General features: G+C 38.7%; 1 protein-coding gene and 1 long non-coding RNA gene across 6 annotated transcripts; one reads left to right on the forward strand and one right to left on the reverse strand.

The window, feature by feature from the left end:
- Positions 1-11,836: 11,836 nt before the first annotated feature.
- On the reverse strand, positions 11,837-115,393 carry LOC145528827 (uncharacterized). The gene is made up of 12 exons (XR_014070726.1): positions 115,256-115,393; positions 38,780-38,921; positions 36,693-36,857; positions 34,381-34,477; positions 33,457-33,557; positions 32,988-33,204; positions 30,445-30,593; positions 29,315-29,455; positions 25,232-25,325; positions 15,628-16,290; positions 15,414-15,547; positions 11,837-13,862 (listed from the first exon to the last, which is right to left on the reverse strand). It is a non-coding gene; the product is annotated as an uncharacterized LOC145528827 (long non-coding RNA).
- MBIP (MAP3K12 binding inhibitory protein 1) lies at positions 15,631-34,322 on the forward strand. 5 transcript variants are annotated; one of them, XM_081547892.1, is made up of 9 exons: positions 15,631-15,790; positions 19,451-19,570; positions 21,316-21,540; positions 21,629-21,725; positions 24,139-24,204; positions 24,432-24,584; positions 26,894-26,991; positions 31,534-31,572; positions 33,782-34,322. In XM_081547892.1, exons 1-9 carry the CDS (start codon positions 15,662-15,664, stop codon positions 33,887-33,889), a joined length of 1,035 nt encoding a protein of 344 aa, XP_081404018.1. In that variant the 5' UTR covers positions 15,631-15,661; the 3' UTR covers positions 33,890-34,322. The 5 variants fall into 5 exon arrangements, with proteins under 5 accessions (XP_081404018.1, XP_081404019.1, XP_081404023.1 ...); XM_081547893.1 differs by having other exon boundaries at positions 33,785-34,322; XM_081547895.1 differs by lacking the exon at positions 15,631-15,790 and adding an exon at positions 15,805-16,029.
- Positions 115,394-144,179: the final 28,786 nt, after the last annotated feature.

The raw sequence follows: 144,179 nt of genomic DNA on the forward strand, positions 1-144,179 counted from the left end.
TGCATTATTCTCTGATCTTGGGTTTCTGCCCCCCCCCAGGGGCATCTATCCATGTGCAACAGGCAGTATTTGTTATTACACAAATGCTTTCTTGTTCACAAAGCAGGTAATCGAGAGCTGTGTGATCATCTAAAAATATTTTAGCCAACAAGTCAAGTAATTTTTGTTGGGTCATTTTTGCTTTGGCTGGGGAATCAGAGAGCTCTCCTAATGTTAGGGAAAGATTTCTGATAATACGTTCACTAGCACTTACTAGTACCCAAGGGAGAAACACTGTCCCTCCAAAGACAATCTGGAATCACGAATGCCTCCTAGAAGTTTCCATTTAAGATAGCCACAGAGGCTTAATAGAGTGGGACAGTAAGAGACTTCTGACTTGTTATGTATGTTAACAGAGACAATTAAATGTCCTAATAAGCACTGGCCTCTAGTTCACCAGTTATATAAACATTCATATGCCCATGGGAAATGCTGTTCACTGAAGCCAAAAATGAAACCAGCTGGAAACCAGAGAACTCTAGCTAAGATCTAGTTATTGATAGATCCATAAGCTGGAATTTCTCAATTAACCTTTTAAGCCAAAGATCAGAGGAAATGGGATGACATTCTGTAAGATGCCATTCCATCCTAAAAGATCCTTTCTGGAAGCCTTGTAAAGAAGAGTTAGCCTGTTTGTATCTCCCTTGGATGCAGGGGGGACACATCATTTTTAGATAAAGGAAAGATGTGGGGGAAAAACAGTTGGGTAATTAACAAGGGTGGAGGTGTTTAGTTGAGCTAGTATGGTTATGACTGGGGAAAGATTAAAACAAGCTTTGGTCATAACAGCCTAACCCAGTAGCTAACATCCATAGGCTCACAGGTATAATTGGCAATGGCATTTGGGACTAAAGAGAAATTGGCTACATGTAAGACCAAGTGGTCTATGCCATAGTGAACAGAGTTTCTGGTGACTGATCTAACATTCAGGAAGATTCTCCCTTTTGCAGTAGATTGGGAAAATGTGGATAAGAGCATTGTCTTTCCAAGAAAGAAAGGGAGAAAATAAGCTAAGAAGCAATAGGAAAAAAATGTATGCAGATCTGGTACGGTCACCTTGGAAGAGCCACGTCCTTCAGCTGTCGTCTGCTTCAATTCCCAGAAATCTTTATTTTCAGGTTAGCAGTTGGTATACAGGCTCAGTCAAGCTTTGGTGTGACACATGAGTCCACTCCCAGGAGTGTACCAGCATAAGGATTGGTTATCAGTATGCCACAGGGGTCTTTCCACTGGGGTTGAAGAGAATTTTTCTGGAGGTGTCTTTTCCGGTAGATGAAACCTCTAGGCTGCAAAATGTGATATTTGAGGTCTTCATCTCCTGGGAGCATGCTGTGGAAAGATTGTTCTGCTAAAGCCTGGTTATTTTTAGTGCATGTAATTAGACCTTTGCAATATTGAAGTCTATCTCCTTTTATTAGTTGTGGACCAAAAGAGGCAGGAGCTAGATGCATGGGGCAGCCAGCAATTATCTCAAAGGGTGGGAGTTTATGAGTTCCAAAGAGGGTAGATCTGAGATTTAGAAGGACCAGTAGCAGTGCCTTTGGTCAACGTATTTGGAGGGTTTCTACAAATTTTGCCAACTGAGTTTTGATGACATCGTTAGTTCTTTCATCTAGTCCTAAAGACTAATTTAAGAATGATGATAAGCACAGTGGAAAGTGCTATAGAACTGGCCAAACAACACAGACGTGAAATAATATTTGACCAGTAAAATTGGTTCCCTAGTCACTATGAAGCTCAAGAAGGGTTCCCCAGCTAGGGATAATCTTTTATGATAGTATTTTAGCCACTGAAGTGGTAGTAGTTTATCTATATGGAAAGATTAACACCAAGTGGAAAAACAAACCATGACTAAATCATATATTTATATCCCTGAGACAAAGAAGCTGAATAAAATCCATTTGCCAAACTTCAAATGGTCCATTTGGCAATTTACTCAGCAGCAGTGTGGACATGTTTCCCTGGATGATATTTTGCGCAGGCAGAGCAAGCAAAGTAGGCACTCCTTCCAGCCTTATTAATATTTCCCCACCAGTATTGATTCATAAATGTCATCACTTTATCCACAGACTAATGGTTTAATGTATGTGCAATGGTCAGTAATGAGAATCTTAGAGTCTCTGGAAGAACTGGGTTAGTATTTGCCTCAAATCAGAGTTCTCTTTTTATTAGATTTCCAATAAATTCCAATATTTTTTTTTCTTTTCTGGGGCTGACTTTTGGGCATGAAAGTGAAAGTGTTAGTCGCTCAGTTGTGTTCGACTCTTTGTCATTCCATGGACTGTCGCCTGCCAGGCTCCTCTGTCCATGGAATTCTCCAGGCAAGAATACTGAAGTGGGTAGCCAGTCCCTCTTCCAGAGGATCTTCCTGATCCAGGGATCAAACCCAGTCTCCTGAATTACAGGCAGATTCTTTACTGTCTGAGTCACTAGGGAAGCCCCTAGTCAAATTTTCTAGATTATCTAGAAACATCCATTTAGACCATAATAGAGCTTGGTTGTTGGTTCCTTTGAGAGCAGAATGCTTGGTGGAAGTATCAGTGAAGTGGTTTCCTTTAGCTTCCAGGGAGTTAAGTTTGGAATGCCTAGGGACCTTAATAGTAGCCAAAATGCCTAGTAAGATAGTGGCATCTAATAAGTTTTGGACGTAAGAGCATTTTTTTTCATTTTATTCCCATTAGAAATGAGGTTGAAACCTGTTTCCATAGCATTCAGAAGCCATGGGCTACTCCAAAGGCATACAGACTACTGGAATTAAACGAGTCTTTGCCCAGGGCTAGAATACAAGCTCAAGCGAGATATATGATTCAGCCTATTGCTCCGAGATAGCCAAAGGCAAAGATGCTGCCTCTGTGGCTTCAAAAGTAATTGCATCAACATACCCAGTTTGAAGTTCACCATTTTTATCCTTTAAATACAGAGCATTGGTAAACCATGAGAACTCAGCATTGGTTAGCCAAGTTTGCTGTAAATCATTGTGAGGTGTCAAAAAGTGACCTGTCAGAGTCTACCAGTCACAAGGAGTATCTTTTTTAGAGGAGGGAAGAAGGATGGCAGGGTTTAAGTATTACAGTGAGTTAACAAAAGGAGCGGTTAGCAAGAGGTGAGACAGCTGGCTGAAAGGTGTTGAGTGTGCTGAGAATTCAGGAGGGCTTCTACTGCATGGGATGCGAAGATGGTTAGAGAGGATCCCATGGCTATTTCTTCAGTGGCCTTAACGAAAAGGACAGTGGCAGGAATGACTGAAATGAAGGGGGTATCCTTGAACCAATGCTATACTCTAGTACTTAATAGTGTACTTAAGAGCAATACTTAACTGCTGACTATAGTACGCTATGGGCCAATGGTAACTCCCATGATTTTGGGTAAGTACTCCAAGGGTGCTTCCATCCTTCTCATATATGAAGAGGAAAGGGGGAAGTTGATAATTAAGGTGTTCAAGGGCAGGGAAATTTTTATCAGGCTTTTCTTTCTGGTATTAAAAGCTAGGTAATTTTGATCTTTTCAGACAATATGGTCAAGTTTGTGTTCTTTAGTAATGTATATAAAGGCTGGGCCAGGAGAGAAAACTTCAGAAATTGTTTCTGCCAATAGTCAGCCAATCTGAAAAAACTTTGTAGTTGGGGTTTGATTTTGGGTTTTGGGAGATTCAGGATGCCATGATGCATATCTGGATCTCAGTTCAGCGCTTGTTTTGAGTGGTTGTTTAGTCACTAAGTCATGTCCAACTCTTTTTGACCCCATGGACTGCAGCATGCTAGGCTCCCCTGTCCTTCACTATTTCCCCAAGTTTGCTCAAACTCATGCCCACTGAGTCAGTGATACCATCCAAGCATCTCATCCTCTGTCATCCTCTTCTCCTCCTGCCTTCAATCTTTCCCAGCATCAGAGTCTTTTCCAGTGAATCAGCTCTTTGTATCAGGCAGCCAAAGTACTGGAGCTTCAGCTTCAATGCCGGTCCTTCCTGTGAATCTTCAGGGTTGATTTCCTGATCAAACCAGGGTTGACTGGTTTGATCTCCTTGCTGTCCAAGGGACTTTCAAGAGTCTTCACTAACACCACAGTTTGAAGCATCAATTCTTCAGCGCTTAGCCTTTTTTAGTAGTCCAACTCTCATAGCCATACATGACTACTGGAAAAACCATAGCTTTGACTAGACAGACCTTTGTCAGCAAAGTAATTTCTCTGCTTTTTAATATGCTGCCTAGGTTTGTCATAGTTTTTCTTTCAAGGAGCAAGCATCTTTTAATTTCATGGCTGCAATCACCATCTGCAGTGATTTTGGAGCCCAAAAAAGTCAAGTCTCACTGTTTCCATTGTTTCCCCATCTATTTGCCATGGAGTGATCAGACCAGATGCCATGATCTTCGTCTTTTGAATGTTGAGTTTTAAGGCAACTTTTTCACTCTCCTCTTTCACTTTCATCGAGGCTCTTTAGTTTCTCTTCACTTTCTGCCATAAGGGTAGTGTCATCTGCATATCTGAGGTTATTGATATTTCTCCCAGCAGTCTTGATTCCAGCTTGTGCTTCTTCCAGCCCAGCATTTTGCATGGTATACTCTGCATAGATATAAGCAGGGTGACAATATATAGCCTTGACATACTCCTTTCCCGATTTGGAACCAGTCCATTGTTCCATGTCTGGTTCTAACTGTTGCTTCTTGACTGGCATACAGGTTTCTCAGGAGATAGGTAAGACGACCTGGTACTTCCATCTCTTTAAGAATTTTGCACCGTTTGTTGTGTTCCACACAGGCAAAGGCTATTTAATGTAGTCAATGAAACAGAAGTAGATGTTTTTCTGGAATTTTCTTGCTTTTTCTATGATCCAATAGTTGTTGGCAATTTGATCTCTGGTTCCTCTGCCTTTTCTAAACCCAGCTTATACACCTGGAAGTTCTCAGTTCATATACCATGGAAGCCTAGCTTGAAGGATTTTGAGCATCACCTTGCTAGCACGTGAAATGAGTGCAATTGTACGGTAGTTTGAGCATTCTTTGGCATTGCCTTTCTTTGGGATTGGAATGAAAACTGACCTTTTCCAGTCCTGTGGCCAATGCTGAGTTTTCCAAATTAGCTGGCATATTAAGTGCAGCACTTTCACAGCATCATCTTTTAGGATTTGAAATAGCTCAGCTGGAATTCCATCACCTCCATTAGCTTTGTTTGTAGTAATGCTTCCTAAGGCCCACTTGACTTGGCATTCCAGGATGTCTGGCTCTAGGTGAGTGATCATACCATCGTGTTTATCTGGGTCATTAAGACCTTTTTTTGTACAGTTCTTCTGTGTATTCTTGCCACCCCTTCTTAATCTCTTCTGCTTCTGTTAGGTCCTTGCCATTTCTGCCTTTATTGTGCCTATGTTTGCATGAAATATTCACTTCGTATCTCTAATTTTCTTGAAGATATCTTTAGTCTTTCCCATTCTATTGTTTTTCCTCTATTTTTCTGCATTGTTCACTTAGGAAGCCTTTCTTATGCTTTTCTTTGGAAATTTGCATTCAGTTTGGTGTATCTTTCCCTTTCTCCTTTGCCTTTTGCTTCTCTTCTTTTCTGAGACTGGGGCCCCAAATGCCAAACTTGGGTCTGAATAAACTGCAGTTACTCCTTTGAAACTTTATGTTCCTTTGAGGCTAAAAGTTTTAACAGGTGACTGCTATCTTCCGGAGAGGAGACCTGGAAACAGGGTGAAAGTGAAAGTCGCCAACTCTTTGCAACCCCATGGACTGTAGCCTGCCTGCCAGGCTCCTCTTTCCATGGAATTCTCCAGGCCAGAATACTGGAATGGGTAGCCATTCTATTCTCCAGGGGATCTTCTCAACCCAAGGATCGAACCCAGGTCTCTGACATTGTAGGCAGATTCTTTACCATCTGAGCCACCAGGGAAGCTGGGTATAGAAGCAAATTGTCTACATATTGTAATAAAGTAGAGCTTCCAGGAAATTTTATATCATCTCAGTCAGTTTTTAAGGTTTGAGAAGAAGGACTTTCAGTAAAACTCTGGGACATTACCATCCATGCCTGTTGTTGTCATTCCCAAATAGAGGCAAAGAGGTATTGACTTATCTTTATGCATGGAGATGCTAAAGAAAGCACTGCATTAATTAGTCACAGTGAAAAATTTGCTTTAAGTGAGGATAGAGGCTAGTAAAGTATGGGGATTGGGAACAAGGTGATGAAGGGTAGCAATATTGTTTATGGCTCAGAAGTCTTGAAAAAAATCTCTGTTCTCAGCCACTGAGTTCCTTGACAGGTAAAATACGGGTGCTGTAGGAACTGCTACTGCTAAGTCACTTCAGTCGTGTCCGACTCTGTGCGACCCCACAGACGGCAGCCCACCAGGCTCCCCCGTCCCTGGGATTCTCCAGGCAAGAACACGAGTGGGTTGCCATTTCCTTCTCCAATGCATGAAAGTGAAAAGTGAAAGTGATGTCGCTCAGTCGTGTCCGACCCTTAGCGAACCCATGGACTGCAGCCTACCAGGCTCCTCTGTCCATAGGATTTTCCAGGCAAGAGTACTGGAGTGGGTTGCCATTTCCTTCTCGTGTGGGGGAAAATGAGGCCCTGTCCTTCTAATATTCTGATTTTGGCTTAGTGGTATGTAGGGCCTCCATATTTATAGAATATTTATTACTATTAATTCTGGGGAGAGGCTTTGAGGGATCAACTTAATAGAAGTTGCACCTTGGATTATACTAATGTTATTAAGGATGTTGCCCTTAAGGAGGGTGGTAGTGGATCAATAGAGACAAATAACTCGTGTCCTTAGAATTAGCTCTAGAGTCATCAGAAACAGAACAAATAAAAGATGTTGAAGGATCATTTGTTTTGGCTAGTTGTCCATTTTGCTTGCTGCTATCAAATTCTAGAATTATTTCCCCTTTTTGGAGAAAGAAATTGTAAGAAATCTTAGTGTTTGAGCACCAAGAGCATAGCTCCAGAGTCAGTAAAATAACAGAGAGATTCATTCCCAATCTGGAAAGTGGTTTCTTCAAGTTGACTAAATGGAAGTCTTGAGAAAGCCTCTGTAATTTCTGAGTCCCATCATTGGGGGTTAGGAGGGCATTTGAAAGGCTGGTTAGAAGGCTGAAGGCACCTTGGCACTTCAGCTTTTAATAGGCTTTCTTCTAACATCCTTGCTGTTTGTAATAATGACAAAGAAGGTTTAAAGTTTGTTTAGGGACCTCTATTTGCTAGAGTTGAAAATTGAGGATTTTAGTGGGCTTTTAGTTGAATCATCCAGGGTGTGGGTGAGCTGTTTGGCTAAATTAATTAAATATGGAGAGGATGTAATTTCCCATTCCATCCTGATCCTTTTAACTTGAAGAGAAAGATCCTGGTTCAGCCCATGAACCAACATAATGTTAAAGGCCACCTGAATGGATTCATCATTCAAAAGAATACTAGAACTTTTTTTTTTTAAGGACAATTTGGAGCTCTCAATAACAACCATGAACAGCTCATTGGGCTTCTGGGTACAAGCTTGAATTTTGTTTCTCTCAGCTGGCTTTGGGAAATGGAGTTATCTGACAATCCCCTGATTCTGATCATGTAATAAAGCAATGATGGTTTTTTCTCCAGAGTTTAATTTTAAAGACTTCTTGAGATCATCACAATTAGCAATTTCTATTCAGTGTTGGATCTGGCCTTCACTGAACAAGCATAGGAACTAGCTGATATAAGTCAGAGAAATGAAACTGATATGTTTAAATGATTATATTACACTCCTCATCAAATCTGTGGGGATACTTAGATACTTTAGGAAAATTTTTGACTATGGCTCATAGTTTGCTTTCCTGGTGGCTCAGATGGTAAAGCGTCTGCCTACAATACGGGAGACCCGGGTTTGATCCCTGGGTTGGGAAGATCCTCTGGAGAAGGAAATGGCAACCCATTCCAGTATTCTTGCCTGGAAAATCCCATGGATGGAGGAGCATAGTAGGCTACAGTCCATGGGGTCACAGAGAGTCGGACACGACTGAGTGACTTCACTTTCACTTTCACTTTCATCGTTTTAATTCAGGGAACATATTAGGGAACATAAACATTTGGATCCTTAGAAGGTCTGATTTTAAAGGGACATATTTTTATAGATTCAGGGAAGGAAAAAGTCAGGTGAGGTTCGAGGAAAAATAAAAGTTCAATGAGAGATTTAGAATAGAGAACCAAAGGGTATAGAGGAGGCGGGGATGGCACCAGAGACAAAGAAGGTGGGCGAGGAGGAAAAGAGGCCTCAGAAGCTTTCTTGTTTGCTTTCAAATGTAGGCTTGTGTTGGTTTCTTTAGAAATGGTATTTTGGCAAGAGGAGATTTTAGTATTGAATGCATTCATAAACCTCTGGTTTCCAATTAAGTAGGGATCCCATTCAGTCTGCTTAATTTTAGAGCTGCAGTCTTCTAATTTCGTGCTGAGAAAAACGAGTTTGGGGATGTTGAAATTTCCCCATAACAGCTGTTGGAGTTCTAAATTATTTTTGGTTAGTCCATTTAGCTAAAAATGTACATGAGGAGAGACTAAACTAGCTGGAGTCCCAGAAGGAAGATCCTCTTGAGAGAATTTAGAAAATTGGGATTCCATACTTTAAAGCCTGTGGTTCAGAAAACAAATGTATACTTACCAAAGAATGATGCTTTGATGAAAACAAAAACAGACACTGAATTAAAGTTGGTGAGCTTAATCAAAAGGAGGGAGCTTAAATCTTAGAGGAGACTTGGTGTTGTTCAGTCACTAAGTCATGTCCAACTCTTTGCAACCCAAGGCTTCTGTGTCCTTCACTTCTCCCGGAGTTTGCTCAAACTCCTGTCCATTGAGTCAGTGATGCCATCCAACTGTCTCATCCTCTGTCACCCCCTTCTCCTCCTGCCCTCAATTTTTCACAGCATCAGGGTCTTTTCCAAAGACTTGGCTCTTCACATTAGGTGGCCACAGTATTAGAGCTTCAGCATCAGTCCTTCCAATGAATATTCAGGGTTGATTTCCTTCAGGATTGACTGGTTTGATCTCCTTGCAGTCCAAGGGACTCTCAAGATCACCTCTCAGTAAGAAGCGACTTACTGAACCAAAAAGGAAAAAAAAAAAAAGACATAAGGAAATGGAGTGCAAAGGGCCCAAGTGGGTAATGCCAAGGCACAGTATAATCAAAATTGCTGAAAACCAACAATAAAAAGGAAAAATTTTAAAGCAGTCAGTTAACAGAGACACAGAGAAACAAGGCTAGTAATTACAGCACATTTCTCAATAAACTATGCAAGCCAAAAGATAATGGAGACACATCTTTAAAGTACTGAAAGAAAAAGATAGTAGATTTCTTTACCCAGCAAACATTAAAAACTGAAACCAAAATAAATTTTCAGAAAAATAAAAATTAAAGAAGTCATTACCTACAGATCTTCACTACAGAAAGAGTTAAAGGAAGCTCTTCAACCAAAGGGGAAATAATACTAGATGAAAATTTGGATCTACCCATAGAAATGAAGGGCACCAGAAATGTTGAATAAATGAGTTAATGGAAGATACATTTTTTCATATTTTTGGCTTAAAAGATAATGGTTGGTTCAAGGCTAAATAATAATCATTGTTTGTGGGAAGATATAATGTGTGTGGGCTTCCCTGGTAGCTCTGCTGGTAAAGAATCCTCCCGTAACGCAGGAGACCCAGGTTCGATTCCTGGGTTAGGAAGTTCCCCTGGACAAGGGATAAGTTACCCAACTCAGTATTCTAGGGCTTCCCTGGTGGCTCAAATGGTAAAGAATCTGCCCGCAATGCCAGAGACCTGGGTTCAATTCCTGTATTGGGAAGATCCTCTGGAGGAGGGCATGGTCACCCACTCTAGTATTCTTGCCTGGAGAATTCCCATGGACAGAGAAGCCTGGCGTGACTACAGTCCATGGGGTCACAAAGAGTCAGACATGACTGAGCAACTAAGCACAAGCACATAACATGTGTAGATTTTCCTGTAGATGTTTTGTTTATGTTTCCATATTAACTTTAAAATGAACTTTCCAGCTCTAGAAAAAAATATTTATTGGTATTTTATTCAAAGTATATTAACTTTGTACATTAATATGGGGAGAACTACCATCTTTATGATATTTAATTCTTAGCCAAGAATGTAGGAGGTCTTTCAATTTTTTCAAGTCTACTCTGTGTTTCTCAGAAATGTCTTATAGTTTTGTTTAGGTAGATTTTTGTACATCACTTTGGAAAGCTAAATCTTCAATATTATGAACTACTGACTTATGAAAATGAATTAGAAATGTAGACCAACTACCTCTGAAATTAAAATACAAATCAAAGGGGAAAAGTGGGGTTAACTTTATAAAGCTTGATTTACATGTTTTTTGAAGAAAAAAGTGTTTTTAATATAAGGTGAGCATTTATAAAGATAAATGAGGTGATTAACAACTATAATAAAATAGAAGAAATGTAAAAGGTACTTTATAACTTTGAATGAGCCATTTCTTTTAGTTGTTTTTTTTTCTACTAATAATTAGCAACTTCGACACCATTTTTCTACTTTTTCTACCAATTACTGAGAGAATGGTGTTGAAGTCTCCAAATATAATTGTGGTTTGCATCTTTATCCTTTCAGCCCCGTCGGTTTTTGCCTCAAATATTTTCAAGATCTGTTTTTGGTGTACAAACAAACAATATTGTTAAGTCTTTTTGATGAACCGACCCTTCCAACATTACATACTGCTCTTGTGGGCTTCCCAGGTGGCTCAGTGGTAAAGAATCTGCCTATCAAGCAGAGACATGGGTTCGATCCCTGGGTGGGGAAGATCCCCTGGAGGAGGAAATGGCACCCACTCAGGTATTCTTGCCTGGAGAATCCCATGGACAGATTAACCTGGTGGGCTACAGTCCATGGGGTCACAAAGAGTTGGACACAACTTAGCGACTGAACAACAGCAGCAGCAGCTAGCTGCTCTTGTGATATCCACACTGTCTGATATTAAAATAGTCATTCTGGCTTCATTTCTTTTTTGTGGGTGTAGAGGATTACTGGAATTAAGGCACTAGAGGCAGTACAGTGGAAATATATAAAGTGGCTGGTAGAGTGAAATATTTGCTTTTTGGATTTAGGATAGGTTGCAGTTATTAGGAAAAGAACAAGGGCATACCATGCAGGTGAATAGCTGATGGAGAATGGATGGATTTATTTTTATTGGAACTTGCACAGTGTATATTTTTTCTGTCTTTAACTTTTAAGCTGTCTCTGTCTTTATATTTAAAGTGGGTTTCAGCATATAGTCAGCATATAGTTAGATATTAATTTTTAATCAGTCTTTAAATCTGTGTTTAGATCATTCACATTTAATTATTGATATTGTTGGATTACAATCTATTACCTTGTTATTTTCTCATTAAATATTTTTATGATTCCTTCCTATCTCCATTATTAGCTTATTATTTATACTTATTTTTTTAAAATACTTTATTAGTTAACCTGGGGTTTATAATTTACATCTTTAATTTATCATAGTCTACCTTCAAATATTATGCTGCTTCATTGTGCAAGGTAAAAATCTTACAACTGAATATTTACAATCCCTCCCTCCCAATTTTTGTGCTATTTTTGGTCACACATTTCCTTTATATATGCTATAAACCCACAGTAATGTGCTACTATTTTTACTTTATACAGTTAATTATCTTCAGAACAAATAAAAGAAAAATGTCTCCTATCACTTTATTATAACCATTTCTTAACATATTCATTTTGTTGTGTAGATACCAATATTTTTCTTCTGTCACAGTCCTTTTGCCTTTAACTTTTCTTTAACTTTTCTTTAACTTTCCTTTAACATTTCTTATAGTGCAGGTCTGCCATAGTGAATTATCTTCATTTTGTTTACCTTAAAAAAAATTCTTTATTTCACCCTCAACTTTGAAATGGAGATATGGAACCTAATTTCCTTCTTCTTGGGTATGGGCCACACATAGTAACTTGCTACTAACAAGTAAAATCAGGTGGAAATGACAGTGTGTGACTTGAGAGTTGTTGTTGTTGTTTAGTTGCTTCACTGTGTCTGACTCTTTTGTGACCCCGTGGACTGTAGCCTGCCAGTCTCCTCTGTCCATGGGATTTCCCAGGCAAGAATACTGGAATGGGTTGCCATTTCCTTCTCTAGGTGATCCTCCAAATCCAGGGATCAAACCCACATCTCCTGCTTGGCAGGCAAATTCTTTACCATAGAACCACCAGGGAAGCCTGTGACTTGACTCCATCCTAAAGTCATTGTGACTTCTCTCTCACTGTCTTTCTCCAAAGTGGGTGACAGAACCACCATGCAAAGTCACTCCTGAATTTCTCATACAGAAATTTGGTGATAAGAAATATTTATTGTTTTAAGTCACTAAATTTGGGGATATTTGTTAAACAGCAGTGTATAATATTGGCATTCTCAGGGTTTCCTGGATCTGATGCTTTCACTATTCGATAGTGGTTTGATGCTTTCACTAGTTTTGGAAATTTCTTGGTCATCATCTTTTGAAATGTTTCTTTTGCCCCAATCTCTCTCTATTCTTCTTTAGGGGTTCCAATTACATGTATATTAGACTGCATGATATTGTTTTATGGTGGTTGGATGCTCTATTTTCAGTTTTAAAAACTTGCAAAATTGGCCTCATCATGCCATCCTTAAGTCACCAATCCAAGCTGAGCAGCACCCCGTTCTCTGAGGGACTCCACAAGGATGTACCTCTAAGCTCCTAAATTTTAATAATTCCAGACTCTTCTCTTTGTTCCCATAGCTCTAGAGGGGTTAGTTATTTCCTGAATTTCATAACAATGTGATACATTATTGTTTTCTTGTTATCTTTTCAGTTAATTAACTTATCATATGTAATAATTTCTATTAAAATTTTCTCTGTTGAAGTAGCAGTATGTTTTCTTAACTTTGAAGGAGTCACAAATCAGTATGGGAAGTCCCAGTAAACCAATCCTCAAAGCTGGGATTTTGAAGTTGGTTTAGCTGTGTCCTTGGACTTGATTGTAGTGCTGAGCTCCTTGCTAATAGAAAGTTGAATGTTGTGATCTGTTGCATGCTATGGCAACACAGTCAACTTTACTCCAGCTTCTTTGATCATGGAAACTTTTGTTGAAAAGACACATCTTGTAGGACTGGTATTCAGTGGCGCAAACTTTGGGAAATGCTGGCTTCACCATACTTCTCTATCCAGTGTATCCTCCCTAAACATATCATGGCATGTTAAAGTTGCTGCTACTGTTTTACCTAAATTGAGAATTTGTACTCATTATTTGAGCCTCAAAATCCATGTTTTATGTCAAGTGTTTAGAGCTTTTCCTGATAATGAATCCAAATGCCTCTAATTGGTTGTATTGCTTTATACATACCTCCAATATGATTGTTGTCACATTATATCATAGTTGTTTGTTTACATATATGCCTCACCCATGAGAACTGGAACTTTTTGAGAGAGAGTCCTTGTCTGGTTCATCTTTGTACCTTCAACCCTGGTCAGAGTCCCTGGCATACAGCTGGTACAATTAATTTTATGGGTGTCTTTCATGAGAAGGTTATGGAGGCTACCTGTGCTTATTCAGAAAGGAAAACTTGAGCACTTTGAATTTGCTGTTCCAGGGGAGAATAAACAGACATGCTTCATTATTTGAAATGAATGGTTTACAGCATTCTTACTATGTTATACAATTTCCCCTCAAGAGTAGGAGCTTTCGTTTTTCCATTTTACAAATCTATTCAACTTAGGCAAATAAACTCAACTCAACAAGCAAATATATACTGAGCTTCAGGAATAGCTTCAGGATAGTAGGCTTCAGGAAGGAGTAAGAAAAGTCCCTGGAAAGAAGAAATAATGCACAAGAGAGTTAATTTTCAAGTATTAGCTAAGTAATCAATACTATAAGTGGAAGTCTGCGTATTGAAATAGAGAATTTATATATAGATCCAATGGCCATCAATCAATTCTATATTAGAGGTTCAAGGGAAAAAGTAAAACTCAAAATTTCAAAATCAGTGATGGCAAAGAAAAGGATGAGCAGTATCTTATTAAAGATGCTATTCTTATACAAATCAAGTTCCCAAATGCATTTCATACCAGTGTCCTGAATATTGGGGGAATAAAAGAAAGACCTCATATCTAGATGAAAACAAATGATCTGAAACTGGTTGCTAATATGTTACCAAACAAAAACTTCTAGTTACCTCATTAGAATTATTCTCTAACAAGAGAACCAAAGGCAGAGAAAATATGCAAAAATTGCAAAGAATCGTGAATTAGGTTAAATATGAGAATAAGTGGCTTGAAATGAGAAGATTGCTTAATTTGGGATTAGATATTGTGAGATCTTTTTATCTGACATCTCTAGACATAGGCTGGATTATAAACTGTACATCTTGCTGTGAACAGGGACCAGACAAGATTACTGAAGATCCTATCAAGCCTGATGATCTTTGAAAGTGAAAGCCTAATTAAGAGCTGCTAGGGAGACATCAAAGGCTTTTTTTAAATCCCTATTGCTCTTAATCCCAGTTCCTTGGTGCCTTATTCCTCTCATTCGGACTACTCTAAAACTGAAGAATACACTTTGTGCACTTTTCCACCTCTGCTTCTTCTAAAGGCAGATTATTAGAACATTAAATCCTTCCTCTCTTATCTCTAAACTGACGATGTTTATTGTTCAGGTGTTAACAATATGAATAGATCTATGAATAGATTTTAACACTAAAAACTTGCTAAACTTTTTTCTTTAATTGCACAGGACAGAATTTTTAATGTTAGACTCTGTAATGCTACAAATTAAGCATCTTTTACCAAACTTATCTGATAAGTAATATTGTATCAATTTTCAATTCGGATTTGTATCTTCTGATTTCAGATTGTGTTGCATGCGATTGCTTACTTGGGTTAAATTCCTGTTGGGATGATCTTGACAGTGTTTCCCTTTATTGAAACAGTTTTAGGATAAGTGTCTCTACTACTATATTACCCAGAGAAAAACAACTGATTCATCAGTTTTAAAACTTGACAGAATTATTTTGCAGATTTAATAACATTCCCTTGATAGTAAATGAGGCATAAAGATTTTTTGTTTTATATATTCTTCCTCTAATGAAAAATTAGTGATGTTAATTTGAATACGGATGAAAATATTCTATCCAGTTATGACAATTCTGTGTGATAAAGTTCTCAATATTTACAAACAAGTGTTGGCAGCGCTGCATCCCTGATCAGCGGTCTTTCTCCAGACCACTCCACAGGGCCGTGTTAAAATTTTAACTTTTAATATAGGACTAAACCACTAACATTTAACTATAGGTTTTCTCTAGCAATACTCATAACTAACATCTGAGTCAAGCTAGACTTCACGAAGCTAACTCTCTGGATACCGATTCAAATCTCCAGTGGAAATACTGTGGCCAGCGTCACGTAGGTCGGCAACCATCCGCTCGTGGTCCTCTGCGGAACCTGATTGGCGCAGTGCTTGTCAGTCACACAGTGGGTCCTCCCTCAAAGCGTTGGTCTAAAAGAGACGCAGTGCTTTGACATCATCGCGGAGCGACAAAAGCGATCGAGGGAGGGAGGGGTGGGTTGTGAGCGTACTTTGGTGCTGGAGGGGGCAGCCTCAGAAAGTGTCATGGCTGCTGCTGCTGAGCTCAGTCGCCGGACCATCGGTGACAGGAGCCTGGAGCGGAGCTGCAGTCCCAGCCTCTCCCGAGAGATAGTCTCCGAAGTCTTTCGCTCCTTCCATAACCTGGCTGGACAAGTGAGTGATGTTCTGTGGGAGCAGGGGTCTGGGAACCGGCCTGCCCCTCCCCCCATTTTCCCTTGCGCGGAGGCAGGGGGCACGGCGGCCTGCAGGGTGTGGGGCCCGGCTGGAGTAGCAGAGGCCGGGGGAGGAGCCTGGGCCGGGTGGCCTGTGGGCTGAGTGAGGATGGCCGCGCGGGTTAGATCATGACCGGTGACAGGCTAGCTTTGCAGCTCTTCTCACCAAGAGTGAATGAGGTTAGTGTAAGTGAAAACGCGGCTCGGTAAGAAACAGGCTTGGAGAGAATGGATACGGAAGAGCTTCTCTGATGGTTTGGGAGGCGCCTGGAGCCTCAGGATCGTTTTTCTTCTAGTTCATTCATTGTAGAAATTGATAGGTTGGTAGGGCCTGAGATTTCTGGAAAAGCGCTCTCTCCGCCTCTTTAGGGTGATTTGCTCTTATGAGTCACTTGCTTTTGTTTACTTTTTTCCTTCTGGCCGTAGTGTCCATCTCTTCCCCTTTAAAACGAGAAGGAAGAGAAAAAGAATTAATCTAAACTGTTTCTAGCGTAAACTTGGCTGAGTTACCCTTGGTCGATACAACTTGCATCACAACTTGTTTAACTCGTAATTCAACTATTTATTAATTTAACTGGCTGATAAATAGCTTTTGTAGAAATGTCATAATAAAATGAAGCTTAAATAAAGGTACTCCTTACACTAAAGGCACTGTTTACTGATGTAAATGCAAAGCAAATTTTAAATGAGAAACAGCTTGAAAATACGTTTATCTGCTTTCAAAAAGAAATCTTTAAAAAAAAATCTTGGACTTAAGACAGTTGTGTTGAAGATTACGGTAACTTCTTTTATGAAAATAGAGCGTTTAATTTGTGAAAATTATTTTTAAAAGCCTTGGGTAGATGGTGAATGAGTCTTTTAAAAGGTTATTTCAGTATTTTAAAAAAATTTAATGTTTGTCCTGACTTACAAAGAGCATTGCTCTCTCTTAGTTAAACATTCATTTTGGATTAATGGAATGATTATTAATAGAGTCAGCTAAAAGTTATAACTTTTAAACTCATGAGTTTGTCAAGGACTTAGAACTTTTATTTGTGTATTTATTTTTAAGACTTAGGGACATTTCAGTCTGAAGACTCAAGACCTGTAAATGGTTTAAAAGTTTGAGAACTTTCTATGGCATGGACATTGGGACTTTTTTTTTTAAATCCTAATACCAAGATGAAAAAAGTTTATACTCACCTATAGTTTACAAAAGTCCCCCCCCACCACTGATGAGATCTTTTTAAAAACATTAAATAATTTAAACTGATCTTTTGAAATAGTTTGCATACTGAATTTTAAAAACTCATTTAAAGTTTTTAAACATTCTGACATTCTTTAGGTATAAATAGTGATGTAGTTAAAATTTACTTATGTCACCTGTCAAAAATATTTAGAGTAAATATTTGGTTAGTTTTCATGACAGAGTAAAGGGACCATAAATAAGACTAAATAAGATTGTCAAAAAATAAGATTGTCTCATCAATTAAATGCTAGCCAATTTGGTGATACTCTTTATATGTTGAGATGTACTGTTAAGATAATGAAAGCCAGAGTACTGTACTTATAAAATTGTTCCTGGTGGAAATAACTATTTCCTTTTGAAAAAAGATTAAGGAATTTTAAAAAAATCTATGTTGTAAAATGCCTAGTTCCTTCTGTATAGTATCATTGTGTTATTAACTCTCCTCAACAGGAAACATAAAATCAGATGTTAAAAAATTTTTTTTCTAGCCCAGGCTTTGAATTTATTGAATACTGATTTTGCCTCTGGTTGCTGCATTTTACCAAGCTGAAGAAATATTTATTGTTAACTTGGATTTTTATATTAGTGTAATAAAGTTTTTACTGAAATGCGTATTTTAAATAGTCCATATTAATGACAGACTAATACCTTTTCGACTGAATGGTTTACAAGTTCTATAGGTAAAAATGTACAGAATTCATATATTACTAATAGGGAATTTGTTGAATAATAGTTGGATGTATTGGGGATAGTTTTAAAGTTAATTTGTGACATTATTATGTGGTTTCTTCAAAGACCAAGTATCTTGCACCTGAAAGCTTACATAATTCTGCTAAATTGAAATGAGAATATCATCCAGACATTCAGTTTAATTTCTGTAAGTTATTATTTTCTCTAGAAAATTTGATGCTTTGCTTTGATTGAGGATTTGCCTGTGTTATCCCCAAACTATATTCGTAAATTGGTTACAATCAACTATAGGTTCCTTCAGAACTGTAAAAGTATAGTGATGGGTTACTTCCATGCATAAGTTGTTGTCTAAGGAAACCTTTATAAGCATTAAAAAATAGAAATTAAGATTAATATGGTTATCTTAATATAAAACCTTAGTTGAAATAACAAACTAATTTTTGCCAGTGCATCCTACACAAAACTTACTTCTTTACACTTGTCTAATACGGACTTTAAATATTTCTGGTCAAAGGGTGGTAAATTTCTGTCATACAGTGTTCATTCGTATAGTGCCTTTTGGGGAACTTTGGATCTCTTTGGTACAGTGATTCATTTTTTTGTTTTATTATAATCACAGTTCATAAGATCTTAACTAATAGAACACTTGTCCTTATTTTGTAGAAAACATGACTAGTTTTAAATAAATGATTTCTGAAAAAATAAAAGTTAACTTGATTCTGCGATGCAGGATATATGCCATAACACACATGTCCTAAAAATGTTTATGGATTCAGTTTTATTCACTTGAAATACTAAAGATGGAGGCTTTCCCTCTAAAATGTTCACTCATCTTGATATTAATTTTATATTCAGGTTTGTGGTAGTTTTCTGTATATAATTTTATTGTAATAGGTCATACATAGCCAATTTATGAGATTTTCATATAATGAACTCTTATACTTTACTAGAAAATACTGTTTAGCAATGAGTCTGACCTTTCCATCTAGTCTCTGGCCGTTTATTTCACTATTGTGGAAAAGTATTTGTTTTTAAATTTCATATTTGCACAGCTAAATAATAGTTTAATTTTTATTTGAAGTAAACATATGCCGCCATGTATCTGCAGACTTTATAATATATATGAATATGAACGTATGAGTTGATTTTTAAATTTTTAAAAATTGGTTAAAATTGAAAACAATGAAAATGTGATTCGGAAGACATCAGAGGAATGATATATTTGTTACATATTTATGTGCATATTTAACAAAAATAAATGCAGAAATTATGAAATCAGAACTTTCATAAATGTACCTCCCCCCTCTATTTAGTGCTCTTAGCTAGAAGCAGTAGGATTTTCAATAGGGCAAGCATTTGTTGGCCCCTATCCAAAGGTTTTTAGACACTGAATTATCAAAAAAAAAAACCTCATCTTTTCATCTTTCCTGGATAGTTTTACCTGTGAGATGGTCCCATTACACAGGCCCAAGAAGAATTAGAATTCTGCTTTTTCCTGAGAACTGGACCTTTCTTGACTTTTTGAAGTGGTAACTAGGTAGAGCACTTTTATGTATCATTAAAAACTTGAGAACTTTGAGCTAAATGGCATGTGATTCTATACAAATCTTATTTTTGTGACAGTCCCATATGTACAGCTTAATCATGTAATTTTTGTGATGTTGCTGGTTTGCCCCTGTGAAGCTTAACCTCAGAGATGATGTGGTGAAAATTACAATCGATTGGAACAAGCTCCAGAGCCTCTCGGCACTCCAGCCCGCTTTTCTCTTTAGTGCACTTGAGCAACACGTTTTATATTTACAGGTAAATTTCTTGTTAAAAATGTTAACTCGATATTGAGACTAGAAATTAATTGTAGCTAAATTGTACACTGGAGTATTTGTAGGTTCTGTCTTAACACCATATTAATAGTGTTATTAATAAAAGATTACTTCAGCCAGATTGGATCCAAATCTGTTAATTTACATAGTGATCAGGACAGTTACAGGAATATGGTCGAATGGGCTGATGTGGGTGTGACAACTGAATGAATGCAATTCTATTCGATTCCAGACTTGCACTGAAAATTCAATACAGTTGCATCTATGGTGGGTTATAATTAAGCAATAAGACACGGCAGGTGTGTGTCATGCTATGATAATGATTCCATGCCTTGGGTGAGTTTGGAGGCTCATGGAGTGCTTTCAGTGGTTCAAGAAGTGGCATTATCCCAGCATGACACATCCTGGAGTGTCTATTGCAATTAAACAGTTTCAGCATAGTTTTTAAAAAGAAAGTAATTTCTGTGACATTAATGTCTCATATTAGTAAGTAGCCAGTCACTATTTTATCGTCTTAAGAGTTTGAAATAATTCATTCTTTATATTAAAAGCCACACTGAATGGTTAATCTATAATAGTATTGCTATATATTTTTTTAATTTCAGTTCAATAACTAAACAGTATTATGACCTTGCTAGTTTCTAGCTGAACATTTTTGCAGTTACAATTGGTACAAGTTTACAGTTTATCTCTAATCAAAGTATAAAATATGAAGTGTCAGAAAGGTTTGGATTGGTCAGTTTAGTGCCATTAAGATATTTTAAGGATTCAGAAGAGTGTTTGGTATAGCAGACAACAGAAGCAAAATTTTAGGTATGAAAAAATAATTGGAACTTTGACGAGTGTTGGTGTGTTTTGATTAGTGGAGTAGACAATTTTCAGCCCTCTGTTTGATGACTTTATGGGAAATGTTAACTGTGTTTCATGTTAAAAGTAATAGTTAACCATAGTTTTGAAGGGCGGAAGCAGTGAGCTATAGGACTCAGTTGAGGCCTAATTTTGTGTGAGTGTATTGGAGGGGATGGTAGTATAATTTACATGATAGGATAGAATTGTATTCCCCTCTAGTATTGTAGGCATCTACCTCTTTCAGCTATGACGCTTGGTGGTTTTTTTTTTCTTGTTCATTTTCTTTTTAAAAATTTAAATTCATGACCCAAGAAGATATCTTGTCATGTCAGGAAAAGCCTGAGTGTTCACTCAGCGTAACACCTATATATGTCATGTCTATGCTGTCTCATTCACTTTGGCCAACTGCAGCTTCCAGTGGAGAATCTCCAGTGATACAGTGCTAATGCAGGGCTTTGCTGAGTGAGAGCACTGGCTCTTGTGTTAAGGAGGAAAAATACTAAGCCTTAGTGTTCTGAGGAGGCATTTGAATGACATGTTAATTAAGTGGCATTGGTGCCAGAGGCTGAGGCTTTGATTTGGCACAAAATAAAAGATGAATGACAGAATGATTCCCTCAAAGAAAATTTTAAATTTCCTCAGGTTTTCCTTCTCTTCTTTCCTTTTTTCTTTAATTTATAGCAAATGATATTGATCACAATAATAGAGAACAGCAAAAACATTTACATGTGGTCAGGTCTATGTATGATGCCAACCTTTTCTATTTAGTTAATTGATACTGAATATTGCTTTTACTTAGCCGAAATTTATATAAATATGGTAAATGTGATTAATTTTGATCAGTTTGAACCTCAGCAGATGGAATTGTGTTCTTCTCAGCCTTTTTTAGCAAAACTTCAGCCTCTGATTAAAGAGGAGAATACAACTGTTGTTGAAGAAATAGGAAAAACAGAAACAGGGAACAAGAATGAAGTAAATGCCAACTTTCCCACTGGAGACCTAGAAGAGGAAGAAAAGCACAAAGACTGTGATTTAGGAGATGTGAAAAAGACACAGATCCGTTTTGATCCAGAAGTAGTTCAGATAAAGGCTGGAAAAGCAGAAGTAAGAAGTTGGGTTTTGGGGGCCCAAGGGGGTATTTTTTAAAATTTTACTATGTTTGAATTAAGATGCATATACTTATTGTTTGCAGATTGACAGACGAATATCTGCATTTATGGAAAGAAAGCAGGCTGAAATCAATGAAAACAACGTCAGGGAATTTTGCAATGTTATTGACTGTAATCAAGGTAACTACCTAGAAGAATTTTTTTTAGGATTTTAATCTTTCATTTTTTTAAAAAATGGATAACATTAAGAGCACAGTTTATTTCACAGGTTTATTTGGAAACTAAGCAGAATTTTCTTCTGTTTAATAATAGAGTGTATTGCAAAAATGGTTTTCATTTTGGTTATACAGAAATCAAATGCTAACGTAAAAAGGCAAATGTTTACCACAGGTGAAAAGATTGTTTTAAAATTCCTTTAGGAAAGGAAGATAACATATGGATGAGCAACCCTGTGGTTGCTCAGTCACACTAGTAAGAAGGAGATATAAAATTTAAATCTAAAGGTACTTAACGAAGTTATCATATTAATACATGAAGTTAAACTTGGTAAAGTTAATACTCCTCAAGAGGGAGCAGTTTTCTCACTACTTAGCTGTTTGAAAGGTTTTGTCATGATAAAACCAACTTGTCATCAAGACTGTGGTATCTTATGCTTCTTTCGTTTCTTTCATACTGTGTATACATTTGCTGTTTTTCATCAGAATCTCCTTTCCTCTTCACATGATGCTATACTGTATCTGCAGGTATGCTGCAGAATACAAAATTGCAAAGCAATGGCATAGATCATATTCAGGCATCATAGTAATAATCAGAACAAGTAGTTCTTAGAAAAAATTATGGAGAAGCGTTCCTAATTGGGATGAGGCATTTTCTTGTTGCCTCTAATATCTCTTGACTAATTATTATGAATACTGAATTGTCAGATGAAACTAGAATTGACTCATACCACATTGGTGCGCTGATTCTCTTCATAATGAAGTAATAACAGGCTCAACGTGGGTACTAAATTCAGCCTTTCCTATTATTAACATTATACATGCGTATCTCTAGATTTGGTATATTTTACTGTTAGCTTTTCAGAACAGGTGCAGCAGTGGCAAAATCTCAGGTACTACAATCAAACTGCAAGCAACCCATGAGAAAGGGTTTGTTGAGGGAGCAAGCACATGTGTCACTAATGTTATTCCTCTGTTCTCTCTGCTAACTCTAGTATTATAAACCACCAGGGGATAGAAATTGACAAGAATTGAAATGCTCAGCAGGATTCCTTGGCCCATTCAATCCCTTGCTGGCTTCCAAACAGTGCTGGGAAGAATTGCTGTGGAGAGTGACTAGCACTCATACATTCAATGTCTTCACACCATGCTAAATTTCTCTCTAATGGGTCAGTTAATCTATGTATTTGGAATATAGCTCTGGAATGGATGATAGCTTTTTTTTTTTTAACCCTTAGCCCCATGAAATGGTAGAAAGAGAATGGAGAGGTGATGGCCCTTTAAACATATTTTGAGGTGTTTCAAAAAGAAAATGACTCTGTCTGGTATCTATATATAAAAGATAAGCAAATTTGGAATTTTATTCCCACTTTGTGTCAGCAGAATTATCTCAAGGAAACTTAGACTGAAAAAACTCAGATGTATTGTAATGTGTTCCCTTTAAGACCTCTCAGTTGATCAAAATACATACAATAGGTTTTTTTTTTTTTAAGTCAGATTCCCTAGGGAAAAGAACTTTCTTTCAAGTATCTTTTACCATCCATTTTTATTATAAAATAATCAAAGGGAATTTTTTAGGAAATTTACTGCAGTACATGGTTTTACTTAACATCATTTTAAAGGTTATAATGTTTGAAATGTTTATATATTAAAATCATTCCAACTTTCCCCCTAATTTATTTGTTGATATCTAACTTGAAAGAAATTATACTTTTCAGCTTAGAAAAAATTTGCAACAAATTTTCATATGGTATCCTTCTTAAAATTGCATTTTCTGAAAGGGATAGTCTAGAAAGATATAGATAGCTTTTGTGTTTGGGGATTTTTTTAAAAATGAGCATTGAAAATTTATGTGTTGTAGGTTTCAAGGTCTTTTTTGTGAGGTATTCTGAAATATAAATGTATTAAATGCATAATCTTTTATATTTGATGTTCCTAATTATATCAGCAAGTAATGTCACAGATGCTGTATTTTTTTATATGCTCTATTTTTATATTTCAGTAAAAATACTGAGCTTTGCTTATTTCTATGTTGAAATTGAATAATATCTCTTTAGATTAGGAAATTTTAACTTTCTATAATACATAAATTATTTTCTCCAAAGACCCAGATGGTCTTTAGGAATGTTGGTATTTGTTAAAAATTAAATTATGCCACTGAATGTTGAGGACTTTTCTGTATATAAATCTGGACATTAGATAAGATTAGATGTAAATTTTAGAGGGTAAAGATCACTAAATTTTATTCTGTATATGACAGTAATTTAATTACTATTAAATGATATTCTCTGATTATGAGTAATATATGCATTATTGAAGGGTTATCGAAATGTACATTTGAATATACTTAAACTTATACTCATCTAAATTCTTCTTAGAAAATAGTTGTGCAAGAACTGATGCGATTTTTACTCCTTACCCTGGGTTTAAAAGTCATGTAAAAGGTAAGTATCCACCACATAATATTTTCATCATTGACAGAAGCTTATTCTTAATTATAAGTAAAATGGAATAGAAATCACTTTTCTATCTAAATTTTATTTATTTAAAAAAAACTTGATTTTCTTCCTACTTGGGTTTGTGATATGAAAAGAACATACAGTAGTATTAGGGAGAGAGAATTTCTGAGTTTTGAAATGTAGATTTAATAGACTCAAGTTTCTGAACTTAGTTTCTAGAGTCGTGAATACGTATGGACCACAGACTAGATCTGAAGGAATTCAAGGGTCAGGTCATAAACCTAACAGCATGCTCCGAGACTGTGGTAATCAGGCTGTAGAAGAACGACTACAGAATATCGAGGCTCACTTGCGATTGCAAACAGGTAAGCAGAGTGCTTGGCAGTGCCCTGTAGTGTACCTTTGCAAGTGGTTAAAGAAATTCCAATTCATTTATTCACCATATTTTCATTGAGGGCTTGTCATGTATAAAACATTGTTCTGATTGGAAGAAAAATGAAGCAAGCATAGTCCCTGCTCCTAAGGAGTTTACAGTTCATGTGGTTGTGTTCCTCTTCCTCCACTTACACTTCCATCAATTTCATAACTGAACCATGACCATCTCTCTTACTCTTATCACACCCTGTGCTAGGTACAAAGTATTAAAAGGTGTGATCCTAGCCCTTTAAGATTTTCCAGTGAAGACAAGCATGTAAATAAAGACATGCCATTGGGGAAGTGACTAACATTTATTAAGTGCCAGTCACTCTGAAAGTATTATATGTATATCAGTTTACTTAATATTTAACTACCTTGTGAGGTGTTGGTGCTGTTACCCTTGTCAGATAGCTGGTGTATTTGTGGATGGAGGTAGAAGATAATAAGAGAATGAGTAAACCATTGAGGATAATAAGAGATTAGCATTAAAATTAATTGTCCCATAACTAATTTAAACTACAACTGTATAATAGGATTGACTGGTTTATTAAATCTAATAGTATCAAGTAGCTAATTTTGAGAAGTAGGTACTTACATGTTGAATGCCTACTATATGGAAAGCACTGTTTTAGACAGGAGGGATACTGAGATGATATAATCACAGTTCCTGGCTTCGAGGACTTCATAATCTATGGAAGAAAGATTAATAGTGTAGTGATGGGGGATGTTAAAAGGATTGTGAAGGAAGGTTATGGTGGGGCTCAAGGAGGCTCTTTGTGAAGAGATTCAGGCAGTGCTTTGTTGACCCAGTGAAGCTTGAACTGGTTCTTGAAAGGTACAGAGGTGCAGCAGAGGACATTCTAGGTAAAGGGAGCAGCAAGAGCAAAGTCAGATGAGTAAGTTATTCATTTTCCTTTATTCAAGAGCAGGAAAAACCAAGCTCCTAAAAATTAAAAGTTTTCAGAAAAAAACGTATTTCTAGAGTTTTTATATTTAACAAGTTGATACTTTGGATGTGAGTATTCTTAATTGCATAATGATTATCTAATTATTTATTCATTCAGTACATATTGAGTACCTGTGCAGTCTGTGAACTGATGCTTCCTAGGTTTGTGCAGTGCACAGGCTGCAGAGCCATACCCAATGAGCAAAAAATTTTGCCTTCTTAGAGCTTATATTCTTAGAGTGGAGAAACAGGCAACATATAAGCAAAATACATAGAATGTCAGTGGGTTTCGAGAAAAATAAGGAAGGGAGTGTTGGGTAGAGGGAGGTGGTAGCACTGGTATTTTTTAAAGAGCGGTCAGAGAAGGCCTTACTGATACGGTAACTTTTGAGCCAAGACTTGAAGTTGGCAAGAGCTAGCCTTGTGAATACAGAGGTAGAGAGAACCACAAGTGCTAAAGTTGTAAGAGTACTTGGCCTAGTTGAATAACAGAAAAAAGGGATCAAATAGCTGAAGTGGTATGTGGGGACAATGTCCAAATTGTATAGGACCTTGTAGACTACTATAAAGGTTTTGGTTTTTAATGTGAGTGAGGTGTGAAGGTGTTGGAAGGTTTTGAGCAGGGAACTAACACTATCTGAATTAAATTTTTAAAGGATCATTGGCAGCTGTGTTGTGAACAGACTCTAGGCATGCAAGGCAGAACCAACGAAACCAATTTGGAGGTTATGATAATCCAGGGAGAGGTGGTGCTTTTGACCAGAATGTTTGCATTGGGGGGGGTGCTGAGGAATGGAAGAACTTGTGATATAATCATAGCCTTGAAATCTGAGTAACCTTAATTTTACCAATCCTCTCCCTAGAAAGTTTGTTAAGAATTATGGTAAAGCTCCTTTTTATAAAAAGTTCTTCTGAGTTAAAGGAGAAAATACAGCATGTAAGGGGAAGTTTAAATTGAAGAAAATATGACATATTGCAACCACTGAATTGTCAGTTGTCACTATGCATTTTTCTCCTCCTAAGTATCAGAGTCGGTCAGAGATATTAAATCTCTTATCAAATGAACTTAAAACAACATGCCTAGCAACATAAATGGGGCTTGAGGAGAAGCGTGGTACAATAATATATCCCATAGTGTATAATATGAAAATGTTTGCTAAAGATTTCATTCTATTTTACTCCTGTTAATTTATTTTCTTAAGTTTAAATAGTCCCCATTCTTTTGCATAAGTGTCTTTGCATGGTATTTTAAGGATAAAACTTTAAGAGTTATCCAATAATATCTCAGTTTCTTATAATGTATTTATTTAGGTGGTCCAGTGCCAAGAGACATTTATCAGAGAATTAAAAAACTTGAGGACAAAATCCTTGAATTGGAAGGCATCTCTCCTGAATATTTTCAATCTGTAGTAAGTATAAGAAAAAATAAATGTTATTTTAGGATTCTTTATCATATAACAATTCACTCTTAGATCTGCTTTGTGCAAAAAAACTGTTTTAATAGTTTAGTCAGTGATGAGTGAACATAGTTCTGAGTAAAGAGTTACCCAGTTCTTTAAAGATTGAAATTTTTAATGTTGTATTATAGACATTCAAAAAAATTAAGAGTTACTTTATGGTACATTACCCAAATTCTCAAATTTAAGCCATTTTTTGTGGCATAATAAATCAGTCTGAATAGCCCTATTGCTCTGAACTTGCTGTCTTGTAAAACGGAGGCTTCCTCTGCGGCTTTACTCTCCGTTATCCCTTCTGCCTCTTTAATCCCTCTGCAGACTTTCTAAAAGAATAGTCTTCATTTTTCTCCTTTTCTAAGAACATTAAAAAACAATCTGTGCTGATAAGTATCTTTGTCATATTAGCATGTTTCAGACAACTGATCCTGGGCTCTTTGTGTGTGTGTGTTTTAAAGCAATGCCATATTCGAAAGAACTAAAGTAAAAGTGAACTAAATTTTTAATGAAATTTAATAAACTATTTCTGAAATATTATGTAAAATAATTCAATTAGCATGGATCATTATAAGTCACTGGTGAAGACAGGATTATTTTAGGAATAACAGCAATCTTTCCAAAGTTTCAAATTGGTATTAGAGTAAGGTACAAAAAAGGAATATTTCCAGATGAAGAAGGTAAGTCAAATAAGCAAAGTGAGCAGTGAATCTTAAAGCTCAATAATTTAGAGAGTTTTAGTGATTTACTTCCCTCCAATATAAAATGGGGCTTATTAAAGTACTGAGGGCTGAAGCAAGGATTAAATGAGATAATGCCAGTCAGGCACCTAGCATGCTGTGTAGCACAAGGTAAAACCTCAGTAAACATGAGCACTTATTTAATTTCAGAAACCATTTAGAGGTAGCTGTATAAACATGGGTAAGTCGTACAACTCCTCTGGCCTTCTCCTCTAATTTGAGATTTGTTGGTTGTTCTACATAATTGTAAAGGCCTTTCCATCTTGAGGATTTTCCTTTGCCTCTTCCTAGGAAACTTCAGAGAGATTGTATGCCTTTTCCTACAGTAACACACCATAAGTTTTTCCCATTCAAGCTGCCTCCATTAAGAAATCCTTAGGTTATTTTTTCTAGTTCAGCTTCATATCTTGTTAATATAATTCTTGTTAACAATAGAACTCATCTTAAAAGAGTTGTACCATTGTAGTATTATATACCTTCAGTGGATCATGGCCCTTCATCTTTCTTTTTTCTCTCTGATTCGGGTTTTAAAAGGTTAACATCTCTATTACTAAATTTAATTAACAAAAGAACAACCCCTTCAAACCATAATCTTATTTTGGGGGATTCTTTATACACAGAATAGAATGTTTGGTTCAAGAGGTAGAAATAGATTATAGAAGACCTTAAAAGATGTCACCAGAAATTTAAGGTTTAAATACTGTGGAAATTTTTGAGCAGGGAAGTGACTGGTGCAAATGGTAGAAGGTTCATCTAATACTGTTCTATAAGATATACGAAAAAGAAGAAGACAGTATTATACTAGCTTAAATGTGAAATGCAATCCTGAAACAAGGACATGAGAGTGAGAATAGAAAAGATTAGTGCCATTGACAGTAGGAAAGAAAAGTTGGCAAATATTGATTTATAGCAAGAATGAGTTCAGTCTCTGGTTGGAAAAATGATACTATCATTGGTAGAAATAAAATCTGGAGGAAGAGATATTTTGGGAGGAAATGTAGACTTAGAGTCAGCAGGATATGCAGTTAGAAGTATCAGGTAAGCTTTTGAAGATGTAAGACTTACACTTGATATAATTGGGAGAGACAATATAGACCTCATAGATAGAATGGGTAAGAACATTGAGACTGTCAGAGGCCTGAGGTCTGAAACTAACTTCAGAGGCAGGAAGTGTTATAAATGTAAACAGGATGGCCTGTATGTGTTGGGTTGTCACACTTGTAATAAAACTAGTGCTTAAAAAATTTTTTTTCCAGATATATTAAACAACATATATTTGATTAGAGGGATCATTTCTGGATTAGTATTGGAAATGACATCCAAGTTAATAGTGAGCTATAAGCACAAAACACTGAAATGTTTAAACAAACTGGTTTTGTCCTTAAGGCCTCCGAATATGTATGGTACAGACTCAAAGGCAAAGATTTCATACCCACCCTTCCATAATAGAGGAATGTCCCAGCTATAGGAGCTGTGTTCCTTTCTCAGACTGGAACCAGCTCTAGAGCTGTCTTCGTGTGTGAGAAGAGATTAATACATACCCTGCAGATGACATAGCACATTATTCACCACTCTTACTTTCTTCTTGCTGAGAGTACTCACAATGGCAATTGCATAATTTTACATGTCTTTTCTGTAGACTCTTGAAGAAAATAGATTGGATATGTAGCACAGTCTTCTAGCTTCGAAAGGTAGGAAGTAAAGGAAAATTGAACCCATTAGATTTTCTAAAGATAGAACTTTTGTTAGAAATCAAATTTATGAAAAGTTTTTAAATGAAATGTATCTAATCCAGATTCACATGTAGGTAAATTCTAAACACAGTTGGATACAGATTATCATGGATGACCATGTAGCACAGCATATGTAGTAAGCATTATATATATGTGCAAATGAATGGATAGGACTTGGCCAATCGTTAACGATTGGATTTTTAAAGGTATGTTGACTTTGTTTGAAAGCACTGATTAGCCTGTAATGGTTAAGTCCTGGTTCTAAAGGGAAGCGTGGGGAGAAGGGAGCACTGAGTTAATTAAGTTTTTGAGAAAGAGAAACCTTGACTGGGTTTCTGTCTGGTGGCATTGTGAAAACGTGCGTTCGAGTTTGGAGTCGAAGTTCAGAAACATATCATTGCCCACGCCAGGGAGAAATGAAGGTCTGAAACAGGGCAGTGGGACTGGAAGGGACGAAACATTTAAGGCACTCCCTCTGTCACCCTTGATCGTCGGTTACCCTTTACAGCTGATAGAGGTGAAGAAAGGGGGTGGTCATGAAAGAGGTCTCCTTACCACTAAGTTTCCTCAGAGCATAGGTTTCTTTTAAGTCATTGAACCACTGATGTCCTTATTCTGATACTTCTCACTTTGGTTTCATGATACATTAATCTGATTGCTCAATGACATGGAAACAGGCCATATTTTACAGATTAAGCTGTTAGGAAAACAAGGGAAAGTGTTCTTTCATCGCTGTATAAAAAGCCACCTCTTGGGAAGGTAGGAGACTGAGTGGCGACCAAATTAAACATTAAGCCCTTACCTGCCCACAGGCGCCACCACAGTATCCTGCTCAGTTTGGCAAAGGAAGAAGCATGTTTATATAGGCACTTCCATATTTAATTATTCCAACACTTACCGAGTTCCCACTTACTAGAAACTACTGATAAGAAGCATACCTCAGTATTCTTTGAAAACAGCTTTAAATCTCCGTGGTTGCAGATGTTCACGAGAAAAATTTTACTGCCTATGTTGACAGTTTCTTTGTCAGATGTACTAATGTACTAATATAATAATTTGCCATTCAAGGCCTTGTGGGTCTGTAAAACTAAGAACAAAGTCAAGCAATAATTTATTAGATCAAGATTTAAAAAAACACACAGCAGTATGTTGGTGAAGATGTTATTAGCTTCAAGTAATAGAAATTTATACTCAAACTGACTTAAACAGTATGGAAATAATCTTTTAACACAGGAAGTTCAACAGTAATGCAGTCTTCAGGGTAAATTGATTTACTGGGCTAAATCATGACTGTAAAAGAACTGAGCTCTTTCCCCTCTCAGCTCTGCTTGGTGCTTTTTCCCCAGGCAGATGCTAAGATAGCTACCGTGCTTTCTCGTGTCCTGTCCAGATGACAGCAGCGTCCGGAAAAACTGCCTCCTAGATGGCTTTCTCTTTGAAGTGAGGAAGTTTTTTCCAGAAGCTCTTCCCTAATTCCCAGCTGACCTCTCCTTAATTGTGGGCCAGAGTTGGGCCCTTGCCTGTTGTGGTCACTGAGGACCAGTGGGACAGAATCAGTAGTCCCTGAGTCTCACAGACAGTGCCCAGTCAAGGGTGTGTATGCCTGTTTTCACCCCGCTGCCAGGTATTCCACATTCTGTTTCCCTCTGACTGTTGCTGCTTCACCTGTTCAATATCCTGGGATAGGAATGTTCTAAGAGAGGAAACTAAGTAGAAGATCCACAGAGCTCCTCTTACCACAGTCACTAAGCCTCAGTAGAAGGTGGAAATTAACCGTGAAAGTATAGTTGTGTATAGCCAGGGACAAGCATGTTGTTCTGACATTACCACTCATACTTTTAATACCATCTTTGGAGGGTAACTTCCAAAGTAGAAAAAAGCAGGTGTCAGTTATAGATAGTGCTCAGTGAGTTTGTGGGCTTTATTTCTGCCAGGGTTCTCCTTATTTTGTTCACTCTTCTATAAAGAAAAATTATTTAGATTTTCTAAGTATTGATTACTTTTTTTTTTTTTTACTTTTAATCTAGAACTTTTCTGGAAAAAGAAGAAAAGTTCAACCACCTCAAGTAAGTTACTATATTTTTATTTGGTTTCTGAAATAGTTTGGTTTTATATCTTTCTTATTAAAAGTTTCTGCTATGGTTGCTTTTAGGTCATATCCTGGGATTTAGGACTGGAAAAAAAGGGGCAACATAAATTAATGTGTTATTTTAAGGGTGTGGAATGACTCAGAAGGGTCAAATAACTATTAAAATCTATCCAGATGTTAACTGTAGAAGAAAGTATCAATTACAAAATGCTGAAAAATAAGTGTTCAATTTAAATCCCATCCGCTTTCCTTCTGCAGACACTGCTAATTAGCATCTAAGTCAAAAAAGGTGTCTGGCAAAGTTGACTTTCGTTCACCCCTGTTCACAGTACTACTGTATTAATTGAATCTTAAAAATTTTATGTTTATCCAATATTACCATTTCAACATTTAATAACAATTATTTTTTACAGGTCATACTCCACTTAGTTGTTATATTCCATGTGCTGTGCAGTATATCAATGTAGCTTATTTCATACATAGAAGCCTGTACCTGTTAGGCTCCTACTCATATCTTGCACCTTCCCTCTCCCCACTGGTAGTTCATTCTCTTTAAGTCTGTTTCTTTTTTGTTATATTCACTAGTTTTATTTTTCTTAGATTCCACATATCAGTGGTATCATACAGCAGTTGTCTTTTTCTATCTGACTTACTCCATTTAGCATATTACCCTCCGGGTCCATCTGTATTGTTGCAAATGGCAAAATTTCATTCCTTTATTGTGGCTTATTTTTGTATTTGTCCCAGATCTAGTGCAAAGGTATGGAGGAGGCCCGAGCATGGTGATTGCAGGAACTGAGGTGGCTGCTCTGCTGTCTGGGATTTGGACTTCCTCTGTGGCTCTTAGTGCCCAAATCTCAACTCTAAGCTGCAGTGTGGAGTGGACATGCTGGGGCACAAACCACTGTGTTCCTGAGTGCTCCGACAGCAGCCACCTCCTTCCTACCCCGATCACACTCTTGGCACCCTTGTCTGTTTCTGCATAGGTGAACCGAGTCTTTTCCCAGTGCTTGGTTGGCCCAGATCTCGCAGGCTGTGATATGGAGTGAACAAGGCTGGTGGTGTTCACACCTTTAGATTGAGAGGCCTAGCAAGGCAGCATTTGCCAGTGCAAGGCTCTCTGCACCCTGATTATTGGGAAGCCAGCACAAACGCTCCTCCCCATAGAGTCTAGGCTTCACCAGCCCTTCTGTCTGTCGCAGTGGATTTCCCAGCAGGCGTGGGGGCTTGTCGCCCCTGTGCAAGACCCCAGGACTGGTATTCCCAGATTATGGCTTAGCCTGCTTGCTCCCTCCCCAATGCCAGCGTTCCTCCCTTGGAAACCTCCTCTTCCTTACATATCCATTCCAGGGGCACAAGTCCTGACCTGATGTTTGGTTTTTTCTGTCTTACCTCGTTTTGTAGAGATCTTTCTTGCAGCTTTGGTTGTATAATTCTGCCATTTCCAGTGAATTTTCTGTGATAGTTGTTCCACATGTATATTTTGATTGTTTGCAGAGGTGAGCTCTACATCCTTTGCAATCTTGATCCCCTTCTGTTTTTAATTGTAAAACTTTGAAATTTGAGTGTCCACTTTTTTTTTTAGATTAACTGCAATCAACTACCTTGGCTATCAAAAGAGAATTCCCAGTTATTTTAAGCAATTAAACTAAAAATTTTCTTTTTTTACTATTGATTATGAGAATAGGCAGTTGAAAATTATGACCCTTTCAAAGTATAAAAGGTCCAAGATAGCGTAGTCATTAGAAAATCAAAAGTAAGAAATAGTTAAGCCTTGTTATTTTATGTCTTTAAATTATAGCATAGTCAACATATGTGGTTCAATTTAAAAATTATTCTCATGAGAAAAAAAGTTATTTACCATGCTTTTGGATATTTTGGTCTTCCCTGGTGGCTCAGACGGTAAAGCGTCTGTGTGCAATGCTGGAGACCTGGGTTCAATCCCTGGGTCAGGAAGATCCCCTGGAGAAGGAAATGGCAACCCACTCCAGTACTCGTGCCTGGAAAATCCCATGGACAGAGGAGCCTGGTAGGCTACAGTCCATGGGGTCGCAAAGAGTCGGACACGACTGAGCTACTTTACTTTACTTTTTACTTTACTTTTGGATATTTTATGTATTTGTAGTACATTTAGCACTTTACCCGCATTAAAAGTCTTACTCAGCAATTTGTGTTATTGTTTACAGCAGAACTATTCACTGGCTGAACTTGATGAGAAAATTAGTGCCCTCAAACAAGCTCTGCTCAGAAAATCAAGAGAAACAGAATCCATGGCGACACGTCACCTTCCATGAAAAACTCCTCTCATTGTTCTCATTGTGATTTTATTTTTTTAGATGTGTGTGTAACTTACATATCCATTTAATTAATTGCAGTGTTTTTATTAGTAGTAGACTTACCTCTGAAATCAAGGTTTATTTTCATGTGAGTCCACTTTGCAGCAAGCAGTCTTTAAATATTCCAATATACTTTAAGATAGTTAATGTGTTGAAAGTAGCATTGTTGGAATTTATTCCCTTCTGTTTTAAAGGAGGTTATTTTGAAAATTGAAAACCTTAATTAGAAATTACATCTTTGTGTGTATGTGTGTTTATCACAGAAAGGAACATTTATTTTGAATAGTGATGTTTAAGAAGACTTGATATTTTTAACATTGATGTTAACCAGTTTTAGTTTAAAACAGTACTTTGTACATAATAGGCATTCAATAAAAAAGTTTGAAATGAATTTTAAGTGCATATATTCTTTTCCAAGTGTCAATTTAATCTAAATAAATAGATCATACCTTTTAGGGGCTTCCCAGGTGGTGCAGTGGTAAAGAATCCACCTGTCAATGCAGGAGGCTCGAGAGGTGGGTTCCATCCCTGGATCGAGAAGATCCCCTGGAGAAGGAAATGGCAACCCACTCCACTATTCTTGCCTAGAAAATTCCATGGACAGAAGAGCCTGGCAGGCTACAGTTCATGGGGTCTCAGAGAGTCAGACATGACTGAGCACAGCACACACACATACCTTTTATCCTCTTATTGACCTTAAGCAAGTTACTTTTAATCTCTCACTGGGCCTTAATTTCCTTATCTGTAAAATGTTAGGATAATATATTTGTAATAATAGTTGAGATATGCATGTACAGCTTTTGAACATGTCTGACATAAAGGTAATGCTTAGTAAATATTATTACTGTTGACTAAAACTAAGTCTTTGGAAAGTAGTTAAGATGTTACAACTTACATAGTCCCTTTTCCTTGAGCACCTCCCCTCTTTGGACTGCCCCAGTTTTATATTAGGCAGTACATATATTTCCATAGTTGCAGATTAAACACTTAAATGCCCACATACTTATGATAAATTAATCAGTTTCACAGGAGGAAAGAATATACAGTGGAGAAAAGCCAATCTCTTCAAATGAAACTGGAACATTTCCTCATACAGTATACAAAAATAAAAATGGTTAAAAGGCCTAAATATAAGACATGAAACCATAAAACTCTGAGAACATAGGCGAAACAGTCTTTAACATAAGTCGTAGCAATATTTTCTTGGATCAATCTCCCAATACAAGAAAAAAGCAGAAAGAGATGGAACCTAATTAAACTTACAAGTTTTTGCATAGCAAAGAAAACCATCAACAAAAAACATGGAATGCGAGAATACATTTGCAAAATGATGTGACTGACAAGGGGTTAATATTCAAAATATCTAAACTGCTCATAGAACTCTTAGCAAAATATCCAGTCAAAAAATGGGCAAGCAACTTGGAACAGACATTTTTCTGAAGAAGGCAGATAGCCAACAGGTGCATGAAAAGATACTCAACATTGTTATTTCTTAACTGATTATTAGCGAAATGCAAATCAGAACCACAATGTGACACCTCACCTGTCGGGATGGCTGTCATTAAAAAGAACACAAATACTGGAGAGGCTGTGGAGAAAAGAGAACCTTCATACACTTGTTTGGAATGTAAATTGGTGTGGTCCTGTGGAGGTTGCCTAAAAATACTAAAAATAGAACTACCATATGATCCTGTAACTCCTCTCCTGGGTATATATCCAGAGAAAACACACCAAAAAAGATACATGCGCCTTAGTGTTTACAGCAGCATTATATACAATAGCCAAGAAATGGAAGCAACCTAAGTGCCCATCAACATTAGCTGAAGACAATGTGTATATATACAGTGGAATATTACTTAGCCCTATTAAAATGGAGTAATTGCTATTTGCAGCAACATGAGTAGACCTAGAGAATATTATGCTTAGTGAAGTTGAACACAGAAAGATAAATACTTATAATATCATTAACGTGAAGTCTAAAAAAAATATAAATGAATATATACAAAACAAACAGACTCACGGACCTAGAAAACAAACCTACAGTTGTCAAAGGTGAGAGGGATGTGAGAAGGGACAAATTAAGGATATGGGATTAACAACAGATAGGAACTACTATGTATAAAATAGAGAAGCAATAAGGATAAGTTCCCTGTACAGCACGGGAAACTAGACCCATTATCTTGTAATAACCTATAATGAAATATAATTTGCAGGTGACCACTATTCTGTACACCCAGAACACAATCTTGTAAATCCACTATACTTCAATTAAAAAAAAATTTTTTAAAGCAGCTATAATCAAGGAGCAGATATTTTGCTCAAGAATTGTTTGGTTGTAAGAATCAGAAATCTGCCTAAAATAGCTTGTAAAGCAAAGTTATTAAAAAAGGATCAGAAATATGGAATTCATTGCAGGAAGTATAGCTCGACACTGTGGCATCCAGAAAGTCACCAGCGGATTCATTCATCTCTTTTGCTGTGTGTCTAGCTGCCTCGGGCTCTGTCTAGTTCTGTTCCTGCCCTCCTTGCTCTCTGCTCTCCCTCTCCATCCCTCCTCCTCATTCCTTTTCTCTTACTCATAATAACCTATGCATCTGTTTTATTCTCTCTGTAAACTGGTTCCCCTGAAAGCCTCTTCATTTCTGATTCCTCACATGGGTGACCTGTTAGCCCTGTCCCCATGACCTTTGAACTTCCATGGTGCACGTTCTTAACCCAGCTCTGTAGAACCTCACAATTCCATGGACCGCCGCTTGCTTACCTGTCTCTCTTTCTTAGCTTTAAGTCCTTTAGAGGCTGAATGTCAGCGTGATCAGGGGTCTCAGTCAGTTGTGGCCAGGTCAATGGGATAGGACCTCTTCATAGGAATATGCCATGTACACACGACTTGCACCACCATTTGTGGAAGCCTTGAAAATGGGGTCACCTGGTTAAAAAAAATTGGGCTTTAAAACCATTCCCAAGAACTGCATGTGGATGAGCTGTTTCCACTAATGACTATAATCTTGCTTAATGTGATCCAGTATTACAGGAACAGTGACAAATGCCTGCCCTTTGGTCTCCATCTGGTGTTTGTAATCACCATCCTACCAGAATGACCACCTCTGAGTTTATTGGCACATTTTACTACTATTACATCAGCAATACAATAGGAGAAACCTCAACAAAAAAAAGGAGGATGACTTAAGAGGTGGGGAAGAAACTTAGAAAATAGGATCATATACTGATCACTGGTCTGCCCCTAACATAAATACCCCAAATCTGTTTCTTGGCTCCTAGCAAAGTAAGGGAGAAGGCAATGGCATCCCACTCCAGTACTCTTGCCTGGGAAATCCCATGGACGGCCATGGACGGAGGAGCCTGGTAGGCTGCAGGCCACGGGGTCGCTAAGAGTCGGACACGACTGAGCGACTTCACTTTCACTTTTCACTTTCATGCATTGGAGAAGGAAATGGCAACCCACTCCAGTGTTCTTGCCTGGAGAATCCCAGGGACGGAGGAGCCTGGTGGGCTGCCGTCTATGGGGTCGCACAGAGTTGGACACGACTGAAGCGACTTAGCAGCAGCAGCAGCAGCAAAGTAAGTAGGAACTCACACCTGCCAGTCCTAGGATCTGGCTATTAGAAGGATTTCCTTTTTCAATTGTCCTTCAGACCTGCTCTTCAGAGGACATTAGAGAGTCCTCCTCTCTCCAGTAAGTACTGTCTGGTGCCAGCATGTTTTTCTACTTGAGTTGGAGCCTCCAGAAGAGGCCAGGATGCACCGTGTTGGTATGAGTTAGTATTACTGCTTAAGACTACAGTTCTGGTGGTAACTGCCCAGTATGTTAGTGGGCTTTCAATCATTGTCTTTCTTGAGTGTGTCACTGACTGAAAGGTGATGCCAGGAGTTTCTGAGGGGAATAGGGGGTGGAGTAAGCTTGCCTTCTGAATCACCAGGCCACCTAATGACCATTCCTTCAGGATTTTTGTTATTCAGCTCTTCTTAGACCCCATTATTCTTAATGGCTCTGTCCTCAAGAGAATAAAGGAGGAAAAGTGACCTCAAAGAGGATTGTAGGACAGGAAGCACTTCTTCCCTAGTCTACCCTTAAAACCCCCTCCACAATTACATTCCAGTCTAGGGACATGTTTTACTAGAGATTGGCAATTGAGGGCCGTGGGGGTGATAGGCAAGCTCATCCTGTGGAAAAAGGCTAAGCTTCCTCAACCAGTCTAGCTATTGCTAGCTATCGTCCTTTCAACTGCCAGGCTCTGGAACCCTGAGTTTTTCCAAATTAATGAATAATATCTGGATCTTATCTTCAACAATCTAAGCAGAAAAGAATATGAAATATAGATACATAATTACCTGCTTTTTCCAGTCTACTTTTAGCCAAACAAGCTGGTACTGGGAACTCCTTGCCACTGACTTTTACGTCCGTAGGGAATTAACACATTCCCACATTTCAACATCCGAGAACTTATATCTGAGGCTTTGGCTTTAGTGACATGTGGCTTGGGCTCAAGAGATTTGGGGCAGTTGTTTAGGTATCTCGCCACCTCTTACCTCTATGCCACCTGATTTCTATGGGACTGGGAAATCTCTGCACCCATGCCTTTACCCCACCCCTCTGCCTCCACTCCACAGACAGTTCTACATTTTTCACTCAGAGCCTAATACAATCCTATTCCTGGCACTGATTTCTGTTTTAGGGATTTCGTTGTTTCCAAGAAACAGAAAACCAACTCTGACTTAAGTAAAAGGGTGTTGTTACAAAGAATGTGAATAATTCAAATTGCAGGAAGTTCACCCGGGATTGGTCACCCTCTCTCCCTCACAGAGGCCTGTTATCTGGATTCTGCATACCTGCTTTGCTCCGTTTGAAGTCTGGCTTCCAAGATATCTTTGCAACCTGGTTTTGCTCGAGACTTTGAGCTCCATGTTGCCGTTAGCTTTGACCCAGCCCTTTGGTTCCGGTGTCCTGAGTTTGTTTCTTATTATTCAAAACCTGGAAAAAAAGGAGTTCACATTCTCAAGTTGGTCAGCTATCTGCCCTGGACCAGTTTTCTTTGGTTTTAGTATTAGGATCTTCAAGAACAGACACACTTGCCAAGCCTTATGGGGAAAAAAAACATGGATGCAGAACTTTGCCCCTGTGATCTCTGCCACATTATAAAGTTTTTAGCTCTTTAAGAGATACTTCTTATCCTGTAACTTTAACTGAAAACATTTTATGATTGTTAATCCTAGAGATACTAGTTGGGGTCGCTAGACAAAACTGCAGCTTTTTGGTTTCTTTTGAGCAACTATTTGTAAGGATTGATATTTCATGACTTTTAGTTTTTCTTAATTTTTCTCCCAGGGATAAAGAGAATTTTTTTTTTTTTTATAAATAGGATACAGCCCATTATATCTTTCAGTCCCCATGAGAGTCCATTGGACCCTTTTATTACTCTAATAATGTATCTTAGAGTAATATTATGGGATCTCAGTGATTTAATTTTATCCAATTTTTCTTACATCTTTTGAAATATTTTACTTTTTCATTATCTCAGGAATTATTTAATTATTACTAATGAATTATTCCCATGTAACTATTCTACAATAAATGATGATCACTATTAATCATCCTTAGTTTCCATATTGCATTTCCCCCAGTATTAACATCATCTTTTAAGAAAATATAAAATTCTAGAAAGACACCATCTTTTGAGTTTTCTTGTTTGTTTTTTTTAAAGGCCTTCAATGAATCCAGTTGCGAGTTTAGATGAGATTGGGCACATTTAGGGTGGTATGGCCTAGACCACAGTTGAGAGTTTAGAATTTTTCATTTTGACTATAATGACAAATATGAATAGGAGAAAATCAACAGAAGAATCTTCACAGTTATTAAGAGAATCAGAGGTGGATGCAAAGAGACAGAGGGTTATCTAGATCCTAATGATGTTGATGAAAGTGATCATCAAGGCAAAATCTCAGACTATGAGCCTTCAGGTGCATATTCTAAGTAAGTTTTTTCAAACTCAAGAATGGCTGAGTGAATCAGATATTTCTAAGAACAACAAGGAAATAAGGTATTCTCATCCAGTTACTCAACAGGAAGGGCTTCATTATGCAATAATTTAAGACAAGGACATGGAGCATCTAATTTTGCTAAGTGGATAGTTTGGGAGTATTTGTCCACTGTTTTTTATGTTTAGCCACCAAAATTTACTTGATATAGTTCCCAGGTGAAAAATGCTAAACACAGACTCAGATTTCATTTTCTTGGGCTCCAAAATGACTGGACGGTGACTGCAACCATGAAATTAAAAAATGGTTGCTCCTTGGTAAAAAAGCTATGACAAACCCAGACAGATTATTAATCCTGCTAAAAAGTAAAGACATCACTTTGCCGATAAAGGTCCGTACAGTTAAAGCTATGGTTTTTCCAGTAGTTATGTATGGATGTGAGAGTTGGCATAAAAAATGCTGAGTGCCGAAGAATTAATGCTTTTGAATTGTGGTGCTAGAGAAGACTGTTGAGAATCCCTTGGACAACAAGGAGATCAAACCAGTCAATCCTAAAGGAAATCAACCCTGAATATTCATTGGAAGGACTAGTGCTGAATCTAAAGCTCCAATACTTTGGCCATCTGATGCAAAGAGCTGACTCATTGGAAAAGATTCTGATGCTGGGAAACATTGAGGGCAGGAGAAGAAGGGGGCGACAGAAAACAGGATGAGATGGTTGGATGGCATCATCAACTCCATGGACATGAGTCTGAGCAAACTCCTGGAGATAGTGAAGGACAGGGAAGCCTGGCATGCTGTGGTCCGTGGGGTTGCAAAGAATTGGACATGACTGAGTGACTGAAGAACAACACAAACGTGACTAAAAATAAATAAATGATGTAGAAATGAAAAATTACTGGACTTGTCATTCTAATTATTCATACCTGTAAATCTAAAAATTAAAATTTTTTCCAATAATTGCCATCTTTCTTCAAAAAATTGTGTCAAAGTTTTTTAATATATTGCATTTTGGTAGTGCACATGCAAGAAGAATCAGAGTAACGATAAGCCAGCATCTAATTGAAATGTATTTGAAATCTGGAGTCAATATTTACAAGATGGGTGTTTTCCAGATTCATGCATGGCAGGTAATGACCAGTTACCTTCAACTGACACTGTCCATTTTAAGGGTCTATAACTTCAAAGCACCCCCCCCCCAAAAAAAGAAATAAAAATTGTGTTCACTATGCTTAAATTTTCAAAGTTCTAATTAGGCCATGCCTTTATACTTCTGTAAAATTATTCATAAAGTGACTTAAATATATATTGTTAAATTTTAAGATTAATCAGTGCACATGGTATTTTTCCTGGTATACTGAAAGTTGAGATATATTTTTCAAATATGAAGAGCTTTGTAAAATTCATATGCTTAATGGTAACTTTATAATAGTACCAAAGTAAAAAAAGTAATCACATATTTAGATAAGAACATAAAATCACTTTATAAGATTGTTTTTTAAATGGTTCCAAGAAATTTAAAGACATGAGGTCACTTTCCCACATACTTTCTCTAGGAAACTTTAGTCAAGAGGAATGAATAAAACCATGAGAAAATCCTTGGACTGCAAAATATTGACATGCTTCTGTTTTTTAAAACAGTAAACATTTAAGTTGCTGGCAAACTGCTTTCTATATGGAAAAAGTTGGGATACTTTAAAAAACAACCCATCCTTGTAGGACAAAACGCTTCAAATGTTCTTATTTTTTATAACTTGCACTTCCTGGTAAGCACAGAACTGGCTGAGAAATTTGATTTATTCTAAGTACTATTTTCGTGTCTTTAAGTGGCCTTTCTGGGATGACCTTAATCTACACTGCTACAAAACACTTGAAAAAATTTTCTAAGTTATAATTAAAAGTTTTAATATTGATATAAGGTTAGACTATCAAACAGAAGGAGTTAAGATAATAATAGATCTTTGTCATTCCAAAATTGTGAAATTAACCCCTTTTTAAAAAAAGTATGAACTATTTCAAACATACAGAAAAGTACAGACAATAATATATGAATCATTTCCCACTACACAGAATTAACAGGAGTTAACATTTGCCATACTTACTTCAAGCTTTTACTTTTAAAGGAAAAGGCCAAGTAGAGATATAGTGAAAATCAAATCAATCTCTCTCTCTCACAGAGGGTGCCACAATCCTAAAGTTGGTATGCATCATTTTCATGATATTTTAAAAATACTGATTTGTTTTTAGCATGTTATGTTTATCGTATCCTACTTAAAACTCGCTACTTTTCACTGAACACAGTTTTGAGTTTAACCATGTTAACTAATGTATATCTACTTTACCTATTTTAACTGTTAATTAATATTTCAAATATATGAATAAACTGGAGTTTATATGTTCATTTCCCAAATGAGGGATATCTAAATGGCTTCCACTCTTTTCACGTCTTGGCGGATACCCTGAATTATGTGTGGCAGCCTCTGGCATGGGTAGGTTTCCAAAACACATAGCTTCCAACCTTGGAAAACAAGCAACCCTAGAGATATGCTGGAATATAATTTTAAAAGAGGGATGTAAGTTAACCAGTTATTTAATATAGATAGAACCAGATATTTCAAGTGGTATACAGGAAAGTTTAACAAAGCATAAAATATATGCTCAATTTTTAACTGAAAATTCTGTTTCTTCTTGTACCACTCTAGCTGATTTAAACATTTAGAGCTTAACAGCATGAGAAATATCCTTTTAAATTCACTGTTGCTAAAGAACTTCAGCCTTCATATGGCAGCCTATTAAACAGCTTCTATTCACCACCTCTTTTTTATCCCTTGTTCTGGGAATTGTGATCTCATTTTATCTGTTTCAATAGAAAGACAAGTATAGATGACCTCTCGTGCCAATTAACAAATCTGGTGGGGGAAAAAATAAAAAATGATTGATGCTTGAAAAGTCATGGCCTCTACTTTTACTTGCCTTTATAAACAAAATCAGAAAAAAAAAAGGAATTGAAAAGACATTCTGTTAACCTTATTCTCTTGCCTGAGATGATCAGCCTAGTATAACATTATGATATAAAAGGAACTGTGGAAAATTCATTTATTTACTCAACTTGTATTAAAAAACAAGCACTATAAAGAGCCTGGGTATACAGTGATGCACAAAACAGGTGGAACTGCTGCCCTCAGAAGCCTTAAGCCGTATATGTCCTTATATACTGCACTGACAACAGCCCCAGTTACTTCTTTTCAAGAAAACTCAGGGGATCTGGAATCCCAAGAAGCATAACTAACATGATCAAGAGAAAGAAAATAACCAGAAAAGCTAATCATTAGGGTTTGTGTATCTATTATGCTGCTTTTGTATACAAATTACAGAAAACTTCTACTCAACTGGCTTAAACAATGAAGACATTTGTTATTGCACAAAAAGAGAAGTCCAAGATTGGTTAATCCACTAATTTCATTAAAGAGACAGATTCTTCCCATCTTTCTGCTCTGTCCCCCCATGAGCCTTCATGGGGGCAAGATGGCTGCCACACTTACAGGCATCACATCCAGGAAAAACAATGTAGGTAGGACAGCAGAAGATGTAGTCTTCTGACACTCCTCAAGTGTCTCTTTTTTCTGAGACTTTCTCTTTTTACATCTCATTGACCAGAACTGCAACACATACACCTTCCTAAACCCATCACTGCCAAGAGGAATTAAATTTGCAGGACTGGCTTAGAGTAATTTAGTTCAATTTAAAATACTGAGCACCCACATGCCAAATGTTCTCTACTCGTAGCTAAAGAAAAAATAAATGAACAAACCAAATAGATGACAAGTATTGTGTAAAGCTCAGGGACATACAGGCAGTGATGTAAATGGGAAATTAAAATCCCTGTGTTAAATAAATTGATCAAGAAATTTGTTTTTAATGTTTCCAAGTGACTGTGCTGGAAAACAAGATCAGTGTTGGGAGGTGCCTATGTCTCCATTAAGTCTTTCTTACAATTGCTTGCTCTCAGAAAAATAATTTCAAACCTGAAACTAATGGAAATAACACTTTAAGATTTTAAACTCTTATTCATTTCATCAGTTAAACATCATTACTGAAGGAACATTTTCTTCCCTCAAGAAATAAAAATATGTCCCTGACGCTGTTTTATATTGTGTCAACAAGCCAAATTTTAAGTTTTATGTCAATGATAGAATAGAAAGGATTATTTTTATATTAAATAATACTGCTGACAAGAGGGAAGTAATCCCTTTAATTTATGTTTTCAAAGTAACTTCTCATACAGTAATCTGAATTGCACCACATTCTTACTCTAGAAAGGGGTAACATGAGGCTTGATTCCTCATTTTTTAGATGTAAAAAAAATCTAATTTTTGTTACAAAAATTGTTGAAAGTTAAAAGATTTGCCCCGAGGGCTTCATGACCAAGTAGTCACAGAATCAAGATTAAAACCAAATTACTTCATTCCTAATCCAAAGGTTTTAGAGTAGTTTAACAAAGTTTCATGTAACTTAAAATTATGATATGCTAGGAACCCTTTAAAAGATTGTTTAAAAAAACTCAGAATTTCTCTTCTGAATAAATTCTAATATAATGTCTTCTTTAAGGCCATATCCTCTCCAATCTAGCCCCAGCTATTAGATCCCTGAAACCTAGGTACTTTGGATATATTAGGTTCAAAATGCTTCTTTTTCAAATGTTGCTATCACCTTCTCCTTATTGGAAGTTGCTATATATTCCATATAAACTCAGAATGCAGCAAGCCTTGGCCTAGGCATGTGTGTGAATTTATATCCTAGTTATATCTAGGCTTTCCTGGTGACTCAGACGGTAAAGCAACTGCCTGCAATGTGGGAGACCTGGGTTCTATCCCTGGGTCAGGAAGATTCCCTGGAGAAGGAAATGGCAACCCACTCAGTACTCTTGCCTGGAAAATTCCATGGATGGAGGAGCCTGGTAGGCTACAGTCCATGGGATCGCAAAGAGTCGGACATGACTGAGCAACCTCACTGGTTCACTGGTTACATCTTGATTCAGAAAGAGCCAAAAGTCAAATGAAAAAAGAATAAGAATACCTTAATGGGATCCTGGAGAAGGCAATGGCACCCCACTCCAGTACTCTTGCCTGGAAAATCCCATGGACGGAGGAGCCTGGTAGGCTACAGTCCATGGGGTCGCTAAGAGTTGGACACGACTGAGCGACTTCACTTCCACTTTTCCCTTTCATGCATTGGAGAAGGAAATGGCAACCCACTCCAATATTCTTGCCTGGAGAATCCCAGGGACGGCGGAGCCTGGTGGGCTGCCGTCAATGGGGTTGCACAGAGTCGGACACGACTGAAGCGACTTAGCAGCAGCAGCAACAGCAACGGGATCCTAGAGGACAAATTTGAGAAAAATCTCACTGGAAGGGTCACTGTATAGGAAAAATGACTCTTCCTACTTTCCTGGATTTTAGGAGGGTAAAAAGTGATAAAATGTTTTAAATATGTCACACTTGAGCCCTCTTTTTCGTAAGTGAAGTTTGGGTGATAGAAAACTAAAGAAAGCAACGGGTTCAGAGAACAAGACATTTCCTAACTAAAACTACAAGGAAGAAATAAAAATTTCCTCAAGAGGATGGTGACAAGCCATTTCTCCTTGGAAATGCTGATTTATTATACACGGCGATTATCCAGAGTGCAAAATTGACATCTCCTGTTCAGACCAGACTCCTCTGCCCATGGCATGCTCGAGTCCCACCAGTCCCACTGCTTAGCCGTCCTGAGTCTCCCACCAGACTCGACGCTTCAGAAACTCGACTCCTGATCTTTTCCTCTGACCCCTTCCAGTCACATCCTTCCCATCTCAGCAGTGGCCACTCCCATCTTTCCAGGCCCTCAGCTCAAAAACCACCTTTAGCTCCTTTTTTCTTTTTTTAATCTCCCACATTCAGTTTGTCAGAAAATTCTGTTGTCTCTTCAAAACATATTCAAGATCCAACCATTTCTCTTCACTTCACCACTGCACCCCAGCCTGAGCCACCATCACACGGAGTCCCTGGGTAACAGCGAAACCCCCCAGGGGTCTGCCTGCCTCTGCCCCAGCACGTCAGCCTGTGTTTTCAACCCAGCAGCCAGAATGATCACTCAGATCACATCACCAGTGTGACCTCATCAGTTCCCATCAGCCACTTCTTTGCCAAGAGCCTTACAGTGGATCCTTGGTTCACTCAAGAGAGAATCTGCAGGACCTGCCTGTCTTCTTTCTTCCTTCTCTGACCATCTCCTCTCCACCCCTTGGTCCAGACATACCTGGTGCCTCACTGCCCCAGTATGCTCACCAAACGCCTACCTCCCGGCCTGGAACATTCTTCTTCAGATGACTGTCCCACATGCTCTGCCCCTCTTTGCTCAAACCTCACTCTCAAGGACGTTAACATGCCAGAAAAAACACCAGGCAACATTTAAATGTTAATTTCAGGTAAGCAATAAATAGCCTCTTAGGTACCCAATACTTCCATGTTTATCTGAAATTCACATTTAACTGGCTAGCCTTTTGTTTTGTTTTCTTCTAAATCTGGCAACCCTACAAACGGCTGCTACCCCGACCCAAGTACATCCTGCCTTCCTTCTACCCCTCAATTCCAGATTTCTTCTCACCTGCCCTATTTTTTTTCCCCCCATTGCTCCTAACATTGTTTCTTCTTACCAACTACATAATTTACTTAAATATCACATTTATTGTCTGCTCCCTCCTCTGGAAAAATGATCTACATGTGAACAGCTCCAGCATAAAAGCAAATTTAATTTGTGATCAAAAATTTTTATTTCTCAGCACATTTTGAAGGGTCGTAAGTTTATGAAAACACTTGAGAAAACATAGGCACTGCTATCTCTCCATTCTTACTATTTTCACATGTTAAATACATATGCACATATGTTAATATAATTGATTTCCACTTAACACTAACATCTGCTGTAAACTGTAGAAAAGAGGTTTGTCTTCCAAAAAAATAAACCAGACACATAAGTGACAAAATTGAAAATTCCCATGGGGAAAACAATTACCTTAAAAAAACAAAACCCAGGGATGTCCCCAGTGATTCAGTGGCTAAGCCTCCACACTCCCAATGCAGGAGACCCAGGTCCCATCCTTGGTCAGGGGACCAGATCCCGCATGCTGCAACTAGGAAGTTCACAGGCCACAACTGGAGATCCCATGTGCCACAACTAAGACCCAACGCAGCCAAATACATAAATATTTTAAAAAATCCAAACACTGTGATTGAATTTCCCAATTATGTCTTTTTTTGATAGCAGCCAAATAGAGATATATATTTTAAATTAATAAATGAATTTTTTTTGCAGCAACATGGCCACCATCTGTTGAATTCTACTGCTTAATAAAAGCTATGGAATGTGTGACCTCCTTGTTCTTCGTGATTCCTTCATATACTTATTTGTTCAGCTTACAACTGTGGTTTAGCTGCTGTGTGTAGAGCCCTGTGTTAGGTGATGGGGAGAGGGGAGTGGGAGGAGGACACTGGAGAGAGAAGGACCCCAGTCCAAAAGACCTGGGAAATCAGCTTAAGGGGCCGGGAGAAGGAGGGAAATGGCCCTGTCGGACTTGCTCCTTAGAAAAATGACTCTGGTTTCTGACCACAGTGTGGAGAGTAGATTACTATAGTTATTAACTACATTACACTTGACTAAGAACTTATTATTATAAACAGGGTCTTAACCTTAAACCTCTAGGCTTCCAAGTAAAAATTTCAGAGAAGGGATGCTTGGAAGAAACCATGGTAGATCTGTTTTAAATATCACAGTCTATTCAAATGTAGTTTATTTGAAGTTATTTAAATAGCAAACATCTGCAGTTGTATTCGATTCTATGAATTTCAACTAACAGAGAAGAGTAGAGTCTAAACTGGAGAAAAAGGAAGAAAGAGCTGATGTGAACTAACAATAGGGAGGATCTACTCAAATCAGACAAAGGATGAAGGCCTCATGCATTATCTCATTTAATCCTTAAAACAGGCTGAGAAAGTCTTGGATTATTACCCTTATTTGCAGACAATGGATCTGAGACTGAGAAAGGTTAAGTCTTGCCCTCTGTACAGGGCAGAGTTGGCTAACCTGCCCTCACTCTCTAAGCCCACGTTCTTTTCTTTACAAAAAGCTGCAAATACATTCACAGTACAGCTAAGTTAGACAGAAAGAAGATGGGTTGAGGAAAGGCTGAGGTAACCTTGAATAGCAAGAGAATAAAAGGGGGAAGATGTTCAGCTAGAGTAAAGGCAAAAATTTGATTGGAAAAAAAATTATGAGGAATTATCCTTTTGATAAGAGCAAAGAAAGGCAAATTTTCTTCTCAAATGAAGAGATATAGAGTGATGGAGAGCATCAGTTTTGAATTTTTTTTGGAATATGACAAGTACAGCCATAAATATAGTTTCTATTGAACTACAGAATTCAAGAGATGTTCTTCTTGCTGAGGTACTACTACTAAAAATAAAATGCTCCAGAGAAGAAATCCAGTTATTAAGTCATTTAACACAACCTCTCTCACATAGCCTGGTATTTGTCACTGGTCAAGGAGGTTTGATGAGCAGACAGATCCTCTGAAAGTCAGCTGTTTGAGTGCATTGGTTGCCCAGCAGGGTAACATTCCTTGCTACAGGGAACAGAGGGTCTTCTGTCTCCAAAAGGAGCTTTCATCTAGGTTTGTGACAAAAATTCTAGAATACAGACTCTCTTTGGCCAGAGAGCCAGTCACTCTGAAAAATCACTTCATGCCCTTTCAAAGACACAGGCTAATCCAGGCCCGGGGCGCAGCTGGTGGTGACCCACATATTGAAATTCCAGGAGCACAGGAAATGGCAACTTCTTGAACCAGCCTCCCTACTACCTGGTGGAGATCTTGCATTAATATGTATGGTTGCATCATGACTCACTCACCCCATGAACTGGCCAGTCAGCTACCAAATCTCTAGGCAATGGATCACAGATTTGTTGAGATTCGACAGAGAGGGTGAGAGGGGAAAAGGCTGGCCTAAGGGTAACCCAGCTCACCAGGAAGCAGGTCAATCTATTCAGGTTAAGAGGATGGGGCTGAGTAATATTCCATTGTGTATATGTACCACAGCTTCCTTATCCATTAGTCTGCTGATGGACATCTAGGTTGGAATATTACTCAGCCATTAAAAAAAATACATTTGAATCAGTTCTACTGAGATGGATGAAACTGGAGCCCATTATACAGAGTGAAGTAAGCCAGAAAGAAAAACAACAATACAGTATACTAATGCATATATATGGAATTTGAAAGATGGTAACGATAACCCTATATGCGAGACAGAATAAGAGACACAGATGCATAGAACAATTTTATGGACTCTGAGGGAGAAGGTGAGGGTGGGACGTTCTGGGAGAATAGCATTGAAACATGTATATTATCATATGTGAAACAGAACACCATTCCATGTTCGATGCATGAGACAAGGGCTCAGGGCCGGGGCAATGGGATGACCCAGAGGGATGGGATGGGGAGGGAGGTGGGTGGGGGGTCCAGGAAGGGGAACACATGTAAACCCATGGCTGATTCATGTCAATGTATGGCAAAAACTATTACAATATTGTAAAGTAATTAGCCCCCAACTAAAATAAATAAATTTATAAAAAAAAAAAAAAAAAAGAGGATGGGGCTGCATACCTCAGGGACCAAGGAGTTTTGTGACCATAGTCACTTCTCAGTGTTTCTCAAAGAATTGTTGAGGTATTATGAAAAGTAGGTATTAGGAGTCAGGCCAGAAACTAACGCTTACTTAACAAGTTTTCCACTGACTATATCTGAACAGGTTAAAAACCGCTTAGCTGAATGAAGTGATCATACATATATTCATACTGCACAATTGTACTTATTTCACATGCTAGCAAGGCAATGCACAAAATCCTTCAAGCTAGGCTTCAACATGTACTTCCAGATGTACAAGCTGGATTTAGAAAAGGCAGAGGAACCAGAGATCAAACTGTCAACATCTGTTGGATCATAGAAAGGGCTAGAGAATTCCAGAAAAACATCTACTTCTGCTTCATTGACTATGCTAAAGCCTTTGACTCTGTGGATCACAACAAACTATGGAAAATTCTTAAACAGATGGGAATACCAGACCACCTGACCTGCCTCCTGAGAAGCCTGTATGCAGGCCAAGTAGCAACAGTTACTTGGACATGGAACAATGAATTGGTTCAAAATTGGGAAAGGAGTACGTCAAGGCTGTATATTGTCATCCTGCTTATTTAACTTATATGCAGAGTACATTATGTGAAATGCCAGGCTGGATGAAGCTCAAGCAGGAATCAAGATTGCCAGGAGAAATATCAATAACTTCAGATATGCAGATGACACCACTCTAATGGCAGAAAGTGAGGAGGAACTAGAGAGTCTTTTGATGAAAGTGAAAGAGGAGAGTGAAAGAGTAAAAGAGCTGGCTTAAAACTCAACATTCAGAAAACTAAGATCATGGCATTCGGTCCCATCACTTAATGGCAAATAGATGGAAACAGTGAGAAACTTTTTATTCTTTTTGGACTCCAAAATCACTGCAGATGGTGACTGCAGCCATGAAATTAAAAGATGCTTGCTCCTTGAAGAAAAGCTATGTCAAATCTAGACAGCGTATTAAAAAGCAGAGATATCACTTTGCTGACAAAGGTCCATATAGTCAAAGCTATGGTTTTTCCAGTAGTAATATACAAATGTGCAAGTTGGACCATAAAGTAGGCTGAGTGCTGAAGAATTGATGTTTCCGAACAATGAGGCTGCAGAAGACTCTTGAGAGTCTCTTGGACTGTAAGATCAAACCAGTCAATCCTAAAGCAAATCAACTCTGAATATCCACTGGAAGGACTGATACTGAAGCTGAAGCTCCAATACTTTGACCACCTGATGCAAAGAGCCGATTCATTGGATTCCCTGATGCTGGGAAAGACTGAGGGCAGGAGGAGAAGGGGATGACAGAGGATGAGATGGTTGGATGGCATCATCGACTCAAAGGGCATGAATTTAAACAAACTCTGGGAGATAGAGAAGGACAGGGAAGCCTGGTGCGCTGTAGTCCATGGGGTTGCAAAGAGTTGGACATGACTGTGACTAAGCACACACTCACGTAAATATAATATATACACATACAGGTACACCCTTCTCATGGGGCAGGCATAGTGTGAGCCATGTATGAGCTTTTCTAAATATGGGTGGATGTTTTTGTGCCTTTCTACTTAGTTAATAAAGCAGCTAAGAAAAAAGATGAAAAAGGAAATGAGAGGGTAGAGAGGCAAGGCCAAACTTACTAATTCTTTTTGCCCCCATCTGGCCTCTTGGGGCTTATAGACAGCATCACATAGGCAGGCCAGCCAACCATAAATCAGTACACCTGTGTCCTTGAGGCAGCTTTTACTGAGGAGTTTATTTTTGTTTAAACACTTGAAGTCCAACTAGCATTTGCTCCCTGGAAATGGAACAGGTAGGGGGCAGGGAGGTCTTTGAACATTCCGATGCAGTAAAGCCACCGCCAGTACCCTGGAGGAGAACAGGGGGGAAGAGAGATATTCCCACTGCCAGAGAGTTCTGCAGATAATAAAAGTGAAGACTGTGACTTGCAGCAGGTTTTAACATATCTGGCACAGGGCTTGACTAGGATCTTTCAATGTCTCTTCCTTTGCAGTTATGCTATTAGCTTTCAGAATATCCTGCATGGGGGAGACACTTTTCTTCAATCCATTCTATTTCTCAATTACTAAAGAGCTTTGAGTTTAAAAGTTCACCCCCAAACCCATCATGGTGCCGTCTCAGGCGTCCCCCATGTCTAATGGGTAGTAAGGAGATCACTCTTTCAGACACTATAGTACACGTTACTTAAACACTCAGCTTCCCTATTTCACATGGGGAATAGGCTATGCAATAAATCTATCTGATCCTTTATTGTCTGCCTAGGGAATGTATGCAGGGTTCTCATCTTTGCTATAGGAACAGATTTCTTCTTTGCTGTGTAGAAAGCGATTCATCTCTAGGAGGCTAATTTCTTATAGTTGAGTGCAGGATCTTAATAAATAAACCAAAAAGTGAAGTGCTGTTTTGAACAGCCCTCACACCAGCAGGAAGAATCAGTGAATGAGGAACCATAGAAGACTGTTCACTCCATATGCATTTACTCCAAAATGCTATTTAGATCAGCACTGGATATTTTTTTTTAGTAAATTATAAGTGATTCTTCTTTCTGTATTAATTAAGAACATACACTACTTCTGAAGTGTTTTAACTCCCCCAGTGCCAAGCTTAAGTCCTCTGGATTAATCCTGATTCATGAAGAGCTTTGAAAACATAACAATGGTAAGCAACAACCCAGAGTGATTAAGGAATCAAGATGTGTGCAGGTGCTCGTTAAAAAAAAATGCACTGAAAGATGGCAAATGGGAATTAGAAAGAGCCCAGACATACCGTCAGAACGAGCTAAAAATTTAAGGCTTTGAACATGTTAGATTTACATCACATCACATGTCAGAAGCTGCTGTGGGAGGGAGGGAGGTATGAAGAACATGAAAGATGCAAGGTTTTTAGCAGAGGGCCTAGCACAGACTTAGTCCTCGAAAAAAAAAAAAAATAGCATGAGATAAGTGGAAAACATTGACAAAAAATAGGGATGGAAAGAAAATAGTTTTTCTGTGATCATTTTAGGTAGTTTTACAGCATCAAGGTATCTTTTGTCCAGGCTGGTAACATCTGATGAGATGTCTTAGGTATACATATTAGTCTATATCAGAACATATTAGTATTTTCCAGAGAAACAGGGTCAATAGCATAGACAGAGAGATAGGCAGACAGGCAGATAGATACTGGGTAGGCCAAAAAGTTCACTTGGGAAATGAACATCATAAGATGTGCAAAACATCTTATGGAAAAACCCAGATGAACTTTTGGACCATTCCAATATTAAGAGAGATTGGCTCACATGATTCAGGAGAATGAAGTCCAATAATCTGCCATCTGCAAGTCAGAGGCCTAGGAAAGCTTCAGTGGTGGTTTATCTTTAGTCCAAATCCAAAGGACTGAAAACCATGAGGATCCAGGTCCAAGAGCAGGAGATGGATGTCCCACAGTTCAACAGAGAACAAATTTGCCCTTCCTACACCTTTCTGTTCTATTCAGGCCCTCAACAGATCAAATGATGCCCACATGTAATGGTGAAAGCAAATTTCTTTACTCAGTACAATGATTCACACAGTAATCTCTTCCAGAAACACCCTCACAGACACACCCAGAAATACAGCCCAGTCAATTTGACACATAAAATTAACTATCATCTATGGTATAACTCTCCACTTACACAGCTCACTTTTTAATCCAAGCAATCAAATCATTCCTACACCAGTATAATATTCCCTTTCTGCAATACAAACCTATTAATTAATGCATAGGCTTTCCTCAGTTCAGAGAACTCATGGCCAATGGCTTTCTCCAAAGCAGTTCTGAAAGAATGTGACTGGATTTTCAGCCTAGATCCTGTAAATTGAAGGTTTCCCTGTTAGGGGAGGGGACAATCACCATGTATTCATGATACTGAAGTGTCTTATAAGAAACAGAACCAGGACCCAAAACCCATCTCTCAGCATTTCCCAGTAATGATCTCCCCAACAGTCTCATGGCTGCAAAAGTAATCTCAATGAGTCCTCCTATTATGGGAGAAGAATAGCCTCAGAAAAACTAAGTGTTCCAGATTTTGCCTTAATTTTATCTCAACATGCAAGGTTTCTTCATTAAGTTTTTGTTTGTTTTTTGGCTGTGCACAGTACGTCAGATCTTAGTTCCCTGACCAGGGATTGAACACAGGCCCACAGCACTGAAAGCATAGAGTCCTAACCACTGGACCACCAGGGAATTCCCTATTAATAGGTTTTTCATGGCAGAGATGACTAGCTTAAGACTCTCTTAACAAACACCCATTAGAAAGCTTAAACAGTGTTTCTCTTGGCCTCTCTCAAGGTAAGGCCCTAGCCACCGGTTCAGCACTGATTTTTTAAAACTAAATAAATACTTACTTTGCTCTTGGGATAGTCAATGTTCACTTTTATCTGGCATAACTGAGCAATTGGATTTTTAGAGAATGAAAACAAATACATGCTAATGTTATGACATAATCTCTCTAGAAAGGAACAAACCATATCAAAACTATCTCCATTGCAGACCTTTAATTAAACTATGCCTGTGCTGGACAAAATACTCATCACAACTGGGAACAGAAAGGTATTGTTTCAAACCTATTATGCACAAATCATCTAATTTTTTCAAGGTTAATGAGTGTAATTTCCCCATCTTTGGTTACTAAAGGGGGTATATATGATGAACAAAACTTAACAGTTCATCCATTTCATTTCTGTTGCTGATTCACTCACATTTGTTTGGCTTTTGTGTCCATGTAATTGATTTGTATAATACTGTCCAAGCAGATGGGCAACTGCTCATGACCACTTGCAAACCATTTAGGTTATTACTGTACTGATGTTTATTCAAGGCCAAATGGAGAGAACATAAAGGTGTGATGTTCAACTTAGCATAACAATATCATGAAAAATCTATTTGGTCTCAGCAGTGAAATAGAGACTCCCTACCAATCAGTTTCATAAGTGCAAGTGAATTGCTTCTGTCCATGTGGTAGACTAGCCACCCAAATTAATCATGGCACAGTGTTCTAGCTTCACAATATACTGCAAACCCTCCAAGAACACTTATAAAAGGACAGTCATCTCCAATGCTACTTGATGTTAAATTTCACAGTGAAGACTTCTTATACTTTGAATCACGGATAAAAAATTATAACCATCTGTTAAAAGTAAGTAAATAGATAAATGTTTGATAACCCAGAGAGCCATCATCCACTCAAATTAGTTCATGGATAGCACTGATTCTAATTTTTTTCAATGAACAGATATTTTCCACTTTAGTAATATACTATATTGAATCTCATACCTTTATTATCTTGCTTTGAATTATAATTAGTACCATTAAAATGGGAAGATCCCTTGGAGGAGGGCCTGGCAACCCACTTCAGTATTCTTGCCTGGAGAATCCCTTGGACAGAGGAGCCTGGTGGTCGATGGTCCACAGTGTTGCAGAGAATAGGACATGACTGAAGCGACTTAACATAGCAGCACCATTGATACCACAATGTCTGTTCAGAACCTTTCAGTTTTCTTTCTTAGAAATTTACAATGTGCATGTGTATATATATATATACATATATATATGTATATATATGTATATATATATGTATATATATATGTATGCATATGTATGTATATGTATGTATGTGTATATGTATGTATGTGTGTATGTATAGTGTGTGTGTGTTTAGATCTGACATTTGGATGAACCTAAACACATTTAAGGGCTTCCCAGATGGCTCAGTGGTAAAGAATCCACCTACCAGTGCAGGAGATGCAAGAGACATGGTCTCAATCCCTGGGTTGGGAAGATCCCCTATAGGAGGAAATGGCAACCCACTTCAGTATTCTTGCCTGGAAAATCCCACAGACAGAGGAGTCTGGCAGGCTACAGTCCGTGAGGTCACAGAGTTGGACACAACTGAGCAACTGAGCACACACACATACACACACACAGAGAAGTAATGGGCCAGAGTTTTCACACGTAAACACTGAGACATTCTTCCCTTTATTTATGCCAGAAAAAGCTAATTGAAGCTGTTTCACCAAAATCCAGATCAGTTATAAATGCTTTGGAAGGACTGGAAAGACGTTTTCGTTTTTATCCTGTGCTAACAATCAACCAAGTCTATAATGCAGACTAGAGAGGTCAAGACACTTCAGATATGTGCAAAAGAAGGCCAAGCTTGGAAATGTGGATACCTGAGTGATGGGAGGAAAAGCAAATGATCTCTAACCTGGAGTAAAGATCACTGTGACTGAGATCTATTAGAGATTCACCAATACCATTTTGTTTCTCTAGAAGTTAAGGAACACTACACTTCTCAACCTCCTTTGCAGTTAGATAGGGACCATTTAACCCAGTTCTGGCCAATGGAATGTGGGTGGAAGTGATATAAGCTATAGACATAATGTAAACCATTTTCTGGACTGGCCATAACCCATTTGGTCTCTTCTTGCCAGATCTTCTTTGAGGTCAGTCCAAATTTACATGGGAAAACTTAGGTCTACCTTAAAAATCAGATAGAATTTTAGGCTGAAATTCTCTAAACCAGAAAGCCTTGGAATCCGTAAAGAATAAAAGCTGTTTAGGCCAGGCTAATAAAAGCTATGGGCATCACAATAAACTCCATTTTTAAAAGACTGTGTGTCTCTATATGGACAACAGTATGGAGGTTCCTCAAAAAACTAAAAATAGAACTTCTACATGATCCAGTAACCCCACTCCTCAACATATACCCAAAGAAAACCATAATTCAAAAAGAGATACATACCCCAATGTGCATTGCAGCACTACTTACAATATCCAGGATAGGAAAACAATCTAAGTGTCCACAAGCAGAGGAATGGATATAGAGGACATGGTACATATATATACAATGGAATATCCAGTTCATTTCAGTTGCTCAGTCGTGTCCGACTCTTTATGATCCCACGGACCAGAGCATGCCAGGCCTCCCTGTCCATCACCATCTCCTGGAGTTTACCCAAACTCATGTCCATTGAGTCAGTGATGCCATCCAACCATCTCATCCTCTGTCGCCCTCTTCTTCTCCCGCCTTCAATTTTTCCCAATATCAGGGTCTTTTCAAATGAGTCAGCTTTCCGCATCAGGTGGCCAAAGTATTAGAGTTTCAGCTTCAACATCAGTCCTTCCAATGAACACTTAGGACTGATCTCCTTTAGGATGGACTGGTTGGATCTCCTTGTAGTCCAAGGGACTCTCAAGAGTCTTCTCCAACACCACAGTTTAAAAGCATCAATTCTTTGGTGCTCAGCTTTCTTTATAGTCCAACTCTCACATCCATACATGACTACTGGAAAAACCATAGCCTTGACTAGACCATTGTTGGCAAAGTAATGTCTCTGCTTTTTAATATGCTGTCTAGGTTGGTCATAACTTTCCTTCCAAGGAGTAAGCGTCTTTTAATATCATGGCTGCAGTCACCATCCGCAGTGATTTTGGGGCCCCCCTAAAATAAATTCAGCCACTGCTTCCCCATCTATTTGCCATGAAGTTATGGGACCGGATGCCATGATCTTAGTTTTCTGAATGTTGAGCTTTAAGCCAACTTTTTCACTCTCAGCCATAAAAAGCGAAAGAAATGGTGTCATTTTTAGAGACATGGATAGACATGGAGACAGTCACACAGAGTGAAAGAAGTTAGAAAGAGAAAAAACAAAAATCGAGTAAAATCACTTATCTGTGGAGTTTAGAAAAATGGTACAGATGGACTTACTTGGAGAGCAGAAAGAGAGACATAAGTGAAGAGAACAAACTTATGGATACCAAGTGGGGGAAGGGGTATGAGGAATTGGGAGATTGGTATTGACATATATGGGCTCCCCTGGTGGCTCAGACGGTAAAGAATCCGCCTGCAATGAGGGAGACCTGGGTTCTATCCCTGGGTTGGGATGATCCCCTGGAGGAGGGCGTGGCAACCCACTTCAGTATTCTTGCCTAGAGAATCCCATGGATAGCGGAGCCTGGTGGGCTGCAGTCCACGTGGTTGCAATGAGTTGGACACGACTGAGCCACAAAGCACATTGACATACATACACTACTATGTATGAAATACATCACTAATAAAAATCTACTGTATGGCACAGGGAACTCTACTCAATGCTCTGTGGTGACGAAAATGGGAAGGAGATCTAGAAAAGAGGGGATATATGTATATGTATAACTGATTCACTTTGTGGTACAGCAAAAAATAACACAACATTGTAAAGCACCTATCCTCCAAAAAAATTGTTTTAAAAACATACCATGGAAAAATAAAACTGTCTGTAAAACTGAAAGCCCCACTTACAATTCACACAGTATTTATTGCCAAGGATTAAGATTTAATAATATAAAGAGATTAAAAAAAAAAAAACCTCTGCCAGATGTAATGAAATCTTTTTCTGATGATTGTGCAGATAACTCAGAAGTCCAGAAGCTTCAGGTTCACCCTTCTGAGCATCAGTGTTCTTTGAACAGCTGATGCAGAAGACAAGGGTGATTTGGCTGAATCTGGCACAGCCCAGAACACTCCCTAGGTTGTGTTTCTAAATAAAACTTAAAACGCTGAAGAGTAAGATGTTATTATTGCTTCTTTCTTTCTATGACACTACCCAGATAAAACCATTTCAGCTATTTAACCTATTTATTTATGGCAAATGAATGGCAATTTATTACAAATATGCTAATTTATTCCTATCATAAGATCTACATATTCTTCTCACAAATACCTATCACTTGCCTCTTTCTCTAAGCGGAGGATTATTTAGCCTTATGGAAATATAAACAATGCCATGCTTTATATATATTAGTATTTAAAACCTCAACTTAAAAGGACTTTCCAGTGAAGAAGGTATTCACAACTGACTCTAAAGGATACTTTAAGTCTTGCACTTAAGTATAAAAGTTATTTTCTTTTATCCTTCTTTCATTCACTTGAGCATTTATAAACTCAAATCCTTCACAGTGTTATTTAATGTAGCCTGCTCTTTGGCTTAGAAAGATATATTGCCATCTTTATCAATTTTCTGAGAAGTTTCTCAAACAACTGTACCTTACAAAATTCTACTATTATAAAGTAACAATAATGCTACAATGAAATTACATATTTTTGGAGTCCTTCTCCCTTTAGTGAACAATTATTAGTTAAAGAAGAGTTTCTTGCTAGAGAAAGCTTTTGAATGGTATGGTCCATGATTCTACATGATAACCTCACAGAGTGAATGGCCCTGTCACTAGGGCATATAATCCTCCAGGCGAAGAAGAAAATGCATTACCACATAATTAAATACTTTGAGGGAAAATATAGGAAAAGAAACTTCATCTTTTGTCAAACACACTTTTGTTAACCCAGACTTTGCCAGATTTGCAATGTGTCAAAACTGGTCCTTTCCTTAGCCATTTAAGAACCAAGAATGCCCACTCATTGTTCATGGCTAGTTTCCGCTTGCATGTGACAAAACAGCTAGTTGGAGAGTCAGCCTCGGTCAGTGTCTATTTAGGGCAAAATGTCAAAAAAGAATGTCCTGCATTTGGGACCCAACAATAATGAACATGACTAAATCTGAAAATCAACAAAAGAAAGCGAACAGCTTTTTAAATTCTGAAGAACGTTAGATTCTGGTGTCCTTTTTGTCCTGATTGTTGTGGCTTAACACTCTGAAAAGACCACCTGTTGGGCTGCCATTTTGTGACTGTATTAAATGCAGCGATTGCATAAAAGAACACTTTCCAAAATAACCCGGCATTATTATTCACTTATTTTATAGTAAATCTGCATTCAAAACCTGCATTAAAATATGAGGCTTTTCCCCTAAGTGAAATTTAAAGCTATAAGTTTGACATAAATGCATACTCAACTGCAAATGCTTGATTTTATGATCAAATGCATTGTCCTTAAAAATGAGTTCAAGTAAACCTTTGATATGGCAATTAGCGAGTATGCTGAATGAAGCGAAACAGTCAAAAGTGGTGGATAGCAGACAGGGAATCCCCGAGGAAATGACACAAAACTGATAGCATATAATTATTAGACTGACACAGAGAGGCATAATGTAGTTGGAGAAAATTACTGTTGCCTATTAAAAGAATATGATCCCCTCAGCAATCCTGAAAGCATATTTTATTGGAACAATACCTCCGAAGTCATGAATAAAAGAAAAGCCATGCCTCAAACTCACTGGCTTTGCAATACATTTCTACTAAAACTCTCTCCTAGAGCACAGTGGAAATAAAAATATTAAGTCCAACTGATGAAAGTTTATGATGTAAGTGACAACTAAGAAAATACAGGAAGAGAATACTAAAGGGAAAATAAACTTTTCCCAAGACAGAAAATCATTTCCCATAAAACTTTCTTATAAGTTTTTAGAAATATGCATTTTACCATTAAACATGACCACTTGTATTGCAAAAAAATCATCTGTGTTACATGAACAAATATTTTGAAAAACATGACTCTACTTTCAGTTTTGTGGCGACCACAGTGTGGTGAGGATCAATTCTCTATTCCATGATTTTTAATGGAACAGGAGCCTGTGGAATTAACGGAGTTTCTGAATTTGAAAAACATTATCATTTACAAAATTTTACTTTAAAAAGTTTCTAAGATTTCCTAGATATTTCACACTTCACTTTAATTCAGAATATAGACTTTTCCTCAAGATCATTTATTTCATTTATTTTAAATTTTCTCTGTTTAATGACCTAGAGTAAGTTGGGTGGAATGCATGAGTGTATTGTCACAAAAACAACACATCTTGACTATTGAGGTGCAACCAAAATGTCCTTCTCTAAGTTTTTCAAAGTGTCTATTCATTCAAGGCTTTACTTTTATAAATGTTTTATAAAGTAAAAACTTATTTCTATGTTGTATTAAAAAAGAACTTTTTCTTCTAAAGGAAAAAAATAAAGGTGCTTTCCTTAAAGCTTATTTCCAAAGTGGAAAAGACCACAAAAAAAAGAAATTTCTAAATTGATTAGATTTGTAAAAATTTCATTGCTGATTCATGCAAAATATATTGCCACATTAATCAATTTTCCAGTAAGTTCCTTAACTTACAGAGATTTTTATGAGGTATAAACTCAGAATATTTAATCTAAGAGTTAAAAGAAAAATTCCTGGGTAGATTTAAAGGAAGACTTCTGTCTAATAAGCACGTTTGAATTTTACATCTTCTCTGACTTTATATTAGATGATGTTAAAGAAAAGCTTACATCTTTCACATTCACAAGCAAACATAATCTCTGTTTTTCAAAAACAACACTTTTCCCCTTGTTTCAGAGCATTATAAAGAAGAATATAACATCAAAAAATTAACATGTGGAAGAATACAGCAAAAAACAAATACTCATGAATAGAGAGGTACTATAATGAGATAACTCTCATTCATAAATTTGGGATTTTCATGGTGAAAAATTGTGAATGCACCCAAATGTCATGGATATGTATGTGTCTGGAAGAGCTCTGATACTGAAAAGCGATACTGAAAAGTGGCAATTTAAAATTTTAGTTGATATCTCATAAATTTAGCTTCCAAAGATCTGTTTTCCAGACATAAATGTCACTCATGAAATACTGATTATCCTTTCATAAGAAAAATGATATGAAAAATTGACAGAAGACATTATGTACATATCCAAGCCACATAATAATCTAGGGTCAGAGACCATTGGAAGTCACTGACTTAGAAAATTAATACAATATAAATCTTATATTAATACAATATAAAGTTTGTAGAGTTGTTCTACACTCAGACTAAAATAACTTTATTCTCCCAAGGAGAATGACATCTTATAAACATCTCAAAATATAGGCAAAATTATATAACATATAGTAAATTAATATGAGTTCCCTGTTTGCTAAGACTGAGTCTATGGACCTGGTTAGATAGAATCACGGCGAGAAACTTGAGCTTATGTAGAAAAATAGCTTAGACTTTGAAAAAGAAAAGAGGAAAAAGTATCATTATGAGAGCCACAATATACCTGGAACACCAAGGGTTAATAAGAGGTAAATAGGAGGTGAAGGAAGAGGAGGGACGAAGGAAATAAGAGAAATGGAACAGATGAAAGAAAGAATTCAATGGAAGGTATTGTTGGGCACAGTTTGGTGTCAGAAACAAAACTAGAAAAATGGGAACAGCTTCAACATCAGAAGTAAGATAAAAAAAAAAAAATGAATGTATACCACATAGTAAAAAGAGAAAGAAAATAAGAAATAATACAAAGCCTTTCAGGCGTTCCACAGAGCATATCTGTGAAAAAAATAAAGCAAGCAAGTAAGAAAAGAAACAGTGAAATTGAAATTTTCTCCAAAGGTATCTCATCTAGAAGCCTTCATTGTGTCTTTCCTTTCACATCAAGAATTTAATTTTGCATTCCTTTTATCTGTCTTGAAGCACATTTCTAGCTTATTCCATGGATTTCTTTTTCTTGAAAAGTTCTCTCCATTGGCTAAAAGAAACGGAATAAAACTCAGATCCCTGACTAGTCTCTTTTGTCCCAGGTTTAGGTAGGGAAGATGGGAATGTCTTATTCATTGATGTTAGGATATTTGCTCCTTTTCGCTCCTATGACATTTTCCCTACTGTTTTCATTTTCTTTAAGACATTCTCCTTACAAGGCTAATACAGACTCTACACTGTGAATTTACCATTAATCAATAAAGCTCCTTCTATATGTTCATGGAATGGAAGATAATAAGACAGTGATTCTCAGCTGACGGTACATGTTATTGCTGGCCCTCTGGGGTCTGCCTAGGCTGTGGCAGGCAATCGGGACCTCCATCAGGAGAGCTGATTTATTTGGACTACCCTAAACTTCTTGAACAAATGCACGTTCTGTATTTGGCTCTGGAAGAAACTACATTCTTCCCTGATGCTTTTTCTTGGTTTAGGTCTAGGGCCACACGAGCTTACCAAATTCTGTCTGTATTTCCAGCTTGAGGGTTCATTCTGACCTCAGTTAATCAGCAATCTGGAAGGATTTGCCAGTGACTAGCCAGTCACTCCCCTAAACAACAGCATGTAACCAACTGTTTCCCTCACCCTAGTCACAATCCCAGAGTTAGGAGCTTCCGTTTCTCTGTCTATAAACTCCAGGGTACCAGTTAGTTCTCACTTCACGGGCATGTCACAAGTGTACACACCCATTCTCTTCCACTGGGCAATAGTACACGACATTTGGGGAGGTCCCATGGAATGATGATTCTACCCTTCCGCTCCTGATGCCCAGCCCTACATATGTGCCGCCTGCTCTCACCCATCCCCCATGAGGAACTTCAGGCAGCACTCCTTATCCCCAGCTTCTCTCTGGTGCCCATGGCAACCCCATCTATTAATGCTGAAATGTGACTGCAGGGTTTTTTTTTTTTTCTGGAACCTTTTTGAAATGAACTGTTGATGCTGCAGTTTTTGCACATCCTTCAACTTGTGCAGAATTCACAGCCAGGACTTATCAGCCTGAGTCCAATCAGGTTCTCTAAGACACACCATCTAAAAGCTGACTTATGCATTCTTACTGATTAAACCTGCCATTTAATAAAAGCCTTTTGCATTTCAGAATTCATTTTCCTCCTTTCCCGATTTTCTCTTAATTGCTATAGCAGAGAACTACTTTTGATAAGAAACTCTCCTGCAAACTCTAAATTTAAGTGAACACACACGCAGTGCAGTGTGTGTGTATATGTGATACTTGAAGGAATGTGCATTTAAAAGCTCATAGACTTAGAGAATGAACTTATGGTTGCTGGTTGGTGGAGGGGAGGGATAGTTAGGGACTTTGGGATGGACAGGTACACACTGCTATATCTTAAATGGATAACCAGCAAGGGAACTCTGCTCACAGTTATGTGGAGGCCTGGATGGGAGGGAAGGTAGGTGCAGAATGGACACATGTATATGTATGGCTGAGTCCCTTAGCTATTCATCTGAAACTATCACAACACCGTTAGTCAGCTATACTGCCAATACAAAGTAAAACATCTAAAATAAACCTCATACATATTTTACATCTACAAAGTTCTATGTAACTTCTTTTCAATGTACTACTTCTCTGAGCTACCATACTAACTGGGTTGATATCAGTTAAGACAGAAACTTAAAAACCTCCTTTGCAGCAATGTATTTGAAAAATTGCTTATAATTTGCTTATTCGCAAATTCTTTAAAATCGGTTTTTGAAAAATGACACAAACATCAGTTTCTACATTCCTACATACCATTTCCTGGCTTAACTTCTTTCACAAAGTATTCTCCTGATTTAGGGTGCTCTCACTTTCATTGAAAATTGTGTATTTTACTCAGTTTATCCATTTTTGTATCCAGATACAATTATTATTACTCTTGTAGCTTTTTAAAAATCCTGTTTTCAAATTGTATTCATTTAATGTGTCTGCCTTTAGATTAAAAATCCTACTATTCCTTCATGTGCATATCACCTGTTAAGGAAACATCTTTTATAAGATGCAATATAATGCCCAAGATAATAAGAGCCAGAACTCGACACTGGAATCACCCACCTCTGAAATACAGCCACTTCTTGGATAAAAAGCAACAGCTGTGAGAAAGCACAGCCCTGCTAACATTGCACACCTGGTTATGACAGACAAGAACTGAGATATCTTTCTACCTGAATTTGCAGGGCTGAGGGGGAGAATCTTAAAAGCTGGAGTGTAATGACCCTACCTGGGAATCTGAACCCAAAAGGAAGAGTTAAAACTTGCCTCATAATGAAAGATGGATAAAACCATTATTATCAAAGAGAAGGTCTGCCAGGCACCAGACTAGGGCATGTCTTTGGGGTGGAGAGGAAGGCTGCCTCCTACAGCATTATTGAGGGTCCCAAGTACAGGGTGATTTGATTCTCTTCTGTGCAGACCCAAGCTGAATCACTCCAGGAATATAGGCAAGAGCCGATGGTGGGCTGCAGCAGTTGTGCGGAAGCAGTCAGTGACCCCGTAGAAAGATGAGCTTTGGACAGGCACAGACAGGAAAGGTGAATGAACCCTGACGGTTTAGTGAAGCAAGGGCCAGGTAGTTACAGTAAGAGATGGTCTTGTCCCATAAAGTGCTCTGTTAATTATCCATGTGAGCAGGAATTGTTTCTCTGGAGCAGTTACTGATACAAATATTCAAACAGTTAATGAAACTCCATCTGTATAGCGGCTCCCAAGTCGGAGTGCAGGCTGAATTCATTAGGTTCACATGTGCAGCTTTTTTTTTTTTTTTTTTAAAGCCAGGAGCAAACCCACAGTCCAAACAAACAGCATTTGTAAAGCTCTGAAAAGATACTGCTACTGGAAATGAGATGGGGGAAAAAATGAATCAATGCTTTCAAGCAAACGCTACTTTCTTTAAAGTGGAAAACAATGGTAAAGGTTTCCATATGTAATTAAAATCTCATCCTTGAAGTTACCATTGCCACTGGCTCCCAAAGAACTCAATTAACAGGAAACTGCAAAGGATATGGTATTTTCTTCAAGATACTTTAAGAAATACTACTAAGAAGACAATAGGATGGAGAGTAGCTTTTACCACCAAATGATAAGCAATTATTGTTCCTTCCAGGGTAGAAGAAAAAGGGAGTATGCTAAGAAAAGTAGGTTTATAATGTAAAATTAGGTTTTCAAGTGTGCATATTTATCCCTAGACCTAAGCTGAAAATGAAACGTTTGTACAAAGTCCAAACTTAACTAAGAAAATTCCTTAAAAATATACCACAATCCCTCCCCTGCCCACCATTCAGCCTATTTCACCTGAGAAAGGAAAGGCACTCCCTACACGTACACTTGACTGAGGTCTCCCTGCTCAGACACTTTCTTGAAACTGAAGATGGAACCCAGTCCTGAGGACCACCTCACTCCTCAAAGTCAGTTTCTAGGAGTCCCAGATACTATCAGGTTTAATTTCAAAGCACTGAATAAGGCTTCCATTGGTATGTGGCGATGGTAAAAAGAACAGGGGATAACTTTTGTCACTCTGCATGTTAGTGAAGTTGACAACCAAGCCTGGCAGCAGTTTGTGACTTGACCAAGCCCTGCTTCAGGTGTCTGCCTCTTGGAGTTGCTAAAAATTGGCTTTTAGAAATTTAGCGTCTGAAACAAGCCGCTGCAGAGCCCAGGCACTGGCAGACTGGAGGCTTTCTCACCCTGCCGAAGGTGGACCACCATCCACACCTGGGAAGAGGCAAATGGCAGCACAGCTATTAGAGCTAATGAGCAAAAGCAGGGACACCTGGGATCAAAAAATTAAATTATAAATAAATAAATACCAGCAAACTATCTGTTCATCTCTACCTGGGAGGACCTAGGAAGGCTAAATAGCACCTTTATTGCTGGACTTTCCCTTTGATCACAGCAGCAGACCCTGGGAATTATTCCTTCTTTTCTTACAGGCTTTTTTATTTTTTCTTGGTCCTTAATGGAGATCTTGAACTGCAGAGCTGCCGTGTCAGAACTCAGATGGTTAACATTCACTTCTTGCTGTTTTATTGCATATTACTGTGCGCGCCCGAGCAGCGGGAGCAGATTCGGGCAATTACAATCAAGTCAGGGCACACGCCGCGGCGGGGCAACACGAGCATGATGAGGGTACTGATGAGGCACTTATCGAAAACCCCACATCATCCACACTCATCAGCCACAACATGTCACCCCAAATGAGGCATCAGCTGCCTTCAAAAGGCTCAGTGCACAGTGTTTACCGCTTCCCTCGGACCCGCTTTTGATTTTACGGTCAGAGCTGGGTTCAAACAGCAGCTGTCTGGCAAAGACAGGTCTCCAGCTTCTAGCAGCCTTCCCCCCACCCCCTCCTCCAGAGTCCTTGGGGCTTTGTCTGGGCAGCTTTGGGAGCAGGTCCTGGCAGGGCGAGGGGACGTAGGAAGGCAGAGAAGTGTCCAGTTCCGTTTCTCTCTCCAAGAGGAATCCCTTCCCTAGAAGGGGCCCTTGATTAATTTCAAGGACTAGACACAGTGGTGGCATAATGGGGGTGGGAGGAGGAGAGAAGCCAAAGAAGGAGCTTTTACAGATCTCCTTAAAATAGTAACAGGGTGGGTGGGACCTCTCACTGAAGACTGAAGTCCTAGAAAGGTCAAGCCATTTGGCAAAGACATATCCAACCAAGAGAGCTGTTCAAGTGGTGACAATTTTTAATTCGTGCATCATCAACTCATTCTTGGGTGGTTTTGGTAGGGGGGCATTTATGAGTAATTTACAGGAAGACTTTATTTCAAAAACACTGTTTCTCTGCTATGGGAGGAAGTTCATATCTTCCTAGTAAAGCTCCTTAAACTATTCTTTGTCACTTTGTGTTAATGCAACTTGCAGCTAAATACTTGTATTTGTTTACAGTGAAAAAAAAGTGTGAAAAATCATTGCCATCTACTTTTCAATCTGTGTTATTCCTGGTAGGGAGAGGACATCAGGCTGATACATTTTTGTACATTTTTTAAAGGGTTGGATTAGGCAATGTTATTTATTTTGACGCTAAATATTCTTAACTTTGCAAATACTCATCCTCTGATAAAACATTTTCCAGTTAGAGCCTGATCAATTGAACCAATACAAGCCACACAGAGTTTCAGGTTTTTTACTCTTTTGCAGACTTTTCAGCACCCATCCCTCATACCCACTGGTGCGTGCCACCTCAGCCATCCAAAGCAGTGGGAAGAAGAGACAGCACATGGCTGCAAGCCTGGTATGGGACAGGCATGGAATAAAGATGGGCTTTCCTCTTCCCAAAACAAATGATCTGTCCTGGAGACAGCACCCCATGGAGAGCATGGTTAAGCAAGGGATTGGGGGGACATGAGGTAGGTTCACAGACACATGTGGGCATTGGGCAGGCCACCAGGCAGAGCCACAGACTCTGACGAAGGTCCAGGATCCTAGGAAACAACCCTAATGTTCTTTTCTATACTGGGTCCTGAATGTCAGCAACTCTTTTCAGTTTATTTGCAACTATTGCTACTTTATTTTCACTATTTTCATCTATGATTCTAAAGCAGTTGGCATTAGGCTTTGAATGGGATTTTAACATCATTACAGAAAGTGGGAAACCAACTAAATACTTAGGAACAGCTCTAGGTTTGAAGAACTTTGATAATTATGAACAATTAATTTACTTTTTCTGGTAAGTCATTTTACCCACTCTTCAAAGTTAAACCAGAGTTTCCAGAAATTTGAGGAAAGGGGCTCCTTAACCTCCACTCTGTCTCAGAGGTTGTGCTGGGTTTTTTTCTTCCTGGGTCCCTTTCTCTTCTGAATTTCCTAAAATTCCTTTCATGCCCCTTGTCCCCCAGTTTGGCCCTTTCTGCCCAAGCTCTTCTCTAGTTACTGAGGGTGTTAAGTCCACAAGTTTATGTTCCAAATTTGGATTCAAAGGAAAACATCATTAGAAATAGTCAAGGATGGCAACCACAAAGCTCAGAGCAGTGCTCAGTTTTGTTCGCTCCAGAGGAGCCAAGGCCAAAGAAGGTAAATGTGAGCCTACATTTCCCTTTATCATCTTAGCCCCTCAGGCTCCACTGGGAAAGAGGCAGCTTGATGCCCCAAGCAGCTGTGTTTATTAAATTATGGTAAATGAATACTACAGAGAATATAAACTATAAACGCGTAACAGAAAATGGGTAGGTACCATGGGATAATGGAGAATTTTGGATGGTTAGATTAAAAATTAACTCAACAATCTTAGGTTGACTTTAGTCCTTCCAAATTTTGCCTTTGACTGATTTTCACCCCATCCTATCAACCTTTCACTCAGTCTTCCTTTTTAGAGCTCTTCTAGTAGGTGACACCTATCAATGACATAGAGAGAGAGAAAACGAGTATTGAGAGTTCAGCAGTAGATTATGGAGGGGATTCATTAAGCGATCAGATGCATTTCTATGGATGTTGACAACCTTCTCACCATCAACAATGCCTGTCTTGGTCTTCGGTTCTAGGAGTTGCAAACATTACTTAACAATTCTTCAGTACATTGTAATATCATTGGTTGTATGTATGTGCATGTTTAAAATTTTTATGTGTTGATACCTTTCTACTGTTAGAAGGGGTAGGGGGAGGCAGGAGAAGGACTGTAAATTAAAATGCAGCATGCTACATTCTAGGTAATGATGCAAACCAAATGAAATAGAAATATTCATGGAGAGAATTCAGAGGGACTCACTGGTCAGATGGCTATTGAGTCTCTAGTTTTCAACCTCTGGTTTAGTAATCTAGACAAGCAGGATCCTTGCTGGGAGCTCCAGAGAAGATCCAGGCAAGAAAGACGTGGTTTGCACGTGTGTATATGCACACAGTGGGCACGTCTGGAGTGTGTGTATATGTGTGTCTGAATGTGTGTGGTATGTGTGTGTGCTATCTCTTTGTGGGGTCATCATCTAATGCTCTTTGTGATGCACATTCTAAATTAGGCAAAAGGATGCATCTTTCAAATGCAGATCATGTTTGCATTAGAAGAGCAATGAGAACACTTGTCAGTTTCAGAACATTTATGTGCTAGAAGTACTGTTAGCAGAAGAGCAGTTTAGATAAATTCAAGACTTTTTTTGCTGATCACAAACATTTAGCTTCACACCTGAAGCCCTCAACCCCCTGCTGTGCTCTAATCCTAGCACCATTCACCCTTCGAGGCGCCGAGTGCTGAGCCTCGGCTCTCAAACCTTTGATTGCCCTTACTTTGAATGCCACCACCTGCAAAAATGCCTTTTGATTCCCTTTGAGCCTCTTGAGAAGGAAGTAAAAATGATAATTCATGACAAACATTAATTAATTGTTTACAAGATGATCTTTTCTTTTTTCCAACTTCTGTTCAGCAGACATGTTGAACTGCAAGATTCCACTCCTGACGCCAGAATTTGTCAAGAGGCCTGCATTGTTGTTTCTCACTGAGGCATAGGACTGACTGCGGGCCATTGTTTCTCCAGCTCAAGTGGGCCTGTCTGGTTCGTGTTGGAAGAATGGGGGCGACATGCGTGAGTTCCCAAGTATAAAGGAACTACCGGTTCTAGAAAGGCACGGGAGTTTAGCCACTAATGCAGAGTAAATAAACATTTTTCACCACCTCTTGCTCCCTGTGATTTTTTTTTTTAAAGGTCAAGAGCTGCCATTACAGTATCTTAAAAGCTTCAAATTATGTTTAAAGTACGTATCACTAAACTCACAGAAACCTTATCAGAATTTGGGAACCCACTGTGATTGTTTGGTCCTTGAGTTTTATCATCACTGGAAGGCAGAATGTAAAAGGAATGCAGATGCCCTGTTGTTTCTAATATCCTGCAATTTGCACAAAGTGAATGTGGCTCAAGCTCTTCCACATTTCCCTCAAAATACTGAAAGTATGGGGACTGGTCAGTTTCAAATCTTCCTAAGATCCATGTTGCAGGTCACACATTCTAGACAGATAGGAGTAAGCCTTTGGGAACCTTTCATGATGAGCATGTTCAAAATGCAAAGAATGGGTTATGTTCCTGGAAAACCTCCAATTGTGTGTGCAAAAGAGAGACAGAAGTAAAAGGCAGAGGGAGATTTCTTTTTTAAATTAAAGAATAAAAAGCTTACTTCAAGGAAGTGTAGAATCACAGCAGAAAGACTTCCTCAGCAACTGAGGTTTTCAGATTTCAAATTAGGAGCCCTTAGATCACGGCTGCTAGGCTAAAAATCAATTCTATATTTTCCGAGTTAATACGAAGGATTGCACTTAACAGACACGGAGACTAATAAGGTATGCAGAAGGAGTAAAAGCAGCACACACACACACAAATTCAGGCCTTAGTTTTGGCCATGATCCAGCACAATGATGTTTCAACCAGATTTGAAAAAAAAAAAATCAATAACATCTGTGGTATAATGGTTAATTAAAGCAGCTCTTCAACTGAGCTCAGGAGAGGCTCGGCCTGAAATTCAGACAGCTGAAGCTTGATTATCAGGAAAGAATGCTTTTTTAGCTATGAGTGGATAGGCCAAAAGCTGCAATGTTCTGAAATGGGGAGAAAAATTGCTTTTATTTTAACTTTCTTTAAGTAATCAATACATGCTTTTCACCTGTATTAGGACACTGCTCAGCTCCAAAGCCTGTTACTCCACTTCAGCATAAATTCTAGCTACTGTCTTCTGAACCTTAGGTTTAAAAAGGAGCCCCATTCTCTGAAAAGCAAAAGCAGCAAAAGAAAAGAATATGCAGGTATGGTTGTATGTCCTTGAGAGTGGTTAAAGCTCAGGCTCTGAGATGTTTCTAAGAGTTTAATCCGGAAGCTATGAGCAAAGCTGACCTGACCTTGGGTTATACAAAGGTCACGGCCAGAGTACGAAGGCCGCACAATAAAATGACTAAAAATTCTCCAGGAGATGATGAAGGACAGAGTCAAATTTCCTCCTCCTTTTTCTCTTCCTGTTGTTCTGAGTTCCGCACCAGGGATGTTTACCTTTTTAAGGACAAAGGCCAAAGAATTAACAATAATGTCTCCTGGCCATAGACGGTAAGGTTAGTTGGTGATTTCTCACCAAAAAAAAAAAAAAAAAAAACCACTGGTAACACCCCACCTATTATTTTCTTAGGCCCTTGCTTTGCCTTCTATTTCAGATATTGTTCCTGGACAGTGGAATCTGCATCTTCATATCACTTGTCAAATTTTGAGAAGCACTTGCAAAACCATACTGCTCTCTCCAGATGACACAAACCTCACAAGAATACCAACAAATAATACAACTTGCCAATCAGTCATTTATTTTTTCATTCAAGTTTTTATCAGTGCCAAGTATCTACCCACCGCTGTGTGGGGTGTCAAGGTTCCAAAGACTAGTAAGAGATGGTTCTTGACTCACAAAGCTCATTGCCTGTTTGCAGGATGTGTGCTTGTGAACAAATAACTGCAAACACATTGGAAAAGAGCTTGAACAGAAGGGTCAACGAGAGCTACAAATTTTCAAACTTTCTTCCGCCAACTGGGCTCAGAAAGGGGCAAAGTGAGGGTTTGGGAACTTCAGCAGGGAATGATACTAGAGCAGAATCTTAGAGGATGAGGAAGAATTTCCAGGCAGACAAGGGAGAATGCAAAGCAGGGAAGACATTCAGAATTATGTATACTTCCTGGTGGCTCAGATGGAAAAGAATCTGCCTGCAATGCAGGAGACCTGGATTTGATCCCTGGGTCAGGAAGAACCCTTGGAAAAGGGACTAGCTACCCATTCCAGTATTCTTGCCTGGAGAATCCCATGGACAGAGGAGCCTGGCGGGCTATATAGTCCATGGGGTCGCAAAGAGTCAAACACGACTGAGCAACTAACACTTTCACATGTGAAACTGCAAGGATTAGTTCAGAAGAATACATATGGAAAAAGTGATACAAATGTCTTATAAAATCTTCATAATTAATCTTTATATTTTACATTGTCTTTTCCCATTTTAAAAACTACCAGGATCAGGGATTCCAACACCTTCCTTTAAAACTGTTAATATCATAATTAGTTGTTTGTTTCTTTCATCTGACTATACTCTCTCACCAGAGGTTGGAAAATTCACTGGCATCTTCTCTTCTTGAAATTAAATGCATTCAGCATCTTTGGCTTTTCCTCAGGGCTCCAGTTTTCCATCTTAGGATTTTTCCTTTTAACCCTTCTCTGAGCCCTTTTCAGACACCCTTTCTCCACAATTTCAAAATAAGAACTATCTGTAAATGCATCAAGGAGCTGGTCGGCCCATTGGAACACTGTATTTTAAAGTATGCTTGATAAGAACTAGTAATAATGCCTACCACTTTTCATCTTTAAAATGTTGGTGCCTGTGTAAAATCTTGCTCCTCCACTTACTGTGTGATCTTGGGCAAGGCACATGGACTTCTGGGGCTTCAGTGTTCCCATCCTAAAAGTGGACATAAGCCAATAACTATCTCATAAGATTTCTTTGTAGATTTAATGAACTAATAATTGTGAACAGAACAGTGCCTGGCACAGAGTTGCTAAATCAGTGATTGGTAAATAAATCAGTTACCAGCACTTTAGCACATGGTTCTCTGATCTAGCTTGTTATCATATTTTTGCTTGTCCATTTTATTGTCTCACCAGGTATGCAACTAAACCCTTCTCTACTTTCATATGATCATAAAGGAGATCAAATCTCCACTATCAATTTAAATTTGATTTTTGTCTTTTAATATTATCAATTCATATTTAGAGCCAATTATTTACTCTGAACTTTTATTTAACTATTCATGTTTTAAAATAATTTAAAATTATATTGCCAGATTTTCTTCCCAACAAAGGGATGACATTCACATTAACTTCTATGATTTTATATCTTGAGGACTGACTCTACATGTTTGTATTTGTTTCTGATTTGGTTGTTATGCTCTTCCTTGGTAAACTGGCATAATTTCAATTTTTAACAACCATTTATTTAGCACCACATCTTCAAGTATTTTTGGAATAAGGCAAGTGTAAGTAATTAAATACATTGAAAGTGCATATATCTTGACCACCTATCAATTTAGGCACCATGCTCTCTGTTGTGAATACAGAAATATGACGAGTATCGGTTAGGATTTATTTCTGCTGCTATCAACAGAAACTTGACTACATCTCTTAGCACTATGATCTATTATTTTGAGTGAAAAAGAAGGCAGTTAGGCAGTTCAGAGGATACGAGCTCCAAAAAATCATCGCGGACTCAGAATCTTTCTTTCTTTCCTATTTTGGTGACCACAAGGTCATCTCATGGTCCAAGATAGTTGCTAAAACATCAGCTACTACAATTGTATCCCAAGCAGCAGGATGAAAATGGAAGAAAAGACTTCTTCCCCTTAAGGAGTCTCCCCAGAACTCCCATTTAACAATTCTCCTCACATCTTTTTGCCAGAAGTTAGTCACACAGCTAGCTGCATGGAGACTAGGAGATGTAGACTTTATTCTGGTGTCATTTGTTCAGCCAAAAAGTCATATATAAAGTAACTGGATTAAGTACTTCCCTGGTATTCCAGTAGCTAAGACTTCTGTGCTCTCAATGCTGGGGGCCTGGGTTAGACCCCTGGTCAGGGAACTAGATCCCACATAGTGTGACTGAGTTTGTATGTCACAACTAAGGATCCCATATGTCTTAACGAAGAACGAAGATCCCACATGCCACAACTAAGACCTGGTACACCCAAACAAGTACTTTTTTAAAAAAATCATTAAAAAAAAGTAACCAGATTAGATCTAAGATGGAGTCACTCATGCTAAGCCCCATTGAAGCAAACCAAAACTTGAATTTCTTTGCTCAAATCTCCCAGAAAATGAGGGCTTAGGTCAACCAATGAGTGCTCACTTCTCAGTATGTCACCAGGCTCAGCGCCAAAACTTCATTCTTCCATGTAAGGAAAGCAACCTTGCAATAACCAGTCCACTTTTGCCCCCTATGACTTCCCTGTTTCTGCTCCCTTCTGCCTATAAAAGTCTTTCTTTCTGTACAGCTCCTCGGAGCTCCTTTCTATCTGCTAAATTAGACGCTGCCCAATTCACAAATCACTGAACAAAGTCATTAAGACCTTTAAATTTTACTGTTTAATTTTTTTCTTTAACAGTCAGGATTCTGATGCTAAGAAAGAAAGGGAGAATGAATTTTAGTGTTCAACTAGCAGTTTCTGTCATGAAATGGCAACAAGGAGCTCAAAGCTTAGTGGCAGTGATAAACATGCAAATAAATTGTTGCAGTATAATGATCCAGTTTTCCTCACAGCCAGTCCCTCCTCATTAGGAAGCTTCCACAAGCCTCTTATCCTCATCCATCAGAGGGCAGACAGAATGAAAACCACAATCACAGAAAACTAACCAAACTGATCACATAGATACAGCCTTGTCTAATTTAATGAAACTATGAGCCATGCTATGTAGGGCCACCCAAGACGGATGAGTCATGGTGGAGAAATCTGACAAAATGTAGTCCACTGGAGAAGGGAATTGCAAACTACTTCAGCATTCTTGCCTTGAGAACCCCATAAGCAGTATGAAAAGGCAAAAAGATAGGACACTGAAAGATGAACTCCCCAGGTTGGTAGGTGCCCAATATGCTACTGGAGAAGAGTGGAGAAATAACTCCAGAAAGAATGAAGAGATGGAGCCAAAGTGAAAACAACACCCAGTTGTGAATGTGACTGGTGATGGAAGTACTCTGATGCTGTAAAGAACAATATTGCATAGGAACCTGGAATGTTAGGTCCATGAATCAAGGTAAATTGGAAGCAGTCAAATAGGAGATGGCAAGAGTGAACATCAACATTTAGGAATCAGTGAACTAAATTGGACAGGAATGGGTGAATTTAATTCAGATGACCATTATATCTACTACTGTGGGCAAGAATCCCTTAGAAGAAATGGAGTGGCACTCATAGCCAACAAGATTCTAAAATGCAGTACTTGGGTACAATCTTAAAAACGACAGAAATGATCTCTGTTTCCAAGGCAAACCATTCAATACCACAGTAATCGAAGTCTCTGCCCCAATCATTAATGCCAAAGAAGCTGAAGTTGAATGATTCTATGAAGACCTACAAGACCTTCCAAAACTAACACCAATCCCAAAGAATGGCAATGACAAAGAATGTTCAAATTACCACATAATTGCCCTCATTTCACATGCTAACAAGGTAATGGTCAAAACTCCTTCAAGTGAGGCTTCAAGAGTATGTGAACTGAGAACTTCTAGATGTACAAGCTGGATTTAGAGAAAACAGAGGAAAAAAGAGATCAAATTGCCAGTATCCACTGGATCATAAAAAGAGAATTCCCAGAAAAACATCTACTTCTGATTCATTGACTATGCTAAAGCCTTTGACCGTGTGACTCACAACAAACTATGGAAAATTCTTAAAGAGATGGGAATACCAGACCACCTTACTTGCCCCCTAAGAAACTTGTATGCAGGTCAAGAAGAAACAGTTAGAACTGGACATGGAACAACTGACTGATTCAAAAATGGGAAAGGAGTACATCAAGGCTGTATACTGTCACCCTGCTTATTTAACTTATATGCAGAGTACATCATGCAAAATCCCAAACTAGATGTAGCACAAGCTGGAATCAAGACTGCAGGGAGAAATATCAATAATCTCAAATATGCAGATGACATCACCTTATGGCAGAAAGTGAAGAGGAACTGAAGAGCCTCTTGATGAAGTTGAAAAAAAGAGAGTGAAAAAGCTGGCTTAAACTCAACATTCAAAAAACTAAGATCATAGCATCCGGTCCCATCACTTCATGACAAATAGAAGGGGAAAAAAATAGAAGCAATAAGAGATTTTGGGGGGTTCCAAAATCACTGTGGATGGTGACTGCAGCCATGAAATTAAAAGACACTTGCTCTTTGAAAGAAAAGCTATGACAAACCCAGACAGAGTATTAAAAAGAAGAGCAATTACTTTGCCAACAAAGGTCTGTATAGTCAAAGCTATCGTTTTTCCAGCAGTCACGTACGGATGTCAGTTGGACCATGAGAAAGGCTGAATGCCGAAGAATGGATGCTTTTGAACTGTGGTGCTGGAAAAGACTCGTGAGAGTCCCTTTGACTGCAAAGAGATCAAACCAGTCAATCTAAAGGAAATCAACCTTGAATATTCATTGGAAGGACTGATGCTAAAGCTGAAGCTTCAATACTTTGGCCACCTGATGAGAAGAGCCAACTCACAGGAAAAAACCCTGAAGCTAGGAAATATGGAAGACAAAAGAGGAGGATGGCAGAGGATGAGATGGTTGGATAGCATCACTGACTCAGTGGATATGGATTTGAGCAAACTTCAGGAAACAGCGAAAAGGACAGGGAGGCCTGGCATGCTGCAGTCCATCAGGTGGCAGAATTGGACATGGCTTAGCAGCTGAACAAGAACAACAAAAGTGAAATGAGTGTGAATGTGCTTTATGTAAAGTTACTGGTATCTTTTCTCTACATTCATTGATAATGACTTACCTTAAGGGAAAGCATTCCTTACTCCTTCCCATCATCTACTTTCCCCCAGCCACTGCCATCTTTCAGGCTGAGTTAGGCACAGAGAAATTTGACTTGATATGATTTCCCAAAAGATGGTCTCCATGGATTTTCAGGGGCAGTTAGAGGGTAGGAAGTAAGCCTTGGTTATTTTTGTAGAGTCCTTGACTTGGGAGGTGCTCAACAGTTGCTAGCAGAATGATTTCTTGTGCTTAAAAAAAGTGAGTTTTAAATACTATTCAGCTCCTTCTGGCTTCTTTGCTACAGAAGAAAAATGTCCACCTCAGGCCATTCCTACCAATGCAGGGTGACTTTCCCAAAATTCTGGTCTCGTGACATTGATCTAATGACATGTAATTCAGGGCATATCCTTTAACCGCTCTGGCCTGCATTCTCCTCATATTCCTACCTTGAAATTTTGAGCATAGAGAAAAGTAAGAGTGCTATTACAAAAAAGATTAATTTTATGCTTTTTTAAAGACTTTATAAATCATGAGTTGATTCTAGTGTTTTTCCATTTGGCAAAGGAAAGTGGTATAAATACATATAATGCAGATATTTTCAATAGGAAAAATAACACACATATCCAATGAAGATCAAATGAACTAACAGATGTGAAAGACATTGAAAATGATATGAAGTAGTATTATGTAAACATAAACATGAAGGTTTGTATTACTTATGTTATATTAAAAACATTTTCACTAGGATTTTGAAAGAGAGTAAAAGTAGTAGCTTCTGTTCTTACAGTTAGGGAGGAAATATACACATATGAAACCACTGGGGGAAATTTCAACGCAGAATACAAGGAGTTTATATTGTGCAGAGAGGCTGCTCATAAATGATGAGGATGCATTTTAGTTGAAAATTCAAGCATATCTATAATGGAGCACAGCTCATTCATTCAATAATGGTCATTTGTAGGAAATAATGGGAAAACAGTAACAAAGAATATTAAGCTATAATGAATTAAAATAGTGTAACAAAAGTGATACTGACACAGCACAAAATCTTGCTGCTTGACTATTCAAAGCCTGCAAATCAGTTAAACTATCACTAAATTCAGTTCATTTCTAAGTGAAACTCATCTAATTTTTATTTTCTGGATTTGTTTCATTTGGGAAAATACTAAAAGAGACTTACAACCACTCAGCTAGCAACATCATCAGCTAAGTGCTACCTATTACAGAGAATTTCAAATCTTTTAACAGGGCTTTTTTTTTTTTTTAATTTCATTGATTTTGGTTTTTTTGTTCATTTTGAGATTTAATCACTGTGTACTAAATACAAATTAGATGAACTAATACTGATGCCCATCACTTTTTACCTTACAAAGCCTTTTATGCACATTAACAAGCCAATTTAAGGAACATTTAGAAAGGCAGGTTCTATATAAAATAATTTTCATTTTACAGATAAGAGAGTAAGACACAATTACTTAACTGAAGGCAATATTCACTCTAGAGAAAGGTAAGTATTGGGGTGGTTATAGTCACAATGGAATGAAAGAAATTTTTTAGTTTTCAAAGTGTGTTATGGACGATGTGTCATTTATTTCTGAAATGTTCTTTTACCAGTAGAATCAAACTAAATAAAAATGAAGTATGTCTGACCTGGACTAAGGTCCAACTGTGCTGTGTCTAACTCATTGTTAGTTATCCTCAAGCATCATAAATATGTTCTGACTTAGGACCATTTGTCTTTTTCATCGTTTAGTCTCTCTCTTAACATATCACCATATATAAAATATGCAGAATAGTTTCATATCTACTCTTTAACCACACATACTTACCTACCTCCCATGCTTATATGAAATAAAGGATGTTAAAGTTTTAAAACTCAAGAAATTCCATTTCAACTGTCTTCTACATAGTATATGCTGATCTATTTACTCCCAATGCCCTGAAAGCCAGAGAAAGGAAAACTCACACTGCTGAAAAACTCATTGCCAGCATCTTAGAGGAATTTTTTTTTTAACTATAAGATTAAGTTGTAATAAATAATAATCATCATCAGTATATGATATGTCTCAACAAGGAGAACAGCCTCTTCCTACCTGTGGCCAACATTTCTGATTGTCTTGCACAACAGCTATATTTCCAAGCTCCTTCTCCTTTGCCCCAGAAAGACCTGCTTTCCAGATATATCAATGCAGCCCCCTCCTCCTGCCTTGAATGGGAACAGCTGCCATCTTAAGACCACATGGGGACATGCATGTGGATAAAAAGCCAACACTCAAAGGATAACAGAGCAGAAAGTTAGAAAGTTGTTAACAGTGGAACTGCCAGGACAATCCTGAAACTGTCTACCTCTGAACATGATGGGTAAACATAGGCTGTTATGGTCTATTCAGCTGTTAAATTTTCCGTTACTTGCAGCTAAAACATTCCTAACTCAAACATCACACAGAAAATGGTAGGGAAGTACATGGTCTTGTCATGGCTCACTCCTCTCTGGCTCAGGACAAAGACACAACTGGGCAGCTTTCCACTACTGTCCAGATGCTGCACTTTAAAATAAATCATTTTTATTCTCTGATGACAAAAGTAATTAGTGTGTATTGTAGAAAATATATAAAGTTCAGAAATAAAGGAAAGATGAAATCACCCAAAATCTCACCACCTAAAGATGAATATTTTAATCTTATAAATATTATAAATATTCATAATTTAAAAAATACAATTATTTTAATATTCAAGTACATATATTTTTTATTGTTAAGCATTAGAAGCACGTATTTCTAGCCTATGAAATTACAGATATGTAAACCATACACAATTATGTACACAGGTTTATTTTACAAAAGGGAATCATTAGAATATAATCCATGCAACTATATTTTTACTTTTAATATATATTGAATGCATTTCCATGCTAATAAACATCTATCTGTATGGATATATATTTGACTGTAGAGTTTCAATGCATGCTGATACCAAAATTTATTTTATCACTTAAAATTTTAGATATTAAAAATAGTTTTTAGCATTTGATTATATATAAATTTTATAAAGGTTTGATACTTTTGAATTGTGGTGCTGGGGAAGACTCTTGAGCATCCCTTAGACTGTAAGGAGATCAAATCAGTCAATCCTAAAAGGAATATTCATTGCAAGGACTCATGCTAAAGCTGAAGCTCCAGTACTTCAGCCACCTGATGCAAAGAGCCAACTCATTTGGAAAAGACCCTGATGCTGAGAAAGACTGAAGGCAAAAGGAGAAGAGGGCAGCAGAGGATAAGATGGTTAGATAGCATCACTGACTTAATGGACGTGAACTTGAGCAAACTCCAGGAGACAGTGGAAGACAGGGAAGCCTGGTATGGCTGCAGTCCATGGGTCACAAAGAGTCAGACAAGACTTAGGAACTGAATAACAACATATGTTATAAATATATTATTTGATTATATATGTATTCCTTGGGACAAAAATATAAATATATGTTCCTTTATATGTAAAAATACACATATATCCTTCTTAAATTTTAAATAAATTTGGGATAATACTATACATATAGGTTTGATATCTTTTTCTACTTTTCTATATATAATTATTCCTATTTATTTAAATATTCATCTATTACATTATTTTAATGGCTATATGATATTTCACTATGAAGGGCTATTAGCATTTATTTAATTGATATCTTACTATTTAGTCATGTGGACTACGTCCCAATTATGTTGTTAAACAGTCATCAACCCCAATCAAAATATTTTGTCCAAGATTATTTTCTTAAGGTACATCCCTAACAGAATTACTGGGGTCCAAAAAGAGCATTTACATTTTTAAACTTCTAATGTGTATCTTCAAATTGTCTTCTGAAACCATTGTAATAATTTGTACTCCTGCTAACACTACAAGAGTAGCCATTTTCCTGAAGCAGGAATGCCTTTGGAAGAAGCCAATACTGTCCTGTACTGATCCCATATTTTGCTAACTATTCACATTTAGAAAGTGTCTTTGCAATAAACCAATAAGAAGGAAAGTGAGGATTTGAAAAGGATGAGCGGTGGTACACAGGGTCCTAGTACGGGCACTCCCTACCAACAGGCAACCTAGGCTGGGGCTGAGTGGGGAATAAGTGTATGAGAACTTGCTGCAGTAAAGAGGTCTGCAGGGTTCATGGGTGTGAAGTGTTAGCAAATCAGACTACAGTGTGGTGGGAGATGCCTGTAAGCGTATCACGGCCAAAACAGGCCACGACTTTGAATGAAGAATGATATCCAAAACCTTCTTCCCACCCTCCGTGCCTTCAAATAAAAAAGACAGGATGTTCTACAGAGAAGGAAAAAATAAGAGCAACCTCAGCATTTCTGCGCCTCAAGGAAATGCCAAAATTATACAAACTTAGAGGGACAAGGTTATGGTCCACGCAGTTACACTCAGTGAGACCCAAGCTGTGGTTCATATATGAAACTGATGGAAAGGGAGCATAGTGTGGTATAATGAGGTGCTGCTCTAGGAGTAAGACATCCCAAATTCTATGAGCATGCATTGCACTTTACAATAGGTGCCTAGAATCATCTTTATCAGTGAAAAATCCCTATATGAACTCTATCATGATTCCTATCAAATGATTAAACAGATTAAAAACAATAAAATTATCAAATTCTAATTGAAAAAAGTCTATTGAGGAGCCAACTTAGAGATGACACATGAAAGCAGAAGACATTAATGTAGTTCACCAGTGCTAAGGGCCACTGGAGGAACCTTCTTTGGAGGCTCAGGCTAATGCTCCTTATAAATCAAATCTTTATGAGAGGGATTTAGGCTGAGCCCCCAAGGCACTGGATCCTGAGCACTGCTTCTGAGCTCTCCCCTGGCTGGCAGGGGTCCCTCTCCAGCAGATTTTACAGCTCCTAGCCAAGGCTTATTTAGCCAGTCAGCACAGGAGGCACAGTGCTTTGGGCCCGTAATACTTTAGGTACCAGCAAAAACATTAATTTCTTTTAAATCAGAAAAAAGGTAATAGGAATAAATCCAAACTGCTTTGTATTCATATTAATAATACCAATGCAGTTATACCATTTTAACTTTTATTATTATTATTATTATTTTAATGCTGGAAGCTTCTCTCTAAAGTAAAGGTGTGTAAGGCCCATAACAGTCATTGGAGAGCTAGAGAAACAAGCCCTAGTCTACCTGGCAAAAGCTGCAGCTAGCTCCTCAGACGCAGCCTGGTTCCCACCCTCAGGAATCCTCCTCTTCCCTGGGTGAACAGCTATTAAGTGTTGGTTCCACTCCTGTTTCAAAGACCAAGTCCTCTTCCAGCCACAGGAAGAGCTGGGCCCTGAGAATAGGACTCTAATGAGAAGGAACCTAAGGATACTGAGAACTCAGACTTCAACTACCCTATGAAATACTTCCAAGTGAACGCCAAGGTCTTTCAACAGGAGGTGCTGAACACCACTATATAACACTGATACTCAGGGCAAGTATCAGGTCTTGGGATTCTTCAGAACTTCAAGTGGTATATACTTGATCAATATTAGATGATTCGGAGAAGGCAATGGCACCCCACTCCAGTACCCTTGCCTGGAAAATTCCATGGACAGAGGAGCCTGGTAGGCTGAAGTCCATGGGGTCATAAGAGTTGGACACGACTGAGCGACTTCACTCTCACTTTTTACTCTCATGCATTGGAGAAGGAAATGGCAACCCACTCCAGTGTTCTTGCCTGGAGAATCCCAGGGATGGCGGAGCCTGGTGGGCTGCTGTCTGTGGGGTCGCACAGAGTCGGACACGACTGAAGCAACTTAGCAGCAGCAGCAGCATTAGATGATTGGCAGGCTGGCTCACTGGTTGGATATATAGATAGACGAATGGATAGATGGATGGGTGGATGGACAGGTGGGAATGCTAAGGATCAGAAGCCATCTTCAGATGCCTGAACTCTTACAGATCTAAGCCAAGGGTTAGCAAAATTTTCCTTAATCACATAGAAAATATTTGAGACTTTGTTTTCTACATGGTTTCTATTGCAACCACTTAACTCTGCTGTTGTAGCACAAATATGTAATGAAGGGATGTGGCTATATTCCAATGAATGTTAAAACTTGAATTACATGTAATTTTTACTTGTCACAGAATATTACTCTTTTGATTTTTTTCAACCATTTCATGTCAGAAGGAACATTCTTAGCTAACTGGCCATATAAAAACAGGCAGTGGGCCAAAACTGTTTGGCCCACTGGCTGTAGTTTGCAGACCTTTGACCTGACCTATAGAACAAGGCTGAAAGTAAAAGACTTGCTCCAAAATGAAAAGGCCGTAGCTGCTCCAGAGGAAAGAGACATTGGAGCTGCCCTGTCCATCACTCTAACAGAGTTTGGAATGTCATCCAAACCTGTCTAGGCCACTGAATTTAAGCTTTACACTCTCTTCGGACAAGGTTAAAACTTTTGTCCATCATTCTACAGAGATTCCTGGCCTTTACACAAACTTTCTGGCCTTTATCATTCTAAGAATCTTGACCCATCCAGACCACATGGATTTGATGTTCTGTCATCATTTCAAACTCAACATGTTTAAATGAAACTGACTACCTTTCTTCAGTGTAAGCTTCTTATATTTTCTAACTAATCCAGGTTCAAAGCCTTTGACATCTTTCAATCTTTCTTTTTCACCTCCCAGATCTGATTTTCCCTCCAAGCTACAAATGTGACCACTCCTTACCCCAGGACTAAGGAAAGATCTGGAGGAAAGAGAACAGTCATGCGTTCTAGATCCAGTTCTTCAGTGAACTGGCCAATGAATCCTGAGGTCTCCCTGAGTTCAGGCTCACTCTACAGATGCTTTAGGAATGCAGAGAACAGCTGCACCCTTGTGAACAAGGAGTGTTCAGGAAATATGAACACTAGCATGGACCTTGAAGAAATGGTAGAATCTAAGTTGGTAGCTGCTGAATGGCATTCATGTACGGGTTGGTCAGCCTTCTAATTATATGATTTATTGTTCTTATTCACCTTCTTCAGTCAATACCTAATCTTCCTACATTAGATTTTATCATTATCTATGTATTCTAAGAAAAGTGAAAGTCACTCAGCGGTGTCTGACTCTTTGCCACTCCACGGGCTATACAGTCCATGGAATTCTCCAGGCCAGAATAATGGAGTGGGTAGCCTTTCCCTTCTCCAGGGGATCTTCCCAACCCAGGGATCGAACCCAGGTCTCCCACATAGGAGGTGGATTCTTTACCAGCTGAGCCACAAGCGAAGTCCAAGAATACTGGAACAGGAAGAAAGGCAATTTAAAAATGAAGTCTTTTATCACCTGTTATTCACTAAATACTAGAGTTTAAGAATACCTCCTTTTCATTACAGAGGAACATTCAGTTCCCTGGATACTGTGGCCTGTCTGAAATGAAGGAGAACGGGCTGGCAGCAAAAAGACGTAATTTAGCCAGAATTCCTGTGCTCTGTACTTGAGATATAAACAGGGTCTTCATAAGGGCCTTGTGCACTTTTAAACTTTAATAACTCAGGTTGTGCGTGTTAGAGAAACAATCTATAAACGGTACTCAAAAGTAAATGTATTAAAGTTTAGGACAACTATATTACACAATTGCACACAATATGTACTCATTTCAGATCCTGTGACAAATGAAATATGGCCAGCAGAATTGAAGTTCATGACAGCTCTAAGAAGATAATTGAATTTGCCTTTAAATCCCATTTATAGTTTACTATCATGTCTACCTCATATGCTTTTGAAGTTAAAAGTTTAATAATGGCACAGAGACTTTATAAAGATCCTGTACTTGAATTCAGTGACAAGTATAGTTAGAGAGAACATCATACCATCTCTTCCTAAAGATAATATCCTTGCTTACTTTGGTGGCTTTGAAAACAGCTTCAGAAATAGAAAGCATGGTGAGTCTCTATAGTTAGTACAACTCAGTAAACAAGAATAAAACAGAGTATCTGAAACTGAAATCTAGTTCCAAGCTTTGCCAATAGCTCGGCTAGATGATTCAGGAAAATGTGTTCTTTCTCCTGTCCTTCAAAGCTTTTCATCCTATGCTCAGAATAGAGTTACATGGGCTATCAATTCACGGTCACGTGGTTTTTATAAGTGTGTGTGTGTATGTGTGTGTGTACACAAGGAAAGGAGGTACCCTCTATATTTTTCAAGTTAAAACACTATTCCAGTGTATTTCAATAGAGGACAAAACACTGAAAAAAGCACAAAACAGATGGAGTGTTACTATTTTCAGTTTGTTCCCCAAACTGGAGGTTGCAAAATCAAAGACCGCAAGTCTACCCCAAAAAATCTAGGCGTGCGCATTTGAGAGGGTGGACAGGAATGAGGTTTCATTTGAAGTTCTTACTGAATCCAGAGGGCTAAGAGCTGGGACAGAGTTACTCAATTTGCAGATTGCTTTGGCTGGTCTCCGTGTGCTTTGCAGAGTGATTCATTTCCTGTATTTGGTCAAGATAGAGAAAAGTTGGGCACACACAAATTTGATGTGGTTTTTGATTGCAATATTTTATCAGATAAGTAGGTAAGATTTCATGACAGGGATAGACAGTATTTTACCACTTAAGACCAGGGACAGTCAGAGAAAACCGTTCAAGCCAATGGTGCCTGTATCCCCAGCCTCCCCTTTGGGAAGAATTTTTTCCTCTTTGTTGCTTTCCTGCTTTCCCAGAGAGGCACTGAGGGTTTTTCTGCTCAATCACAATCTTCCTGGTACTGGAATCTGATAAACATCTTCACACTGAGTTGAAAGGCGCTATTAACTCCCCCAGGGGTATCACATTTTAAGGGAAGCCAAGTTAAAGAAATAAACCTCCTAGCTGAACAATTTCAGGCAAATCTAGAGTTGGAGAAGTGTTTAGGGCAAGTGAATGCAAAGAGGCAAGGCGGCTTCTGAGGGCCCTGAGATTCTGGAAGGGGCATCCTCCTCCTAGTCACCTCTGCTTTCCCTCAAATTGGCTTAGGGTTGCATGAAGAGTTTACTAGACAGATAATCTGGAAATGCAGATTTAGGAGTGACCTGATAGGCTTCAATATTTGGAAAAATGGGATGATACTGCTCCTCTGGAGTTTTCTTGGCAATGTTTAGTGAAGGCTGCGGCAACCTGAAAAGTTGCACAAGCACTTAATACTCAAATCACTGTTGATGGAAGAAGAGGCAGTGGGCTTGGCCTTGTAGTTCCAAGGCTAAAACGTGAGGGATCTTTGGCTCAGTAAAGACATTTACTTCACTTAATAGAACTGAGTCAAAAACAGAAATATGCTATATTGGACTTTTTTGTTTATGAAACACATATTACATTCATTTGTTCATTCAAAAATTGCGGATAGGGCATGTAGCTTACATCATGCCCTGCTCTGGACTTGGGTCATCAGTTGGAACCCACTGCTACAGCATCCTGACCATCATGGGCTCTGACTGGCAGGGACCTGTGGCACCATCCCAAGGGTGATATTGGTTGAAAATCATCTTTCATGCTGAACACACAGAGTAAACAAGACAAATGTGGTCTTTTCCTCATGAAAAGTACAGGCTTGTACTAGTAACGGGAGAGGGCTCTCAGACCCTTTTTCTTATTTCAACTCATTTTTTTCATTTCTGTGTTGAAGGCTTGAAGGCATTGGAAAAGTTTTGTCTGCTAGTCCTAGCTTTAAAACCTCATGTTGAAGGCTCTCCAAGCTTTGGTGTAGAATCTCTTTCCAAAGAACAGATTTTGCATTCCTGAAGTATATTTCTGCCTTCAACCTCTTCTGGTTTTTCATTGGGAAAATGTTTTCAGAAATGCTGTATTAGTTATTATATTGTTATTGGGTTTGTGGTAATGGATTTGTGCACACACTCTAAATTCTCTTGCATGGCCTATCATGGATGTAATTGTCCCTCTTTATGAACAGGACAGGCCGCCAGAGTGGCCCAGATGAAAAAAGTCCCAATTTAAACAGAGCATCAATCAAAAGTGCAGCAGCCAAAGCTCTTTCTCCCAGTTGTCCACCGTCATTTGGGAGAAAGAGAACACTTAATGTATCACCTTGGATGCACGCAGTCTTGTCCTCCTGGGTAAAAACTTTCAGAATGCTCAGGGCAAGATTTACAGCATTCAGAAAATTTTTAAGTTTTAAATAAATTCAAGGTGCTAATCAGTACTCTTTTGGTTTGTTTTTGGTAAATCTAAATTTACCAGCTCTATTGATAAATCTAAAGGATTTTAGAGGTTCAAGTGGGAATGTGTTTGAATAATGCTCGGAAAATATAGGTTTCATCGAGGTGCCCCCCAACCAGCTCTGGTGTCAGAAATTCGAATTCTTCTACCTAATCTCTCTGAACTTCAGTTTCTTTGCTTACAAAAAAAAAAAAAAAGGACAGAAAAACAGAGGCCACTGTATGATTGTGCATGATTGAAGCTGTTGTTTGGTTGCTAAGTTGTGTCTGACACTTTTGTGACCCCATGGACTGTGGCCCACCAGGCTCTTCTGTCCATGGATTTCCCAGGCAAGAATACTGGAGCGGATTGCTATTTCCTTCTCCAGGGGATCTTCCCGACCCAGGGACTGAACCAGTGTCTCCTGCCTTGGCAGGCAGATTCTTTACCACTGAGCCACCAGAGAAGCCCCACATCATTGAAGATAAACTCTTAAGCCTCTTCACACCAACATGCCCAACTGCTCTCACAGAGCCGTGCAGGAGAGACTCATCCAGACAGGAGTGAAGGCAGCACACCTGCCAGATAGGATATGAAAGGATTACGAGAGAAACTTAGTTATGATTACACTACTTAACTGGAAAAAGTATTTGAACTAACTTGGTGCATCTCTTTAAGGAAATGTTTAGAAATACCAGGCTCTTAGTTCTTAAACTAAATGCAGCACATCCACAAAGGAGGGAAGAAAGCAGAGTCCATGCCCAGGTGCCCCTGAGACATCTGGCTGCCTTCAGCTCTGAAAAGTCCATCTCCGCCTACTGCATCTCAGGCTTGTCACAGACTTGGACGAAATAATATTATTATATACTGAAGCACTCTGCTCACTCTCACTTCACAAATACAAAATGTTGCTAGGACTCCACAATGCTTATAGCACAGCTAAGATCTTGAAATAACTCTCATCTGGTGCCTAGAATGACTTTCCTGTGATATACTGAAATAGATTTGTGTATATGGTGATACACAAAGTCTTGGATTAGCTTCTTTTTTTTTTTTCATGGAGTAGTAGTGAGTTTGAGCACAGCTCGAGAAATGCAAGCCTGGAGTTATAAGCTGGAATCAAGATTGCTGGGAGAACTATCAACAACCTCAGATATGCAGATGATAACACTCTTATGGCAGAAAGCAAAGAGGAACTAAAGAGCCTCTTGATGAGGGTGAAAGAGGAGAGTGAAAAAGCTGGCTTAAAACTCAACGTTCAAAAAACGAAGATCATGGCATCTGATCCCATCACACTTCATGGCAAATAGATGGGGAAAAAGTGAAAGCAGTGACAGATTTTCTTTTCTTGGACTCCAAAATCACTGCAGACAGTGACTGCAGCCATGAAATAAAAAGATATTTCCTCCTTGGAAGAAAAGCTATGACAAACCTAGACAGCATACTAAAAAGCAAAGACATCACTTTGCTGACAAAGGTCCATATAGTCAAAGCTATGGTCTTTCCAGTAGTCATGTAGAGATATGAGAGTTGGACCATAAAGAAGGCAGAGCACCAAAGAACTGATGCTTTCAAACTGTGGTGCTAGAGAAGACTCTTGAAAGGCCCTTGGACAGCAAGGAGATCAAACCAGTTAATCCTAAAGGATATCAACACTGAATACTCATTGGAAGGACAGATGCTAAAGCTGAAGGTCTAATACTTTGGCCACTTGATGCAAACAGCTGACTCACTGGATAAGACCCTGATCTGGGAAAGATTGAAGGCAGGAGGAAAAGGAGACGGCAGAGGATGAGATGGTTGGATGGTATCATGGATTCAATGGACATGAAACTGGGTAAACTCTGGGAAATGGTGAGGGACAGGGAGGCCTGGTGTGCTGCAGTCCATGGGGTCGCAAAGAGTTGGACATGAGTTGGTGACTGAACATATACACACAGTACTAGTTTGCAGTAGATTAGGAAAATGCCAGAGGTCTTTTCATTTCTTTAGTATTTTCTGTTTCACATATAGGTCTCAGAATTTGAGGATGCCCTATAATCTCCCCCTATCTTATTAAGCCCTTTCAAAAATATTTTTACGTGTGGTCTTCTAGCCTGAACAGTGGTTCTTGAGAGGCGGGCAGTCTCACCATTTGAGTGGTCTATTCATCTAAATGTAACTCTGTCAGAAAGTGTTCCTCTGTGTTGTAAGTTAAAACCTGCCTCCTTGAAACTATTTTTAAGTATGCTAAAGGATAAAATATATTTTTTCTGATAACAGTCATTCACACTTCCTGTTAAAAGTTTAGAAAATGTAAACAAAATTTTAAAACAGAAAATAAAAATTACCTATTATCTCAACACTCCAGTATAACCACTTTGCTTTTCTCTATTTTAGTGCTCTCTTTCACACTCTCGCTAAATGACATCATCTTATATATGCAACATTCAACCCTGCTTTTCAAAACATCTGATAAGGTATCTGAAGTGATTTCTTTGAAAATATGATTTTTTTCTAACACATATTACTACAAAAAATTTCACTGGAAATTGAAAATTGAAAGAATTTTTTTGGTAGATGGTCATAAACCTACTACAAGGATTCCACCATTAACACATCACTGTTTTTTTTAATCACATGTTTAGTTGTCTTACTCATCCCTCCAACCATCCATTAATCCATTTTATCTTTTTGATGCATTTCAAACATTACAGGCATCACTATATTTTCTTCTGAAAAATACTTCAACTTTCATATTTTCAACTAAAGTTTTGCATTAGTTAACACTTTTCTTTCAAGGTAAAATTTAAATGCAATGAAATACATAAAACTCAAGTGTACATGCATTGAGTTTTGACAAATGCAACACCTGTGTGACCCAAATCCTTATCAAGGTACCTTGATATTGTATTTTTTAAGTTTTTCGTTTGTTAGTTTTACCAATTCCAAGATCAAGGAAATATTCACTCACACCTTCTTCTAGTTTTTTGCTTAAAATTTTTTAACTCATCCAACTCACTTCATAAAATTTTCAAAAATTATCATTTTTGTCTTCTCCATTTCCACAGTCATAGGTCATTTTATGAATTATTTAATTGATTTTGATATTGATTGACTAGAGCAGTCTGAACAACAGCATATTAGTCAAGCATTTCTGTGTAACATTACCCCCAAACGTAGGGACTTAAGGCAGCAAACATTTATTATCACACAGTTTTTGAGGGTCAGGAATCTGGGAGCAAATAGTGGGCTAGTTGTGACCCAGGTATCTCAGAGCTTGCAGTTGAGATGTCAGGTGGGGCTGCAAGTCACCCTAAGGCTTGACTGGACTGGAGACTCTGCTTCTAAGACAAATCTCAAAGAATTTGTGGCCATATTTAAGAGCATCAAATTGGTGGACAGTGTTAATAGTAAGTATTCTTTCTGACACCTATCTTTCATAAAAATACTTCTAGAATTTTTGTCACGTCCCTCAGTTTGACAGAGACATTCTTTATCATATTAAATAGAAAATCTTCTATTTCTAATAATTTACTTTTTTGAATAGATGATTTTTATCAGTTTTTTTTTAATACAACCATGTTAGTTTCTTCTTTAACCTGTGCATGTGACAAATAGCCCTGATCAATTCCCTAATGTTAGACTAGTCATGTATTCTTGAAATAAATAGTACAGATTAAACAATTCTTAAACTGCTGGATTTGATTTGCTGCTATTTTAGTCAGGATTTTTGTTTTGATATTTGTATGTGAATCCATCCTCTTACAGAGGTTCACCGATTTTGTTTTACATACATGTCTTTTAAGCAGCATATAATTAGAATTTGATATTTGTTACATTGACAGCACAGTATATGCTTTAGCTGTTTGTATTTTCTGTGGCTTTAGACCCAGATGTTAAAAATAATTTTTTGAAATATTTTTTTCCTAAAATCTACGTATTTTATTTCAAGAATCACATTTTCATTAATCACTTAAACTTAGCTATTTAAATGGTTCAGGTGTTTACTGTTAGTGCTTTCATGGTACAATTTCTATTTTTAAGCTATTGTTGAATCATATTTTCTTAGTTGTAGTCCGTTTTCAAGCAAATTTTTCCAAAAAGATGGCTCAGCAGCATGGCAAGGAGTCTCTGTGTTAGAGAGCTTTGAAGGGCCATAGCAACTCGAGGTCTTACAACCACAAGGCTTTATCTTATCAGTTGGTAATAACTGTCAAGTGAGGCTCTCCAGGGTATGTGAAGCAGGCAGGTTCTAAATGATTTAAATTTTTGCTTATTTTGGCTGTTTTTAAAATAATTGAAGGGCATTATGCTAAATGAAACAAGTCAGACAGGGATAGACAAATACTTTATGATATCACTTACATGTGGAATCTAAAAAATGCAAAACAAAAAAAAACCAAACTAGAAATATAACAGAAAAGCAGATTCACAAATACAGAGAACAGACTAGTGGTTGTCAGTAGGGAGGGGGGAGAGGGGAGGGGCAACATGGGGTAGGGAATTAAGAGGGGAAAACTATTAGGTATAAAATAAGCTACAAGGATATACTGTACAGCATGGGGAATATGGGCAATATTTTTGTGGTAAGTATAAACGGCATGTAACCTTTAAAAGTTGTGAATCACTATATTGTACACCTGTAGCATAGAATATTACCATACATCTACTATATTTCAATTTAAAAAATAGAAGTAAAACAATTGAATGCATAAAAATCTGACTTTGGTTCCCCAGGCTTTTGAGCTAACAGGTCAAAATTTTGAAATAAACAACCTAGAGGCCAATATACAGAGGTCATTTTTGGCTCATTTATGTAACATTTTTTAGTGCTTTTCATGAACTAGTTTTATAAAGTCTGTATTCTTTGCCATGTGTGGTCAGTGAAGTTTCTGTTCAGTTGCTTAGCGGCCAAGCTAATAACTGGTTACGGATTTCCTTAAAGGTCTGGAACAAACAAATCTCCAGCTTTTCCTTTATTCACCTTCTCTGGGTTTTTTTGTTGTTTTTTCTTCTACTTCACTGTCCACTCCTCTGCCCCTTTTGGTGATTATTTTTCATCTCTCCAGTCTCTAAATACTCAAGAGTAGAAGTGGTCAGTCCTCGAACTTCTCTATCCACATTCACTATGTTAGTAGCAACCACTTTTATGGCTTCAAACACTACCTACATGCTGACAACTTCTCAACTTGCACCTTCAGCCTTGACTGCTCTCCATTCTATGTTTGTATATACAGCTGCTGGCTTGACACGTCCATCTGGGTAACTATTAATAAGAAACAACTCAGGCTTCTCATTTTCAACTTCCCCTTTATTTCTGTAGGCTTCCCAGGTGGCACTAGTGGTAAAGAATCTGACTGCCAATGCAGGAGGTTTAAGAGACACAGGTTCAATCCCTGGGTCAGGAAGACCTCTTGGAGCAGGAAATGGCAACCCACTCCAGTAGTCTTGTCTGGAAAATTCCATGGACAGATGAGCCTGGCGGCTATAGTCCATGAGGCTGCAAAGAGTCAGACATGACTGAGCGACGGAGCACACAAGCAACTCACATGTAACATATATGTTCAAAACTAAACCTTATCTCGGCCCTCACCCTTACACCCTCACCCTCACCCAGCCTTCCTTTTTTCAGTGAATGTCAATTCTGTTCCTCCAGTTACTCAGACCAAAAATTTGACATCATCTTTTCTTCCTCTGTTCCTTTTATTTCATACTCAGTCTGTTAATAATCAGCTGACTCTGACTTCCAGGATTTATTCAGAATCCTGTTGCTTTTTACTACCTCCATGCTACCTTTCTGGTCCAAACCACCACTATCTTTTGTCTTGAGTATTTCAACAGCCTCCTACCTAACCTCCCTGCCTCTGCCCTTGCTTTCTCCCTCTAAAATCTATTCTCAATAAACATCCAGAGCAACTCTTTCAAATTCATAACAACTCACTCCTTTGTCCCCAACCTTTCAATGATTTTCCATCCTTCTCAGTAAAAGCCAAAACTCCTTGAATGGTCTGCAAGGTTTACATGGTCCAATACTCCATTACATTGCTATAGCTTCATTTCCCAAATCCCCCTTTCCACACTCTGCTCCAATCACACCCGCCTCCTGGGTGACCCTGGGACACCCCATACACACTTGAACTTGCTGTTTCCCCTGCCTGGAACTGTTGCCCCAGACACCATCATGGGGACTTCAGGTCTTGGCCTAATAGCACCTTATCAGAGTGAGATTTCTCCGGCCATCTTTTGAGAAAGTGACCTTCCTCTTCCCTTTCCAGGTGCTCTTTCTCTCTCTTCTCATCTTTATTTTCCTTTGGTGTTCTTGTCACGTCTAAAATACTATAGATTTTTGTGCTGATTCTCAGACTCCCCAGTCTAAAATGTAAGCCCCAAGAGAGCAAGGATCTCTAGGCTGTTACTGCTTTAACTTTACCGTCTAAAACAGACTTGTGTAAATATCATAGGTACTTAATACATATCTGTTTTAAAGCTGACTTTAAAAACATGTTTGCAAGAAATGTGGATTTTAGGAAAATAAAACTTCCCACCCCGCCCTAATCCACATCAGTCAGACCCCTTTCTTTTCAGCTTGCCAGCCAATATAACTTATCTAACATGTGCAGGTTAGTCTGTGATTCTAGTGAAAAGCAGATGCCAGCCTCTGTACTGCCTGGGCTCTGTTACAAGGATGTATTTAGATAGTTTTTAAGATACTACTCTTTATACACATAATCATTCTTTTAAGTTCACTGTCACTGATTTCCTACTTTTTGAATAACACTTTTATATTTTTAGAAGATAAACCAATAGATATTTATTCTAGAAAATTTTGACAGCCAAAAAAATATAAGAAAAAAATCACTCAATTTCGCTATGCAAGGGCAACCATGGTTAGCATTTTACATTCTCTTACAGTCTTTTGTCTACTCAAAGGATTTGTTTTTCATGTAATCATATCTGTACTAATTCCTACATTTTTCACTTGACTATATCACAGGTGAAGGTTACATTTTCTAAGTATTGCAAAGTAACTACAAAGATTTTGAGGGACTTAAAACACTAGATTGGCAAACAGTCAGCTAACCATTCTTTTGGAGGAAATCTGGATTGAGTATGCTTTCCCAGAGGCTATCTTTCTAGGACATCTACTTAAGTCAAAGATGCCAATAATTACATTTAAATCCATACTAGATGGTCTTGTAAAAGGGTATCTGGTTTGTCACTAAATGTTATAATTGCATTAACTTCACACTTTCAGGAGCTGGAGCACTAAGGCGGACAGGTTCCCATTTCTTAGCCGTACCTACCTCTAGCTGTGACTTTGCAAGGAGCTTGAGTCAAGAGGGGACTCTCCAACAGTCATGAGTGGAATTACAGGCTGTCTTCAATGGGCCGGATGTTGTTAAAGTGATTTTTTTTCTACTGTTTCTTCCAAAAGTTTGTGATCAGTTTAGTTAGTCCTTAGAATATTAATAGTCTTTTTCTTGGTTCTAATTAAGTGACTAGTACTTAAGCAAAATAGCCATTAAGAGCTATAGAAATGTACTTGCTCCACCAACTGGTCAGCTATAATATTTTATTATAGCAATAGAAACTAAAATAATACTGTTTACCTAGGAGAGAATGCATTAAAAAGTTACATGTAAAAATAGGAGCAAGTTTTTAAAAATAAGTTATTCTTTGAAACCTGTAATTGTGAAATTGTTTTTCTTCATGCTGATGAAGACATTTTTTAAAACTTATTTTCCTTTGCAACTTATATTCCAAATTCCAACATTTATTAAATCCATGTTCTTGTTCCTTGTGTGAGCTAATGACTGAAGGACACTTCCCAAGAATGTTTAATATAAAATGGAACCCTTAATTAACCCCAAGCTATACCTAATTAATTAATCTAAAATGCAAAGCAAAACTCACCTGTTTAGATATGTGTAGTCTTTATAGACATTGCTTATGGCAGATGTTCTTCATTTATGACTTAAAAGAAAGTTTATCTTTATTTTTTCTCTCACCCTTTTAAGTCACTAAGCCTCTTGTGTGGAAAGGAAATAGTCCATTAGGTATTTTGTTTCTTGCAGCTCATCCCAAGACAGCCCACTCCCAGCACGGTGACCATCCCTCATAAGGGGGAGGAGCTGTTCAATGATGGCTGGACTAGGAGGCAGAAACCGGGGAGACTGGTTTCTCCTTTGCCACCAGTTACCTGTGTGGAGCCTACAGGACTTTTCCAGGCATGAGTTTCCTTATCCCTAAATTAAGGCCCTACTACAAATTACCCTACTTCCTATACAAAATAATCCATGACTTCATCTTGTCCATGAGTTGCAATTACACTTATAAATGAAAAAACATTCAACTCACCATGAAATGTGGATGCTTTAGAGTTATGTAATATCTATTGGTTATTAAAGAATTTATTTCAAGTAACATAGTAATGTGAGGAATGGTTAGATTTATGTGTGTGTATAGTTGATTGTACAACATACACATGCGTACACACACACACCCTCTTACACAGATCATCCTTCTTCCTCCACATCACTTCAGACGATGCTGCCAGTGAATTATCACTTTTTTCAAAGTTCTCTGAATGCATGTCTTTAAATGTTCAAGGCCTAGCCACTAAAGGGACTTTAGAAAGTCATCCATCATCTGTTAGAAAGTATGGTGGTTCAACCACTTGGAAAGATTTGTGCTATCAAGTGACCGTTCATTTGTTCATTCATGACACACTTATCATGCACTTACTATCTGATCGCTTCCATGCAAGGAATAATACCCTTAAACAAAGAGGGAAAGAATGAGGAAGAGTTTCCTCAGGAAGGGTGACAAGAATAGGGCAAATTACTCTGGAGTTCATCCACAAAACTCTGGTGTTTTAAATACAATAATGTTAAATGCTGACCTTGCAAAGAAAAAAAAATGAGTATGAGAATACTTTTTTTTTTTTTGCAAATTTTTGGTTATAAGAGGGTGTGGTGGTAAAGAGGAGGTGGTGGTGGTCTTTCAAGGCATCTAGGGTGCCGTGATAGTTGTCTGGAAAATAGAAGGTGATAAAATGTCTCTTCAACATGAGGCACTGAGTAAATTGCTATGTCTAGGAGTCAGATAGGAACCAGTCACTAAAGAAGAATAAGCCTGGATAAACCAAAAGTCAGAATAAATATAAGTGCCCAAACACAAGGCCATTAGACCCTGAAAAATGTTATTCTGTAAGAGTGGAGTGTCTTAGATAGCAAGGGAGAATTCACGAAGGCTCAAGGCCCCGATTTCCTCCTATTCTTTTGTTGCCTAACTTGTTAACTACAGAACACGAGTTTCGTGTCTCCCCACCCACACTCTCTCTCACCCCCTCTTGTATTTTCAATGTACTGGCCATGACTCATCCTACACCTCATTTTGCTCTCAAGCCTCCCTGCACAATACACTCTTGCCACTACTTCAGACTTCAGTTTAGCACACATGAATCAGGCTGCTTCCATTTTCCACGTTTATCCTTTGCCACCTGAGGACCCTCGCCTGCCTGCTCCTCTGCAGCTGCTGGCTCAGGGTGGAGACCAGGGTCACGGGGTACATGACTGCTTTCTCTTTCTTGCTCAGTTCTGGGGCATTTCTAATGTTCCCACTGGGCTCAGCTTGCCTCCTCCGAGCTTTACCACAAGGTAAAATGTTAAGCAGACACACTTTAGGGATTGCTTTTTTTAGAAACCAGCATTGAGGAAGACATGGAAAACCCACCACGAACTGCCTCAGAAGCTCACTTCTCAGGGGCCAATGGGGTCGTAGGTGTAGTTACCCGCTGCTCTCTGAGCCCACGCTGGCCAATGGGAAGGTGTGTTCATGTTTTTTAATGCTTCCAAGTGTGTCTGTCTATTCTTATCTAAGCTTCGCCCTTAAGGAGTCACTGTAGAAGTTTACACGTGTATTCTCATGATGCCAAACACATTTTTGAAATTCTTCTTTGGTAATTTGGAGAACAAATTTATGTCAAGAACATCATGATCAGTTTACAGCTGTACCGCTGTGCAAAGCTAGTCTTACTCAACTGAGCTGGCTTCTGCATGAATTTCTCATTTCACAAATAAAATCTAATTTCTCTGAAGATATTCAAAAGAAAGTGCTATAAGTTTTTGATCTGATTTCAAGAAGGGGATTCCAAAAGTTTGCTGAGATTTACAGCAACTAGGTCTCCAGGAATATTGCTTTAATTTATTTGGCTGGATTAAGTCTGGAATATTTATTTTAGAAAAATGAAGCAAACCATATTTGATTTCCTGACAGAGGGTCTCTTTTCTCCCAGGAGGGTCAGACATCTCAGAAAAACCTCCAAGTTTTTTCATCATTTCAGAATTCCTTACACTGAAATTTGATGACCAAGGAAAATGGCAGTTTATTTCTAATTAGGTGGGCTCACTTTTAATCTGTTTAGGAACTTGACCTTTGAACTTTTGCAACTTGAACTAAACATGCATCTAGCATTTATTCTGCCAGGTATTATGAGACATAGAAATGAAACAAGTCATTCTCCTTCCCTCTTTTGGATGCTGGGTGAACTCCTATTCATTCTTTGGGACTCAGTTCAAATGTTACCTCTTTTGAATTTTTTCATATTATACAGGAGAAAATTACATAAGTATCTTAAATAGAAAAAATAATATGTGATTAATGGAGCAGTGATTATAGGAAATAATTAATACTGTGCATGATTAAATGTGGCTTCCCTCTCTCCTCATAGTGTTCTCTATTCCCTGGGAAAGACTGAGGGCAGGAGAAGAAGGGAGCGACAGAGGGTGAGATGGTTGGATGGCATCACCGACTCAACAGACATGAGTCTGAGCAAACTCCAGGACATAGTGAAGGACAGGGAAGCCTGTGTGCTGCCATCCATGGGGTCACAAAGAGTCGGACATGACTGAGCAACTGAACAATAACAACATCAGCGAGTATACAATGGAAGAAAAGGCATTAATTCCATAAACAATTATTTTATCCAGGGCCAGATCATATTTCTTAAATAAAACATTAGTGATCTGTGTAATAATGCTGCTTTTGTTCATCAGTCAGAATAAGTGGGATATTCTAAAATGACAACAGTTGGCTGATAGATGGTATAAATTTATCTTAACAATAATTTTTCCAACATTTCATTACTAAAATTTTCAAACATAAAGTAAAGCTTTAAAATGTTTGTAATGAACACGCATCTACACACCATCTGGATTTTCCCATTAATATATTTCTACACACTCCTTAATACATATCAATTTATTACCCATTCCTCAATCCATTTTACCTTTCTGAAGCATTTCAAAGTAAATTGCAAACATTAGTACACTTGCCTCTAAATACTTCAGCATGCATATCATTAACTGAAGTTCAATATTTACGTTTTTTCTTTTGAATTAAATTTATACATGGCCAAATGCCCAAATCTTAAATGTACAGGCACTGAATTTTGACAAATGCAGACACATGTGTAAACCAAAGCCTGACCAAGATCTAAGACACTGACCCTTGCTGCAGAAAGTTCTTTTTGTTCCTTCCTAGTTAACCTCTGCCCCAATCCCCGAAGATTAGTTTTCAACATCAAGTTTTTAAAATTCAATGTAATTTTAATGGCAATATATTCTTCACTTCTTAATTATAAATTACCTAAAATATTTACATCAAATATGATGAGGCATGCTTGAAATTTATTAAAGTAAGAGAATGTCAAGTTTTACTTGGTTTTTTCGGTAGTGTTTGTCAAGGAGGTACAAGGTTGGCTTAGTGGCTAATATCATTTTCTTTGCAAGATTATCTACCAAGTAAAATATATTGTCCCCATACTGCACCATGTCAACTGACTTTATGTGTAAAATGACTGACCCTGGGTCTTTGTGGTGTAGGTTGTTTGAGAACCTTCCATAGTTATCTCCCTGTTGCTTGGGAGCCATGAGGGGAAAGTGAAGCTGTTGTATCTCTTAGCCTATTGCTCCCTGGGGTGGGCCATGATGTCTCTGTGAGCACCGGGATTTTTATCTTCTTCCCTCATTCTTGGAAGAGAAGGAGAAGACAACTCAAGGAGAACTGCCTCTTGGTGGATTTAAATGAAGGGTTCTAGGAAGGGAAAGGGTTAACATTGAGAAAGCTCCTCTAGGTGAAATGGAATGAGGGAAGGAGAGGTGAGTGTGTGTTTTGGCACGGATTCGGCAGGTGAAACCAAGGTGAGGAAGGTGAAGCTGGCAACAGCATAGGAGCAGAAAAGACAAGGGAAAGAAAAAAGAAGGCTGAGAAAACATTGGGGGAGACTTCTTAATTCTCTCTTTATAAAGTTAATCTTTCAGTAGCAGATGTTCAGCCTTCAGTTGAACATCAGCCTTCAGTTTAGCCCTGCCTGGCTCTGACTCCTGAGATGCCTCCCAGGGGCTTCTGTGTTCGTCTCCTTTGTGCAGGACAAACCCAGAGAAGCCTAACTCTGGCTCCTCCAGCCACTCTCAGGGAGATGGGGTGACCTGACTGAGATACACAGCAGGACAGACAAACAAAGAAGCTGAAATTGTCTGGCAGTGCTTGATACTCTAATACTGGGATGGTTTGCCTTAAGCTTGCAGAGAATATTGCTTAGAATGTGCAAAAATATAGAATTATACCTCTGTTTTCTATATATTAGCCTTAACACATAAACCAGTTCTAATGTAGATAACTAATTTCTAACTGAGCTTTGAATTTTTTTGCCTTTGTAACCATTTTTTATAGACAATGCCAAGTATACAGATATGCATAGAAAATGTCGATGTCTAGGTGTAAGGAACTTACTCTTTATTTATGAATTGCTTAGGCTCATTTGTGTGCCAAGTCTAATTTCTACTTTTTAAAAGATGAGAGCAACTCAGGAACAGAGATGCTACTCAGAGTCATCAAACTTCCAAGTTGGCTAAATTGGGAAACCCACTCTTTGATTTCCATCACCTACTTAGCCTCTGCCTATTGCAAACACAAGGAAACTGTCCCTGCCTTAGGAAGAACTAATGAAAATGAACCGTTTCCTTTGATATTTGTCAAAAGGAGTCCTGAGAGGAACATTATGCAGAGTTGCCCATCTCCAACTGAACTCCCCCCACTGCAAGAATACTCTGCCTTCCCAGCAAGCCTCCTCCTATTTCCCTTCCTGCCCTCTATTTCAGACTTCCTGAAAAATCATTGGCAGGAATTCCCACCTACCCACTCCAAATCCAAAGATAGGGGGTTCCTGGGCCGTGCAGGGCTTATGAAAGCAATCCAGCTTCCACTGAAACCAACAAGGTTGACTCAGTGCCTGGAATGGATGAGGAACTTGATGAAAATATGTGGAATGAAAGAATGAATAAATGAGATCCACTGGGCACTTAAAAAAGAAATACAGACAATCTCTGCCATCAAAGGGTTGTGGTCTGTTTGAGGAGATAGAAAACACTAATTGAATGACTGAAGAATACTTTCAGAACAATTTTCTTTCCAACACATATAAACTAACTGAGTGCCGACTTGGCCCAGTAAGGCCAATAAGCAAAAGCAGAGTTAGATGCAGTCAGTCATGAAAGATGAGCAAGGGGAAGGGGATTTTGAGTTGGGTTTGAAGGTGGAGAATTATAGTAACTGATGAATAGAAAGAGAGGGGAAGAAAGAAATCAGGAGTAAAATGTTCAAAGGCTGATGAATAGCAAATTTGCTTATGGGAGCAAAAACTTCATTAAGGATTAATGCAAAGTAAGGTTGGCCAGATGAGAGAAAGAAAAAGGAGTGTATCTTGAAAAATCTTGAATATGTCTCTGACAGCTCATAAGTTGGGGAGAATCTTGTGAAAACATTGTGAAAGAGGAAGTTGCTATTCTATTGGTTGTCATTAGGGAGGTAAGCCTAGGGTTGGAAACCAGCTGGCAGCCTCTGGGATAAGGTGAGCACCAGGAAACAAATGGAAATATGAACAAAAAGGAGACCACACTTCTAGTCCTTGAATACAAACATTGTCATGCCAGGGCTTATTTAAGCCAGACCTGAAAATTACCTCTGATCTCCAGTGTCCATCACTTCAAAACTGGTAGCTTCCAGGAGAATGGACACAGTGATATGGAGTTTTTCTCTCTGCTTATCACCTTTCTTAAACCATCAAAAAAGGACTTATTTAGACCTGTGTCTCATTTTAACCAATCTACTTTTATCTCCCACGAGAAGTGAACAAGAGGTTTCCTTTTGGAGTCAACCTATACAAATTCTTTTCAGATTCTGTTTTCTTTTCTTTTTTTTTTCTTTCTGTTTCTTGGTCAAGATTTTCAAACTGTCTTTTTAATGAACTCAAATAATTTTAGATTTTAACATACTGAAACTTAATGAAATAAGCATTGAGAACATGACAATATAAGCAGTTACTTAAACCAAACCAATATGATCAAGAATGTTTGAAATTATCTTTGATCATGGGCTTAAAAGAATGTTTGATTCTGGCAGTGTTACCTAGTGGTTTGGAGCCAACAAACTTGAACTTGAATCCTGGCTACACCAGTTACTGGCCACATGCTCTCACACACCTCTCAAAGCCTCAGTTTATCAGTAAAATGGAGAATGTTAATACTTGTCTCATGGGTCAGTAGTTCTTCAGCTGTGGTCCCCAGGCCAGCAGCAGCATATCTACAGCTGGGAACTTGTTAAAAATGCAAATTCTCAGGCCCCCACACCAAATTTACTATATCAGAACCTCTGCTGGCAGGGTGGAAAAATCTGTTTTAACAGACTTCCAGGTGATTTCTGCTGTTAGTGAGAATTTAAGAACCACTGTTACAGGGTAGATATTACATACTTAGAAGATTGTAATAAATAAACACAATAACACACCTAAAGTGTTTGGTGCAGGCTTGGCATAGATTAAGAGCTTCATCATTTCCAGAGATGACTGTGCAGCTGGTAGTGGTAAGCACCTTCACAACACACATTAAGAAGGTCCTATGATACTAGGCCTGGAGAAGGGCATGGCAACCCACTCCAGTGTTCTTGCCTGGAGAATTCCATGGATGGAGGAGCCTGGTGGGCTACAGTCCATGGGGTTGCAAAGAGTTGGACATGACTGAGCGACTAACACTCACAGGCATGATACTAGGCCATCACAGAGAACACTGTTCTTATCCAGGCACCTCACAAGGTAACCAAGCAAATGCTTGTTTGCTTTCTAAAATTACTCAAACATGAATCTGTATGGGACACAGTCGTATCAGCTTATGTCTGTCAATGGTTTAGCATGGATCCTCTGAACACAAGCTAATCAGAAATTCCAAGAAACAAAATAAAATAAATCTGTAACACTAACTTGTATTGGTGATTTCAGGTCACTGCTCTGTCCTTGAATTCCTCTAACATTTATTGTCAATTTGGGATGTCTATCATAGTTAGGACTTTGAGAAACCATGATTTGCCTGTTTCCATGATGGTGGATAAAAGCTTAGCATGTCTCTGTCTGTCTGTCTCTCTTTTCAGTAAAATTCCATTAGACAGCATTCCCACAGGAAGGGTAGAAGGCAACTCATTGATTATGAAATCCAGAAGCAAGATTTTCTCTGATTTCTGCAAGAGGGATCAAGGCAACAAAGTACAGAGAGCTTCCATGGTTTTTCCTGTCCATTTATTCAACCAATAGTTTTGAGTTTCTACCATGTTCCAGACCTGGTGTTATGGTGAACAAAACATCCTCTCATGAGACTGACAAGTAGGGGAAAGATAGTAATCAAATAGTTATATAAGTAAGTTAAAATTAGAACTATGATAAATTCTGTGAAGAAGAGATGTACAGTGTTATGAGAACCTGTAAGAATGGGATTAGACCGAATTCTTGGGTTGGAGAAAGTTTTCCTGAGGAAGTGAGTTAGAGCTGAGATCTTAATGATAGTCAGGATTCAAAGATGGCCTCATGATCTTGGCTTCCTATTGTTGTGTCTTTATAAACTCTTCCCTTTCGGTGTGGGCAGAACCTGTGATTCACTCATAACCAATAGAATGTGGCAAAGGTGATGGGAAGGCAGTCCTATGATTAAGTTGTAACATATATTAGAGCAGTGAAAATAAAGAAAACCAGATGAGTTTGAGAAAATTCAGAAGGCAAAATGTATGGGACTCTGTGATGGTTTAGAGATGAGGATATGAAAGTGGGAGGTACCAAAAACAGCTCTTTGGTTTCTGACTTGGTCATTCTTGGGCATGGGTAACACTGAAAGAGATATGGGGTCAAAGATCATGACTTTTGTTTGAACACGAGTTTCCCAGGTGGCTCAGTAGTAAGGAATCTGTCTGCCAATGTAGGAGACACAGGAGATGCAGGTTCAATTCCTGGGTTAGAAAGATCCCCTGGAGGAGGAAATGGCAACCCACTCCAGTATTCTTGCCTGGAAAGTTCCATGGACAGAGGAGCCTAGCCAGCTATAGTCCATGGGGTCTCAAAGTGTTGGACACAACTGAGCACCACTATGGTGAATCTGAGATATACAAAAAATATCAAGTGGTTGAGCATAGGAGTCCAGAGCTCAGAAAAAATATCTGGGCAGAAGGGATATTTTGGGGGAATCTCATTAGTAACTGAAGACTTAGTGTGTAGGGGCTTTCCTACTCCGGGAGAAATATAAAAGGGGAAGATATAAATAAATATAAAAGGGGAAGATAGAAAGGTATAAATAAATAAATATAAAAGGGCCTCTGTTTGAACCTGTAGGGGCTCCTTTAATTAATAAACTGCTGGAGAAGGTAGAGACCTGGTAAACAAACAGAGAAGGGGCTGCCAGAGAAAAAGCGGAGTCAGCGGTGCACGGTGACGCCTTCTTGGGTACCTTTCCACGTGTCTCTCAGTTACTGCAGGTATCTCTGACCCAAGGACCACTTATCCATTCTCCCTCGGCGATTAACAAGGCAACAGCCTTTGCCTGTTACTTTTGTTGTAATCCATCCAGTTCTAAAAGCGTCCAGGGCATATAGGAATCACTGGACAAATATTTTTTGAATTGAATCACTACCTTGTTGTTCACTAAAGGGTGGAATGAATAGATGAAGCCCTGTTCCTTCAAACACATAAACAAATGAGCAGAGTATAAGATACTGTTTCATTGGTTAGAAAGTAAACACACAGCTACGTGACTAAAATAGTTCAAAAGCCATTTCAGTAGTTTCTGTTGCTGAAATATGTTTAATCAAATGTTTGATCTCCTAGAGATTCAAGAACTGATAACAAAACAGGACTTTTTGGCAGTACACTGCAATCAGGAGTTAATTATTGTCCATGCCTTTGGTGTTTCTAACCTCAGGTTGTTCAAGAAGGTGAACTCCCTGTGGAAAAGGTGTCAGGGACTACTTGTTTACTCACTCAAAAAATGCATAAAGAACATACTGCACTCCTAATCACTTCTTTACCAAAAACTACCAACTGTGTATTGGATTTTGTTAAAACATACTAATGCCTCATCAGATGCCAACAGAACGTGATATAATTGTAACAAACCAACTAAATCCAGACCCTTCAGAAAACAACCCGAGGTAACACCCACTCCCAAATCCTTCTGCCACCCTTTAGAGTACTGTGGTCATGAACCTCAAAGAATGTGCTTACATTCATTTCTTAGGACTGCTGTAACCAATCACCGCAAACTGTGTGGCTTGAAACAACAGAAATTTATTTATTCAGTGACCACGGAGGCCAGAAGCCTGAAGTCAAGGACTGAACTAGATGAGTATGAGCAGAATGGAGCTTCCTCTGAAGGAATTAGGGGAGAATTTTTCCCTGCCTCTTTCAGATTCTAAAGGGATCCTTGGCATGTGGTAGCAAAATTCCGATCTTTGTCTCTGCACATGGCATTCTCCTCTGTGTTTCTGTTTCTCCTCTCTTTCGGTCTTTTATGATGACACTTGTCATTGGGTTCAGGGCCTGCCTGGATGATCCAGGATGATCTTATCTTGAGATCTTGTCTGCAAAGACTTTTATCCCAAGTAAGGTCACTTTCTGAGGTTCTTGGGAGAGGGTTTACCATTCAACTCACCTCACCACTAAAACTTCCTAAGAGCCCATGCAGTAGGCAAGCTCAATTATGCCCATAAGGAAGGGAAAAGAAAAAAACAACACAGACTTTTCAGAATGCATTTTAAAATTATCTAAAGTAATGATCCAGCAATCATACTCCTGGGCACATACACAGACAAAATTACAATTTTAAAAGATACATACACCCCTGTGTTCATAACAACACTATTCACAACAGCCAAGACATAGAAACAACCTAAGTGTCCAACAACAGATGAATGGATAAAGAAGATACTGTACATATGTACAACTAAATAGTACTCAGCCATAAAAAGAATGAAATAATGCCATTTGCAGCAACATGGATGGAACTAGAAATTGTCATACTAAGTAAGTCAGAAAGAGAAAGACAAATACTGTATGATATCACTTATATGTGGAATCTAAAATATGACACAAATGAACATATCTATGAAACAGAAACAGACTCACAGAGAACAAGCTTATGGTTGCCAAGGGTAAAGGAGTGGGGGAGGGATGGACTGGGATTTTGGGATTAATGGATGCAATTACATATAGAATAGATAAACAAAAAGGTCCTACTGTATAGTAGAGGGAACTATATTCAATATCCTGTAATAAACCATAATGGAAAAGAAAAAATTATCTAAAGTAATAAGGAGCTTGACTCTGGACTTTCTGAAAGACCTGCCAGAAAAGATAATTTTCTGATGTCAGGTAAGGAGCTTTTGTAGGGAGTTCCTTTTAGGGTGGGATTTGGTGCCTCCCAAAGTGCCTTCTGATTAAAGATCAGGGACTTGGAAGCCCACCATTAGGATCACTCTTTGAGGGTCTCCTTAGATACAGGCACAAACTAAGCAAAAATACATGACTGAGAAAGATGATACATTAGTTGGCTAATGTATTAGTGGAGATTAATTTAATTGATTTATTTATCTCCCCAAATTGCCTAGCTTATTACCAAACAATAAACTGTACATTTGGGACAATCCAGTCCATGTTATCACTAATAATTTTTTAATAAGATGTAAAATCCACAGTGCTGGAGTGACTTTGAGGAGATACCCCATGTCCAAGGGCAAAAGGGAAGCCCCAGAAAGACAGTAGGAGAGGTGAAATTATGTTTAGAATCAAACACCATATCCAACAGAGATGCTCAGAGGGCTCAAACACACCTTGTGTGCATCAGGACCAAGAGACCCCACAGAGACCGAGACAAAACTGTGTTTGAGTGTCTCCTGAGGAGGTATGGGTCAGTAGTAGATTGCTGCAGGGGCTCTGGGTGCAGCACACTTGGGTAAGGCATAAGCCCTCTTGGAGGGGGTCACCATTAACCCCACCATTGGGTCACCAGAACTTACACAGGACTGGGGAAACAGACTCTTGGAGGGCACAAACAAAATCTTGTGGGCATGAGGACCCAGGAGAAAGGAGCAGTGACCCTACAAGAGACTGACCCAGATTTGCCTGTGAGTGTCCAGGAGTCTTCGCTGGAGGCGTGGATTGGTGGTGGCCTGCTGCAGGGTTGGGGGCACTGGGTGTAGCAGTGTCTGCATGGGACCTTTTGAAGGAGGTAGCCATTATCTTCATTCAGTTCAGTTCAGTTCAGTTGAGTCACTCAGGTAATTATCTTCATTACCTCCACCATAGTTTGGCCTCAGGTCAAATAACAAGGAGGGAACACAGCCTCTTCCTTCAACAGAAAATTGGATTAAAGATTTACTGAGCATAGCCCCGCCCATCAGAACAAGACCCGGTCTCCCTCTCAGTCAGTCTCTCCCATCAGGAAGCTTCCATAAGCCTCTTATCCTTTTCCATCAGAAGGCAGACAGACTGAAAACCACAATCTGTTTCTGGTTAGAAAACTAACCAATCTGATCACATGGACCACAGCCGTGTCTAACTCAATGAAACTATGAGCCATGCCATGTAGGGCCATCCAAGATGGAGGGGTCATGGTGGAGAGTTCTGACAAAACGTGGTCCACTGGAGAAGGGAAAGGCAAACTACTTCAGTATTCTTGCCTTGAGAACCCCATGAACAGTATGAAAAGGCAAAAGGATAGGACACTGAAAGATGAACTCCCCAGGTCAGTAGGTGCCCAATATGCTAGTGAAGAAGAGTGGAGAAATAACTCCAGAAAGAATGAAGAGATGGAGCCAAAGCAAAAACAACACCCAGTTGTGGATGGGACTGGTGATGGAAGTAAAGTCTGATGCTGTAAAGAGCAATACTGCATGCAAACCTGGAATTTAGGTCCAGAAATCAAGGCAAATTAGAAGTGGTCAAACAGGAGATTCAAGAGTGAACGTCAACGTTTTAGGAATCAGCAAACTAAAATGAACTGGAATGGATGAATTTAACTCAGATGACCATCATATCTACTACTGTGGGCAAGAATCCCTTAGCAGAAATGGAGTAGCTATCATAGTCAACAAGAGAGTCCAAAATGCAGCACTTGGATACAGTCTCAAAAACGACAGAATGATCTCTGTTCATTTCCAAGGCAAACCATTCAATATCACAGTAATTATGTCTATGCCCCGACCAGTAGTGCTGAAGAAGCTTAAGTTGAATGGTTCTATGAAGACCTACAAGACCTTCTAGAATAACACCCCCCAAAAATGTCCTTTTCATTATGGGGGACTGGAATGCAAAAGTAGGAAGTCAAGAAACACCTGGAGTAACAGGCAAATTTGGCTTTGGACTACAGAATGAAGCAGGGCAAAGGCCAACAGAGTTTTGCCAAGAGAACGCACTGGTCATAGAAAACACTCTCTTCCAACAACACAAGAGAAGACTCTACACATGGACATCACCAGATGGTCAATACCAAAATCAGATTGATTATATTCTTTGCAGCCAAAGATGCAGAAGCTCTATACAGTCAGCAAAAACAAGACCGAGAGCAGACTGTGGCTCAGATCATGAACTCCTTATTGCACAATTCAGACTTAAATTGAAGAAAGTAGGGAAAACCACCTGACCATTCGGGTATGAACTAAATCACATCCCTTATGATTATACAGTGGAAGTGACAAATAGATTCAAGGGATTAGATCTGATAGAGTGCTTGAAGAACTGTGGACGGAAGTTCGTGACAATGTACATGAGGCAGTGATCAAGACCACCACCAAGAAAAAGAAATGCAAAAAGGTGAAATGGTTATCTGAGGAGGCCTTACAAATAGCTGAGGAAAGAAGAGAAGGAAAAGGCAAAGGAGAAAAGGAAAGATATACCTATTTGAAGGCAGAATTCCAAAGAATAGCAAGGAGAGATAAGAAAGCCTTCCTCAGTGATCAATGCAAAGAAATAGAGGAAAACAATAGAATGGGAAAGACTAAAGATCTCTTCAAGAAAATGAGAGATACCAAGGGAACATTTCATGCAAAGATGAGCACAATATAGGACAGAAATGGTATGGACCTAACAGAAGCAGAAGATATTAAGAAGAGATGGCAAGAATACACAGAAGAACTGTACAAAAAAGATCTTCAAGACCCAGATAATCATGATGGTGTGATCACTCACTTAGAGCCAGACATCCTGGAATGTGAAGTCAAGAGGGCCTTAGGAAGAATCACTGTGAACAAAGCTAGTGGAGGTAATGGAATTCCAGTTGAGCTATTTCAAATCCTAAAAGATGATGCTGTGAAAGTGCTGCACTCAATAAGCCAGCAAATTTGGAAAACACAGCAGTGGCCACAGGACTGGAAAAGGTCAGTTTTCATTCCAATCCCAAAGAAAGGCAATGCCAAAGAATGTTCAAACTACTGCACAATTTCACTCATCTCACACGCTAGCAAAGTAATGTTTAAAATTCTCCAAGCCAGGCTTCAACTGTACGTGAGCCATGAACTTCCAGATGTTCAAGCTGGATTTGGAAAAGGCAGAGGAACCAGAGATCAAATTGTCAACATCCGCTGGATCATCAAAAAAATAAGAGGGTTCCCAAAAAACTTCTACTTCTGCTTTATTGACCATGCCAAAGCTTTTGACTGTGTGGATCACAATAAACGGTGGAAAATTCTTAGAGTTGGGAATACCTGACCACTAGACCTGCCTCCTGAGAAATCTGTATGCAGGTCAAGAAGCAACAGTCAGAACTGGACATGAAACAACAGACTGGTTCTAAATCAGGAAAGGAGTACGTCAAGGCTGTATATTGTCACCCTGCTTATTTAATTTATATGCAGAGTACATAATGAGAAATGCTGGACTGGATGAAGCACAAGCTAGAATCAAGATTGCCAGGAGAAATATCAATAACCTCAGACATGCAGATGATACCACCCTTGTAGCAGAAAATGAAGAAGAACTAAAGAGCCACTTGATGAAAATGAAAGAGGAGAGTGAAAAAGTTGGCTTTAAACTCAACATTCAGAAAACTAAGATCATGGCATCCGGTCCCATCACTTCATGGCAAATAGCTGGGGAAACAGTAACAGACTTTATTTTGGGGGGCTCCAAAATCACTGCAGATGGTGACTTCAGCCAAGAAATTAAAAGACGCTTGCTCCTTTGAAGAAACGTTATGACCAACCTAGACAGCATAATAAAAAGCAGAGATATTACTTTGCCAACAAAGCTCTGTCTAGTCAAGGCTATGGTTTTTCCAGCTGTCATGTATGGATGTGGGAGTTGGAATGTAAAGAAAGCTGAGTGCCAAAGAATTGATGGTTTTGAACTGTGGTGTTAGAGAAGACTCTTGAGAGTTCCTTGGACTGCAAGGAGATCCAACCAGTCCATCCTAAAGGAAATCAGTCCTGAATATTCATTGTAAGGACCGATGTTGAAGCTGAAACTCCAATACTTTGTCCACCTGATGTGAAGAACTGACACATTTGAAAAGATCCTGATCCTGGAAAAAATTGAAGGGGGTAGGAGAAGGGGATGACAGAGGATGAGATGGTTGGATGGCATCATCAACTCAATGGACATGAGTTTGAGTAAACTCCGAGAGTTGGTGATGGACAGGGAGGCCTGGCGTGCTGCAGTCCATGGGGTCACAAAGAGTCAGACATGACTGAGTGACTGAACTGAACTGAAAATCTAGTCAAGACTAACTCCATTTATAAATTTGCCACTCCTGTGAGACCAACCCCCTTCTTCCTAATCTAGAGTGCTGTCTCCTCAACAATAGTTCTGGCCAGATAAAGAACTTTGGTGGCCTGAGAGGGTAAGCCTTGTGCTGTTGATCCTCAATAAGCCAAACAACCTACTGGCCAGACATTGAACCTGCACTCAGAGGCACAGCTGTTATCCTGTGTAGACCCAAATGACAGCATGATGATTTAGCGGGCAACTTTCAAAGTAACCCATGGGGTCAAAGGGGAAAGGATTGGCTTGAACTTGTTCTTCAGTGACTCATAACCTTTACAGCAACTTCACAGCCCAGTTTGGAAGCAACAGAGCTCAGAGTCTACATAATGTATTTTCATGCCCCATCTAATTTTGAAGAAGAGATAAGAGTATGCAAATCATTGCTAAAAACACCAGTTACAGGAGAGTCAACTGCCACAGAGGAAAGGAGAAAGAATGAAACCTTCTTAAGCCATTAAGAATGACATTGCTTGTAAACTAAACATAATTAGGTATCCTGGCTCCTGCTGATTGCATATATCAATGAGGATTTGCACCAGTGGTGGGGAGTGGGAGAATTAATTCATCACTGTGAGCAATGGTATAGAAGGTTAGATTATAGGAGAGCAGAATATGGGACCTTAAACTTGGGTCAAGGGCATAATCTTTTTGATCCCAGTCCAATGGGACTGGCCATGTCAGCCCCCTAAATGAAGGCTGAATGCCATGATGGCTTCAATGAGCTAAGAGCTCCCTGAAAGACAGACATAATTTGAACTGCAAAGGGATATTAACTGTGGTCTGCTCAGTGCCTGGGGAGTATAGGGCAAGGATCATGCTGTACTCCACCATCATGTTAAACTTCCGGAGGCTCCAGCTCTCATCATGTTACTCTTTGATCAAGGAATACCAACCTTTTTCCATTAACTGCTGTCAATGTTATCAACCCACAAAATTCTAAAAGTACAAAGAAAAAATATCACCTGCCAATCTCAGCACACAGAGAAAACCATTGTTCATACATTTTGGCAGATGTTTTTCTGTTTCTTTTGAAAAGCAGAAATGCATCCATTTAAAGGCAACAAACAAATAAATGGAAATTTGAGGTCAATTTTCATTCTTTCATTCATTCACATGTTTTTTGACCCCACAACATGTAAGATCTTAGTTCTTTGACCAGGGATTGAACCTGTGTCCCCTGCAGCATAAGCATGGAGACTTAACCACTGGACCACCAGGGAACCCCTATCCATAATATTTAATGAGCACTTACTGTATGCTAACCATGACAGACTCTAAAATGACAAGGATGAGTTGCCTGTCATTTCCTCAATGTATTTCCCAGCCCAAAGAGAAAGATGGACATGGACAGATGGTGAGGGACTCCTGTGTGAGTCTCAAGAATCAGAGATGCCAAAACTCAAGTCTTCAGAAACATTCTATGAGGTTGTACGTGTGCACCAGAGCACAAGAACATTTCTTCATCTCTGCTCCTGTGGACCTCAGTGTGAATGGCTAAATCATGACAAATGTCACCTGAGGTCAGAGCAGAAACCCTGACAAGCCATGAGGCAAAGCCAGCCAGGGAAGGAGGGGAAGAGACTTTAATTCTAGGTGAAAACAAACAGTCCCAGAAGTCCCTCAGTGTAAAAGTCATACCGAAGAAGATGATAATCAAATTTTACACCTACTGAGCATTTACTATGTGCTGGGCACAGTGCTAAAGGCTTTTTGCATGAAATCTCATTTAAACATCAGAATGTAAGGATGGGGTTGGTATTAGATTTCTTGTTCAGATAAAATTACTGAGGCTAGAGAGGTTAAATGATTGTCCCAAGGTCATCCAGCTAAGATATGGTAACCTTTAACTTGAGCCCCAAATCAGTGCTCTTAGCCTCAGGAAACTCACAAATCAGAAGGCAGGAATCAGCTGAGAAAAGTACCACCATGTGGAGGAAAGGGCACAACCTTCAGAATTATACAAACGACTTCACATTCGGATACTACTTCTTCCTTAGGGTAATCCCTTAGCTGCTTTGTTGGTTATTTTTCCCATTTCTGTGCAGGGTGCCATATCTTATTTATCATGGAACCTCAATATCTAGCACAATGTTAGCTGGCTTGTAGCGCAGGTCCTCCAAAACTGTGTTGAAGGAATGCCAGATTAATATAGGAACTTGGGCATAGGGTTGCAGCAAGGGGTACATGATGTGAAAGAGGGCACTCATCTGGCACCTGTGCAGTGTAAATACCCCCTAACTGTTGGCCTTTATCCTACAATGAAGCCTTGGCATGGGGAAGGGTGAATGGAACCAGTGGGCTGCTTCTTCCCTTAATCTGTAACCTCAGCGAATTTCTCTGCTTAGGACATACTCCTGAGTGTGTGAGCTCCTGAGTGTGTGAGCCACTGAGAGAAATAAGATCAGGAATTCAACCGGAACAAACTCTGTTTGGGAGTCAGGCATGAATTGCCATACTGTGTTGAATTTCCTAGACTATAAAGACTCTTGCCTTGATGCACATGCCTGGTGTCACCAGTGCCCTAAAGCATCTTCAGAGCTTAATGCAATGCCAAGCTCAGTGTTTGCTTGCCCATATTGTTCTCCCGAGGCAGAGATAAAAGTCCTTTTTGATTCTTGCTTCATCCATAGGAAAGGGGAAAAAAAATACATACTAGAGAAATCCTCAGTGGAGAGGGCATTGTCACCAAGCATAATAGAAACATTTTAAAGATAACTTTCTTCCAATTGCTGTGGCCTTTTATCTGGCAACTCAGACAAGGCTGTTAACACTGATAAGCAGATTTTCTTCGAAGTTCAGTAAAATATCAGAGTCAAAAGAATGAACACGCTTATGTTGTCTAAAATAAAATCTGGCTTTTGTAAAGTGTGGTCTGCTCAAGATGCCACTGTTTATCTCCTACAATACTGATTTAGTTTTCTCACCTTTTTCACAAGAATCTCATAGAAAACCCTTGCTTTTCATTCAAGATTGGAAAGAAATCTGGCAGCAGCTCTATTGGACTTTCTCAAGGAAGGCCTTTCCTGGACTGAGCCCCTCTGATATCTAGTCATTGGCTGCTTTACCTTTAAAACAAGGTCATCAGTGAAACCAAGTACCACTTTAGCCAAATTCAAGTCCTCCTCTACATGGTAGTTTCCAAATAAGCTATTCTAAGTTCCTTCCGGGTGACCTGGATCTCTTTTTTCTCCTCAGGAGAGATTCTTCTTTTCTCCTTTCCACTTCTTCATCCCTCCCCAATCACAGAGAGGAAAAGAATGGCCCTTCTCTGCTCCTGGCTCAGAATGCACATCAGCCAAAGTCGGAAGGACAAACCCTCCTCCAGAGGGACTGTCCCTACCTCTGCTGCAAGCCCACTTCTGGTGGCAATTCATTGGCTGCCTCCTACACACGATTTCCCGGACAAATTCCACCTGGAAGAGTGCAGGGACAGAAAAATGTTGCTCCTCTTAAACAACCAACACAGTGCTTATGATTAGCAGTGGAGGGCTGTGTGATTCAGATGGTTTCTCTCTGCCTGGCTGCGGGAAAGGTCAGAGCTGGAAACTGGACTCCTTTTTTGGGGGGTGGGGGCAGGGTTTCTTGATACAAATTTTTTCTTCAACTATCACTTCATGTTTCTTTGTTGTCTCCCAGCCTCTATTAATGAGTCTCTGAGTAGAACGCCGTTTCTAGTGTAACTTGCCTTCACAGAAGTAGATGAACTATGAATAAATGAACATTTTCAAAGTGGGCTGTCATCATTCTAATTCTAACCATGCTGGTCCTCTCACCTGAACAACAGGAAAAATAACGCAGGAAAAATAATTTAGAATCATCTTCCCAAAGAGTGATTTCTACCTAGAAGCTTTTGGCCTCACCAAGACTAAAATAAAGAGGATAACTTGTTCATTCATATAGAAAAGTGTGTTAATATACATTTATTTATAGACTCAAAGCAAATTCATTATGCTGCCTCTTCTACCCTGCCCCTGTCCATACTTATTAATTAAAAAAAAAAGAAAAACTAGCAGAGAGTAAAAATGTAGCCCATTTTAGATAGGCAAACTGAGTCACAGGAGTCAGACTAAGAAAATAGACTAAGTTATAGGACAGATAACTGGAAATGCTATAGTCTATGAAATCTGTAGAGATGGAATTAGCTCAAAGTCTGCAGACTAGAGCCTTACAACCCCATCACAACACAAATGACTTAAACTGAGCAACTTAAAAGTTAGATCTCATTCCTCTATGAGGGATTTCTCTCTGGAAATGACAATATTTCAAAATTTTCACCTTTTTTTTTGAAAAGGAGGCTATCAGTTTCTATTTATGATTTAATAAACTTATCCTAATTTGAATTTTTCTGCTTAGGGGAGAGGAAGGAAAATTTGCTTTTGATAAATCAAGACCAGACAATGTGATTCACTAAAAAACACCCACCAAAGTAAGTAAGCATAACACATAATAAAAAAAAGGACAAACATTGTGAGAAAATTTAATCAGAGAAGCTGAAGCAGAGGTCAGTGTATGCCAAACTGATTTACAACCCAACAAGTACACCTGCACACAATGCATAAATGAGGCCAGGGTAAATGCTTTAAAAGAAATATACATATACATTATACTAACCTCCTCAGGGATGGAGGGAATTCTAAGGAGGTTAAGGCGGGACATGAGTAGAATATCCACCTCTGCTCCTGTTATCTGACCCACAGAACCATCCTGTCCTTTTCAGCTTAACTTCCTCCAGAACTGCACAGCTTAAATCATGGTGCTTGAACTAACAGACACAGAGAACAGACTTGTGGTTGCTGGGGGTTGGGGGTATGCGCAGGGATGGATTGGGAGTTTGGGATTAGCAGATGCCAACTACTGTATATAGAATGGATAAACAACAGGTCCTACCGTATAGCACAGGGAACTATATTCAATATCCTGTGATAAACCATAATGGAAAAGAATATGAAAAAGAATATATATATGTATATATATATATACACACAGATATATGCAGAGGTGCATCACTTTGTTGTACAGCAGAAATTCACACAATATTGTAAATTAACAATACTTAAATGAAGCAATTTTTAAAAAATCAAAGTGCTTGATTTTGTCAATAGGAATCAATATAGCCCAGAACCATGCTAAGGGAGGTGAACCAGGTATGTTCCTAACAAGAAGCTGAGTTTAAGACAGTGTCAGTCACCAATCCAGCAGCATTCTCCCTTTATTTGTGCCTATATATTTGAAAAAAAGAAGTGGGGGGGACATACCCCAGTTTACTTTTTTAAAACTAAATAACGTTGCCTTGTGGCACTCATATTGTATCTATTACACATTTCACTTCAAAACCTCATCTCCCCTAAACCCTCTTCAATGCGCTTGAAGTAGCACAGCCAAAGGAAAGGAATTTTCTATTTAACTAGAGCACTGACATTCTGTTACACAATTCGATCTTGTCTATTTACCTGCTCTCAGAAACACAAGACACTAAACACGAAATGCTGAATGCGTTGAGTCTGTGGTGCCATAGGTGTCTGAATGCATCTGTAGCTTCCCTCTCACTCATCAGTGTAATTGTTGCCATGTTATTCCATTTTTTGATTAGTCTAGTCCCTCAAGCTCAATGCTTTTTTCTGGCCCAACGTTCTTCTGCTGGTTGTCATGGTGACTGAATTGTTAGCGAGGAGAAAGGCTCTGTTGTCTGTCATTGTTCTGTTGTGGTTTAGGTAACGCAGGAGGCAACACAAGTGAAGTGGATGGACCTTTTTTGCTCTGCATCATTTCATAGTATTGAAAAATCTCACATAAAAAAGGAGCAAATAGGCCCAACCAAAGAAATAACCAAGCTCTTTCTAAAGGAAAGTGCACATTATTATAAAGAGGCAAAATGGCACTAATGATGAACTGAGTGATCTATGAAAAATGCTGCTGAATATTACATTTATTACTAGAACAATCGCTGCAACTTAAACATCACATACAATACCTACCATTTTGCAATTTAGAGTAAATATAGTTTTTAACTATACAATTGTAGCATCAACTCTTTGATTCTCAAGGCTCTGCTACTTTAACCTTACATTCTGTTTAACCCAAAGATAGCATGGTGGAAGTCAGGACTGAAGCCAAATGGAAGAGTTGGGCAAATTTTCTTTTGGTGGTGAGATAGTGTTGGGATCAATTTCTACTTTGGGAATGTGGAAATAAGTTTTTAAAGATGAGGGCTTACTAAAAAGGAGAACTTTTTATTTAAATGGTTTTTTGAAGCTAACCAATATAAATACAATCATTTCTTAGTTTTTAATTTTCTAGATTTTTAACCAGAAAATGGAGAGATAAAGTATATGAACAAAGGGATACATTATAAATGGGGACCAAATTAATAACAGTTCCTATTAAAAAGAAACACTCTTAATCTTTGTTCATCATTGCATTGCTAGACATATATCTGCCCAAATCAGCAATTACTTTCGTTAGTATTGGTATAATTTTCCTGTGAACATTTTCAGTTGTTTTATTTGAACTTGAAATGATCTAATTTAATTTTTATTTAACTGTTTAATTTAGTTCTTAATGATACAAAGTTTTAAGTAGGAATACTTGGTAAAATATAATTTGAAAATTTTAAAAGATTAAAAGGTTTACTATAACAAATTTCCCTCCAACCCCTGAAATCTAGTTCTCTCTTAATCCTCCACAGCCATTATTATTAGATTCTTTTGTAGTTTTATGGAATTTCTTTATGCAAATATTAGAAAATACTGACAGAGGTTCTTCTCTTACCTCTTGCATTCACAAATGTTAGCTTGCTATTCACACTGCTCTGCACTTTTCACTTGACACTATATCTGGTTGTCTTTCTGTATCAGAACATAGAGACCTTCCTCCTCCTTTTTCTTTTTATAATAGTATAATATTCCATTGTTGTTGTTCAGTCTCTAAATTGTGTGTGACTCTTTGCAACCCCATGGACTATAGCATGCCAGGCTTCCCTGTCCTTCACTGTTTCCCAGAGTTTGTTCAGACTCATGTCCATTGAGTCAGTGATGCCATCCAACCATTTCAGCCTCTGTTGCCCCCTTCTCTTTCTCAGCATGAGAGTCTTTTTCAATGAGTGATCTCTTCGCATCATGTGGCCAAAGTATTGGAGCTTCAGCATCAGCCCTTTTAATGAATATTCAGGATTGATTTCCCTTATGTTCTATAATTCATTTAATCAGTCTCTATTGATGGATATTCAGGTTATTCTCATTATTTTGTTTTTATAACCTTGTGTATGTCATTTTATATGTATGCAAATATATATAAATGATAGAATCCCAGAGGTGAAATTTCTAGGTTAAAAAAATTTGCATTTGTAGCTTTGATGAATATTGTCAAATTGACTTTATAGAAGCTATTCCAATTTACACTCCCATCAACAGTGTACAAAAGTACCCATTTCCTCATACCTTCCCAACAAAGGGTAATATTAAACTTTTGAAATTCTGCCAATCTGATAGGTAAAAAAAACAGTGCAACCCTACAGTTTTAATTTAAATTTGTTATTAGTGAAGTCAAATATCTTTCATGTTTCAAAGCCAATCGCAATTATGTCCCTGTTAATCCTCACTTGAGATACTTTGCCCATATTTAAGGTACTGATATTGATTTCTTATTGATTTCTATGAGCTCTTTATGTTTTTGAAAAATTTATGCTATGTTGTGTTATGGGTTGCAAATATTTCCCCCAATTCATTGTCTTTTAATTTTGCACAAGGACTTTTCCGTGTATAAGTTCTGGCTTTTATGTGGTCATACAAACATTTTATGGTTTCTGCCTGTCTCTTCTCTCCCATCCCCATGCCAATAAAAAAACTCCAACAAAGAAGCTCTCCCATGCATTTCTGTAGTGCTTGTCTGGTTTCTCTACTTTTCTTCATTTTTAAAAAATCTTTACCTTTTCTTGACTTTATCCTTGAGCATGGTATGAGGGACAGATCCAACTTTTGATTTTTTTTTTCTGATGGCTATCCAATTATCCTATATTAGTTATAGAATAAAAAATCTCCCCCTTGCCTTTCCCCACACTGGTTTGAGATGTTTCCTTTCCAGATGTTAAAGTACATTACATTTTTGGTTTATTTCTCGACTTTCTTTTCTGTTATCTTGGCCTGGGTGTCTGTTCATATATGGAGCCCCAGTACATTTAACATAACAAATATACAATCTACAATTAGTCTAGAAATGGTCTTAATTATATCTGCATTTTTACATGGTAAAATGTATTTTCTTGTTTAGAAATTGCTTTAATCTATTGCTACCCAAACATATATTCCTTCCTTGATTGCCCCAGGAAGTATATTCACTATTATGTCGAGCCAAACATCAATTGTCACTCAAGTTCTGAGAAAAATACAGCTCAGAAAAATACACTGAGAAATACAGTGAGTAATCAGTGTTTTTCAATGAAAACTAAAAACCAAAATTCAAGAATTTATATACTGTATATAAAACACACTACTGTATTTAAAAGAGATAACCAACAAGGACCTACTACAGGGAACTATACTCAGTATTTGTAATAATCTACAAGGGAAAATAATCTGAAAAAAAAAATATGTGTATATAACTGAATCACTTTGCCGTACACTTGAAACTAACACAACATCATAAATCAACTACACTTCAATAATAGTAATAAAAAGAATAGACAGGGCAGAGGGCTGTTTTGTCTTTGGGAATATGCCTTTAAGGGTACAGAGTGCGGGTGTTCATAAATCCCAGTGCACTTTCTTTCAGCATCTCGTGGTGGTTTACAGCCACAGAAATCTGCAAAACCTGCTGCTCTCGCTTTCTGAGGGTGCTCCAGGACGACTTTAAAGCCTAGCCATTAAAGAGCATTTGAAAGGGCACTTACTATTTAGTACCCCCGTAAACATATATTTTGATTTTCTTTCATACTGTTTAATGGCATAATATTCAGCAAGGATCTGTGGAAACCAGCTAGCAATCACAACACACTCCAAAGGAAGAGCACCAGCCCTTCCCAGACAGTGCCCCCCCCGACCACCCTCAGCACACGGGCTGTGGCCGATTTCATCATCCTGCCAAATATTCACAAGCTTGTTGTCTGTTATTGGTTTAATGTAGTGCATTCACACAGATTGAAGTTGATTTTCAGTACAGGTCTATAAATAATGCTCTTCGCCTGTGATCTTGAGGCTTTTGAGATCAGTTTTCCTGCTTCCACCCCTCCTTCTCAGCGAGCATTTCATCACGGGGGAGAAGATGAATGTCCTCGCAACAAAAGATGACTTTTGGAGCAGAACCTACCCAATAATCAGAAGTGGCAAGTAAAAGAGGGAAGGTGGTGACCTCTCTCAGGGACATGAACAAGAAGAAGCTGGAGGAGCCTTTTCCTTTGCTTAGAGAGTGCCCAAACCACTCATGGCAGGAAGCGTTTGGCTACTGATCACTTCTCTGAGACCCATTATAAAAGGTGAGCAAATCTCAAAGCGCTCCCCGCCTCCTCCCCCAATTAGTTTAGAGGGCAGCCGACCTTCAGAGATACCCATTGCGGGGGGGGGGTGTTTTTCTGGTGACGATGCTGTGAAAATAATTTTCTTTCTGAAGGGCTTTCTTTCTATTCTCTCCCCAAGGCAACTTTTGAAAATTTGTTAAAACGCTCACAGGCACACCAACCTCTCAGGCTTATCCATGAGCTCTCTAGGTGAGTGGGAACAAGCGGAAGCCTAGCCAAGATGTGCACCCAACACAATCACACCGTTTTGATCATTTGGGGAATCTCACTGTGTTGTCAGGGATTTTTTTTTTTTAAGTATGGAACAAGATAAAGTAGGTTGAGAGCAAGTTGTTTAAGCAAAAAGTCATTTGGCCCAACTGCTTTTCCAAATTGGCAAAAGATTATTTTTTTTTATTGACCCAGCATCTGCAGAGCAATAGTTGAAAAAAGCTAGTGTCTAGTCCTTCGGGGCATCTCTTCATTGGTTATGAGAGCTGAATTGAATAGCTGATACTAAAAACCAGCAGGAGAGGAAACTGGTGGAAAAGATAGTCTCAAGGGCCTAAGGGGAACCATGGATGATTCAGGAGTGTGGGACAGGTTGGTATTAGTCATAGCACACAAGCCATGGAGGGACTCATTCTAATATCAGAAACCTCCGGCACATAGATATAAGTCTCACTGACCCCACGTGGTGAAAGAAATTACACACACCTCAGTTTTGGGTTAGCACTTGCCTCATTTCAAGCATCCTGACTTCCCACTGATGTCCCTTTTCTGGGGACTCTTATTTTTATATGTTTTTAAAATTAGGTATAAATAGAGAAGAAAGCAAAACCTACAGTATACTTCAGTGTAGTATAATTTCTGGGAGAGGAAAAAAAAAAGGCTATTTCTGTTATATCTTTTCCACCTCATCACAGGGGAGTCATGCCCAGAATTATGCTGGCGCCAGGATTTAAAGGCCAGGAACTGGAAGCAGCACCCGTAGACCAGAATTTAAATCCCATGGACGGTTTCTCTTGAGGCTTTCATAGAACATGAATGAGGATGTAATTTAAAAATAAGCCCTGCATTCTATTTAAAAAGATAAGAAGGAGCTGGATGTGTGTAAATGTTTGGATTAAATATGACCAAAGACTGCACCGTATTTAAATGGCTTGGCACTTTGAAAATGATGGAATCAGGCTTCATAATGGTGCAAGCATCTACCTAATGGAGCTAAATTTCCAATATAGGTGCATAGTGGAAAAGAAGGGCAGACAAGTGGCGCTGAGAATCTAAGTGACACAGCACCAAAGAATGAAACATATTGAGTTTAATGATTGACCTTATCAGAGGCTTTCTGCTCTGACAATGAAGATATGAATTATCCTATTATTATAAGCAGATGGATCGTCTTATTAACACACCCAAGCCTTTCACAGTTTTATTGAACTTTAAATTAAATCGAACAATTTCGATAACATTCACTCATCCCTTAAAGGAAACAGAAGCTGAAGCCCTAAAATATTTTCTGTGTAGCTTTGTATAGCCTTTTTCTTTCCAGAGACCCGGTTTCAGATCTGCCATACTCTAATGCTTTGGCTTTCATTTGGATATAGCTGAGGTGTCTGGGAAGTTTCTCTGTAAATTCCTTCAAATCCGGAGGGGCTGAAGGAGATTTTAGGATGCCGTGTTCCTCTTAATGACTCCACATGGAACAGCATCTTTGGAATTCTGATTTTATGCTGTCAGCTACTTGACAGGCCCTGCTAACCAGGAGCAGCAGATGAGCCATTATCAAATGTTTTCTGAATTCATTCCTAGTACCACTCTCCCCTTAAACCAAAATTAGGCAGTGAAGTAATATTTGTTTAGAAACACTTACCAGGCACCTGCTTAGTACTATAAATGCTATCCTAGCAAAGCCTTCGCACACAAAGGAAATATTTCACTGGAAGGTCAATATCTGCAGCCACAGAAAGGAACAGAGCTATTTCAAACTCACCAACAAAGGCTTCTGTCTCAGCCCCCATTCCACTCTCTTTTTTTTTTTTCCTTTTGGTTTTGTTTCCTTTCAGCATATTTTAGGAACTAATCAGCTTTATAAAAGGTACCACTGTTAATCTACTGTTTGTCTTGGTCTTCACTGCAGCTCCTTAAAAGATAGAGTGCAAACAAAGCGAGAATTAAGGTCATTCCATTTAAATCCTTTAGAGAGGAAGACGAGGGCTAAGGACTGCAGAGAGGAGGGCTGGAGGAATCCAGGACAAAAAAAAAAAAAAACCCTCATTGTTTATTATTTGCCAGCCTCAGAGCAGCCCCCATTCCCATATTTGTGAAAGGATTACCCTTCCATCTTCAGAGATTAATGGGAAGCCGAGACAAGTCCCTAGCCCACAGTCACCGTTCTCTAAAGCACATTCTCTGGGAAGGTGGACCTCAAAATACAGTCTCTTGTGGGGCATAAGTGGGACATAGCTTGCCCCCCAGAGCCTGATCTGATTCTTCCTCCAGCTGCTAGAGATACATGAGCAAACATAACTGGCAAGGGGATTCCATGTTCATACGGAGGCAAGCCCTGCATCTTAGAAGGTGTAGCTATGTACATGAAAATCTTAGTGTGTATCATGTTTAAAAGGGAGAGGGGAACAAACATAAAAATCATAATCTGTGCAAAAGCATCACAGAAGCATGTGACACCAGCCCCTTTCTTCCTTTTACAAAGCCGACCGAAACCCAACTACCCATATTTTGTATAAGACAGAAGTCAATTAAAGTATACTTCAGTTTCTCAGTTGTTGCTGTAGTCATTCTTTAATCATAACTAAAATGCATGAGTCTTAACATTTTTTCCAATGTGGCAATGGGCTGATCTGTAAAAGTGAACGATGCACCGTAAAGTGCTGTCTTTAAGGTAAGATCAGCCAGCAGAAATTGACATCTGTAGCCAACAGAGATGGAAGTCTTGATTCCCAGTCTCTAGCAAGGTTTCACACACAGAGAATGCACAGTATTTGTTGCATGAAGAAAATTATAGTATTTTTGATGACTTTAATAACAACAGGACTAACAATTGTTAATGTTCACCAAACGTTAACCATGCATCACGCAGTGCGCTATGCACTTTACTTATCTAACTTAACCCTAACCTCAACAGCATGTTATTATCCCCATTTTACAGATGAGAAAAACCAGAGTTTGTTGAAATCAAGTCACTCATAACTTCACTTAGGTCCAAGGCCACATAAGTAATCAGTAGCAAAGCCAGCCTCTAGAGCTACAGTGGCTTACTCTGGATCCTCTCTTTTTAATGCTTTCTTACTGTCCTGCTTCAAAGCAGCATTTAACTTGAGTTTAGAGAATGCTCAGTGATTGTTCCAGATACAATGCTGTTTTGTTTTGTTTCCAGATGAACAAATTATTCCCAGAGAAAATAAGAGTGTCACCTCTAGCCAAGTATGAGATGAGAAGAGGCTGCTGTATTATGGCTTCAAATTTTGTCCTCAGCTCCCAGAAAAATTTAGCTACTCACACAATACGACATCTTTGGTTGATGCTTTGTTGAAAGTCATATGAACAGATCTCCTGAAAGGAGTAATGCTCCTTCTTTAAAGAATATCTTACCTCCCCCAGTTACCACCTCCCTACCCCCACCCCCACACGCAGATCAGGCAGGATGAGATCTGTTTGCAAAACCCTTGGCATATGGTGAGTGAGTCTGGTTTTCTCCAGCGTTTCATTATGATTGGCCTAGTTAATTCATTTCATTATATGTTCACCCCTCTTTGGAAATTGAACAGGATTAAATTGCATTTTTAAAGCCTTAGCAAACCACCATGTGATTTAAATTAGAATAAAGACAAACATTCAGATTGCTTTTTTTAGGAAATTCTGACAGTATTTCTGGCCCAACAAGAGTGTTTGTCCAAACACTCATTCTCTCTTGGCCATTGGGGTGTCCAGTTCTACATATATCAAACCCTTGGTAATAAATGTAGAATCCATAATCGAAAACTTATCAGAGTGAAAACCACATGTGAAATTATTGTTTCCTCTAGAATAATTCTAAAGCCCCATTTAGCAAATAGTTCAATTTAATCTCCCTCCAAACTCTAGCTTACAAACTAGGCCAACATGAACTGAGTCATACTCACGTATTTAATAACTTCCCTTCCTCTTAGGAAAGTGTTAGAACTTATTTCTAAGTCACTAATAGTAAACTAATAGGTCCTGGAAGTAAAAGCTAAGGGATAGTTGTTACTATTTGTAAGTCTGTTGTACTGAGGTATTTAATAATTTCTGTGTGCTTAGTCCTTCAGTAATGTCCGACTCTTCGCAACACCATGGACTGTAGCCCGTCAGGCTCTTCTGTTCATGGGATTCTCCAGGCAAGAATACTGGAGTGGGTTGCCATGCCCTGCTCCACGGGATCTTCCCAACCCAGGGATTGGACCCAGGTTTCCCGCATTGCAGGCAGATTCTTTACCATCTGAGCCACAAGGGAAGCCCAAGAAAACTGGAGTGAGTACCCTATCCTTTTCCAGGGGATCTTCCCAACCCAGGAATCAAACCAGGGTCTTCTGCATTGCAGGCAGATTCTTTACCAGCTGAGTCTCATCTGTACCATAGGTTATACTGCTACTGCCCCTTCCAAATAAAATAAGTAGAGAGAATTAAGAAGGTGTTGTAGAATCTTTGGCAATATTATACTAGAAAAGCTTTGAATTATAGCTGCCATTTAATTTTACTAATTTCAGGGTATGGTGTTCTGCTTAGAATCTTTAGAGGCTTGTTTCACGTGGCATGATTTTTTAGCATTTTAATATGATGAGCATCACGTTTTTGAGGATGAGAAACCAGAGCCCATCACTGAAACAAGCATGTTCCATTCCTTTTTATTTTCAAATATAACTCTACAGATTCTGCCACGAGTTTATGGTGATGAAAACTTGATCCTACATCCCCATAGTAAACAAGGAAGTTAGTCCTCATCTTGCTGTGAGATTTTTCAATCTGGTCATTAGATGAGCTTCCAGGGCTTTCCTGCTGGACAGACAGTCACTTCTGGAGATGAGCTGAACATAAATGAAAATATACTGCTATGGTAATATAACAGCTTCCTTTAATGGACAATTTCATTTCTGAAGAAAGCAGAAGATTCTTCTACCTCATCCAAAAGAAAGGAAAAGAAAGAACAATAACAAAATACAGAGAACCAAACTTCTTTCAATAATTCCCAGGCATCAGTGTTATTTAAACATCACATTTAGGAAATTTTGTATTTTCAGAAAATACCTACTTAAAGAAAAATTTTTTTTAGGAAAAAATTGTCCCCAAGTTGAGACAAGCACACAGAATAAAGATAAATGGCGGGGGAGGGGGGGCATTTTGAGAAATATTGAATCAGCGCTTTGAAGTATCAACATTTATTTCTTAAAAAAAAGAGAAGCTCAAAAATTCATCACTGTACATCAAACTGACAGTGGGTTTTTTGTTGTTTTCTTGGGGGTTTTTAGGAAAAAAAACTGGCTGAAAGCTGAATTTTAGAGGCTGAGTGAGATCTTAGAATAGTGGAGATAAAGTTAGATTCTTTTTTAAAAAAATTGGAGTTGATTTACAATGTTGTGTTAGTTTCAGGTATACAGCAAAGCCATTCAGTTATACATACATATATATCCATTTTTTCAGATTCTTTTCTCTTTTAGGTTATTATAAAATATTGAGTATAGTTCCCTGTCCTATATAGTAGGTCCTTGCTAGTTACCTATTTTACATGTAGTAGTGTGTATATGTTAATCTCAATGGACAGTGTTTTTATTACTGAAAGATTTATAGAGTACATAATGGTTACTTAACAATTAGTCACCACACAGCTGCATTTTGTTTGCTTTGGGAGGGACAGTCAATTGGCCACATGTAAATGATTTTGTAAGTATCTCTCCAGAGAAGTGTAGATCACGGTGGAGGACAAAAGACACACATCTACTCCTGGCCACAATCCCTGAAATATCTAAAAAGACAGATATTTTAACAGAATACATTCATGAGCGTACTAAAAAAATAAAATAAAAATTTTGTTAGCAGACAAGAAATTCCGAAGAATCCCTAGAAGATAGAAAAGCAAAGGAGATGCATGGTATTGACTGAGAACAGGATCCAAGGGAAAGAAACAGTCCGAACCAGGAGTTGGAGAGAAGTACAAATTCAGAGAAGTCTCACTCTTAAGAGGAGGCCCTGGAGAGAACTTGAGAGTTCACTGAAGAACTGCCCTTGGCAGGTGCCCCTTTTCTCCTGTTTATGCAGAGCTACTGGCAGGAGCTGCTTTTAACCACTCCCCCCCCCCACCCCCCTCCTGGACTAAACCCTCAGAACCTCTCTCTTAAGAAATATCCTGCCTATGGGCATCCCATGTGGGTGCAAGGCACTGAAAAAGGAGAAAGGTGGGATATAAGGAACTCCAGACCTTAAGGACAGACAGGGAAGGGGAAGACATGATGGGGAGGGACCTCTGCCTGGAGGCAAATGCACTGCCTCCCTCAGCATCAGAACTTGGCCCACCCTCCTCTCCTCGGCAGGAGGAGTGGTTGAAGGCGCCACCCACCTGATGCTCCAAGCCTGTACACCTCAGACAAAGCCTGCTGGTCTGTCAGCCCCCTCAGGCAGGGGAAACAGGTGGATTCTGCTTCAGAGGAGATCTATATGAGCTGCTTATATTAATGACTCTAGTCTTTTCATCATTATTTATGTTAAACAAACAACAGGCTTACCAGATACTGAAGCAAAACTAGCAGCATTTAACAACAGAAACAATAATGAAGAGCTCCCCTGAGAATTAAAGATCATTAAGGGAATGAAGGAAAACAAAAAATTTATTCTGATGAAGATCTTCAAAAAGACATAAAAGGCGATTGCATCCTAAGACCAAAATAGGCTACTACCCAGTGCAATTAGACCAAAAAGAAAAAATATTCTGAAAAAAGGAGGTACAGCTCCCGAAAGGAAGAGACACAGTCATTATCTGTAGACATATACGTGGGCAATGCAAGGGCGTTGATTGAAATGTTCCTCAAATTAATGAGAATGTTTAGGATGGCAGCTGATGGAAGATCAACAGACACAAATCAGTAGCTATAGTACAAGCCAGGTGCGGAGTCATTGTTGTTTGGCCGATCTAACCCCCAGGCTCATCCCTCTTCACCCCTGCTGCCTCCCTTGCCACCTGGAGGTGGTGGAGTGACAAGCTACTGAGAGGTGGGCCATGTCTCTAGAGGAGTTTGTGCCTTCTTGGTACAGACTTTTCAACTTTCCCTTCCCTTCTCTTTCTGGTCTGAATGCTGACTGGGGGCTAGTGGTGCAGTGGGCACCCTTTGAAGATAAAGGTACAAGATGCAAAAGAGACAGATCCCCTGGCAACTGCTTACCTCTGGCTTTTTGTTATGTGACAAAAATACACTCCTGTTTCTTTAAGCCACAGTTGGCTTTCTGTAGTTTGTGGCCATATACTTTCCTAACTGGTACATTCTAACAATCAGTGCAATGGAAAAAGATTTTCAAATCCAGAAGAAACAAAAACTATGACATTAGAAATAAATACAAGAAATTTTGAAGACCCATATAGAGAAAACTATTTTTAAAAAGGCCTCAAGAAAATGGAAGGAACAGCTTCTGATTGGGAAGACTTCCTATGATAAATATTTTACTCTATGAGCTACTGTAATATCAGTTGAAACGGAACTTGACCAGATGATCCTAAAATTCATGTGAAAAATAAAGTGAGAAAAAATTGACTTTAACACTCTTTAAAAAAAAAGAGTAAAAAATAAAGAACATTTCTTCTATCAGATATCAAGCATACTATGAAATTCTACTTTAAAAGTATAAACTCAGTGCAGGAATAGGCAAATACATCAAAGAAACAAAAAAAAATCTGAAATACTCTTGTATACATGTAATTTGGAATATAATAAAGGTGGCATTTCAAACCATCAGAAAAAATAAGGAATGCTTAATAATGATACTGGAAAGTATCCATTTTACAAGAATAAAACTTGGGCACTATGTCACATATATAAACAAATTCCAGATGGAATAAAGAGCGATATGTAATAAACAAAATCTTTAAAATATTGGATCAAAATAAATGAGAACATTTTAAAAATTCCATAAAGACTGACATATGTGATTGTCATAAAGACACCATAAACAAAGTTAAAACACAAACTACCTTTTTAAGGAAACAATCCCATTCACCATTGCAACAAAAAGAATAAAATACTTAAAGGAATACTTCAGGAATAAATTTACCTAAAGAAACAAAGGACCAATATAGAGAAAGCTATAAAACACTGATGAAAGAAATCGAAGATGACACAAATATATGGAGAAATATACCATTTTCATGGATCAGAAGAATCAATATAGTGAAAATGAGTATTACCCAAAGCAATCTATAGATTCAGTGTAATGCCTATCAAGCTACCAATGGTATTTTTCACAGAACTAGAACAAATAATTTCACAATTTTTATGGAAACACAAAAAACCTTGAAGAGCCAAAACAATCTTGAGAAAGAAGGATGGAGCTGGAGGAATCAACTTGCCTGACTTCAGACTATACTACAAAGCTACAGTAATCAAGACACTATGGTACTGGCACAAAGACAGAAATACAGATCAATAGAACGAAATAGAAAGCCCAGAGATAAATCTACACACCTATGGACACCTTATCTTTGACAAAGAAGGCAAAAATATACAATGGATAAAAAACAATATCTTTAACAAGTGGTCCTGGGAAAACTGGTCAACCACTTGTAAAAGAATGAAACTAGAACACTTTCTAACGCCATACACAAAAATAAACTCAAAATGGATTAAAGATCTAAATGTAAGACCAGAAACTATAAAACTGCTAGAGGAAAACATAGGCAGAACACTCTCTGACATAAATTACAGCAAGATCCTCTATGGCCCACCTCCCAGAGTAATGGAAATAAAAGCAAAAATAAACAAATGGGACCTAATTAAACTTAAAACCTTTTGCACAATGAAGGAAACTATAAGCAAGGTGAAAAGGCAGCCCTAAGACTGGGAGAAAATAATAGCAAATGAAACAACTGACAAAGAATTAATCTCCAAAATATACAAGCAGCTCATGCAGCTCAGTATCAGAAAAATAAATGACCCAATCAAAAAATGGGCCAAAGAACTAAACAGACATTTCTCCAAAGAAGACATACAGATGGCTAACGAACACATGAAAAGATGCTCAACATCACTCATTATCAGAGAAATGCAAATCAAAACAACAATGAGGTACCATCTCACACCAGTCAGAATGGCTGCTATCAAAAAGTCTACAAACAAACAAACAAAGTCTACAAGCAATAAATGCTGGAGAGGGTGTGGAGAAAAGGGAACCTTCTTACACTGTTGGTGGGAATGCAAACTAGTATAGCCACTACGGAGAACAGTGTGGAGACTTCTTAAAAAATTGGAAATAGAACTGCCATACAACCCAGCAATCCCACTACTGGGCATACACACAAAGGAAACCAGAATTGAAAGAGACACGTGTACCCCAATGTTCATTGCAGCACTGTTTACAATAGCCAGGACATGGAAGCAACCTAGATGTCCATCAGCAGATGAATAGATAAGAAAGCTGTGATATATATACACAATGGAATATTACTCAGCTATAGAAAAGAATGCATTTGAGTCAGTTCTAATGAGGTGGATGAAACTGAAGCCTATCATATAGAGTGAAGTAAGTCAGAAAGAAAAACACCAATACAGTATATTAATGCATATATATGGAATTTAGAAAGATGATAATGACAACCCTATACGTGAGATAGCAAAAGAGACACAGACGTTAAGAACAGACTTCTGGACTCTGTGGGAGAAGGCGAGGGTGGGATGATTTGAGAGAATAGCATTGAAACATGTATGTTACTGAAATAGATGACCAGTCCAAGTTCAATGCATGAAGCAGGACACTCAGAGTCGGTGCACTGGGACAACCCAGAGCGATGGGATGGGGATGGAAGTGGGGGGGCGGTTCAGGACAGGGGGACACATGCACACCCATGGCTGATTCATGGCAAAGTATGGCAAAACCCACCAAGTATTGTAAAGTAATTACCTCCAATTAAAATAAATACATTAAAAAATAAAAAGAAACATGCTAAAAAAAAACCCCACAAACTACAGCCAGGAAGAAAGTTTTTTCAATATATAGAACAGAAAAAGGATCCATAGGAGTAAGTATAAAGAATTCTTACAAATTAATGAAGTGACAACCTCAATAGTAGAATGGAAACAGATTTTAAACATGAATGAAGAAATACAAATAGCTAAAAAAGTATATAGGGAAAGATGTTTAACCTCATTTCAAAACATGAAATTGCAAACTAAAAGTTACTTTTTGCCACCAAATGAGCAAAAGTTAGAAAACATGTTAACATGCAGTTGTGAAAGGATAGAAAATTGCTTACTCTCTTACACAATTGTAGAAGTGAGTAATATTATAATGATATAATACTCAAAAAATATAATAATTTTGAGAGGCAGTCAAATTTGGAAAACTCAGCAGTGGCCACAGGACTGGAAAAGGTCAGTTTTCATTCCAATCCCAAAGAAAGGCAATGTCAAAGATGCTCAAACTACCACACAATTGTACTCACCTCGACTGATTTTGAAGCTGAAACTCCAATACTTTTGTCACCTGATGCAGAGAGCTGACTCATTTGAAAACACCCTGATGTTGGGAAAGATTGAGGGTAGGAGGAGAAGGGGATGACAGAGGATGAGATGGTTGGATGGCATCACTGACTCAATGGACATGGGTTCGGGTGGACTGCAGGAGTTGGTGATGGACAGGGAGGCCTGGCGTGCTGCAGCTCATAGGGTCGCAAAGAGTTGGACACAACTGAGCGACTGAACTGAACTGAACACACACTAGTAAAGTAATGCTCAAGACTCTCCAAGCCAGGCTTCAGCAGTACGTGAACCGTGAACTTCCAGATGTTCAAGCTGGTTTTAGAAAAGGCAGGGGAACTAGAGATCAAATTACCAACATCGGTTGGATCATCGAAAAAGCAAGAGAGTTCCAGAGAAACATCTATTTCTGCTTTATTGACTATGTCAAAGCCTTTGACTGTGTGGATCACAAAGAACTGTGGAAAATCTTAAAGAGATGGAAATACCAGACCACCTGACCTGCCCCTGAGAAATATGTATGCAGTTCAAGAAGCAACAGTTAGAACTGGACATGGAACAATAGACTGGTTCCAAATAGGAAAAGGAGTACATCAAGGCTGTATAGTGTCACCCTGCTTATTTAATTTATACGCAGAGTACACCATGTGAAATGCTGGACTAGATGAAGCACAAGCTGGAATCAAGATTGCTGGGAGAAATATCAATAACCTCAGATATGCAGATGACACCACCCTTATGGCAGAAAGCGAAGAAGAACTAAAGAGCCTCTTGATGAAAGTGAAAGAGGAGAGTGAAAAAGTTGGCTTAAAACTCAACATTCAAAAAACTAAGATCATGGCATGCGGTCCCATCACTTCATGGCAAACAGATGGGGAAACAGTGGAAACAGTGACAGACTTTATTTTGGGGGGCTCCAAAATCACTGCAGATGATGACTGCAGCCATGAAATTAAAAGACGCTTACTCCTTGGAAGAAAAGTTATGACCAACCTAGACAGCATATTAAAAAGCAGAGACATTACTTTGCCAACAAAGATCCATCTAGTCAAGGCTGTGGTTTTTCCAGTGGTCATGTATGGATGTGAGAGTTGGATGGTGAAGAAAGCTGAGTGCCGAAGAATTGATGCTTTTGAACTGTGGTGTTGGAGAAGACTCTTGAGAGTCCCTTGGACTGCAAGGAGATCCTACCAGTCCATCCTAAAGGAGATCAGTCCTGGGTGTTCATTGGAAGGACTGATGTTGAAGCTGAGACTCCAATACTTTGACCACCTGATGTGAAGAGCTGACTCATTGGAAAAGACCCTGATGCTGGGAAAGATGGAGGGCAGGAGGAGAAGGGGATGACAGAGGATGAGATGGCTGGATGGCATCACCGACTCAATGGACATGGGTTTGGGTGGACTCCAGGAGTTGGTGATGGACAAGGAGGCCTGGCGTGCTGCAGTCCATGGGCTCACAAAGAGTCGGACATGACTGAGAGACTGAACTGAACTGAATCAGTTATATATCTCTCTACACCAAAAATGGACATGTATTTTGATCCAGCAAAACCGTAAATTCATCATTCATCTTACCATCACAGTCAACATCCCTGGAGGAATAGTCCAGAGCCACTTTCTCATCTCCCCTTCACTGTGACTTTCAGTAGCATGGCTTATTACCTTCACCCACCCCAAATTCCACTGGAACTCTTCTGACAGGAGTCGTAAATAACTACCTAGTTGTCATGTACAATGAAATCTTTGCTGTCTTTGTCTTTGAAAATTTTGATGCTGTGAACCATTCTTTCCTTTATGTTATTTCTTCCTTTAGCTTCTAAGACTCTTCACTCTATCTTTTCCTGCTGCCTCTCAACCTCCTTTACTCACTCCTCTTTCTTTGATAGATCCTTCAAAGTTGGTGCTCCCCGCAGACTATTGCCTGGACTTCTCTTCCTTTTTCTATGTGATCTCCATGCTCTTCCTTCAACATGTGGGTTTAATCTCTATTTACAGATTTGAGATTCTAGAATATCAGTATCTTTAGTCTAACCCCCCTTACTAAACTCAAGATCCTTATTTATACCTACCGTCTAACATCTCCACCAGGATATTCCACAAGTATTCCAATAATCCCCCAAACATTCCTCTCTCTATATATATTTTTTCTTGATCAAAGCTCTATTGTCCATCCAATAACCATAGCTAGAATCCCGGGAGTTATCTGAGACTCTTTGCTATCCTTTACTCTCATATTCAATCTGTCAAACAAGTTCTAGAAATTCATAGTTATACCTCTCCCATCCAACTGTTTCTATCTTATTGCTACTGCATTCGTTTATTCCCTTATCATCTATTAAAAAAGTTCTTAACATGGAATCTGCATGAATCCATGAATAGATTTCAAGAGATCTGTGAGGCACTGATGTTTTGTGTAAAGTGTATGTGTGAGTGTATACGTGTGTGTGCATGCTAAGTCACTTCAATCATGTCTGACTCTTTCCAACCCTGTGGACAGTGGCCCACCGGGCTCCTCTGTCCATGGGATTCTCCAGGCAAGAATACTAGAGTGGGTTCCCATGCCCTCCTCCAGGGGATCTTCCCAATGTCTCCTGCATTGGCAGGTGGATTCCTTACCACTAGTGCCACCTGGAAAGCCCATCTGTGTACATACATTATTCTGAAAAGGGACGTGAGGTCCTAAAACAGGCTAATTGCTCCTATAGGCTCCTAGTTATTATTCTTCCTGCTTCTCATCTCACCCTTCTGGCTTATCCTTCATCGTACTTCCATAATGTCTTTCCTATGTATAAATCCAATCATGGCCTGCTATACAAATGTTATATCTTACCATTTTAAGATAAAATGCAAACTCATTTGCAAGGCCTTCCATGATCTAGTTTCTGCTGACTTCTGCAGCCATTTGTATCTCAATTTTCTTTCCTCCTTACATCCCAACTCTAACTCATGATAAAATTGTAATACTTCAATTGTCCCAGATATCCTGTTGTTCTACTTCTTTACCTTTGCTCATACTGCTTTCTTTGCCTGGATGCTCCTTCACAAAGCCTTTCTTGTGCTCCCTTTGCCTCCAAGCCCATCAGACCATCCAGCCCAGGTAGTATTGATCACTTCTTCCTCAACATCCATAGTACATTATGCAGAACTTGATCATAATCCCTACATTCCTTCATGCTCCTTACCTGAGGTTGCAGGTCAACTCATGTTTTGAACTGTACATTCTCTGAGGGTAGGGACTGTATCTTGTTTTGGTCCCTTCCAGCATATGGCACAGTGCTTGTTCCCTCAGATTATTCCATAACTGTTAACTGAATTACTTTAAAGGGAATACCAGTCTGGTTGTTTTATCACCATTGACTCCTTTTCGTATATTAAAAACAGGAAAAAAATGGAAAGGAGGATAGAAAGAGAAAGAACATCTCAGATAAGAGAATTTGCTGGGTATAAACACAACCTCATAGTATCACATCCTCACTGTCAATGCCAAGAATTCTAAAATAATGTAAGGCAAAGGAGAGGATAAGGAAAATTTTGACTTTTGCTTAGAGCTCAACATATTACAGCTTTCTATTCCCTTCATTCAAATATAAATTTTATAAGATTTATTTCTCATATCCTTTGAGTAATGTTAAAATATGTAGAAGCCTGAGGGCTATTCTAGAAGGCAGAATCAATATACCAGAGTTTTGAGTTTACAAATCAATTAATTGTAGATTAGAGAATAGGAATAAAATAAGCAGTTTCTGTATTTAAGGTATTAAATAAATCTAATTTTAAGATTCTGACATACTGCAGGCAAGATCCCAACTTCATCAAAATTCTTTTATGTATAAATCTTAAAAAATAATGTAGACCCCTCAAGGATAGGTATTGGGTTGAATTTGTGTATGGTCAAATGTTGAAGGCAGGAAGGAAAATGGACAGAGATGAAAGAAAATATGCCTTATATGTACCTGTTGGGAGGGAGCGGAGAATTTCTAAAAACTACACTAAGTTCTTGAAAAGAAGTTTCCTACTTGCTTCAGTGAAATAATAGCCTAACATAAAGAAGGCATTATCATTGCATCATGCAAATATTGACTGACTTAGCTAATCAGGGCTGTATATCCAGGCTTCTTTTCTCCCTGGAGTCTGCAGCGACAGTTTTGTGTACTTTGTAGTCTCTTGTGCCTGAGCCAACAACTGATCGAGTATTAGATCAAAGCCTTGATACACAGATGCCAGGCAATTTGGTATTAAACAAGCGATAAGAGTACAAAAGAAGTCTCAATGTACTTTCACCACAATTTGAACAGCAAATAGTTAATTAGGTTGATAACAGATGCCAACATTTCATATGATGTCACAGTTCCACAAGGTATAAATTCCTGTCCCAAGATAGAAAACTATTTTCTTTTTTAAAAGAAGCAAAGATGAATTCCATTCCCTTATTTATGATTTTTCTCATCTGAAGCATTTGGTTAAACATAGTTTTAATTATCTCTTTGAGGCTTTTTTAAAGTAAAGGGACAGAATACAATTTTTATCTGCATAATTTAAGTGAGGTGTTTAAACAATGTTATGATGAGCCAGTAAAGTTTGCCTTCAATGCAAATAATCAAGGCCTGAATTCATCAAGGATTATGGAGATGATGCTATTTCCAGATTTTTTGAGGCTTCTTAGGTGTGTGATTTATAAATTATCTTACCTACTCATTCTAAAAAAACAAAAAATGGGGTCATGAAATAAGACACTTATATTTTCATGATATTTTCTATCTAAATGAAAACTACAAACTATCTAGTTGTCTTAAACTAAAAATCAAATATTCGAACTACATAAGACATCAGAAAAATTGAATACATTATATTTTTTTCCTATGTAAACATCATATAAACAGATCAAAGGTAAGAAATGCTCTAAAGTATGTTTCTTTAGCTAAGAAATAAAAGGTTATATTTAGCTAAGAAATATAAAGGTTTCTTTAGCTAAGAAATATAAAGGAAGATCATATATATTCCCAAGTTGTCAGTATCAAGAGTGAGGTAAATAATAAATGCTTTCCCAATGCCAAATGGATTACCAAACACTTGAAGCAAAGTTTAAGATTTACATTATATGCAAAAAAAAACAAAAAAACACTCCAAACCTTCACAGTTAAATCATGTTAGAGGATAATAAAATAAACATTAGAGAGATGATAGAATTGCTGGCACTTTACCAATGAATGAAATATTTCTAACTTATAGTTGAAAAAAACAGAGGCTCAGAGAAAGCAAGTCTCCTACACAGTATAGATTGGAATCCAGACCTGATTCCAAATCCATGATCTTAAACATAAACCCTATAGACCTTGTCCACCACACGAACAAGCCAGGTCGGAGCTTATGTAACAAGAGACTAAGACTCAGAGACCCTCAGTCTCAGAGATGCCATCAAACCCAGGTCTGCCACATCACAGGCAAACTCTTTACTGTCTGAACCACCAGGGGAGCCCCTTAGTTGGAACAACCACATAGTAAATCTCTGGAGTACTACCTCCCTTTTCTAGATTTCATAATGAAATCAATGTATTTTAACAATGCCATCTACTGCTGGGCAGTAACACCACACTGTCCCAAAATGACCCAGTGAATCCCAGGTGGCTACTTTTTCATCAGGGACATCACTGGAACTGGTTCATGGGGCTACTCTGAGGGCACTATGGAATATATTATATAGTCATTGACTAACGACTTTCTTTTTCCTTCTTTCAGCCAGACTTGCTTCCAAACAATGATTAATGGGAATGACAATGTAGTGAAAAAGTATTAGAGTGAAGGTCAAGAGAACACAGCTCTTGTTCTTTTTGTTCTACTGTATGACTTATTCTTCTGGCTAGCCTTCACAATCCTATCTGGCGTAATGTTACCAAGATGGTCTTGAGGATTTCTTTCTTTCAAGAAAATAAACACATCATGTGGACTCCTGAATAAAGGTATCTGAATCTTCTTCAAAACCCCTTTCAAATACTTTTCAAGCTTATGAGATTTCTTTAGCTGAGAGTAGAAATAGTTATCTTAAGGTTCTCTAACATGCAAATAAAACTATTTTGATGAAAACTAAAATATATAGACAACCAGCTTATTTAATCTAAAGAATTCCAGAATCTGGGTAATTTAGTTATTGCTATTTCTGTTTGTTAATAGTCTTTTAGATAGATCTCCAAACCAACGAGAATGGAAAAACTATCCTCCTCCATAAATTTATATCTCAAACATATTTTGAACTTCATGGCATTATGTACCTCCTGATGTGATGTACTGAGAAGAGCACAATATTACTGAATATAGTATTCCTGCTAAAGAGACATAGCCTGAATCTAATTATGAGGAAATATCAGAAAAACAATAGGTTAAAAGACTTTCTACAAAAAAACTGGCCAATAATTTTTGAAAATGTCAAAGCCATACATGACAAAGAAAGGACTGTTCCAGATGCAAAGAGACACGACAACTAAATGCAATGTGTCAGCCTGGAATGGGGGAAAACTGACGTAGAAAATATCATCGGACAATCAACAAAATTTAAATATGAGCTACTTGTTAGATCATAGTATTGAATAAATGTTAACTCTCTAGAGTTGGATAACTTTATCATGGTTATGTAAGAAAACATCATTGTACCTGGAAATGTACCTCTGAAGGAATTCTCAACTAATATTTAAAAATATATATACATATAGGTATAGATGTAAGATCATGCCATCTGGTCCCATCACTTCATTGGAAATGGATGGGGAAACAGTGTCAGACTTTATTTTTTTGGGCTCCAATATCACTGCAGATGGTGACTGCAGTCATGAAATTAAAAGACACTTACTCCTCGGAAGGAAAGTTATGACCAACCTAGATAGCATATTAAAAAGCAGAGACATTACTTTCCCAACAAAGGTCCATCTAGTCAAGGCTATGGTTTTTCCAGTGGTCATGTATGGATGTGAGAGTTGGACGGTGAAGAAAGCTGAGCACCGAAGAATTGATGCTTTTGAACTGTGGTGTTGGAGAAGACTCTTGAGAGTCTCTTGGACTGCAAGGAGATCCAACCAGACCATCCTAAGGAGATCAACCCTGGGTGTTCATTGGAAGGACTGATGTTGAAGGTGAAACTCCAATATTTGGCCACCTCATGGGGAGAGCTGACTCATTGGAAAAGACTCTGATGCTGGGAAGGATTGGGGGCAGGAGGAGAAGGGGACGACAGAGGATGAGATGGCTGGATGGCATCACTGACTCAATGGAAATGAGTTTGGGTAAACTCTTGGAGTTGGTGATTGACAGGGAGGCCTGGCGTGCTGCTATTCATGGGGTTGCAAAGAGTCGAACATGACTGAACAACTGAACTGAACTGATAGATGTATGAGAGCTTCCCAGGTGGCGCTAATGCTAAAGAACCCACCTGCCAATGCACGAGACATATGAGATGTGGGTTCAATCCCTTGGTTGGGAAGATCCCTTGGAGGAGGGCATGGCAACCCACTCCAGCATTTTTGCCTGGAGAATCCTATGGACAGAGGAGCCTGGAGGGCTACAGTCCACAGGGTCCCAAAGAGTCAGACACAAGTGAAGCGACTGAGCACAGCACAGCATAGACGTGTGAATGGCGAAGCAAAACATTAACAGTTGGTAAAGAGAAGTTGTCTGGTACTGTTCTTGCAACTTTTCTGTAAGATTTAAATTATTTCAAAATTTAAAGATGAAAAAGGAATAAATAATGGTAGAAACGTTTTAAAACATAAATTTTAAAGCCAGAAGAGACAGAAAAAAACCATTTAGCCCAACCATTTTACTTTATCTATGAGGAAATTGTAGCCTAAAGTGCTGAGGAGAACTGCTTAAGATCCTAGAAGCAACGAAAGAACTCCTATTTCCTGACTCCCCATCCAGTATCCTTTCAACAAATCACAGTGACTCTGAAAAGATCACACATCACAGGTGCCAAAGTGCCATATCAGGTAGCTAAGATAGTACTGTGCAAACCTCCCAAATTCCTCATAGAGCAAACAATTCATCCTCAAATACTCTGTGCCAGCAGCTTGCTGGGCATGAGGAGATGGTAATGAAAAAAACTGATACTTTCTGTAGGGAATTCAGATGGTGGGGGAGGTCACAGTGCAGACATAACCCAAACTGTGGCCTTTGATCTTATTTTAAACCTGAAATTACATGCTAAGGGGTCAACTCTTGGGTTAACAAAACAACTACAGGTATTTTCTGTAGATAGTGCGTTCTGTTGGTTTTTATGTCCTTTGTTACATGATAAAAGATGATAGAGTCAAAAGTACAAATGCTGGGGCTCTTAGAATCTAACATTAACACGCCTCTCCAGACTGTAGGTTTTCTTACACTGTACAATCAAAGCTCGTTAGAAGATAAGATGAATGAGCCTATTTTCTACATTAAAGTGCCAGCAGTTACAGAGAAAGAAAAGAGAGGGGAAAAAGAAAGAGGAGAAAAATACATCAAGAAATAAAGGAGAAGTCTGAGACTTCCTTGAAGTAATCCATATACTTTAATTTTTTAAAAACTTACAGATTAAAGAGTGAATTACAAGTAAATTGATAAAATCTTTTTAATGTGTAAACCGGTCATTCTTTTTGTCCGGACCATAATAGCATATGTATTTGAGTTACCTATCACAGTCTCTCATGAAATCTCAGTTGTTACTTTCACATTAGTTTACCCATTAAAAGGGCAATACTTAACTATTAAAGGAAAATAATTGTTTTCATAATGCTTAACTGTCTGATTTAGTCAAAATTCTGTCCATCAACCAAAATTTCATCTATATTTGTTTCAGCAGCACTAATGTTCAAAGCCACCTAATTCCAAACAATTTGAGAGATAACACCTCAGGCAAGAGATTTATTTCCTTCTGAACAGGCCAAAACTTTAACCAATGTATAAATTTTTCAAAATATAAAAGCATTAGACTGGATCAAACCCATGTTTCCACCAGCTGAGGGTCAGCTTATACCCTAGAAGCACATGCTATGTTGTAGACCTGCCTATTGGTGCCCCGCAGGGTCCTGACATCACAACTCCACTTCACTTTGAGGACTTTCCATCCATGACTGTATTGAAACCTGAATAATAACAGAGAGAACAGTAGGTAGAATTCCTGTAAGAATCAAGGGATCACTTCTCAAGCATTTACTAAAAGGCATTCAGTAATGGGAGAGGCAGTTTGACACATGGTCAAGAGAGTGGACAGTGGGTCAGACCAGCTTGTGCTGAGTCCTGACTCTGCTGTCTACTCATCTCTCCATGTCTCGGTTTCCTCATCTGGAAAGAGGGGTAATAAGGTGACCTAGCTAGATCAGGAGTCTAGAGTACAGAAGCTAGTCAATAACTGTTTGCTATTTCTACACAAAGTTTACTAACAGTTAAAATTTTCTTTTGCACATGTTTTACAAGGCTCACACAACCAATGCTTCTTAAAGTAAGATCCATAGACCTTTCGCATTGAGTACTTGCATTTGTTAAAATGCAGATTCCTAGGGCTTAATCCCAGGCTGAATAAGAATTTTGGGTCAGAGGCTGGGGAATATAGGGCCCTGGACATCGCATTTAACATTTCATCCAGGAGTTGGGAGAACCACAGTGTCATTCACTTATAATGTTTCATTTATTTTGCTCACTTTTAATTTACTGTCTCACAAACCATAATGCATAATGATAAGAAGATAAAACACAAACAAACCATCCTTGCCAAAGAATCTATGTAGTATACCCAAACCTAAAAATGGTGCCCTGGCTGGCCAATATTTAGATGCTAGTTTGGTCAAAAAAATCAGATAAATCTATTTCTGCAGAGCTCTGTACCGGGCTATATTAACAGTTGGTGTTTACTGCTCGAAATAAAATTCTTCCTCAAAGTAGCAAAGCTACTCTAAGGAATGTGAGGGTGCCAGTCCCCACCAGAAAGTAATAGAGTTACATGAACTGCAGAAACCCAGAAGCCTGGTTTCTGGCTTCTCAGGGGCACATTTCATGTGTCATGCAAATAGGGTTCATTCATTCATTCATTCATTCAATAAGTGTTTCTTAAGCATCACCTGTATGCGAGATAATAGTCTTGCAGATGGTGGATTCTTAAATTTTTTGATCCAGTCCTTCTGCCACCACATTTGCAAATGCAATTTCAGTTCTGTATGAGAAGTTTGTGGGCATAGTGGGGTGATGAATACAACAGTGAAAAGAAAGAAAGTGTTAGTTGTTCAGTTATGTCCAATTTTTTGAGACCACATGGACTGTAGCCCGCCAGGCTCCTCTGTCCATGGAATTCTCCAGGCAAGAATACTGGAATGGGTCGCCATTCCCTTCTCCAGGGGATCTTCCCGACCCAGGGATCGAACCTGGGTATCCTGCATTGCAAGCAGATTTTTCACTTTCTGAGTCATCAGGGAAACTGCTAGAACAGTACATAGAATATTTTAAAAGGAAGTATTGCAGAACTGAAATCCAGATCTGTTGTAATAATATGTACTCTCTGGTGGGTTCTCATCCTTTCTCCCTAACTGTGAAGGAAAGAGAACAGAGATACCTAGTGCTGCATGGAGGGTTCACTCCTGCAACTTCAGAGGCTATAGTGGGATCTGCTGCCAGCACCCTCGGGCAGGAACGAGGACAGAACTCCAATGGGGCTGTGCTGTCATGTGTGTTCTTTCCAAATTTTGTCCAGATTCTCCTGCTGGATTTCCTTCATTCAAACAAAAATTCATGAGACCATTCTTATTAACCAGAAACAATAGTCTATCCAGCCCCAACTTCCAACTCGGACAGTGGCACCAAGGGATGTTTGGAGGGATACCTGATATTGACCTGATATAGACCCCAAGCACTCTAAGTGCTTGCCAAGGGCAAGTTTAACTTGTTTTTAGAGAATAGTTTGCTCAGTCTACAAGAAATAAATGATATCAGGCTTTGACTGCTTGCTTGTGATTTCCCCTAGGTAAACTCATTTGTCTGAGCTTAGAGTGCATTGTGTTCGTTCTTTCAAAAACATGAAATTGTGGTGCTTTCATTGAAAGGATGATTTAGATTCCATTTACCACAAACATAAGTACTTTTTCCTATCTCCTTTTTCAGCTGTATTTTTATCTGTCACTGCAAATCACCAGTGTTGCTCAAAGACACTTTGCCTTTCAATAAAAAGCAGAAGCTACAGTTTAGATAAGTCAAAGTTCATGAATTTTAGAAAACACATCAGAGAGGTGCCATTTCCCCCCGTCTCAGTTTCTGAACTCTTCTGACAAATTTGCTCTGGAATTAATAGCGAGGGCATGCTGCACTAACTCTTGTTGGAAATAAGAGGGTTAAACAGTATGTAAGAAAAGCCAGTCTCCGTGTTTAGTTACCAAATAATTCTGTCAGGTGGTATTTATAATCCAGACCACTCTTGAGCTCTAAATTAAGTTCATGGCTTTTTACCTCTTCCAAATTCATGGCTCCGTCTTTATCTGACATCAGTTTCATGCTTTCCTCTGTAAAAACGGGCAGCCATTGCTTACTTTCATCACTGCATGGTGTGTCACAGAACCATTTCTCCAGGTATGGCAGCTTCAGTTGTATTTGTTCCCCTGGTCTCATTATTCCTCCTTAAGGGATAGATTTCACCTTCATTTCACCATCTCAGTTTGCTCATTTCTTTTTTTTTAATCTATTTACTTTTAGTTGGAGAATAATTGCTTTACAATATTGTGTTGGTCTCGGCCATACATCAACATGAATCAGCCATAGGTATACACATGTCCCCTTTGAACCTCCCTCCCATGCTCATTTCTTAATGACACTAAGGCACAGGAGCAGGGGGCAACACAGGATGAGATGGTTGGATGGCATCACTGACTCAGTGGACATGAGTCTGAACAACTCAGGAAGATAGTGAAGGACAAGGAAGCCTGGTGTGCTGCAGTCCTTGGGTCACAAAGACTTGGACACAACTGAGTGACTGAAAAACAGCAGAAACAAAAGGCATTTACTGGGATTATTATTCATAGTAGACTATCTTGTTTTGTGCGTAGAGTATAAAAGTAGGATTTTAGAGATAAGCCAATAAAATTGTAGGACTGCATTTCCACATTTAGAAAGTGTTTTCATGTTAACAAAAGGAGATTTCTAAAATTTATACCTGAAAAATGAAAGAAGTTGACAGTTTAATTAGCCAATTAAAGATATGATTGAGATCCCTCAGCCACAAACTCTAGTGGGGTCTTCACATACACAACCAGGAAGACATGACCTAGAGTCTGTCTCTAGCATTATTAGTTGCTCATGGCCAGCATGGAGAATATAATTGACTTGCTCAGGCAAGTCACCATCTTCCCCAGTCAAATCATACCCATCAGCTAGGAGCCCAACTCATACCCTCCTTTTCCGTGAAAACTCCCTTGATTATCCCAAGCAACATGCCTTCTCCCTCCTTAGCAGTCAGTTTTATCAGCACCAGTTGGCAAACTGTTGCCATACTTAGTACAGGTCTACAGGAGACCAACACTGAAGAATCTGTGAGAAGTCACTCCAGGAAGAAAGATGGCTGCAGAGAGGTCCCCACTCCCAGTAAAAGCTGCCTCAAAATAGGCCATCGTTTTATTTACTTTTTAAAAATATTTATTTATTTGGCTGCACTGGGTCTCAGTTGTGGTGCATGGACTCTGGAATGCATGGGCTCAATAGCCATGGTGCAGGCTTAGTTGCTCTGCGGCTTGCGGGGTCTTAGTTTCCCAGCCAGAGACCAAACCTGTGTCCTCTGCCTTGCAAGGCAGTTTCTTAACCACTGGAACTCCAGGGAAGTCCCTATGTCCTCAGTTTAAATCCTAAAAGTCAAGCCTCCACTGTGGAGAACAGAAAACTGTGAAACTAGGCCTATCACAAGGCACACATTTGTAAACCCACGACAACCATGGTTTAGCTATGGATCTACAAAGCTGAGGGGCTTACCTGTTGGCTCAGCCAGTAAAGAATCCACCTGCAATGCAGGAGACCTGGGTTCAATTCCAGGGTTGAGAAGACCCCCTGGAGAAGGAACTGGCAACCCACTCCAGTATTCTTGCCTGGGGAATTACATGGACAGAGGACCCTGGTGGGCTATAAACGGTAGGGTTGCAAGAGTCGGACATGATTTAGTGACTAAACTACCAACTACCACCTACGCAGCTGACTTGGTTTCTTTGCCTCTCCTCTAGCCTGCAAAAGATAGCTCTTTTTCCGGTGTACTTGGAAATCTTACTTTCTTCCTTATCAGTTCTCACTTTATGTCATCGCCAAGGAAGAATACAAAGAAAGAGTTCCCAGCACCGATTCCTCCTCTTCAGATCCACAAAGAGTTTAAGGGTCTTTTATCATGTCCTCTCAGAGCCCTGACTGATAGAAGGAACCTGGTCCTTCAGGCCTTCATGTATTTTTCTGGTGGGGATCATCCTATAGGGCACAGCCCATGGACTGTGATAGCAATGGGGAAAGCAAGTGAAAATGTCACCCATAAGTATCCCAGGGAGCTGAAAAAAATCTCTGCTTTAATCAATTTCTACTTTTATTTCAAAACACCTGATGTTTGTCAAAGATGTTTTTCAGCTACACTTTGAAGGAAATGTGACAGTTAACTGCTGTGAACCAGTTCCAGCCAAACTACAAGAGCAGCGCCTGGCAAAGGAAACCCCAGTGTTTGAAAGTTGCCTCTGCTTCATTACCATGCTAAGATCTCCACCCCAAGGAGGGACTGACACCTTGCTAGGCCCAGTTAGTGCCCTGTGCAAAGAGCCTGAGGGACTGTGCATGTCCCAGCTGTTCTTAGAAATCTCCGCCCCTTTCCCCAGTTTCTGATGATGCACCTGCCTCTTACCCCTTAAGAGTCCCCCACTTTCCTCCCTTTGAGGAGAAGGTGTCTTAGAGCATGAGCTCTCCCTTTTCCATTCCTTGATCAATGAATAAAGATTCTCCTCTGCTTTGCTGAACCTGGTCTTTTTCAATTGTCCTGAACAGTACCAGGCAAGGGAAGGACCCAGTTGGGGTTCACTAGATCTGAGAGGGTCAGTAACAGAAACGGTAGTAGAAACTGAGATTTCCTAGCCTGAGGTGTGGAAAATCAAAGAATAATAGAAAAACAAATGCTAAATATTAAAGAAGTGCATTTAGACCATTACTCTCCGTCAATATT

The sequence above is a fragment of the Giraffa tippelskirchi genome, chromosome 12 (assembly GCF_054371585.1).
Source record: "Giraffa tippelskirchi isolate mGirTip1 chromosome 12, T2T-mGirTip1v1.2.pri, whole genome shotgun sequence".
Classification (NCBI taxonomy): domain Eukaryota; kingdom Metazoa; phylum Chordata; class Mammalia; order Artiodactyla; family Giraffidae; genus Giraffa; species Giraffa tippelskirchi.

Excerpts from the sequence above, each read along its gene's own strand:
- MBIP (XM_081547892.1), top strand. The coding sequence starts at position 15,662 with ATGGCTGCTGCTGCTGAGCTCAGTCGCCGGACCATCGGTGACAGGAGC. Across the intron at positions 24,205-24,431 it reads GTTTAAAAGTCATGTAAAAG|TTTCTAGAGTCGTGAATACG; the intron begins GTAAGTATCCAC and ends TTCTGAACTTAG. Across the intron at positions 24,585-26,893 it reads TCACTTGCGATTGCAAACAG|GTGGTCCAGTGCCAAGAGAC; the intron begins GTAAGCAGAGTG and ends GTATTTATTTAG.